This window comes from Diospyros lotus, chromosome 2 (assembly GCF_014633365.1).
Source record: "Diospyros lotus cultivar Yz01 chromosome 2, ASM1463336v1, whole genome shotgun sequence".
In the NCBI taxonomy this organism is placed as follows: Eukaryota; Viridiplantae; Streptophyta; class Magnoliopsida; order Ericales; family Ebenaceae; genus Diospyros; species Diospyros lotus.
Window position 1 is genome coordinate 18,451,543 of NC_068339.1, and position 144,179 is coordinate 18,595,721.

General features: G+C 34.0%; 1 protein-coding gene and 1 long non-coding RNA gene across 2 annotated transcripts; one reads left to right on the forward strand and one right to left on the reverse strand.

Moving 5' to 3' along the window:
* Positions 1-29,730: 29,730 nt before the first annotated feature.
* LOC127794087 (phospholipase A1-IIgamma-like) lies at positions 29,731-105,303 on the forward strand. The gene is made up of 2 exons (XM_052324979.1): positions 29,731-30,345; positions 104,631-105,303. The coding sequence occupies exons 1-2, from the start codon at positions 29,779-29,781 to the stop codon at positions 105,216-105,218; spliced, it is 1,155 nt and encodes a 384-aa protein (XP_052180939.1). The 5' UTR covers positions 29,731-29,778; the 3' UTR covers positions 105,219-105,303.
* A 27,407-nt stretch (positions 105,304-132,710) lies between these two features.
* On the reverse strand, positions 132,711-135,853 carry LOC127793793 (uncharacterized). Its single transcript, XR_008021492.1, has 2 exons — positions 134,640-135,853; positions 132,711-133,083 (listed from the first exon to the last, which is right to left on the reverse strand). It is a non-coding gene; the product is annotated as an uncharacterized LOC127793793 (long non-coding RNA).
* Between the last annotated feature and the right edge of the window lie 8,326 nt (positions 135,854-144,179).

Below are 144,179 nucleotides of genomic sequence, written 5' to 3' on the forward strand. Positions count from 1 at the left end.
AGTTATTACAAGGATGCATGTCATGATGATGCATAGAGCATATGCATGAAAAGTGATTTTTAAACTGTAAAGGCCTCATGATGCGTGTAGCGGATGAGTCCGCAAGATATATCTGAGGAGAAAGTTTTGAGCTCAAAGTTGGACTTCGATCCTAGGTTTATGATATGGACTTCGGTCCCAATGTTTCGAACTTTGGTCCCATGGTTTTGGACTTTGGTCCCATAATTATGGTTTTAAAGATTACATATGAGCATGGATGCATGTTCCATCATATTATCATGTGAAAATACCTTAAATGGCATTCATGACTCTTTTGCCTCTCAATACCCATGACTCTTATGCTCACTTTCTTTCATGTTATACTTGTTGGGCCTTGTAACTCATGTTTGCTTACATCATTCCAAGTAAGGGTAAGGCTAAAGTAGAGGGCGAACCAAGTGAATCAGGATCCATGGGTTAGCAGTGTGTACAGAACCGTCTCAATCAAAGGTCTTTGGAGGGTTTTTGTGATGTGTGATTTTCAGTTGTGCTTGTTTATGTTTTAGGTTGTACCCCTGAGGGGATATGATGTGTTTATGGACTCTAATATGGTATGTAATATTAAGTTACATTGGTTTATGTGGGCATGTGGACCTTATTATGTATGCTTATGAGTAAGAATGTATAAGTGTGAATTCTGCGTTCAATAGAAGGAGGATGTGTGTGATGTTTCCAATTGGTTTGGCAAGTATGTCATCTTTCTCGTGGGTCCCTAGCTTGGGGCACCTACAATGAAAATGTGTATAAAATTCCAATATCATTATCAATTCTCACAGGCTCGCACGCCATCAATCAATACATGCAAGAGTGCATCATTTTATTATCAATATCAATTTCCCCGGCTCAAAAGCCATAAATCGATGCATGCAAAAGTGCATAAGTTCCATAAAACCTCACAATAAATATGGAGCCAATCTACCAGGCTATGACCACCTCGTCCCGTGCCAGGTGATCTAAGGTACGCTTTCTCCCTCCGCGCAAATTAATAGGTGCCCAAAACATATATATAACATGTACATGTATGCATCATGTATGCATTTGCCAACCAAATGTATTTAAATTCTTATTTCCACGATATTCATACTTTCAACATCACTTACCCATACCGGGTATCTTTCCATCATCAGATAAATTCAACATATCTTACTTCATAACATTACCACACTCAAGATGTAATTTGTGACACAAAAATGTTTGATGTAATTTATAACACATGAATAATTTTTTAGAGATGCTATTTAATATTAAATCTCAATTCATCTACTGAGGAGTATTATAAATTTAATAACTATTTTTCCCATCATATGATTATTGTGGTTTCATTTAACCAATGACAGTATGCATTTACTTACATCGTGCTCATAGCTCAAATTCATGATTAGTCTCCATGCAATCAAAATGACCACACCACGCGAAATTGCTGGTCAAAATAAATCTAAAGTTTTTCTAAGGCAAGTGACCAACTAGAACATATTTTTGTAAATGTCTTCATTTTGAAAAACTAACTCTTGGTATTTTGATAACTAACATTCATTATAGTAAGAATGATTTTTAATGAATTTTTCAAGAAACAAAAGCTATATATTTCGAGGGTGGTAAAATTGTAATTTCTTGAGTTGGTACTAAAACCAAAATTCTATTTTTTTATTGTTATGGATTTTGATTTTTTTGATATTTTTATTGAATCCAAATAGGGGGTACTTTCTTATTTACATTTACTTAACTTAAAGGAATGTAAATGGATGGGGTGTGAGTAGAGAGTTCGCATTCAAAGGCTTATGTTAAGAGCTCAGGACAAGCTTGCTGGCAAAGGCTTACGAAAAGAACCCGAGAAAGCTAGCGGTCAAAGGCGTATGGGAAGAGCTCGCGACGAGCTCAAGGTCATGAGTTCGTGGCTTACGGAGAGAGAGCTCGAGGTCATGAGTTCGAGGCTTATAGAGAGAGAGCTCGCGATTATGGCTTATGGCCAGAGGGCATATAGGTATGAGCTCGCGATAAAAAGCTCGTGATTAAGCTTATGGTCAGAGGACATAGACATGAGCTCGCGACAAAGAGCTCATGGTTAAGGCTAGCAGCCAGATATACATCGGCTATTTAAAACATAGGGTGTCTATACCAAGCTATTCGTTTCATATATAATATATACATGTGAGCGCTTATTCAAGACCAATGAGTATACCCACGATCTGCTTGGCTCTTATAAGGGTTATTTGAGCGGGCTTCTTTATTTGTTCATATGTATACAATCGATATCCCAATATAGAGGCGAATAGAACCTCTGTATCTAAACTGAAACCAAACATATGCCATTCGCATAAAATAAATCTAAGGTAAAGTAATCCCCATTCGAAACATCAAAGGGGCCTTAATATACTTAGTAAGGAGATTCAAAAGAAAAAGATGTTGTAACTAGAGAAAAAGAAGTTATACGCAAAAATAGATATATATATATATACATTCACAGTCATCACAGTAAGACAAAATGAATCAGAAATCGCATTAGCTTGCTCGCACAAGGATATAAGAGGATGTATAAGAGAACTTGCACTGCAAATCAAAGGGAAGTGCAAGAAGATCTTGCATAACAATAAAGGAGAAGGCAAGAAATCGAGGAAGTGAAATACAGAATGTATAAACGAGCTTGCACTGAAATTAAAAAGGGAGTGCAAGAAGAACTTGCCTATTGAGAATGCAAAAATTAGAGAGGAGTTCCACCCGCGCACAAGAAGCAAACAGTAACAGCGAACATAAGTGAGTGAATAGGATGGAGAAGGTGAAGAAGAAGAAAAAGAACATGGAGAGGGACTAAATGAGCAATGGAATAGTGCATTCAAAAAGAGGGGATACGCATTGCACTGAAATAGGAGATTTGCGCACAGAGGCTATTGGGGAAAAAAAGTGCGTACAGATTTGCATGCCAGCTCCAAAATTTACCGAAATGCCCTACTTTTCATATTATAATAAAAAATATCCAAGGGCTTGATTGACAAATACTATTTTAATTTATTTTCTTTTCCCCATTTTCTTATTACACCATCAAGCCTATTATTTCCAAATTATTTCTCACTATGGGCCTAAGCCCAAATCACATGTATCCCATATACATATATTCCAAGCCCACCAGGCTTAATTTTTCACTTGGGTTAGACATCTCGTTAACTATTTAATTGAGGCCCTTTCACTTAAATTTCTGATTCCACGAACCATAAAATAAAATTATGCAATCCAAAATTATTTATGTGTCACCAAAGAAATTTAACATTAAGTATTAAAAAAATACTTAGATTTACATTTTAAATGCTATTACACTGACGTCAAGTATTAAAACACCTGGACCCATTTTAGGGTGGTTACATCTTTAATGACAATAATCTTTACTGCATTGGTGATGTCCAATTCGTTTATGCCCTTAGAGAAGCAAATGGTTTTCACGATATGTGATCTTGCAAAGCTTGGTATTTGAAAGGAAGTTTTCTTTGTGGGCTATTTGTTAACTTTTATGTATTCAGTGTTTGCTTATGTCTTCATGTTGTGTAGTCTTCCCTCGATTTTCCCCCCTATGTTTTTAGTCCAATTTTTGGGCTTTTTATGTTGTTTGTTTGTTGAAAGGAGTTTAGGGTTTAACACCTTAATCCCTAAGGCTTAAACTTTTTAGGAAAAAGAAAATGATATTTGCAAGCGAAAAATCGCTCCAAAAGCACGGAGTAAAACCACCTAATTTAATTTTAGGGATAAAAATAAACTTAATTTTGTTAATTAAAACTATATTTTCTAAATTACATAACATTTGGAATTGACAAATTATGAGTTAATATTATGTAATAAATTTATGATGAAATGTTAAATAAGTTATTACTGTATTTTAACTCTAGAGATAATTTCGTTATTGTACTCTAAAAAGGTAAAATAAATTATTGTACAGTTAGAGTTAATATCAATTTGGTCAATATCAAGATTATGTTAGATATTTTTTAACATCATTCAATAAAATTTTAGCTCTATTAACATTGTCAAGTTTATCTCCAATCCAAATAATTATACAGAGTCGCAATTCATATCTGAAGAACCTCAAAAAGTTTGTAGTTTCGTTTTTGTTTAAATTACAATAGCCAATTTAACACTGCTCTTAAATCTTTTTTAAAGTTTGTAGGTTTTTAAAATACAGTAATTTGTTTGACATTTTTAAAATACAATGACTAATTTAAGCTGAAAACAAAACATAATGATTTATTTAATAAAACATATCTTTGTAAAGTCAATGCATAAGTAATAATATTGCCAATAGCAAGCGTCTATTTATCGTTGTGGTTTATGGTTGCTCATCTTTCCGTGCAAGTGTTTATTTATTTCCTATGGCAAGAGCATAATAATCGATGCTTTCGTGATAGTGAGTGTTCCCTTGCGCTCAACTTGTTTATTAGATCCAAACCTCTATTTGGGCTCATTTGGCCTCTATGTACATCCCCCACTCATTGCAAGGCTTGGCCTTTCCTCATTCCTAGCAGCTTCTGTCTTTATGTTTAAACTAGCTACTCTTTTTTTTCCAGGTCTGACTGAATCCGTTTGTTTGTGAGTGTGGTTTTTACAGGGTTTATGGATGGGCTCAAGGTCGGCTTAAGGCATAGTGACCTATGCCTAGGGTCCCCAAAAAGGGGGGGCCCAAAAAAAAATGATGGGTTAACTTAGAAGGCTTGTCTACGGCTGTAGGATTGCAAGATTGCCAGCCCCTTCCCTTTGCTGGGGACCTATAGTAATAAATGTGAGGTGTGACTTGTGAGTTGTGGGTGACTAGTGAGGTAACTTTACATTTTGACTTTTGAGAGAGAGAGAGAGAGAGAAACGGATAACGTTTCCTGGTCTCAACTAAGCCAGAAAGCACCAGCTTAATTCTATTAGCCAAGATCTTGGTAATGATTTTATACAAGACATTACAACAAGAGATAGGACGAAACTGCGATGGCAATTTAGGGTAAGGGACCTTGGGATTGAGATTGATGGCAGTCGCATTCATTTGCCTCAATAAACGACTCGTGGGAAAGAAACCACAGATCTCCTTCACCATATCGGGGTCAACAATCTCCCAAGCGTTTCAAAAAATTTAACATTGAAACCATCTAGCCCAGGGGCTTTGCCATCACCCATACTGAAAAGTGATCTCTTAACTTCTTCACCTGAAATCTTAGTGATAAGTCCACCCCATTGGTCCTGAGATAAGCGTCTCTCAATAAAATGGACAACATCCTTAAGGTGCAAAGGAGTTGAACGCATACTTTAACCTAGAAGGTTCTAAAGATAGGAAACTATAATACTCACAACCTCCTTTTTGGATATGCATCTGTGTCATCCTCTCTCTGGAGGCTAATGATGCAGTGTTGATTCCTTCGAGCCAGCATAGACTGGAAGAAATAACGGGTATAACGATCCCCTACCGCAGACCACTTGATCTTGAGGCGGAGAATAGGGTTATGGGGGTTATCATGCATAGCTTGCTAAAGCCTACGTAATCTATCACGAAGATCCAATACGTTCTTTGAGACATGACCACTAGATCGATTGAGGGTCTTCATTGCATCTTTAATCGCTTTAAGCTTATTCACTACCCTAAACATAGAACCCCCATTCACCTTGGTGCTCCAACTAGCAACCACATTATCTAAAAAGAAAGGATGATCTGTAAGATGATTCATGAACCTAAAAGGACTCCTAGAATTATGAAGATTTCCTGATATGAATACCACCATGGCGTTATGGTCATAAATCCCTGGTTGTAAGAAAGTAGCCTTGCTTTTTGAATATCGAGCAAGGTAGTCATCATTAACCAGGGCTCTATATAATTTTCTAAAAATACAAGCCTTCCTGGACCTCTTATTGTTCCAAGTCAATTTCGGCTCACTGAAGACCAAATCCTAAATTGAAATAGAGGAAATAAAATCATTAAATCTATGCATCCCCAAAGACGTATAGGTGTTACCACCTCTAATCTCAGAGTTGTTGTGACACACATTGAAATCAACTAAGATGAGCTAGGGATTATTGACTACCGACATCCGCACTCCCCTAAGAGAGTTCCACAAATGAGCTTGATCCATTTCCTTATTTCTAGCATAAATGCAACAAAGGAAAAAATTAGTGCTAATCCTTGGGCCCGTGATTTTCACATGAATGAACTGCTCATATCTATTCAGGACGACCAGGTTAAGGACAAATGGATCATAGCCTATCAAAATACGACCCCCTTCACAGACATTATAATTGAATTCCCAATTCCAAAAAGGCATAATAAGCCAGAAAATCTCCCCAACCTGCCTTTCACGAACACACGTCTCTAAAATGGCCATAATCGACACTTTATAATTGGAAATGAACGACCTCATCTCCCACTGCTTAGGCGCTTGATTTAGCCCCTTCACGTTCCAAGTAGCGATTTGAATCATCGATTTCTCTAGGGGATTGGGTTTAGGCTCATTGACCCTCTTTGTTTTTCCTTACTCTTATTCTTTTTATTCCTTTCCCTCTTCGCTTTGGCTTTGGTCCTGGTCAGGACTTATTCTAAACCCATACTCGCTGATCACCCTATAGGATTCCAAATCATCCCTCTTATTTCCCTTTATGATTATAGAAACCTCATGATCCCTTCAGTAACTGTTATTATTCTCCTTAAAATTTAGATTCTCCAACTACATAGGAGAGTGGGTATTTTGATCTATTTTTTATAAAGGGAAAAATCTATTAGAAATTATCGCATCAATATCTTTAGGGTTAGAGTTTATGGAATTCGATAAATGCATACGATTAGTTTCACGCTCTTCGATGCTAGAAGTCGACCCTCCATCCTTATCCTTAGAAATTACCGCTTTATTCCCCCTTTTCTTTTGTAATATTATGAATCCCTCTTCTTGATCCCTAGTGCCTCAGGCCTTTACACCTTTAGGGTCAGATGTAGGTTGCCTCGGGTATCATGTATCTGGGTGCCCAAGACCTGACAATGAGAACAAACCAATGGTACCCATTGATACTCAATCGGAAGCCTGGAGATATGATGATCTGCAGTAACTTCATCAAGACCCTGATTAATATTAACTTGCTTTGGAAATCTAATGACATTGACTTCAACACAAACCCTGGCATATCCCAATCTCAATCTATCTTCTGTCATGGGGTCTGCATGGAGAGGTCTCCCTATCTGGCTTGCCATTACCGAAATACCCTTCAACAACCATCCTTTTAACGGTGGGTTATGAATCTTTACCCAGAGGGGAATCAAAGAGTGAGATTCTTTGGCTAGATTCATTCTCGCCTCCCAACATTTTAAAATAAATGGTTGATTCGCAAAATGATACAGACCCGCATCTAGAATTCTTAACATACTTTCTTGGGAATTAAATCAAAAAAAGAAAAAACCATAATTATTAGAAAAAACTTCAAGAAGCCCATGGCGTTGCCACAAATGCCTGGCAATATTCTAGACTACTAGGAAAGGTAGCCTCTTCTTCACAAAATATCCCACTAGAGTATTCATCAACAATATCACTAGATAATTTAACTAAAGGAATATCAGAAGACATACTTGATGGTGGAAAATATTCCAACCGTGTAGGAACACGTTGGGCTTAATGATGAATAGTGATGAACCTAGTGGATTCATTATTTTATTTTTATTTTTTATTTTTATAAACTAGAGAAGAGACGAGTGAGAATAAAAAGTAAATTAGTCATTATATTCTTTTATTTACCAAAAAAAATATTATTATTTTTAAAAAATAAGAGATATTTTTGCAATAAATTTTATGAACCTAAGACTCTTGTTGATGTTAGGTTTAGATGTCTATTTGTAACAACCATTGCTAGAAAGTAAAACTGAGTTATAAAAATAAATTAATGATAGTAAAAGTCAAAATTAAAAATGATTTAGCATAACCTAACGGGTCACTACAAAAAAAATTGCATTTAGCGGTGGTTTTAACCGCCGCTAAGTAATTTAGTGGTGGTTATGCTAAATCAGCCATCGCGGAGCATTTAGCGGTGATTTTCAGCAATTGTTGGAGTAATCGCCGCTAATTATATTTTTTGTGAGCGTTTTTAAACTATTGCAAAATAAGTGATTTTGTGACAGTTTCTTAATCGCAGCAAAAATAAAAAAAAATTGAATTTTTAATTTTAGTGGCGGTTTAAAAACTGCCTAAAAATAAAAATAAAATTAAAATTTTAATTGTCAGGCGCACAAGCGTGGGTGCAGCGACGTGGAAATTAATTCCTAACCTTTCCTTCCCCTTAGTTTCGAACCCAAGATCTCTGCTACACGCGCGCGAGCGCAAACCATCTAAACTGCGAAGCCTCCTTAACATATATACGCGTATATAAATTGTATACTAATCTATCCCATATTTTTCAGAATTATATTTTATATTTTTTAATATATTTAAAATATTTATTAATTGATTATTTTTTAAAGAATAATGGAATAAATTAGTTGAATTAAATTAAATTAATTAATTGATTAAAAAATAAAAAGAAGATTTTATATATTTTTTAAAAATTATTAAAATTTTATATATTTAAATATTATCAATTTTTTTTATTTTTTTATTTAAATTTTAAATTTATTTTTAAGATTTTATATTTATTTTTATTAATTTAATTTTTAATTATTTTCTTAAAAAAATTTAATTTTTAATGAATTTTGCGGCAATTTTTATAAACCATTGCAAATGTTAATTTAATTTTAATTTTGAATTATTTAATTTTTTAATAAATTTCGTGGCAATTTTTGAAAACCGCCATAAATGTTAATTTATTTTAAATTTTAAATTATTTGATTATTTTTTAATTTAGAAACCGTTTCTCAAAAACTGCCGCTAAATCCAATTTTTTAATGAATTTTGTGGCGATTTCTCAAGACTATCGCAAATGTTATTTTAATTTTAGTTATTTAATTATTTAATTATTTTTTAATTTAGTGACGGTTTCTCAAAAACCATCGCTAAATCTAATTTTTTAATGAATTTTGTGACAGTTTGTCAAAATCGCCGCAAATGTTATTTTAATTTTAATTATTTAATTATTTTTTTAATTTAGTGACGGTTTGCGAAATTTAATTTAATTTTTAATTATTTTTTAAATTTAGTGGCGATTCTTTGAAAACTGCCATCAAAATTAAATGTTTTAATGAATTTTGCAGCGGTTTTGAAAAATCGCTGAAAAATTTTAAAAAACCATCGTAAAATACCATGTTTTGTGGTGATTTTTAAAACTGCCACAAAAAATCAATTTTTTTGTAGTGGGTCGTGGGGCCTTTTTCACAAGAGTACTTGACACTGACTAGTCACCTACTATATATGCAAATTGTCCCATAACTTACTTGGTCATATTAATTTTGGGACCACATCCACCTAGAACTTGCCTCTCTTATTCAAAGTTGCTTGTGTTTTTATATGATATGACTATATATATGTATATATCTCATTTAAAGATGTGAACCACCCAATATAATGGGACTATGGGGTCATTCAATTTTATTTATAATATAGCAATATCGAGTTTTTGTTTTTTTGGCTACAGAGTGTTTAGGTTCTCTTTATATCGACTATTTTATAAAAAAATGGCAAAGAGTGCGAGGTGTGCAGACTGAAGTGGTAGCAAAATAACAGAGGTGATGAAGAAACTAGATCGAACTGAAAGTAAACCATGGTGGCAAAGAGACACTTTCAAATATGAGAATTATAATGTATGTTATTATTAGTGATGGCAATGGATGCCATATCTTGTAGTAGTAGCTAAAATTCTCATTTCATAGAAAAAATTTAGGTATAAAAAATTATTCATAAAAAGAGTACATGTGTATAAAATATTCAATTTTACCACTTTCCTAAATTTAATCTTTGTCTAATCTTTACTTTAAAAAGATATAAAAAGTAGACCACAACTATAAATCGTTACCTACTATATAAATCCTTATTTAAAATATTTTATTTCTATTTACACGTATATAACACTAGCCACACTTCTAGTTATTACATAAGTAAAGAGAGCAATTTGCTGTTATGAAGTTATGTCTTTTTTTTTTCTGTAAATAAGAATAAATAAAACAAGAACAAAGCCAGAACGGCTATAAACCAAGGCCAGGGCAAACCTCGAACTACCAAAACAAAGCAGGGGCTAAAGCACAACAACCATCACCCTCTGCGACAAGAAAAATAAAACTAAAAGAAATACAAAAAGAAAAGAACTGAAGATATATACATCAGTGAGCAGAACAACGAAATCTGCATCTAGAAACAAAAGCTAAAACCACCCTCTAAAAGCAAAGAAGCGATCACTCAATGAGGAGAAACAATCCGATATCTCGAAAGTCGTCAAACATGACGAAGAGCGTGACTCTAAAGAGACGACTTGAAATTGACAGTCGCCAAATGAGCCCACACTGCAAACTGAATTTGGCGAACCAACCAAGGAGCAGATTTCTGCTAATCACGAAAGCGCCTATTGTTACACTCCCTCCAGATGAAATACACTAAAACATGAAATGTCAACCTATTAGCCACCTGTCAGGGGCTCTTGCCACTTTATCTTGTAGCTGCCCACTACACACTAGTATTCCATTAATGCCAAGACCAGTTAAATTTCTTCGATCTGTGAAATAAAAACAATACCTCACGCACTACAAAAAAATCAGCATTTAGCAGCGATTTTTTTTTGCATTTTGTGGCCGTTTTTTTGCATTTTGCTGCGGTTCACGTAATTTAGCAGCGGTTTTTAAAACCACCACTAAATCAAGTGTTGTGAAGCATTTAACGGCGGTTTTCAGCAACTGCTGGAATAACCGTCGCTAAGTAACATTTTTTGTGGCGGTTTTTAAAATATTTAGCGGCGGTTTCAAAACCGCAGCTAAAATTAAAAAAAAATTATTTTTAATTTTTTAATTTTTAAATTTTAGCGAAAAATAAAAAAAAAAAATTTAATTTTAGCGGCTGTTTCAAAACCGCCGTAAAAATAAAAAAATAATAATTTTTTTAATTTTAGCGGCGGTTTCAAAACTGCCGCTAAAATAAAAAAATTAATTTTTATATTTTAGCGGGCTCGGCCACGCACTGGCCCCAGCCCTCCGCGCACCACGTGGCCACCTGTCCGCAGGCCATGTGGCGTTGCTACTAGAAATTAATTACAGCCCTTCCCCTCCCCAAGTTTCGATCCCTAGACCTCCCCTGCGCGCATGCATGCGCGAAGCGCTTAATCTGCGAAACACCATTGTATTATGTGCGCACATATAATTTATATACTAATACAATCATTATTTTATAGAATTATATTTTATATATTTTAATATAAATTAAAAAATATTAATTAATTCATTATTTTTTAAAATAATAAAGGAATGAATTAAAAATAAATTAATTGAGTTAAATTAAACAAATTAATTCATTAAAAAATAAAAAGAAGATTTTATATATTTTTTAAAAATTATTAAAATTTTGCTAAACTTCTTTTTATTTTTTAAATTAAATTTTTTAATGAATTTTGTGATTAATTTAAATTAAATTTTAAATTTATTTTTAAGATTTTATATTTTATTAATTTAATTTTTAATTATTTTCTTAAGGAATTTTTAATTTTTAATGAATTTACAACAAATGTTAATTTAATTTTAATATTAAATTATTTAATTATTCTTTGAATTTTGCAGCGATTTTTCAAAATCGCCGCGAATATTGATTTAATTTTAATTTTTAATTTTATTCTTTAATTTTAATTATTTAATTATTTTTGAATTTAGCAACGGTTTTTGAAAATCGCCGCGAATATTGATTTAATTTTATTCTTTTAATTTTAATTATTTTTTATTTAATTATTTTTTAATTTAGCGACGGTTTCTCAAAAACAGCCGCTAAATTAAAATTTTTAACGAATTTTGCGGGGGTTTTATAAACCGCCGTGAAATTTAATTTAATTTTTTAATTATTTTGTTAATTTAGCGGTGGTTGTCTTAGTGAATTTTGCGACGGTTTTTTGAAACCACTGCAAAATGTAAAAAATATCATCGCAAAAAACGATGTTTTGAGGCGGTTTTCTGAACCACCGCAAAAAATCATTTTTTTTGTAGTGACGGATATAAGGACACTCAAAAAATAGGTGGCTATGTCTTTCTACATTTTCCCTACAAAGAAAACATCTATTTGAAAAAGACAAAAACAATTTAATACAGTCAATAGTAGATAAATGCTCTTGAGTCGCTAACTAGAGAATGAACGAATGGGTGGAAATACTCACAAACGGCCAAACTAACCAATACCCAAGAACCTGAGGACGCTAACCCTGGAGGTCCTGGAAGGCAGTCTTGATCGAAAAAATCCCATTCAAGGCTGGAAGCCAATAAAGTAAATAAAGTGAATTCTTAAAATACATTTTATATTTTAAAAAAAAATAATAAAGATAAAACTTAATCACAAAGATTCAATTTTATGACCTTACAAGTATAAAATATTTAATTTTGCTACTACACTAAATTTAACATTCATTTAGACCACAATTATCAATTGTCACCTAATAAATATTTATTTAAAATATATTTTTTTATTTATACATACATAGCCCGAACCACACTTCTAGTTATTATATATAAGCAAAGAAAGTATTTTATTGTTATGAAATCATATATCAATAAAATAAATTCTCAAAATACATTTTATTTTTTATTAAAAATAAAAAATAAAACTTAATCACCAAGATTTGATCTCATGAACGTGCAAGTATAAAATATTTAATTTTATCACTTTGTTACCTTTCACATTTATCTAAATTTTAATTTAAAAAAATATAAAAACTAGATCATAACTACCAATTGTTAGCTAATAATTTTTTTTAAAAATATTTAAGTGTTGACAAAATTGGCGAAAAGTTGGAATTTTCATCTAATTAAATGCATATATACTCTTCCTTTCATTTTCTGTTGCATTCAAATTCCACACTTGCATATACTCTTCCTTTCACTTTGAATGCAAGTTGGAATTTGAATGCATATATACTCTTCCATTTGATATAGGGTACAATATGCAAATGTGGAATTTTCATCTTGAAAATTGGCAAAAAGTTCAGGATAAATCAAGTGATTAGGCATTGTGTTTATATGGATGATCGGGTACTCTAACAATAATCCAAACTTGTTTGAAGGGTTCAAGAAATTAGCTACATCAAGGGGGTTTGAGATAATCGATGTAGGGCTCATATTTAGGCCTAGAAGTGAAGCAAATGAATGATGTGATATTTATCTCATAAGAAATCTATGCAAAGGAAGTATTGGGAAAATTCAAGATGTTTGATTGCATTCTGTGAACATACCTATGGAATGTGGAGTAAAATTGTTAAGATTTGAAGATGGAGAAAAACAGGTTCCCACTATTTTCAAGAGTCTTGTGAGAAGTTTGAAATACTTAGCATGCACAAGGCCGAACATTTTTTTTTACAGTTGGGATAATGAGTTGTTATAAGGAAACTCTTACCTTGACCCACATGAAAGTTACTAAGAGAATTCTTTGCTAACTAAAAAGGTATAATTGATTTTGGGTTAGTTTTTCATCTGCTAATTACTTCAAGTTTGTGGGATTTTGTGATAATGATTTTGCAGGGACAATGATGATAGAAGAACAGCATTGGATTTGTGTTTTTCATGGGATGGAATTCGAAGAATCAATCTGTTATCACACTTTTTACTTGTGAATCAAGTCTAGTTCAATGCTAAAACTGATTTGGTTGACGAGCCCTAGCTCATCATCTCTGAAGAGACGGAATACTAGAATATTGATTGGACTAGTAGGATATTTTATTCTGTATAAATATTTTGTAGAAACCAGTGCCCACATTCTGAATATATATAATTTTTTTCTCAATTCTTTTTTTTTTTATTGCTGAAAACTCTTTTGCCAATTCACTTCTGCTCGTTACTCTGTGGATATAATATATTCAGGAAATGACGTGGAAAAGATTGAAAATCTAAAATCATAAACGGATGAAGAGTAAGGTGACGGAGATGCAGAGAGCGAGCGAATGAACACGAATAAACCTAGAGCTCTCCCCCATGGAGACGAAGCTCGAAACTTCCATGCATGGCTGCAACGAGTGAAAAAGGACAGAAGATTATTAAAGAGGGACTTCGTCTTAATTTGACCTGATATAATCTATCTGCCAAACGAGTCTGGATCGGCCGCCATGACTGGTAGATATGTATTTTCTTGTGAAAATTAATGATTAGAAGGGCAAGTTGAAGGTGGTCGTGAATGAAGTTAGCTAATTAAGCTAGCCAATCAGATCGAAAACAAACTGTTGTCGGATTCAAAGGTTTCAGTGCTCCGCCTGTGATGCTGACAGAATGACACTTTTCGGCTACTTTTTCCCACGAAAAGCAGCCAAAGAGAGGAAGACAGGAAATTCTAGTGGTTGAATTTTTTTTCTGAAAGCTCCAAAAGTGGCGATTTCTGACGAAACAGCAGCAAGTAGGTTTAACCTCTCAAGTCACAACAAACGAGTACTGCTGCAGTGTGTTAGGGAATAATTAATAGAACAATGTCTAAAAACATGTGAAAAAGTATCATTTAAATTAAGGTCGACACTGTTTGTTTGACTGTAGCTTTTATGTACCAAACGTGTCTTACACCATACATCCTCGACGCTTGAGATCCCTGCCTCTTTTGTCTTGAAGATCCATTCATGGTCAACAATCTTTGTAACACCCCCACCCACTCAAAGCGTGTTATGTTTTAGGGAATTTAGAATTTTTTTTTTTCACTACCTCACCCCGAAATTCCCTTAGACCTATCTAGCTTGATGAAATAATTTATACACTAGAGATAAATAAAATCTCATAAAGCGAAAGCTGAAATCGAACCTGGTCATAGCATTTCATACATAGATAACTGAATATGGTACTTATTACAAAGTTAATACATAAGTTTCTAAAAATAATTTAAAACATACATAATACATGAAATATTCGTACTACAACATAACATGGCACATTTGCTCGTTCTGGACGACTCGCGTCACTACACATTTTCGACTTTCGTACAATCACTGTAAGTCTCAACTGGAACGTTGAATGTTTCAAGGGCAAAACCCGAATTAGATGATGAACCATCTAAGTAAGGTACAAGATATTTATCATGTGTGTATGCAATGTCTTACTCATCGTAGGTGTCAACTACATCCCTCATGCTACCTTCTATTTTTACAGCCACTTCTTTTAAAACCGGGGTGTATGGAGGCACCCTTGATACAGTAACGATACTAGTTCGTACTCCCTATGACCATAATGTGCGTGATCAATGATATCATCGTGTATTTATGCATTTCATAGTCATGTCATGTATGCAGTATACGTGATGGATACATATCAGAGCATGTCAACATGATGAAAGCATTCCTGAAGATCGAGTTTAAACACAAACATTTATACTGTACTAAATTTGTAACAATACACTTACTTCACACAACTAAGTTACCTCGATAAGCGTGACGACCTCGATAAACGTGTTGGGCGAGCTATTTCCCAATCCTCGAGCTCCAAGGATTCCTAAAACATTAAATTTATTTTCAGAATATTAATTCACTATTTTCTCATAATTTCTATAATTTCTCTTTATTTTCTAAGTCTTAATTCCTCAAAATTTAATAATAAATATCTACACTTTCATATAACCCAATTTCTCTTTACTAATATTCATTAAATAATATTTCTAGCCTTCTGGAATTTTCTTGAAATTTTCCAAATTAAATTCCTATTTTTTCCCTATTTCCATAATAGCAAAACTACTTAAATAAATATTTAATTTAGCATTTTCCAGATATTTTTACAAAATAAGAAATAAACAAAATTCTAGATTTTCTGGAAATTTTTGCAAAATTCTTTTCTATTTTCTTTTTATTTTTTTCTTCTTTTCTTTTCTTTTCTTTTTCTTTTTTTCTTTTATTTTTCCTGGCAGGCACGTGCAAGCCACGCACCTTCTTCCTATTCACGGGCGCGTGGCTGCACGCGCCCGACTGGTTCACCTTCTCCGGCGGCTGCTTCACCGTCGGCGATGCTGCCAGGCCTCCAAGCTTTAAAAAAAGCTTCTCCCCCCCTTAATTTCGACCTCTCGAACCCAAAAATAGCCTTAAAATTTTGAAAAAACAACTAGAAATACCTCAATTTCGCGATCGAAGGCGCGGCTCCGGCAACTTGCGTGATTTTTCGACGAGCTTGATTCTCCTTCTCCGCTGCTCCGTTGGCCACCAAACGCTCCAGAAACCTTGCCCACAATCCAAGGACCAAAACCCTACTCACGAAACTCTCCAACGCTGCCCCAAATGCTCGATCTAAGAAGTAAAAGATTCTAATGAAGGGCCTCACTTGAACTCGGCTATTTATAGCCAAAACTCGACGTGTCTTGTCCCATCACGGCACCCACATGTCCTAAAAGGCCATCCCGATGCCTTTTGAAGCATTAATATCCTCCCTTACCTTTGGTAGCCATTTGCAAGCGCAGCCAGAGCATGGCCGCGCGCCCGCTCCGATTTTTCCAGATTTTTTTATTTTTTTTATATATATATAATATACATATACACGAATTTAACATATATAATATACATATAACAATATGAAAAATTCCAATTTTTAATACATACTATTTATATAATTTCTGGTATATTTTAACTATAATTATACTATATACTTTATACAAATGAATTTAACTATGATTAAACTATATACATAAATTAATTACATACAACTAAATTTATCTATATAAATAAATTTATACATACCCTATTAAATTTACTGATAAACACTTAAAATTCTAATAATTTCTCTAGGGTTTTAAATACCAAAATTGTGATTATTATTCATGATGTCCTAGGGTATTACAATCTTCTTGTCTTTTAGATGACTACACTAAATCCAGGTACCATTTTTTTCTAAAACGATTCTACTAGCTTTGAGTAGGATGAAAGATCACTGACACCAACAGCCATATATATATATGTCCACCATGCAAATGATGGATTTTTCTTTGAAGCTTGCTATTATCTCTTGGTTACTTAATTCTCATTTGAAGCGTCGGAAGCCTGGGAGTTTCTTTAATGACACTAATCTTTACTACATTGGTGATGCCCAATTTATTTATGCCCAAGAAGCAAATGGTTTTGACGATATGTGATATTGCAAAGCTTGGTATTTAAAGGGAAGTTTTCTTTGTGGGCTGTTGTTAACTTTTATGTATTCAGTGTTTGGTTATGTCTTCATATTGTGTAGTGTTGCGAACCGACAACAAAAACCTTAGGCTAAACTAATTGCGATCAATCATAGACTAAAGATTGCCAAGGCTGGAAGCATGCATAAACATACATATAGAAAAACAAAACCAAAATCGAAAACAAAAATGAGACAAGGATTTTTACCGTGGTTTGCCCCTCAAAAGGAGACTACGTCCACGTTGAGCTCTGGTAAGAAGAGCTCACTGCACTAAGATGAAAATAGACATTACACCCTCAAATCACTCACAAATACTCTCTGTACATCAATAGTTCTCTACCAAAATGTCAATAATCACAAATACAGATTATAGGCAGATCCTATAGAACCAGAGAACATAAATTAAACTATACAGAGCATTTACAGAACATGAGAAAAGAACCCACCAGAAACCCTAGCATGAAGACAAAACGAAAGCCAACCTCCCGATCTTTCTTTCCTTTTTTCGTCTGACTGTTCATATCCCGAGGAGCGAGATTAATAGCGTCTTTGGATGGTTGGGATTATGCCTCATAAACCTTGGATGAACGACTGAGATTAGATCGTGCAACACGATTGATTATTCCAACAGAAAGGTAATCAGGCAGAGTGTAATACTTCGTATTGGCATAAGGTTGCCACATGATTTTGAGGAGCTTGGGATACCGAAAAGTGGGTTTGATAGTAAAATAAATCTTCGAATCAGTTGCGGGGAATGACCCAAGGCTGAGATTTCAAGGGAAAATGATATGTCATTGCTAAGCATCCCAAGATAGGATTTTTAGTATCAAAAGAAATCGTATCGGAGTTAATTTTCGATACAGCTTCAGTTCGGGCTGAAAACTGAATTGCCAGTAGGGAACTCCTCGGAATTTAGATGTTTAAAAGAAAGGATATATTAGGTTATAGTTGTTTTTAATAAAAGATATTATAGTTGATCATGTTAAAAAAAAAAAACAACCAGAATTGCAGCGAGAGGTATGGCTGCCATAGCTGCCGCCGTCTGTCAAATCAGCAAGCAGGGCATGGGCGAGCCTGGTATATATGTGGGGGTGGTCTCTAGCTCACGTTACCCCTTGTGATTGGTTGAGAGAGGCTCGGATTTGGCTATAAATAGCCGAGTTTTGGTCGAGGGTTTGCATCAAGGATTTTACTTCGGATTTCTCACATTTTGGAGCGAATCAGAGGTTAGGGATAAGGGGCTTTTGTTCCCCAGGTTGTGAGAAGCAATTCTGGAAATTTTGAGAGTTTTTAGAGTAGTATAAGGGGTGTTTTCGCATATATATATATATATATATATATTCGGCCGCCGATATATATATATATATATACATATTGCGTGAGTGTTTAAATCGAGTTGTAGAGTGATCGATCGAAAGATCTAATAAGAGGCTTTTGGTCACCAGGCTATGGGAAACTAGTCTGGAAATTTTCATTTCAATCGGAGTTCGAATCAGAGGTCAATTTGGTTCGCCAGAGTTCGGTGGCGGGCGGCTTGGGCAGACTATTTTTAGCCAAAATAGAGAGCTTTCGATGGTGTTTTTCCACAAAGAAGGGTACCATTGGGATCGACTAAGGGAGAGGAGCAGCCTGGTGTCGTCGCTTCGATTTTTCGGTGTACCATCGCCGAAGAAGATGACCGGTGGTAATTTCTATATTTTTTTTAAATGCTAAAAATATAGAAAATTCGAGAAAAAATAGAATTAAAGGAAATAAAATTATGAAAAAATATCCAGAAATTCAAAAAAAATGAATAGTTTATTTTGATTAATTTTTATCTTGGAAATTTCTTAAGGAGATGATTATTTAGATTTTTGAAAGGAAATGTAAATGGAAAATAAATATGAGAGATTTTTAGAAAATTCTGAGAAAATTCCAAAAGGATAAAGAATTTATTTTATGAGTTTGGGTGATTTTTCATGGAGGATATTCGAAGGAAATTAAGGAGAAATAAATTTTCTCAAGAAAAATTAATTTTGGAAATTGGAGAAAATAGGAGAAAAATCTGGAAAATTTCCAGAAAATTCAGGAGGCTTATAAATATTGTTTTATGAATTTTTGTGGAGAAAAAATTAGAAAAATGTTTGAAGAGATATTTACTTGAAATTATCTAGAGAAAAATATGAAGAAATTAGAGAAAAATTATGAAAACATTGAGGAAATAGATATTGATTTTCCTTTGAATGCATATGATGTCTAGGGTATCATTAGAACTCGAGGTTGAACTATAGAGCGTCTGGCATGAGAATCAAGGTCGGGCACGCATTTCGAGGAATCTTGAATTTAGCCCGAGGTGAGTGGTTCCACCAGAAAAACTTGTTTGTGGCATGTGAATGGTTTCCTGTGAGTTGTTAAATCCAATTCTTGTGCATATTCTTGTTACTTTTGATCACTTTTGATTTATCGTGAGTGGTTGGTATTGTGCGATGGTTCGTCCAAACGATTATTTACACATGCATTGAATTTCGTATGATAAATTGCATATATTGAAGTGTTGATTTTATGCTATGCATGTTATGATTTTCGGCATTGGCATGTTATGTGTTGCCCATGTGGGACGTGGGTTGTTAACCTGTGACGTGGCCCTTGAGTGACAATACTCGGGATGCTTGCCGAGAATTAATGCTATGTGACCCACTTGGGACGGGGCTAAGACGAATTTCACCCTATGGTACTCAAGTAGCGGGGCTGAGAGTGGACACCACCCTGCTTGTTGGCTCAAGTGGCGGAGCTGAGAGTGGACACTACCCCAAGTTCCTTTGAGCAATAGCATTAATACCGAGGTATCGTTGATTCCGGGGATAGTGCTGATGTGATACTCTTAGGGCTAGGGTTGCATTGGGTTTTGAAATGCTTTTGACTAGGAGCGTAATTCCTAACAATAATAATGGGGTGATTCCCATAGGTTTATATGTCGAGGTTGTCCCTCTTAAGCAGGATTGTGTTTGCCAATAGGTCGATGTGGTCATGTCGCCTTTAGAGAGATTGCATTTTCCCCGGTTAGGGCTAAGTGCTATGTGAGATTCTCTTAGACTAGGGCATGCCAGGATTTGTCGGTTTTATACATGATTTTGTATATATTCATGAAAATATTTTTGAACTCTCACTTAGATGATTTAACATCTAATTTGGACTATATTCCTAGAATACTCAAATGTTCCAGGTGAAAGCAGTAGCGCCAAAGGAAATGATGTTGTCGAGATGTAGTTGTTATGTTTAGTTTTCGTAGGTTTTTGTTTATGATTACGATGTTCAAAGGTTATGTAATATTTTGATATTTTCATGTGAAACATCGATTTGGTTATTTAACTGTAAAAGGAATTTATTGGTTAAATATCATTAAGGTTTCGATCCTTGCTTTCGCTGATGTGATTGTTAATACCTGTCTTAGTCTGTTAATTTTTAAATTTTGATATGATGAGAAGGTATAATCGGGATTGTCGGGAAATGATTATAAAGAGGGTATATATATCAAGGAACTTATGTTATGTGTATGATGTTGAAAAAAAAAAAAAATTCCCAAAATCTCGAGATAATGTGCATTCTGGGAAGACGGGGCATTACACAAAGAAGGCAATCGGGCATAAAGGATAATCAGGAGCCTCCAAGGACAAGCGGATGGTTATCGCGTGTTACCATCCAGCAAGTGCAAGATAGAAGCCTACGGTTGCCACACGCGGCCTTCCAATCTGCTAAGCCACACGACACCGTTTGGTGCTTCAACTCCATCAATCTCCATCTTGAAGCATCAAACCACAGGTGAACTCATATTCTCACAAAGTTTAGCATGCTACAATTCTCACCTTCACAGCTCTAGCTAATTTGATCAACCAATACCCACATGCAACAGGTCCAAGCAATGCTTGAACTTTGTTGCAGTCAGCACCTTTGTACCCATATCTGCTGGGTTATTTTCTGTAGGCACCTTCAGTATGTTTACAGTGTCATTAGCCACCAAATCTCTTACATAATGATACCTGACATACACATGTTTTGTGCGTTCCTGATATACTGGATTCTTGGATAGATGAATCGCACTTTGGCTGTCCAAAAACACCACCACTTTGTTCTGAAGCAAGTGAATCTCCTTTAGAAGGCCTTGAAGCCACACAACATATTTGAAAGCATCAGTCACTACTACGTACTCAGCCTCAGTAGAAGACAAAGCAACCAGAGGCTGCATCTATGATTTCCAATTGATGTAGTTTCCACCCAAGGTGAAAAATAGAGTAGTAGTGGACTTTCCTAGTGTCTCTCTCACCTGCAAAATCATAATCTACATACCTAACAAGATCAAGAGTATCATATATTTTCTTGTAACTCAGTCCAATATTTACTGAGCCATTTATATATCTTAGTAAATATTTCAGTACATCCCAATGAAGTTTCCCAGGGTTTGACATAAATCTACTAAGAGAGGAAATAGCATAAGCTAGATCAGGTCTAATACTAATCATTGCATACATAATGACACTGACTAATATTCCAGTACATCTCATAAATAACTAATTGAATAATTGTAACTAACTAACTAACTAATATTCAACAGAAATGTTAAATCTTTCAATCGAACTAATCCTTGCATGTTTATGTAAAGTATTCAACTTACGTAGCAATGTTGTGCTTGCCCTTGGGATTACCAAAGAATTCCAATGCCACGAACGTACTTGTCTGGGAACGCTTTTTGGAGCAATTGCTAATTAATTATGAATTCATATTCTTCTTGGGAAATGATCAACTAATACAGAATAGCCTGTCTTCTTTGATATTCGGCATGCCAAACACAACTTCTTCTCGGGCTGCGCTTCTTGATATGATGCATGCAAGTAATCATTTTGTTCATCCTTAGGTTGCCTGACCATTGAATCAAACCTACCGTTCTAACCATTTTGACAAGAATATTTCTCAACCATCGCATGCACCGACCATCACTCTGCCTACTAGTCATGGTGGCCTAGCTACACTTATTTTACTATTTCTTTTGTTTTTTACGATTAAAATTTTGTAGTCAAAGTTTAGATTTTGCAATGAAATTGTTAAATTATAGACAACTGAATTTGTTTGCATCATAATTTGCTATTTTGTCCAATGGGCTGTTGCCCGCGTTGGCGCTGACATGGCACTAGGGCAACAGCGCCCCCCACCCCTTTATATGAATTTTTTTTTTATAAATGTTACTATAATATATTTAATATCATAATTTTATTTATTAAGCAATATTGTAAATAAATTGCGTACAACTAAAAATTAAATATTATATATAATTGTTGTAGATTAATTATAATTACCTCGATTATAATTATAGCTACACTTACAATTATAATTATTTTTTAATAATTACAACTATAATCATAACTAATAATTTAATTACTTTTTTAACTATAACAAAATTTGTACCAATTTCATATTTTTTTTAACTGTGTCTGTCAGATAAGAGTGTAATCGAATCGATCAAATTGTTTAAATTGAATAGACCGATTTTTTTTCTAAAACTGAATCAACTTGATCATATAAATGCTCAAACCAGAAAAATTGAAAAACCAAAAAAAAATTAAAAAACCATTTGATATTTTAGTCAGTGCTATATGTACATATATGTTGCCTAATAATCACACCAAGCTATTAATCAATTGATAACTTTGTTCTTTTTCTTGATTAAAAAAATTGAATAGATATGGTACTTATATAGTAATGTTTTGACGTGATTTGATTAGCTCATATATCTTTATCAACGTATATTTTAAAAGATTTAAATAAATCATAACTATGTATTTGATCCTAATCGGAGATCATACACTATTTAGATACACAAAGACTCACATTCCTAATCATACATGAGGGATATAAGCCCAAGTTAAACCTAAGGCCTCTTGAAAATGGGAAATTTTATCAATTAAACTATTACTAGGAAGGGATATCTTTGTTTTGATAACTTGGTATCACTTACGTATTTTAAGTAGAAAAGATACTTGGTTCAAATTCAAACCAAGTATTTTGGGCTAAATGTGGATTAATTTCACCCTTTGGGACGACTGGCCCATTCCGGCCATAACACTTCACCACTCCGCCCCTGAAAGGGGTGGTGAAGTGTACGTTCCATTCATCAAGCCCATAGAAATATACTTGCAATCAGACTCAGTTAAGTGGATTCCGTCCAAATTGGCATAGGATGAGGGACGTTTACATGCGATGGAGCCAGTGTGTCCGCACCTTGCTGAATTGTTGAAGAAAAAAAGACTTGAGATTGGGCCAAAAAGAAAAACTTGAGACGAAATTTACACAATAAAATTTAAAAAGAATTACACACGATACTTGTGAACTTCATAATAATTGTAAGGACTACCCTTTGCATTTGAGAAAATACAATAAGCGGGTCTAATTAAGATTAAAAGTCATTGCAATTCTCCCATGTCATTTATAAACCCTAGTTAAATATTTGTAAATGACCAAAATGCACTTATACTTAAAAAAAAAAATTGTCTCTCAATTGAACTGTGATCGTCGCCATTAGTTGTTGTAACTAGCACACATGCTCTCATCCAACATGCTTTTCTTTCTCTTGTTTTTCTCTTACAACTCAACCATCTCTGCTCTCACCACTACCTATGCAACGATTGCCACCATCTCCATCACTACTATCTTCTTCTTTGTCTCTCTTTCTGTGTGTGTGTTTCAAAGGGTTCAAAATCCTACAAACTCATTTGGGTTCAAAGTAGAGGGTTCAATCAAACCCTTTACATCTAGGTTAGATTCTAACCCAAAAGAATCCTCGTTTATGTGTGTGTGTGTGTGAGGTACGTAGTTGTAAGGCCCCCACCCAGGTCCCCAAAGAACCAGAGCGGGTGCCCTACTAGAATAGAGACAACCTGGTCAAGAAGAACCTATCATGCATGCCACTGATAAATACCAAGGGAAAACTGATAAAGAAAACTTGCCATCCCGGCATATAAAACAAAACCTCAACCTGCTACACAACAACTGATCTCTAGGCTTACATAGCCCAAGCATGCATAACATACATCTCTGGCATACTAGCCTCAAAATAAACATAAACCATACAGACCCACATAAACTAAAGAAAATACAGTGCGAAAGCGACCAAAATGCACAGCATGAAACCCCCAGGCTGACAACTGCTAGGTCTGCATGGCCCTGTACATCGCCTAACCAAGTAGTCGAGAACTACTAGACCCGCCCACAACTGAGTCCTTGCCTTTATCTGGAATGAAGAGAAAACAAGGTGAGTCCAAATGACTCAGCAAGCCCATAACGAAAGAAAATGACAGATAGAGGGGGCTCTAAGAGTAAACTTGCACCTTAAGTGCATAATAAAACGAACTCATGCATAACATGCCATGTAATCACATAAATCGCTACAGGCACCAATAGCATAAATAACAATGCACATATACAGGATCTTGGGGCCCAAATAAGAGAATGCACTAGCACTCCAAATCCTTATAACAAACCTGCTACTGCCTTGAAGACAGACTGTACCTGTACTACGAGCCGAAGCTCGCTTGGGTGGGAGCGACCACACCCTCTGGTCTGCATAAGCGACCAAAATAAAAAGCTAGGCACGTCGGAGCGTCCTTAAATAACTCGGTTCGAAAAACCCGATACCGTACAGCTGTATCTCAAAACTGGCGCCATAACTCGTGCAAATGCAACATATAAGGGGTAGCGCAGTAGACTGGACAAGATACAAGGCCCCCATAAGCCAAGCATCCTGTCAAGCCTCGCCCAAATAGTAAAACACATAAAATGAAGTGCTCATGTAATGTAGAGGCATAATGAGCACAAACGATGATACATAGCCCCCATAAGCCATGCATCATGCCCTGCTCGCCCCGAAGGGAAGACAAATATACAACAACATGCCCATGTCCAAGCACACCAGTCACATGAAACCCCCATATGCATATTCCAAGCCCATGCATGCATAAGAACTGACAAGATACTAGAAATAAAAGAATCACTTGCAAATACTCTAAGCCACAACAACCTTTAACTAGATCCTACCCATGGGCTCCTAGCTTCATTCCCCAAAGGAATAGGAGAGGAAACTAACTCTCCATTGAAACAAGAACAAAACCCAATTTACTATTCATGACTCGGCACTGTTCATTGACTCGGTTACTATTCATCTATACTTATCCCGACTGATTGTGGTTTTAACCATATAAGGACAAGGACAATTTGTTAGCAATTATTGAGGATTAAAAGAAGCAAAATAGTAAATAAACTAATAACAGTAATAATAATAGTAGCATTAATTAATAATAATAACAATAACAATAGTAGTAATAACAATAATAATATTAGTTATTGTTATTAAAATCCTCCCCCCACCCCTTGCACTCACGGCCAAAGGCCACTTAGTCTTCCTCACACACATACTCGAACACTCACTGTGCACCTGAACATATATATAAATATATATAAACTTACGCATGGATATACACACACACACACGGACACAGTAAGCTCATCAACCAAAGGCCATTTCTTTAATTCACACACAACACTTTCTTTATCTTTAATCACACACTCACAATAAGCTCACTTAATTAGCTCACAGCGAACTCACTACAAACTCACTTAATATACAATATATATTATTTACTATTGTTTATATCTATATATAAACACTTAATATACACTATTAAATATACATGGGTCACCTTCCATCTCCAGCGAGAGCATCATCAGGAGCTAAAATTTGTATAAACTATTATGCTAACAATAAAAATTATTATATACTACTATTAATCTTATCTTTACAATAATAATAACTTTAACAATAAGAATATTAATATAAAACAAAACACACCCAGTGAACACACACACACGGTATTACACTCACACACCTTTACTGTGGAGCATCTTCTACCCCCAACCAAGGCTCCTACTCACTGCCCCTACACATTTACACACTTACAAAGCTCCTTACACTCACGGCTACACTACCTCAAACCTCAAACACAATTAAATGGAATAAAACTCAGTGCAAAATAGCCCCTGCGTGCTATAGTAATTATTTATATATATACACCGAACACACACACAGCGAGCTACACACTCACGGCCATGGCGGTTACACAGCTATTATGTCTATATGTATACACATATATCAGCCTGGTTTACTTACTCACTGTATATACGCTATATATATAGATATAATCTTGTACACTCAACACTTAAACTCACGCACACTGTAAACACCCATACCATAAACTCACGGCCAACACAGCTCACCCGTGTTCACGCACACATACAAATATACAACAAGCTCCCCTGTTGGACAGCTCGCATGCTACAGTTTATATAAATACCTATGTTACATATATATACAGCTTGCTATACTTTGCACTCACAGCCACTGTTTATATCCAGGCCATTATTAAGAACAACTAAAGATGAAGAAGCAATCGAAGAGGGAGAGAAGATGAGCTTGCCTATTTGCGGAATCAAAAGCCTCAGCAACGCACCCGTCCCCCTCTGTTCTGCAATTCCTTCTTCCTTCTCTGCTTCTTCTTCTTCGCAACTCACTGCTTCTGCAAATTCTCTGCTTTCCTCTTCTTTCTCACACTCAACCACTCGGCCGAACACGTGACCTTAGCTCGCTAATCACAGCCAGAAACCCACCGCCTCAATTGAGCGACTTAATGGCTTGGGAATTCGGAAGCAAACGGAAGTGGCGACAAAAGCTGCTGGGCCTCTCAACTAATAATAATAATAATAATAATATCTATATTAACAATAATAGTAATAAATAAATTTGGGTCATTACAGTAGTTCTTCTACTTCTTCTCTCTTTCTCTCGCCCTCCCTCCCTATCTCTCTGTGTGTATTTCAAAGGGTTCAAAATCCTACAAACTCATTTGGGTTCAAAGTAGAGGGTTCAATCAAATTAACCCTTCATGGAATGATATTTGTTGCCCAAAAATTCAAAGAGGTTTGGGGCTTCAGCCCTTATATCTGTGGAATCAGGCCCTGGTTACTAAACTCATCTGGCATCTCATGCATACTTTTTCTGAATCCCTATGAATTCAATGAATTTTTTCGTACTATATCAGGGAGTCATATTTTTGGTTCCTCCGAACCCCCTATTACTACCACTACAAGAAAAACACTTTTTAGAGACAAAATTTTTTCATACTAATTAGCGATAGGTTAGCAACGGATATTCCATTGATAATTTTTTTTTAATATTTTTTAATTTAGCGATTGGTCTTTCCATCTTTAAATAATTTTTGTAATTTTATATTTAAAATATAACTTTGAATTTCAAATTTTTATTAATTTTTTAATTTAATGACGAAATAATTCCGTTGCTAAAAGAAAATAAAATTAAAACTTAATTCAAAATTATTTAGTGACGGAATAAATCTGTCGCTAAATGAAAAAAAAATAAATTAAAATTAAAATCTTTTAGCGACGAAATAATTCCATTACTAAAACAAAATAAAATTAAAATTTAATTAAAAATTATTTAGCGACTAAATAAATCTGTGGCTAAATGGAAAAAATTTAAAATAAAATTAAAATCTTTTAGCAACAGAATAAATCTGTTGCTAAATGTAAAATTCATAAAATATTTAAATTAAATTTAAAATCTCATCTGACAAAGAAATTTTCATAGTTAAATGTGAAATTTATAAAAATTCAAATTAAGTTTAAAATTAGTGACAAAATATTTTATCATTAAGTTGCAAAATTTTCGTGTAAGATGATATTACAAATTAAAACTAAAATAGGGACAAAATTTTCTGCTACTAATATAATAATTTATAAAACTTCCATTTGAATTAGCAACAAAATAAAGTTAATAAACATTAAAATTAAAATTAATATCCGTTTGAATTAGCGACGGAATATTTCATCTGGGGAAAAAAACCATTGATCTCAGCCATTGATGAAAGAAGAAAATCCATCTCAACTATTCAAAAAATGTCTCTCTCACATTTGTGTTGAGACAATTCAAAAACAGTGCCGCCTTATTATTTAGATATTTAACGTATACATATATTTATTTAATATATCATTTTATTTTTTTTCCACATGTGTCAACGTGGGGCCTATTTAAAATGTTTTAAAATGCTAGGTGGCATGCCACGTCATCGAGTGCACACACCTCTTGAATTGGATTTGGATCGTAAATAAAATTGCAACCAATTGACCAAATCGGGAGTTAATTGACAAAATTGAAATATTTGGATTAAATTGTAAAAGCGCTATAAGGTTCGACATTTTACTTCTATTAGCCCTATATTTAATAATAAAAGATAATACTAATAGTGTTATAGCCTAATGATAGATAGAAAAAAGCCGAACCAAAAATTTGGACTCTAAATCTTATGAACTTTAGTTACTTCAGCCACCAGATAATACTATTTTAGAGGCAAATTAATTTACTAAATGCCTCTAATTATCTTTAAAGACAAATAACTTTTTCTTGTAAATAAATGTCTTTAATTGGAGGCAAAATGCCTAAAAAATAATTTGTTGTCTAAGTGTTTGTAGTGTTATTAATATATTCCAATCTGGGCGGGCATGGGTTAATCAACATATGTTCATTGCATGTGGCTTCTAGGCAACTAAGATTCATGCATTTAAATGGAATAATCTTATTTTTTTTAAAGATAAATTCTTAAAATAAATATTATGAAAAAAAAGGACCACAATACAACGATTTTGATTGATATAAACTATTGTGGTCTATTTTTGTTCATAATATATAGTTATATGAATTGAGATTTTTTTTAAAGATATATAAGAAAATCATCTAGAAGGTGTAATGGTGATTCATTTTATTTTATTTTATTTATTTTTTATTGAATATAATAAACTTAGAAGTTTTTATATCAAAACTCTATATACACATACATAAAAAATAATACTCATTACACTTGACTTTTAATTTTATGACGTTTTTGTACTAATAATAATTATTATATTTATTTAAAAAGGATAAATATTATATTACATAGACGGAGTGTATAAATATTTCCAATAGCCTCTCAACAACTTCCCAATTTCTATTTATTTTATTATTATTTCCAATAGCCTCTCATCACATAATATTTACAAATATTATGTGATGTAATTAATTCATTCTTGACATTATAAGAATGAGAATTGCAGTTTCGGAAGCTTTAACAAAAAGGCTTAAAAATAAATAGACAAGAAGGTCAAATGTGATGTGTTGAAGACCACGTCAAGCCTATTTCATTTGAAGGACTCAAAATAAAAGTAATGGAAGACTGGAAGTTGACCTGCGGAAAATGTCAAACCTACCATTCTATCCATCCACTGGAAAGATTGAATGTATAGAAGAAATTCAGTGGACAATGTCAACACTGCACAACTCCAGTTCAGTATAAGAACCATGCAACCCACCCAACCCACCATGTACATTCAAGTTCGTTCAAATTTCTACATTCATTTTCTCAGAAAGCAAACAATATAGTATAAAAAGAAAGATGAATGGCGTTAGCAGCAGCAGTGGTATTGCCAAAAGATGGAGGCTTCTTAGCGGTGAAGATAACTGGAACGGCCTCTTGGATGATCTAGACAATGATCTCCGACGATACATAATCCACTACGGAGAGATGGCACAAGCTACTTACGACAATTTCATCTCCTCAGACGACTCCAAATTCCAAGGAAGCTACCGATACGCAAGAAAGAACCTCTTTGCCAGAGTCGGCCTAGAGCAAGGGAATCCCTTCAAGTACACTGTGACCAAATATTTTTATGCAATGGCAAAAACTCCAGTTTTTGGTGCATGGAAAGATTCCAACTGGATGGGGTATGTTGCAGTGGCCACAGATGCAGGGAAGGCTGCTTTGGGGAGGAGAGATATTGTGATTGCTTGGAGAGGAACAATTGAGATTCTGGAATGGGTTAATGATTTTGAATTTCTTCCAGTCTCGGCTTCAGAAATTCTTGGAAAGGAACATGACCCTAAGGTGCATCAAGGATGGCACTCTATCTACACTTCAAGTGACCCAAATTCAAAGTTTAACAAGACTAGTGCCAGAGATCAGGTAATTGCTTTCGAGCCTATTTACATATGAATTTATAGTCATGCTTGTCCGGTGCACCAATTTTAAGTTGAGGGAATATCAGAAATTAACATATTTAAATATAATTTTTAAGGAATATGAACTTAAAGTTATTATACCCACATTCTTATATACGTACACATAAAAGCATAAATTAACGTAGCATAATAGAAGATAATTTGTCTAGCAGCCACAACTGGGCTAATAGTTTGGTTTCTCGTAAAATATTGTTTCAGGTCCTTGGTGAAGTTAGAAGACTAGTGGAAGAATACAAGAATGAAGAGATAAGCATAACCGTAGTGGGCCACAGCTTGGGAGCAGCAGTTGCAACCCTAAATGCAGTTGACATAGTTGCTAACGGATTGAACAAGGATTTTCCCGTAACCGCCTTCGTGTTTGCAAGTCCTCGAGTTGGGGATTCAGGCTTCAAAGAGCTTTTCTCTGGGTTGAAGGATCTTCGAGTTCTGCGTATCAGTAATGCCTTAGATATTGTTCCAAAGTATCCGTCGATTGGTTACTCAAAGGTGGGGCAAGAACTAAAGATTGATACTACCAAGTCAAAATATTTGAAGAGGCCAGGAAATCTAGTGACTTGGCACAACTTGGAGGCTTATATGCATGGCGTTGCAGGTACAAAAGGATCAAAAGGAGGGTTCAACTCAGAGATTAAGCGCGATTATGCCCTGGTTAACAAATCACTAGATGCTTTGAAGGACAAATATCATGTGCCTAGCTCATGGTGGCACGTGAAAAACGATGGCATGGTTCAGCAAATGGATGGCTCTTGGAAGTTTATAGACCATGAGCCAGATGATGATTTCTAAATACTGTCATACGGTTAAAAAGATTCTAGAGCTTTGTTTCCATTTGATTCACTTTTAAGTGTACATATGCTTTGTTTGTGATAGGTTTAATTCATCCATTAAGTTGTGATAAATTAGTAAATTCATTAATTTAATTAATTCATTTGTTTAATGACCTTTGATCTTTCGCAAACACATTCAACTTGCAATGTTTAGTACTAATTGTTGTCAATCTTGACTTCTTGAGCTTCTTGTGTTGTTTTTTTTATTGAATTTTGTATTATACATGGCAAAAACTAAAAATGTATGTCTTTTTTTTTCCCTCTTTTGGCCTAGCAAAATAACTAGAAATGGACATAGCCAAAGGCATTACAAAATAATTAAGGATCTAAGGGGCTGCAAACCATAATATTCAAATATAAAAGGCCAATCATAATTAAAGGCAAATAAGAATATACTTTAGACAAAAGCCACTATAGAAACAACTATTAGAGCTAGGCAAATTAAAATACAACTATGTCTCAAAAGGGTTAATATAAGAAGGCAATTCTCCAATCAAAAAATATGTGAAATCAAGCATCTCAAACATAGGTAGAATTGTCCCAACAAAGCAATTCAACTATTCCATTCACTAACCTTAGTGGCCAAATGGACGAACTAATCCAAACACATAGATCAAAATTCATGAGAAGGGGCTATTCAAGCTAGCTTTAAAGACCCAAAGTGTAGCTATAAATAACCATTACAGGTCATTGCACTCTTTGATATGAATAGTCTAATGCTCCGTATGTAGCAATAAATTTCTTTGGGCAAAATGAAAGGGGTAGTGAAGGAATAAACATATGCTACATATTAGTGCAAAAAACCTTCTAAAAATGTCCAATACTTCCATTAAAACTCTGAATCCAGTAGATACAAATCACTACAAAAAATTCCTAATTTAGTGACAGATTCTATCGCTAATTAGAGACGTCTCAATGACGGATATTCCATCACCAAATTTTATATGTTTTTTTAAATTTAGCGACAAAATTAGTGATGGAATATTCCGTCACTAAATATTTTATTATTAAAATTTTTAATTTTTTCGTTGTTAAATAATTAAAAAATATTATTATTTTTTATCTTTTAGCGATGAGGTGACCCTGTTGCTAAATTTTTATTTTTTATTTAATTTAATTTTTATTTTTTAGCGACAAGAGAGACCCATCGCTGAATTTTTAATTTTTAATTATTTATTTTTTAGTGATGGGAGTGACCCTATCGCTGAATTTTCAACTTTTATTTAATTGTTTTTTAATTTTTAGCAACGGGGTTAATTTTTTTTTTTATTTTTTAGCAACGGGAGTGACCCCGTCGTTGAATTTTTAATTTTTATTTATTTATTTTTTACTTTTTAGCAATGAGAGTGACCTCGTCCCTGAATTTTTATTTTTTATTTAATTTTTTTATTTTTTAGCGACGGGAGTGACCCCGTTGCTGAATTTTCAATTTTTATTTAATTTTTTTATTTTTTACCGACGGGAGTGACTCCATCGCTGAATTTTTAATTTTTATTTTTTTTCCTTTTTAGCCATGGGTGTGAACGGTCGCTGAATTTTTATTTTTTATTTAATTTATTTTTTATTTTTTAGTGACGAGCGTGACCCGTTTCTAAATTTTTAATTTTTATTTAATGAAATTAAAATTATTTAGCGACAAAATATTCCATCGCTAAATAATTAAAAAAATAAATTAATAATTAGAAACATTAGCAACAAGACAACCTCGTTGCTAAATAAGAAAAAAATTAATAAAAAATAAAATTTATTAATTATGTATTAAACAAAGATTAAATAAAAATTAAAAATTCTTTAGTATAGAATTTTATGTATTTTATTTACAAACCAAAATATGTAAATTGATATGATATTGTAAAATTTATAAAAAACAAATATGTATTAAACTAATTTTTAATCAAATAAAACTTAACTATTTAAGAGATTAATTAATTACAACATTTAACTGGTATATTAGTTGAGTGAAAATTTTACAACATTTATTTTTATAAGTATTAATTTAAGAATTAAAAATTTTAAAATTTTAAAGATTAATTTATAATAAAATTAAAATGACTGGCAGTTAAATATAGTATATAATTAATATATGCAGTATATGTAGTAAGAAGGCTTGCTGCTTGGACGGTCGCACGCGCGCAAGGGACTAGGGATCGAAAAAGCAAGGGACCACGGATTGCACAAAGGAGGGGAAGGAAAAGAGTTGCGTTGGGAATATTCTATCACTAAATAATTAAAAAAATAAATTAATAATTAGAAACTTTAGCGATGGGACGACCCTGTAAAAAAGAAAAAAATTAATAAAAAAATTATTAATTATGTATTGAACAAAGATTAAATAAAAATTAAAATTCTTTAGTATACAAATTTTATGTATTTTATTTACAAACCAAAATATGTAAATTGATATGATTTTGTAAAATTTATAATAAAAAATATGTATTAAACTAATTTTTAATCAAATAAAACTTAAATATTTAAGAGATTAATTAATTACAACATTTAAGTGGTATATTAGTTGAGTGAAAAATTTACAACATTTATTTTTATAAGTATTAATTTAAGAATTAAAAATTTTAAAATTTTAAAGATTAATTTATAATAAAATTAAAATGACTGGCAGTTAAATATAGTATATAATTAATATATGCAGTATATGTAATAAGAAGGCTTGCTGCTTGGACGGTCGCACGCGCGCGAGGGACTAGGGATCGAAAAAGGAAGGGACCACGGATTGCACAAAGGAGGGGAAGGAAAAGAGTTGCGTTGGGAATATTCTATCACTAAATAATTAAAAAAATAAATTAATAATTAGAAACTTTAGCGATGGGACAACCCTGTAAAAAAGAAAAAAATTAATAAAAAAATTATTAATTATGTATTGAACAAAGATTAAATAAAAATTAAAATTCTTTAGTATACAAATTTTATGTATTTTATTTACAAACCAAAATATGTAAATTGATATGATTTTGTAAAATTTATAATAAAAAATATGTATTAAACTAATTTTTAATCAAATAAAACTTAAATATTTAAGAGATTAATTAATTACAACATTTAACTGGTATATTAGTTGAGTGAAAAATTTACAACATTTATTTTTTTAAGTACTAATTTATGAATTAAAAAATTTAAAATTTAAAATATTAATTTATAATAAAATTAAAATGATAAGCAATTAAATATAGTATATAATTAATATATGCAATATATGTAATAAGAAGGCTTGCAGCTTGGACGGTCACGCGCGCGCTCTCACGCAAGGGACTAGGTATCGAAACTAAGGAGGGGAAGGAAAGGAGTTGCGGTGGGAAATTAATCCCAATGTGTACGTGGCGGCTTAATGGGGCGCCACTTGGCGTGTAGAGGATCACGCATTTGTCCGCCCGATGGGATTAATTATTTTTTTTAAATAAATGTTAGCGACAGAACTGTTTTTGTCGTTGATTAGCGACAGAACCTTTTTCGTCGTTGATTCTAATTTATTTTAAAGTTTAATTTTTTTAATTGATATTCAGCGACGGAAAATTTTTCGCCGCTAAATTTTGATTCAAACACATGGATCAAAATTCATGAGAAGGGGCTATTCAAGCTAGCTCTAAAGACCCAAAGTATAGCTATAAATGACCATTAAAGGTCATTGCACTCTTTGATATGAACAGTTTAATGCTTCGTAGGTAGCCATAAAAGTTCTTTCGGCCAAATGAAAGGGGTAGTAAAGGAATAAACATATGCTACATAATAGTGCAAAAAACCTTCTAAAAATGTCCAATTCTTCCATTAAAACTCTAAATCTAGTAGATACAAATCACTACAAAAAAATTGTAATTTAGTGACGGATTCCGTCGCTAATTAGAGACGTCTCAGTGACGGATATTCCGTCGCCAAATTTTTTATTTTTTTTAAATCTAGAGACGGAATATTCTGTAACTAAATATTTTTAATATTTTTTATTAAAATTTTAAATTTAGCAATAGAATATTTCGTCACTAAATAATTAAAATTTTTTATTTTATTTTTATTTTTTTGCGACGGGGTGACCCCGTTGTTGAATTTTCATATTTTATTTAATTTTTTTACCTTTTTAGCGACGGGAGAGACCCATCGCTGAATTTTCAATTTTTATTTATTTATTTATTTATTTTTTATCTACGAGAGTAACCCTGTCACTGAATTTTTAATTTTTATTTAATTTTTTAGCGACTGGAGTGACCTCATCGTTGAATGTTTAATTTTTATTTATTTATTTATTTATTTTTTAGCGACGAGAGTGACCCATAGCTGAATTTTTCTTTTTTACTTAATTTTTTTTTATTTTTTAGCGATGGGAGTGACCCTATCGCTGAATTTTCAATTTTTATTTATTTTTTAGCAACGGGAGTGACCCCGTCACTGAATGTTTAATTTTTATTTATTTATTTTTATTTTCTAGCGACGTGAGTGACCTCGTCGTTGAATTTTTATTTTTTATTTATTTATTTATTTTTTAGTGACGGTTGTGACCCCGTCGTTGAATTTTCAATTTTTTTTTACTTTTTAGCAATAGCTGTGACCCCGTCGTTGAATTTTCATTTTGTATTTAATTTTTTTTTTATTTTTAGCAACAGGAATGACCCCATCGCTGAATTTTTGATTTTTATTTAGTTAAATTAAAATTATTTAGCAAAGGAATATTTCGTCGCTAAATAATTAAAAAAAATTAATAATTAGAAACTTTAGCCACGAGACAACCCGATCTCTAAAAAAGAAAAAAATTAATAAAAAATAAAATTTATTAATTATGTACTACACAAAGATTAAATAAAAATTAAAATTCTTTAGTATACAAATTTTATGTATTTTATTTACAATCCAAAATATGTAAAATGATATGATATTGTAAAATTTATAATAACAAATATGTATTAAACTAATTTTTAATCAAATAAAGCTTAAATATTTAAGAGATTAATTAATTACAACATTTAACTGGTGTATTAGTTGAGTGAAAAATTTACAACATTTATTTTTTTAAGTAGTAATTTATGAATTAAAAAAATTAAAAATTAAAATATTAATTTATAATAAAATTAAAATGATTAGCAACTAAATATAGTATATAATTAATATATGTAATAAGAAGGCTTGCAGCTTGGACGGTCGCGCACGTACTCTCATGCAAGGGACCAGGTATCAAAACTAAGGAGGGGAAGGAAAGGAGTTGCGCTGGGAAATTAATCCCAACGTACACGTGGTGGGCTTAATGGGGCGCCACTTCGTCGCTAAATTTTGATTCAAACACATAGATCAAAATTCATGAGAAGGAGCTATTCAAGCTAGCTCTAAAGACCCAAAGTGTAGCTATAAATGACCATTAAAGGTCATTGCACTCTTTGATATGAATAGTTTAATGCTTCGTAGGTAGCCATAAAAGTTCTTTCGGCCAAATGAAAAGGGTAGTAAAGGAATAAACATATGCTACATACTAGTGCAAAAAACCTTCTAAAAAAGTTCAATTCTTCCATTAAAACTCTAAATCTAGTAGATACAAATCACTACAAAAAATTTGTAATTTAGTGACGGATTCCGTCGCTAATTAGAGACGTCTCAGTGACGGATATTCCGTCACCAAATTTTTTATTTTTTTTAAATCTAGCGACGGAATATTCTGTCGCTAAATATTTTTAATATTTTTTATTAAAATTTTAAATTTAGCGATAGAATATTCCATCACTAAATAATTAAAATTTTTTATTTTATTATTTTTTTTCATATTTTTTTTATTTTTTAGCCACGGGAGAGACCCGTCGCTGAATTTTCAATTTTTATTTATTTATTTTTTATCTATGAGAGTGACCTCGTCGCTGAATTTTTAATTTTTATTTAATTTATTTAATTTTTTAGTGACTCAAGTGACCTCATCGCTGAATGTTTAATTTTTATTTATTTATTTTTTATTTTTTAGCGATGGGAGTGACCCCGTAGCTGAATTTTTCTTTTTTATTTAATTTTTTTTATTTTTTAGCAATGGGAGTGACCCTGTTGCTGAATTTTCAATTTTTATTTATTTTTTTTATTTTTTAGCAACGAGAGTGACCCCGTCGCTGAATGTTTAATTTTTATTTATTTATTTTTATTTTTTAGCGACGGGAGTGACCTCGTCGTTGAATTTTTTTTTATTTTTTAGCGACTGTTGTGACCCCGTCACTGAATTTTCAATTTTTATTTATTTTTTTATTTTTTAGCGACAACTGTGACCCCGTCGCTGAATTTTCATTTTGTATTTAATTTTTTTTTTATTTTTAGCGAGAGGAGTGACCCCGTCGCTGAATTTTTAATTTTTATTTAGTTAAATAAAAATTATTTAGCGATAGAATATTCCGTCGCTAAATAATTAAAAAAATAAAATTAATAATTAGAAACTTTAGCGACCGGACAACCCCATCTCTAAAAAAGAAAAAAATTAATAAAAAATCAAATTTATTAATTATGTACTAAACAAAGTTTAAATAAAAATTAAAATTCTTTAGTATACAAATTTTATGTATTTTATTTACAATCCAAAATATGTAAATTGAATGATATTGTAAAATTTATAAGAACAAATATGTATTAAACTAATTTTTAATCAAATAAAGCTTAAATATTTAAGTGATTAATTAATTACAACATTTAATTGGTATATTAGTTGAGTGAAAAATTTACAACATTTATTTTTTTAAGTAGTAATTTATAATTAAAAAAATTAAAAATTAAAATATTAATTTATAATAAAATTAAAAAGACTGGCAGTTAAATATAGTATATAATTAATATATCCAGTATATGTAATAAGAAGGCTTGCAGCTTGGACGATCGCACACGTGCGCGCGCCCTCTCTCGGAACCAAGGATCGAAAACGCGAGGGACTAGGGATCCAAAACTAAGGAGGGGAAGGAAAGGAGTTGCATTGGGAAATTAATCCCAACGTACACATGGCGACTTAAGGGTGTGCCACTGGGCGCGTAGAGGCACGCGCACGTGTCCTCCATGTTGGATTAATTATTTTTTTTAAATAAAAGTCAGCAACGGAACCTTTTCCATCACTAATTCTAATTTATTTTAATTTTTTTTATTGTTTAATTTTTTTATTATGTTTTAGCGATGGAAAACTTTTCGTCGATAAAATAATTTTAAATTTTTAAATATTTTTTATTTTTTATTTTTTTAATTAGCAACGAATTGTTCTGTCACTGATTCCGTCGCTAATTTGTGTTGTCACAGATTTTGATGTTTTAGCGACGGATATTTCCGTCGCTAAATGTCGTTTTTATGGTAGTGAATTTTAGGTAATTGATAGTTGAATTTCAATGGGAGAAGCACAATGATTTCACTGTTAACTCCAAGGTACTAAGTCGATTAACTCAGGAGAGAAAGGAAAACTGGCTTGTTGGAGGCCATCAGAAAAGCCGAAGAACATAGCCCTAAGGGGAAAGAGGAACCGTCAATTTTGCTAGCTTTGATCATCCAAAGTTCATTGTGGTATAGCCAACCCCGAGATACTCACCAACCATAAAAGTTATTTGGGCCAATTGAAAAGGGTTGTAAAGAAACAAAGATATGCTACCTACTAATGCAAATAACTTTGTAGAAATATCCAATTCTCCAATCAAAGTTCTGAATCTGGTAGATACAAATTTTAGGTAGCGATTAGTTGAACTTCAATGAGAGGAGCACCATGATTTAAGACGAATCCTAGGATCTGAAGGCCTATTAAGATTAGTAAAAATAAGGTAGTTCATCTATCTTTTTAGATCTTCAACATTCTTATGGTTGTATGTAGAGATCATATTCATGGTCGTGAGAAAAGATAATTAAGAAGAGTTAATAGTCATTTATGTAGTCAACCAAAATAAGGAGTAGAAATAGGGTATAAACAGAGTGCTAATTATTTGAGCAACCTATGACGGTACATATTTGGGCAAATAGAGATTTGGTCATTTCAAATTAGAGAATGTTGAAGGTTAAAGCTATGGTCTTGGATTGTTGTAGGAAAGGGATTAAGAAAATAGGAGTGAGTGAGTGGGATGTCCAACTTTGACTTTGGTTTCAAATTCATGATCTTAGATCCAAATTATATATGTATATATATATATATTATATAACCATGAACTCTCATTAATGTATACAAATATATATGTTTATCATTTAAAGTAGTGGTAGAGAGATGTCTTATTAAAAGACGAGAGACTGCGACTGACGGTCTCCCACACCTGAGAACATCTCGATGTCTTATTGAGATTGTCATGCTTGAGACTGTCGACACGAGATTGTTGCGCCTGAGACTACTGACACGAGATTATCGCGCTGAAGGCCACCAAACCATTTCCTAGCAAACGAGGAAGGGTCCCACGTAATGCGCAAACGATGATAACTTCGACACCCGAAAATTCCTCCAAGAGGATACAAATCATATGTAAGAAATGAGCATTATCTATAAGAGTTCTAATCCTGATGGACATAGGATTACTCCATACTGCCATAAATAAGCAGGCTTTCATTATAGAAAAAACACGTCTTTGATATTGCTTCAACTTTTCAGTATTCTTAGTGTCTGACTTAAGCATCGGAGTCATTGCACGAGGACTTCTCCACGCCCTTTGACTGTTTTCTTCCTTGCAAATTCAAATGGCCTAGCAACAATATTTCCACTTTATCAATTTATTGTTGTGTTCAAGCAATAAGAGAAGTTAAGAGAACACTATTATGATCATGAACATAGGCCTACATACTAGTAGACCACAGTCACGTACATAACCCCATATCAAAGTCGAGCTTATAATCACCAAACAAAGCTGGTTGCCAACGACTGAGAAAAAGGAGCCCAAACATGCCATTTGCAGCCATATATGATTGTGATGTAATTTGTGTCTTTCCAAAATCCTTTAGATAACTTTTGGCAAACTCAACAAGAGTTGACACATTTGCAGCCATACCATCAAGTAGATAACCGATTTTGCATGAACCATAAATGCCAACAAGTAAAAAATAACACTAAACTAATTGACGTTCCATTCTCGTTAAAGTTCCAAACCAATTCTAGAATCGAAGTTCATAAGGCTAAACCCAATTACATGCCAAACCTCCAAAATCATTGAGCACTATACAAAAAAATATGCTCAACCATCTCTACTATCTCACCACATAATAAGCAATTTGAACAGATATATAATTGAAATTTGGTGATTTAAATTGGCTGAAAGAAAATTGGTTGTCATCCACCAAACAAAAATTCTAAGTTTTTGTGGAAGAAGGAAAGTCGAGATACCTTTTTAATTTTTTTTTTCCACCAATCCAAGGAGCTAGTTAAAGCAAAACGTTCCTTGTCCATCAAATTTTATGTTTTTATGAAAGATCTTTGATCACATAATTTTTAGTTTTAACTTTGGGTGAGGATTTTAACATAGATTTTGTTATGTTAACAACAAAATTACCTTTTTAACAAACAACCAATTTCAAAGATGCTTGTTCAACTTCTTGTTGCCATAGCTTATTGCTTCTCCTTATCGCCAAGTTGTCAATACCACTACAAATTTGTAAAGTATCTTCGCCACAACAACTCGCTTATATACTCTAAGCCACATTTGGTCAAAAGCACTAGATTTAGTTAAATAAAGACTCCATATCTAGCAGTCTCCAACCACAATGGTGGAGGTAACCAAGTATTGATAATTGAGGTGGCGTCGCACAGGCATGGTAATGGTGGTGACACGAGAACCAATGATGGTGATTTTCAAGGGACAATGGAAGTCTCTCTCACTAACAAAGACATGGAGTAATCACAACAAAGAGGGTGGAGCGATGCTGGTAAGTATGAAAGACATGATGGCAACTAGCATCTAGCTAGAGCAAAATAGTGCCACCACAAATGAAAAATTTGGTTACTACCAAGCCATAGTTGGAGATTCAAGATCATACACCTTCTACACTAGATCACCATCACTTGCCACACGTCAATTCAAACCAAAGCTTGGGTTTTCCCTAGATCTTGCTATCTAAAAGACCATTGTCTAAATTAATAATTTTATAAATTTTATCATGTCCATGCGCATGGGTCTTTTGCTTGTAAAAGTCAAATGCATGAGTTAATGTTCTTTGCTTTAGTTGTACATTTATCAGTATTAAGTGTGATTCATGTTTGGGTTAATACATGAATGGGGTTAGTTTGGAGACTAAAGAGATGCATGTAGTTACATGAATGGGATTAACTTGGAGTTTAGATTGATATTGAATGGAAAACTTTAACCTCTTCCATATACTCTTTCTCTTCCAATAAAGTGGTATCATCAAAGCCTTGTTCGGTAGATTGTAGAGATGGCAAACAAGACTTGTTTTGATTTTAATTTCCTCAATCACCTTACCGAAGAGAACAATGATAATTGGTGTCTCCACATGAAGGCTATCGGGTTTTGTGTTTCCTAATAAGGCTCAAGGCGATGACGATGGTTCAGGTTAGCTTCATAGGCTTCAGCCTGGAATTGAAGCAACGGTTCAAACACCCTTATTGGTAGCCCAAATAGAAGTCGGGCCATAAGCCCTTAACCCTCCCTTTGGAGGAGAAATGGGTCTTGGCCCATTTGCTCAAGGGAGGGAGGAAGCCCATGAAGCCCAAGCCCAAGCCCATTACCCTCTTAGCCCATTTTCTCTTGTGCCCTAGGCCGTTAATATAAAAGGGATATTTTCCCCTTTTGTGCCCTATGTGTGGCGGCCTATTGTGTTCTCTCTCTTGTTTCCCTCTCTCGGCCAATTTTCCTTTCCATTGATGGTCGATCCTCTCGGGTTTTCTTTCCATCTCGATCGGATACTCATTCCCATGTTGGAGGTTGCCCCTTTCCTTGTGGGTTCTTGGTTGATACTTCATCGAGGCTCGTGTCCTCTATTTAGCCGATTGGTGGCTCTCTTTTTGGGGAAGTTCTTCTTGGCCATAGGTTCGACCCATCATCTTAGTGATCCTTGTTGCTCCTGTGTGGACTCCATTGCTTGTTAAACCTGTGTGGTGCTTTGGCAAGAGAGGGGGTGTCCGTGTGCTTGGCTGAGAGACTTGCGTGGGTTTAAGGGTTTCGATTCTTGGGGGGGTTCGGGCTCCCTTGTGGCTTGGTGTCCCTATTTGTTGGTGTTATCTAAGTGGTGATTGAATGAGCCTAGATCCGAGCCTTGAAGCGGTCTTCGTGACTACCATTGTAGCCGAAATAGGGAGTTTATTTTTCTGTCTTGATTTGTTCTTGCATTCGGTTGTTTTGGTTTGTTTTCAATTGAGTACTAACCCATTGTTTTGTAGAGTTTTTCCGCAACAAGGCATTGTTTGGCTTGCAACATGCTTGAGAAATTGTAGATAAAGGATACAAGACACCATAAAATGAAACCATCTTGCCTAAAAATGAAAAAGATATGTTGGCAAAGACAAGGAAGAATGATTAAAAAATGCAATTTATAGAAGGTACCATCTTGCCTCAAAAGGAAATGCTTAGCTTAAAAATTGTAATTTAAAGAAGGTACTTGAAAGAGCATGCTCTCAAATCTCAAACGATTGGTGTCGGGGGCAACTTCATGGTCCCCAAAGACACTCCATCATCATTTTCATCGGTCGGCAGAGTGCCGCCAGTTCCCAAAGATCCCTTTGAGACAACTTCCAGGTTTCACTGTTCGAAAATTTTGATTTAATCCTAAAACATGGTATAGTTTAGGTTTATTTTGGGTTCCAAATGGCACTCTTTCAAAGTTTTGAATGGGTTGTCTTGATGAGTTAGCATTAAGACTACACATTAGCATGCCATTTCATCTTGTCACGTCAGTAGAGGCACATGCTAAAGCAAATTGAGATACAATTGCAATTAATTTTAAAGTATTAGGCACAAATTGAAGTAATTCTCAAAACATAACTAAATTGAAAATTGGGATACAATTGCAATCAATCATAAAGTATTAGTTTTTCATCTGCTAATTACTTCAAGTTTGTGGGAGTTTGTGATAATGATCTTGCTGGGATTGTTGATGATAGATGAACATCATTGGATTTGTGTTTTTCATGGGATGGAATTTGAAGAATCAATCTGTTATCACACTTTTTACTTGTGAATCTAAGTACATGTTCTTGCCATGCTATTTGGCATAGAAAATTGTTAAAGGAACTTCCTTTATTACAAAAGGAAATTACATAGATATGTATTGATAACAAGTCTGCAAAAATAATTACTAAGAATTTAGTATTTCATGTGATTGAAGTAGGCATGAAGATACGAGGTATCAGTTTATCCAATAATGCAATGCCAAGAAGGAAGTGGAATTAAAGTTTGTTGTAATATTCCAAAATTTTAAAAATTTTGGATATTGGAGAATTAATTTTTAAATTAATTAAAATTAGATCCGGAAAGAGGTTCAGTGGTAATCTGAAAAATTATTAGACTTCAAGAAAAATCCAAGAGAAATAAAATGTGAATTTACGAAGAAATTAATGGGTCTGAGTGTAATGTGTGAAAAATTATAAAATAAATCAAAATTTTGTTAAAGGGCTAACTTTAAATACCAAATCAAATCAAATTAGGTCTAGTTCAATGCTAGACTGATTTGCCTGACAAACCCTAGCTCGTCATCTATGAAGCTTGCTATTATCTCTTGGTTACTTAATTCTCATTTGAAGCCTCGGAAGCCTTGGAGTTTCTTTAATGACAACAATCTTTACTACATTGGTGATGTCCAATTTGTTTATGCCCTCAGAGAAGCAAAATGGTTTTCACGATATGTGATCTTGCAAAGCTTGGTATTTGAAAGGAAGTTTTCTTTGTGGGCTGTTTGTTAACTTTTATGTATTCGTGCTTGCTTGTGTCTTCATGTTGTGTAGTCTTCCCTTGATTTTCTTTTCCTGTGTTTTTAGTCCAGTTTTTGGGCTTTTTATGTTGTTTGTTTGTTGAAAGGAGTTTAGGGTTTAGCGCCTTAATCCCTAAGGCTTAAACTTTTTAGAAAAAAAAAATGTTGTTTGTTTGTTGTCTATCTATATTGCCCTGTGACTCATGTACCCCTTGTTTAATTCAAGTAACGAAGTTATATTTCTTGGCTGGTAAAAGAAAATGATATTTGCAAGCGAAAAATCTCTCCAAAAGCAAGGAGTAAAACCACCTGATTTAATTTTAGGGATAGAAATAAACTTAATTTTGTTAATTAAAACTATATTTTCTAAACTACATAACATTTGGAATTGACAAATTATGAGTTAATATTATGTAATAAATTTATGATGAAATGTTCAATAAGTTATTACTGTATTTTAACTCTAGAGATAATTTGGTTATTGCATTCTAAAAAGGTAAAATAAATTACTGTACAGTTAAACTTAATATCAATTTGGTCAATATCGGGATTATGTTAGTTATTATGTTAGATTTTTTTTTAACATCATTCAATAAAATTTTAGTTCTATTAACATTGTCAAGTTTATCTCCAATCCAAATAAATACTATACAGAGTCGAAATTCATATCTGAAGAACCTCAAAAAGTTTGTAGTTGTCTTTTTGTTTAAATTACAATACCCAATTTAACACTGCTCTTAAATGTTTTTTAAAGTTTGTAGGTTTTTAAAATACAGTAATTTGTTTGACATTTTTAAAATACAATGACTAATTTAAGCTGAAAACAAAACATAATGACTCATTTAATAAAAACATGTCTTTGCAAAGTCAATGCATAAGTAATAATATTGCCAACAACAAGTGTCTATTTATTGCCGTGGTTTATGGCTACTCGTCTTACCCTGCAAGCGTCTATTCATTTCCTATAGCAAGAGCGTAATAATCAATGCTTTCGTGATAGTGAGCGTTCCCCCGCTCTCAACTTGTTTATTAGATCCAAACCTCTATTTGGACTCATTTGGCCTCTATCCACATCCCCCACTCATTGCAAGGCTTGGCCTTTCCTCATTTATGGCAGATTCCGTCTTCATGTTTAAACTAGCTACTTTTTTTTTTATTTTTTTTTTCAGGTAAGATTGAATCCTTTTGTTTGTGAGTGTGGCTTTTATAGGGTTTATGGATGGGCTCAAGGTCAACTTTAGGCATAGTGACCTATACCTGGGGCCCCCAAAAAGGGGGGGGGGGGGGGGGGGCAAAAAAATTGATGGGTCAACTTAGAAGAATTGCCTCCGGCCATCGAATTGTAGGACTACCAGCCCCATCCCTATTGCTGGAGACCTGTAGTAATAAATGTGAGGTGTGACTTGTGAGTTTTGGGTGATTAGTGAGGTAACTTTACAGTTTGACTTTTGAGAGAAAGAGATAGAGAGAAACGGATAACCTCTCATGGTCTCAAGTAAGCCAGAAAGCACCAGCTTAATTCTATTGGCCGGTATCTTGGTAATGACTTTGTATAGGACACATTACAACAAGAGAAAGGACGAAATTGCGATGGCAATTTAGGGTGAGGGACCTTGGGAATGAGATTGATGACAGTCACATTCAGTTGCCTCAATAGACGACTCGTGGAGAAGAAACCACAGATCGCCTCCACCATATCGGGGCCCACAATCTCCCAAGGTTTTCGAAAAAATTTAACATTAAAACCATCTATCCTAGGGGCTTTGTCATCACCCATACTGAAAAGTGCTCTCTTAACTTCTTCAGCTGAAATCTCAGTGATAAGTCCACCCCATTGGTCCTGAGACAAGCGCTTCTCAATAAAATGGACAACATCCTCAAGGTGCAAAGGAGATGAAAGCGTACTTTAACCTAAAAGGTTCTAGAGATAGGAAACTATAATACTTGCAACTTCCTTTTTGGATATGCATCTGTGCCATCCTCTCTCTAGAGGCTAATGATGCAGTGTTGATTCCTCCGAGCAAGCATAGATTGGAAGAAATAACGGGATAACGATCCTCTACAACAAACCACTTGATCCTGGCACGGAGGCTAAAAAAATCAAATTCTTGTTCAAGACCTGCCATATATTCCTTGGTTAAGTCAAGTTCTTGTTGGCAGAAAATAGGTTTATGGGGGTTATCATGCACAACTTGCTGAAGCCTACGCAATCTATCACGAAGCTCCAATACATTCTCTAAGATATGACCATTAGATCGATTAAGGGTCTTCATTGCATCTTTAATCGCTTTAAGCTTATTCACTACCCTAAACATAGAACCCCCATTCACCTTGGTGCTCCAACTAGCAGCCATCCTATCTAAAAAGAGAGGATGATTTACAAGATGATTCATCAACCTAAAAGGACTCCCAGAATTTTGAAGATTTCCTGATAAGAATACCACCATGGCGCTATGATCAGAAATCCCTGGTTACAAGAGATTAAAGTAGCCTTGCTATCCGAATATCGAGCAAGGTAGTCATCATTAACCAGGGCTCTATCTAATTTTCTAAAAATACAAGCCTTTCTGGACCTCTTATTGTTCCAAGTCAATTTCGGCCCACTGAAGACCAAATCCTAAATTGAAATAGAGGAAATAAAATCATTAAATCTGTGCATCCCCAAAGACGTATAGGTGTTACCACCTCTCATCTCAGAGCTGTTGCAACATACATTGAAATCACCTAAGATGAGCTAGGGATTATTAACTACGACATCCCCGCTCCCCTAAGAAAGTTCCACAAACAAGCTTGATCCATTTCCTTTTTACTAGCATAAATGCAAGAAAGGAAAAAATGAGTGCTAATCCTTGGGCCCGTGACTCTCACATGAATGAACTGCTCAGATCTATTCAAGACAACTAGGTTAAGGACAAATAAATCATAGCCTATCCAAATACGCCCCCCTTCACAGACATTATAATTGAATACCTAATTCCAGAAAGGCATAATAAGCTGGGAAATCTCCCCAACCTGCCTTTCACGAACACACGTCTCTAAAATGGCCACAATCGACACTTTATAATTGGAAATAAACGACCTCATCTCCCACTGCTTAGGGGCCTGATTTAACCCCTTCAGGTTCCAAGTAGCGACTTGCATATTGATTTCTCTGGGGTATTGGGTCTAGGCTCATTGACCCTCTTTGTTTTTCCTCCCTCTTATTCTTCTTATTCCTCTGGGAGAAGAAGAGAGACGTCCGTTCTGCAATGCTACTTCCGCCGCTTCTCTCTGTTCCTCTTAATTTCCTGAATCTCCACTGCTGCTGCCTCTTAATGTGCAGCGCATGGCAAGCCCTCCAATTTTCATGGCCCACTTCAATTTCTTCTTTCCAATTGCACGTGAATTCATTGGGCCTTCAATTCAATTTATTATAATATTCTATTTGGCCTCCATGTTCCAATTGCAATTAGGACTTTACACTACAAGAAAAACGGGATTTAGCGACGGATTTTTAGCGACGGACATTTCCGTCACTATTTTGCGACGGATTTGTGATGGATTAATTTTTTTTTTTTTTAGAATTAGCAACGAATTTTAGCGACGGAATATTTTTCCGTCGCTAAAAAAATAAAAAAATAAAAAAAAATATTTTTTTAGCGACGGAAATAATTTTCCGTCGCTAAATTTTAATAATAATAAAAAAACAAAAAAAATTTATATAGCGACAGAATTTTTTTCTGTCACTAATTTTAGCGACGGAAAATATATTCCGTGGCAAAATTTAAAAATAAAAAATTAAATTTAATATTAATTTAAATAATTAAAATAAAATTTTAATTTTAAATTTTTTATTATTAAAATTTAGCGACGGAAATAGATTTTCGTCGCTCAATTTTATAATAAAAAATTTAAAATTAAAATTTTTTTAAATAAAAAAATTAAAGCTAGGACAATTCGTCACTTTAATTTTTAATTTTTTTTATTCAATTAATTTATAAATATTTAAATTTGGGATGAATATTTAAATATTTAAATATTTAAATTTTATAAAAAATTAAATATACATTTAAACATGAGATGAATATAAAAAAATTAATTTATAAAATTTAAATAAATATATTAATATTAAAAATTATAATATTGCTAAATTCTAACTTTATCAATTAATATATTTCATGTGTATAAAATAAAAAATATATTAAATATATAATAATTAATTATTTGTAATATTTATTAAATGTGTACAAAATATAAACAAAACTACATTTGAAAAATAAATAAAAAATTTAAAAATCATAATATTATTGAAATTTTCTTTATTTTAAATTTTAGAAATCATAAAAATAAAACAATATTGAGGAATTACATTATATAAAAAGGTGTCTAGGAGCTATTTGTCAATTTCTTATTTTTTATAAAGAGGAGAATTTTTTGCAAAACTAAAAAGTGTAAAACTATAATATATGAATGACATTGTGTACAAGACTGTAATATTTATTAAATGTGTTCAAAATGTAAATAAACACTATATTTGAAAAATAAATAAAAAGTTTAAAAATCATAATATTATTGAAATTTTCTTTATTTTAAATTTTAGAAATCATAAAAATAAAACAATATTGAGGGATTACATTATATAAGAAGGTGTTTAGGAGTTATTTGTCAATTTCTTTTTCTTTATAAATAGGAGAATTTTTTGCTAAACTAAAAAGTTTAAAACTATAATATATGAATGACATTGTGTACAAGACCGTAATATTTATTAAATGTGTTCAAAATGTAAACAAACACTATATTTGAAAAATAAATAAAAAGTTTAAAAATCATAATATTATTGAAATTTTCTTTATTTTAAATTTTAGAAATCATAAAAATAAAACAATATTGAGGGATTACATTATATAAGAAGGTGTTTAGGAGCTATTTGTCAATTTCTTTTTCTTTATAAATAGGAGAATTTTTTGCTAAACTAAAAAGTTTAAAACCATAATATATGGATGACATTGTGTCTTAAAACAATATCATATGTCACTATCTAATATATAGACATTGTAACACAATTAAATATACAATTAAGTCATTCATAATAAACAATTAGGGAAGTGAAATGTGTTGATTAAGATAACAAGATAAGTTCGGAATGATTTTCGAACGAAGATATGGAATGGTTTCCTCCTTAATAGTTATACTATAAAAAAATTATAGGGGTTAATTTTTATTTTTTAATTTTAAGTGTTATGTATAAAACATTAATGTTGACCAAGAAAAAAATAAATATATCGCTTTATTATTTATACTCTTTAATTTTATTTTTGAGATATAGATGAAATTCAGCAATTTGAAATTCGTTTAGTATAATTTTTATTTATAAAAAAAATTAATTTTTTAAGATAACAAACTATTAATAAATAATTCAATATATAAAATTAATTTATTATAATTATTCGATTTATAATATAATTAAATTTTTAGATAATTACAATAATATTCTATTTAAATTATTGAATAATAAAATTTTATTTAAATTACATTATTTTTATCAATTAAATAATTATTTTTATAAATTATATTATTTTTTATTTAATTAATAAATATTAAAAAAAAAATTGAAGAGGCGGGAAACTCCCCCGCCTCTTTCATAACCAAATCCCCCCTCCCCCTTCCCCTTCCCCTCCCTTCCCCCCCAAAAACCCTAAGTCCCCCCTCCCTCAAATCTCTAACCCTCTCTCTTTCTCTACCTCTCTCTAGCTTCTCGCCCCCGTCCTCGCCCCCGCTTTCGCTCTCTGCCTCGCCTTCCCCCCGCTCTCGCTCGATCTCACCTCTCGCTCGCGGCCTCGCCCTCGCTGTCTCGCCATCGTTGTCTCGCTCTCGCTCTGGGTCGTTGCTTCGCCCTCGCTCGACCTCGCCTCTCGGTCGCTGTCTCGTTCTCGCTCTCAGTCGCTGCTTCGCCCTCGCTCGTCCTCGCCTTTCGCTTGCTGTCTCGCTCTCGCTCGCGCCCTCACCCTTGCTGTCTCGCCATCGCTCTCGCTCTCGCTCTCCCTCGCTGCTTTGCCCTCGCTCGTGGCCTCGCCCTCGCCCTAGCTGTCTCGCCATCGCTCTCTCGCTCTCGGTCCCTGTTTCGCCCTCACTCGATCTCGCCTCTCGCTCGCGGCCTCGCCCTCGCTGTCTCGCCATTGCTCTCGCTTGCTGCATCGCCCTTATCTCTCGCTTGCTCGCTCGCTGCCCCTCACCCTAGCCCGCGTTGCAGCCCCTCGCCCTCGCCCGCGTTGCAGCCTCTCACCCTCGCCCTTGCCCAGGTTAATTTTTTATTTTTTATTTTGTAAATAAAATGTTAATTTTTTATTTTTTATTTTGTAGATATTTATTTTATTTTTTATTTTTAAAATTTGTTTGCAGCTTAGTTTAATTTAAGTAAATTTAACGTATTTTCAGATGTTTATTTTTTAGATATTTATTTTATTTTTTATTTTTTAGATTTTTTTTGCTGTTCATATATTTTGTATGCTTTTTTCTTTTTTTTGTGTGTGTTATTTTATTTATTTTCAGTCAATTATTAGAAGTGTTTGTTAGTATTATAATTTTATTCTATTTTTGATTATATTTAAAGTTTAAATATTTAAGTATTAATTAATTATATATTTTTAATAATTTTATATTTGTCAGATTGTAGTGTAAATATTTTTTTTATTTTTTATTTTTTTTATTTATAAATATGAGTTAGCGACGGATTATATTCCGTCGCTAACATTTTTTAATTTTATATTTAAAAATTAAAAAAATTATTAAAAAAAATTAAATTTTAAAAATAGCGACGGAATATTCCGTCGCTAAAATAAATTTTAATTTTTTTTAATAATTTTTTTTTAAAAAATAGTGACCAAAATTTCTCTCGCTAAATTTAAAAAAAATACATTTAGCGACGGAAAATTTTCCGTCGCTAATCCGTCGCTAAATTGGCGACGGATCTGTCGCAAAAAAATATAGCGACGATTGTTTCAGCAACCGGAAAAATCCGTCGCTAATCCGTCGCTAAATTGATTTAGGGACGGATTTTTGGATTTAGCGACGGAAATATTCTGTCGCTAAAATCCGAAATTCTTGTAGTGTTAATTTCTCACGAAGGCTTCTGCTTCACTTTTGCTCCAATTCTTCATTATCTTTCCTACAAAACTAATATATAACATTTATACATATAAGAAAATAATAATAAATAATAAATAAAAATGTGTGAGATTTATTTTTATTTTTTCATTTTTTATTTTTTAAACATAATTTATTAAACTTTGCCACTAATGTCTTATATATAAAATATTATTGCAAACAAGCACTATAAGACCTAAAACATGTTAAATAAACTAAATGTTAGAAGAATAAAATTATAAAATTACGAGTTTATCACCTTTAGTTGCTTGATTTGCAGTCCTAGGAAATAGTTTAGTTCTCCTACCATGATCATCTCAAATTTTGCTTATACCATAGTATAAAATTCTTTGCACAACCTATCATTAGTTGATCTAAAAATTATATCATCTACATATATTTGTACTAATTATCTTTTCTGATTCTCAAAGATTTTTACTTAATGGTTTTTCTACGGACCAAGAACATTTTTGAGAATATTGGAGACTTATTTTTTTTGCATTTTAGCTTTTGACTTGGTTGATTTCTTTTCATATATTTTCTTTTGAGAAAGACTATATATATATATGTACATATGCCAATTCTTCAATATTAGGCAATTTTGATGCTATGCTAAAATCATTGCCTCATAAATTTTATAATCTATGATAACTATTCTAGGCTTATTTTCAAATCGTAACATATACCCATTTGGATTTTCAAATCATTTGAATATTCATATGAGTTTTTATAGCTATCATTCGATAAACACCTATCTTGAGAACCAAAAAGAGAAACAAAGGAAATTACTCATCTAACTTTCAATGACTTAAAAGTTTGAGCTTAGCATAAGAAAAAATAGATAACTTAAAATTAAAATGAGTAAAAAAAAAAACTAATAACAGTAAATGTCGATAGGATTGAAATGCTATGGTGCACACACACCAAGAGGGGGGTGAATTGAAAATTTATTCTCTTAAAAATTCTTTTGATAAACAGAGATGTCATCTGTGAAGACCACGGCTTCGTTAAATCTCAAAACCTTATAATGGCACGATGAGATATCAACCGTAAAAAGACAATCTCGTCTTGAGAATAAAAATATTAAATCCTTTTCAATGAGAGGTTAAATGTACAAATTAAGAAAGGAATATAGAAATGTTAAAATTAAAGGGAAAAAATAAACAGAGAATACGCACAAGAGACGATGATTTATAATGGCTCGGCTTTCCAAGCCTAATCCACTACCTTAGCTTCCCATTAAGAATTTTGAAATAAATTCACTATCAACCCCTTACTCAAACCAAGTAGGTGCTCTAGTCCGCAATCAGGAAATTTACACACCTCCCACTTGAATGGGCCATCTAGCTTACGCTAGGTAAACTGTAACGAATACAATGAAAATAAATCTAAGAGTTAAAAACTCTTAGTACAAACCCTCTCTACAATAAATGCGAGCCTGTTAATGAATGAAACAATTGAATGCAAAGCCTCGAAATGAAAAACAAGAGGGAGTACAAATTGAAAGTGTGAATACAAAGTGAATGCTCGGCATGTGACAGTAATAAATGTTCTCTAAAAGCTTCAACATGTCTTCAACCACATATATACAGTTGATGGTGGAAAAATTCAAAATTGAGCCGTTGGGGTGGTTGGCCGAGCATTTAATGCGGCAAAACTAGCAGTTATGATTTCTGCAAAAGAAACTTAGTCAACAGATAAAAATAGTTGGTCGATAGAATCAAATAAAATAATAAGCTTAGTTGACAGAAAAAATAGGTTGGTCGACCAAGTCATAAAAATATCAAGACACTTAGTCGACCAAGATAAAAATAGGCATGGTACTTAGTTAACCAAGGCTATCCTTCTGTCGACAGACTTATGGAGTTAGTCGACCAAGTCATAATATATGCACTATTAGTCGACCAAGCTTATAGCTTAGTCGACCAAGACATAAACAAGCATATTGTTGGACGACAGAGCCTATACCTTAGTCAACCAGGTTAAGCTTTTAAAAGAAAAAAATAAGCAAACGATTAGTCGACCATCTTGCATAATAAACTTGAAAACTTGTTGATTTTCTTTGCTTTAGGATTAAAGCAATTTGAGATATTAAAAAAAATATCTTAACAAATTTAATTTGAGTCTTTGACTCAAATAAACCCTTTGACTCAAAATATCCCAACTTTATTTCTTTTTGCGAAACTTCATGAAATTGATTTTTGAACACAGAGAGTATATTTAATACATTAATTCCATATTTAATGAAAATTACATTATTTGTCATTATCAAAACTATTTGATCAAAAGAGTAAGATATCAAATGTAAATGATTATGAATTATTTACATAAATAAGGGAAATGTAGATGATCAAGAAATTAAATGTTGATATTGAACAATGGTAAAGAACTAACTAAATTAAATGTTGATATTGAACAATGAACAAGAAATGAAATGCAGTAAACTATGGTAAATTCTAAATTCCATATTCCATAAAATAAACAATCATAAATATAAATGATCATTTGAACTAAATTAGATTTATTCTTCAGAAGACTTTTCATAAATCTCCATGACCTGAATAACCCTATTATATAATCAATGTGAGCTTCAATCGAGTACTTCATAGGTGTTTATTGATATCATTCAACAAACCCCTATTCTAAAAACCTATTTGAGTAATGATCAATATTACTCCAATTTCTTTGGATCTAATTTTGAACCTAGTAAAAATACATCCTATTAATGTCAAATTAATGCTTTATGAATGAACAAGAATTGATAATAGTAGTACAAGATAAGCTACAATAAACATTAATTAAAAAATGAATATAAATAGATGACAATAAACCAAATGAGCATAAATTAAAAGATTTGTAATGAAGCAATCATAAATTAAACAAATAAATTTAAAGTTCAAGAACTATAATTTGAAATATAAAATTAATAAGAAATTGTTAAAGGACCCATTATTGGGGTCTGGACCTTGTGGCAATTAAGTATATTTGTTGTATTTTGTAGGGTGTAAGAAGGGGAGGTGGTTGTAGGCAGAAGTTATCGACAAATCGCCTCAAATCTATCGACCGATTGAGGAATCTGTTGATAAATTGTATTGAATTTTTTGACTGATTGACGAAATTGTAGACAAGTTGCTCGAGATTGTCGACCGATTGTTATCGGGTTCAGCTTCCCAAACCACTTTAAGGATGGTTAGGGGGCAGTGGAGCTTCATGAGTGCCTTTTAGAAGGCTTTGGCTCGTGCAAGGGCATTCTTATAGCATCTAAGAGGCTATATAAATAGAGAAAAAAAAGAGGAAGAGAGAAAGAAGCAATCATCCGAGAGGAAATGGAAGAGAGGGAAGAAGAAGAAGAAAAGAAGAAGAATGTTGCATCCGGGCATTTCTTGCCCCTCTCCTTCACTTTTAGGTTGCTTAAGATAAGTTCCCCTTCCTTCTTGCCCTCTCTATGGTTTAAATTCTCTATTTTCTAGTCTCTTTTGGGCCACTTGAGTTGTGAGCTCATTTAAGGGGCATTCTTGTTGTATTTCTTCCAAGAGCTTCAATAAAGCTTGGTTCTCCCTAGTTCCTTCATGGAATGATGCCTAACCATGTTAGTGTAGATGCTAGCTGAGTGTATGCTTGCTAGTCTATGTGATTTGGGTTCTTTTTGTTATTGTTCGAGTTGTTGGATGCAAGGGTTGTCTACTGATTGGGCATAACTATCGACTGTCTGGTGTTGTGGGAGGAAATTGTCAATTGATGGCTAGCTAGAAAGATGTCGATCAATTGCCCTTGAGACACAAATTATCGATCGATGCTTGGGAGTTTGTCAACTAATCCTACCTTGTTTGACTTTTACAACCTTTATTGATGTTGATGTGATGTTGGGCACATGCATGCTAGACCGACTAGGGTTGTGCACGAGCTTTGCATTGCGTGTGTATTACTACGTGGATGAAGCGTGGCTTGATGTTTAGTTTTATGCCTTGTATCATGTTTATGCTTGCTACTCCATTGGTAAAAAATTCAGGATAAATCAAATGATTAGGCCTTGTGTTTATATGGATGATCGGGTATTCTAATTAACTATAATTCAAAACTTGTTTGAAGAGTTCAAGAAAGCTATGTCAAGGGAGTTTGAGATGATTGATGTAGGGCTCATATTTAGGCCTAGAAGTAAAACAAATGAATGATGTGATATTTATCTCATGTGAAATCTATGCAAAGGAAGTATTGGGAAAGTTCAAGATGTTGTATTGCATTATCATGTGAACACACCTATAGAATGTGGAGTCAAATTGTTAAGATTTGAAGATGGAGAAAAACAAGTTTCCACTATTTTCAAGATTTTTGTGGGAAGTTTGAAATACATGACATACACAAGGTCAAACAATTTTTTTTTTTTTTTTTTAGCAGTTGGGATAGTGAGTTGTTACAAGGAAACCATTGTAACAACTTAGTTTTTTCATATGCTAATTGCTTCAAATTTGTGGGATTTTGTGATAATGATCTTGCGAGAGATGTTGATGATAGAAGAACACCATTGGATTTGTGTTTTTCATGAGAGACTGTTATTTCATGGAATTTGAAGAACCAAACTGTTATCACACTTTCTACTTGTGAATATAAGTATGTGCATGTTCTTGCCATGCTATTTGACATAGAAAATTGTTGAAGGAACTTCATTTATTACAAGAGAAAAGTACATAGATATGTGTTGATAACAAGTCTACAGAAACACTTACTAGGAATTTAGTGTTTCATGATTGAAGTAGGCATAAAGAGAGGAGGTATCACTTTATCCAAAATGCAATGCCAATAAGGAAGCGAAACTAAAGTTTGAAGAATTAATTTTGAATTAATTAAAATTAGATAAATTAGATCCGGAAAGAGGTTTAGTGGTAATCTGAAAAATTATTAGACTTCAAGAGAAATAAAATGTGAATTTACAAAGGAATGGGCCTCATAGTAATGTGTGAAAAATTATAAAATAAATCAAAGTACGAAGTTCAATCAAATCAAATCAAATTAGGCGAGTTCAATACTAGATTTAGTGTTAAAGTATTTGGATCTATTAAAAGAGATGAAGCTCGAAACTTTCATGCTTGTGTGATAATTATGACTTAAAATTCTTATTTATCTATGATAGAGTTTCCTAATTTGACTGTGACTATGACTTTGAATTTGACTGTAATTACGATATTGTCAAATTTGATTTTTTCTTAGATTTATCTCATTTAGATGAATATCTTCATGTGTTATTTTTTTATCAGGATATGATTTTCTGTGTTCATCTATAGATGATTTTAACTCTATAAATAAGTGCCTAAGTCATATAAAATTAGACACAAAGTGTGTGTGCCAATATTATTTTTGTATTATTATTTTTGGTTAGTAATATTTTATTATTTCTGTTTGTAGTATTTTTCAATTTAGATTTTTTGTATTAAATTTTGTGTTCGTGTATGAATGATTGATTTGATTGTAATTTATATTCTATCCAATTTCATAACAAAGGCATGGTTGCAACGAGTGAAAAAGGACAGAAGACTATTAAAGAGGGACATCGTCTTAATTTGACCTGATATAATCTATCTGTCAAACGAGTCTTGATCGGCCGCCATGATTGGTATTTTCTTGTGAAAATTAATGATTAGAACGGTAGGTTGAAGGGGTGCTTGAATGAAGTTACCTAAGCAGTGCTCCGCCTGTGATGCTGACAGAATGACACTTTTCGGCTACTTTTTCCCACGAAAAGCAGCCAAAGAGAGGAAGACAGGAAATTCTAGTGGTTGAATTTTTTTTCTGAAAGCTCCAAAAGTGGCGATTTCTGAGGAAACGGCGGCAAGTAAGTTTAAACTCTCAAGTCACAACAAACGAGTGCTGCAGTGTGTTAGAGAATAATTAATAGAACAATGTCTAAAAACATGTGAAAAAATATCATTTAAATTAAGGTCGACACTGTTTGTTTGACAGTAGCTTTTATATACCAAACGTGCCTTAGACCATACATCCTCAACGCTTGAGATCCCTGCCTCTTTAATCTCGAAGATCCATTCACGGTCAACAATCTTCTTCTCTTTTAGATGGCTACACTAAATCCAGGTACCATTTTTTGTGAAACGATTCTACAAGCTTTTAGTAGGATGAAAGATAATTGACACCAACAGCCATATATGTCCAAACCACCATGCAAATGATGGATTTTTCTCTGAAGCATGCTATTATCTCTTGGTTACTTAATTCTCATTTGAAGCCTCGGAAGCCTTGGAGTTTCTTTGATGACACCAATCTTTACTACATTGGTGATGCCCAATTTGTCCCCTCAGAGAAGCAAATGGTTTTGACGATATGTGATCTTGCAAAGGGAAGTTTTCTTTGTGGGCTGTTGTTAACTTTTATTTATTCAGTGTTTGATTATGTCTCCATCTAAATACACACTTGGGGCAAAATTTGAAAAAATCGTGAATTTTCAAATTCAGGTAACATGTCAATATTTTATGGGTTAACCTAATCAAAATTTGATACCTCACCTAAATTCGGTAATAGACGTGCTATGAATTTGTTCTCCAACACATTTGTAGAAGATTAAATAACATCGAAAATGTAAAATTATTGGCTCACAACAATCAGTGTATATATATATACTAGGGATAACCTGGTGCAACTAAAACAAATCAAATATTAAATTTGAATGCGAAATAATCAAGCATTGAACTCAGATTCACACCCATCCACCGCAAAGAGCACTGTCGTATGTCATCACCCCCCTCTCGCCCTACCACCAGCACTCCCGATTGGCACCCTTCCCGCTAGTCGACCCCACCCGTCAGCCCCCCGCCATTCGCACCGCCTGCTGTCGCCCCTTACTGCCGCACCACCGGACCAGATCCGCCATCGCCCTTATCTCTTCATCTCCTATGCCATCCCCCATTCTCTCTCTCTATCTAAAACAACCCACCGCCCAAAGAGCATCATTCGTCGATCGTCGCTCCCCTCGCCTTGCCACCATCGCGAGCATTGTAATACCCCATGTTCGTATAAAGTTGTCACGTAATTTCGATGAGTTTAGAATACCAAAAAATAGGCTTGATAGTAGTTATAAGTACCGAATCAATTACAGGGAATGTCTCAGAGTGAAATTGTCTAAGGAAAATGATAGGGTCTCGATGAGAGTTTCGAGATATGATTTATGGTATCGAAAGAAATCGGATCGGGAATGATTTTTGGTACAGCTAAAATGCAGTTGCCATTTAGGCTGCAAAACCGAATTGTTGTAGGAGACTCCCGAAAAATCAATTAAACCCAAGGGGGGCTTCGATTTTGCGTAATAAGCAACCCTTCAGTGGTTTCGAGATGAAACAAAGGTCCCAAGAGAACGCAAAAGCAAAATCGTCTATATCGAGTAAAATTTAAGTTATTAATTATGGATTTTCGGTATTAAAATGCAAATTTAATCGATGTTTGAGGGCATGGTTGTAATAAGAAAATTACCCAAATGACATTATGATAAAATTGAGGTTTAATGTGAAATTCTCTTAATTTAAAGTGTAATATATATTTATATATGTGTATATATACGGCTGTGCGCGTGTGCGTGTGAGGCCATCTTTTGGCCGAGATTGTGCTGTAAATTGAAAGATAATGGCAGTAGGATTTGAGCAGCTGGATTTAAGGAAGATATGTCAGCGAGATTTGAGGGTGTGGCAGCAAGATTTGAGGAAATTTTCAACAAGATTTGAGGGAAAAATCTTAAGAAATCGTGGAGCTTATGTCATGGCTGCCTATAAATTGGCAGTGTCTTTGGTCGATTGAGAGCAACAAGCAAGTGGGAGATCGAGAGAGAGAGAGAGAGAGAGATTAGAGTGAGAGAGAGGGAGATGACCGAAAACGGCCATGGCAGCAGCAGCAAGCTGCTATTCGGCAGCCATGATCGCAGGCCTCGAGCTCGGAGAAGCAAGGTAGCAGCAAGGAGGCCGGTTGTAGAGGGTAGCAACGACGCAACAACGAAGAGAGAGCTCGATGGACGCCGAGAGGCGGTCGGAGAAGTAAAGGGTGCAGCCATGGCCACAACCAATTGCAGCAAGTCGCAACCAGCCGCGACCGAAGATGACCCCGAGCAGCTGCTGCGATGACGGCGGGCATGGTGCAGACGGTGGCGGAGACGTGCGGTAGCGCTGGCAAGCAACGGCGGCTGGCCGGAGGGCCGGGCGGCTGCGGCAGCTAGCGCTGTGCGCGCATGGCAAGGGCGGGAGGAGGAAAAAGAAGGAGGAGGAGAAAAGAAAAAGAAAAAGAAAAAAAGAAAAAGAAGAAATACACTGTTTGCAATGAATATATACATAAAATCGGTAAGATCGGTAACTTAGTGAAGGAATGAATCATTCACATCATATATACATATATTCACTGTGGAATATATTCATTGCAAATACATATATTCATACACACGCATACACATTGTTTCCAATACATATATTCTATATACATACACACGCACACACACTATTTCCAATACATATATTCTATATACATACACACGCACACACACTGTTTCCAATACATATATTCATTGCAAATACTTCACATCATTACACACGCACACACTGTGGGCTATCTCCTTTTCACTGTGTATATGTATCATTCACTGCTGTAACTTCACTTAAGATCGGTAATGATGTGAAGTTGCAAACGTCTGTTCTGATTACATAACTTCACTAAAAAACCCCATAGCAGAAACCCATATCAGAAAATTGGGCAAAACCAAAAGCGAAAAACGATCCAAAAGCAGAGGTTTGAGACCATTTGATCATCAAACACCCAATTTCACCAAAGAAAACCCCAACCAACTAAAGCCAAAACCTTGTTAAGCATTAAAAACAAAAACCCAGAAGCTCAAGGAGCTATATGCTTGCCATCAGAGCTGGAAAACAAAGCAAAATACATACACCCACAGATACATACACGCACGCACACTTCTGCCCCTATCTTCAACAAACAAATCATGGACACACACAAAATACATACATGCACACACACACAAAATACATATAAAATGACTACAACACACACACACAAAATACACACATATACATACACACGCGCACACACAAAATACAGAAAATATAGTTACACGCACGCACACACATATACATACACACGCACAAATATGGAGATGTAGTTGGAGGCGTACAGGCGGAGGTGATGGAGCTAGAGGCGGCGCGGCAACGAGGAGGCGGCGATAGAGCTTGAGGCGATGGCGGTGCGATAAAGAGCTTCAGGCAGGCCGATCGCGATGGAGAGCTGCCTGCTGCCTAATGGAGAGTTGCCCGTGGGTGGGTGGGAGGGAGAGAGAGGCAGTGAGTGAGGGAGACGGGTGGGTGGGAGAAAGAGAGAGAAAGAGAGAGGGAGAGTGGGATAGAAAGAGAGAAACAGAGGGGAAGTGACTGGGCGGGAGAGAGAGAAAGGGAGAGAGGGGGGGAGGGGGGAAGTGACTGGGTAGGAAAACAATTCATCTGAGCCATTCATCTGCCAAAAATCAATCTAAACCATTAAAATGTATACATTTTTAAAAATCATTGTGTTTTATTCTATAGATATATACACAAACTAGCATAAACATTGTACTAGTTTGTAGAGACCAAAACAATAATCAAAACTCTTTAAGATGCTTGGAACGACGACAAGCTCAAATTTCAGAAAATCAGACTAAAAAGGGCCATTCGATCATAGCTTGGAACTTATTGCACGCAGAAAAAATTTGTGCTCTTATTTTATTGTTTTTCTTCACTTTCTCACACCTCACGTACACACTTTACATATCAGGCCAAATTGAACGTGGCTGTTTCTATTAACTATTTTCCTTATATTTAATTAGATTACTTGCATTAATTGTGTTTGCTATTGCTTGGTCAATAATTGAGTTGTGTCAACAATCACAAATTTTAATTAATTTAATAAATATTAAAAAAGTTAATTTTAATTAATAAAATATTAATAACTAAATGAGTTCAAAAACCCAATGAATTTTTCAAACTTTATCCAAAATCATAGTAATATTATTTAATTATAGTAACAATATTTGACTAATCTTTCCAGTGGATGAAGAGAATGGTAGGTCTGACACAATCTATTAGTCAACTCTATTTCCTTAAAATCCCACACTTTGATCGTGGTCAAATATATATATTGGGATAAGAGAATAATTGTAGGATTGATATGGCCTTTGAAAAATATAAATAAAAACAAGGTAATCCTTATTAGGATGGGACTCTAATTTTTTTAATGGTGGATATAAAATTTGTTGTTGGTTAGATATAATAATAAATTTAGATGTTTAAAAATTATCTTTAAGTGGCCTTGTTTTTGTAAAAATGAAGCTAGTTAAAGGGCGTAGGTATTTTCCACACAAATCCTTCGATGCTTAAGTCAAATTTGCTAGAAATTAAAAGAGAATACAATGTATTTTGTGTAGTATTTTTTCCATACTTGAAGAGAAGGGGCCGGGTCATCTTCTATTTACAAAGATGGTAGATAACAGGCGTTAAGATCTCCTGTAATCCCGATATTGTGTCTTTCGAAATTTAGGGAGAATATCTCGATGGTAAAAGTTTACATTAAATTTGATAGGAACGCCCCATTGGAGATTGTGCCCAAGAGAGTCTCTTGGAACCTCCTTCGTGAGTCTACCAAGAAGGTTTCCCAAGAGCCCTTCATCTAAGAGGGTCTTGAGTCCTTTCGTTCGACAGACTTTTTTGAACTATAGCTTTATCTTCTTGTAGACATTTCAAAAATAGGTCTCTTCAACTCTGTATACATAAATTTGTATATAAAAATTTCATATAAAATGATGTAAATACCTAAAAGAAATCATCACAAAAATATCTCGTGTTTATAAAAATATAACTATGACCTCATTTTGTTCCAAGAATTCAGTACCAATTATATTGTGTTCGAAGTACCAATTATTATCACAAAAAATATTTGTAAACGTGTAGCAAAATATTGAGGTCCAATAATTTCATTCTATATATGCTTATATCTTTTTGAAAGACTTTGTATATTCTTCCAAAAATGTTAAATTTTCATTCTTATTATTTAAGTGGTCACTAGCTAAGAAGTTACAATCCATATATATAAGAGGTGGTGCAACTCGGATTCTAGTCATGTTAGTCAGTGAATATAATAATAAATACAATCTGATTATTATAAGCATAATAGAACTCATGTAACATGTTTAATTATACAATAAATTGCAATACAATTTTACTATAAATTGCAATACATAATACTAATGACATTTGTGTAATTATTAAATAAAAACATCAAAACTATTAAATCCAACGTTACTACCCGTTTAACTTGTTAATACATACTACACAATACTAAGTTGTCATTAATGGCGAGTGGTAAAACTCTCTTGAGTTTTTGGAGATTCATTTTTGGGCATTACATTCACAATCTTATTTAGCTTAGTAATTCCTTAGACCATATGAACCATATGATGTTAAGGAGACTCTAATACAGAATTTTATTTAAAAATAAATGATAAAATGTCTAAACTAAATTCTCATAAATAACTAATTGAATAATTGTAACTAATTAATATTCAACAGAAATGTTAAATCTTTCAATCGAACTAATCCTTACATGTTTATGTAAACTATTCAACTTACGTACTTGTTTATAATCCTTATATGTTTATGTAAACTATTCAACTTACGTACTTTCTGTTTATAATCCTTATATGTTTATGTAAAGTATTCAACTTACGTAGCAATGTTGTGCTTGCCCTTGGGATTACTTTTGAATAGATCTCCCAATTTAAAATTAACACCACCTACCAAAGAATTCCAATGCCACGAAAGTACTTGTCTGGGAACGCTTTTTGGAGCAATTGCTAATTAATTATGAATTCATATTCTTCTTGGGAAATGATCAACTAATACAGAATAGCCTGTCTTCTTTCATATTCGGCATGCCAAACACAACTTATTCTTGGGCTGCGCTTCTTGATATGATGCTTGCAAGTAATTATTTTGTTCATCCTTAGGTTGCATGACCATTGAATCAAACCTACCGTTCTAACCATTTTGACAAGAATATTTCTCAACCATCGCATGCACCGACCATCACTCTGCCTACTAGTCATGGTGGCCTAGCTACACTTATTTTACTATTTCTTTTGTTTTTTACGATTAAAATTTTGTAGTCAAAGTTTAGAATTTGCTATGAAATTGTTAAATTATAGACAATTGAATTTGTTTGCATCATAATTTGCTATTTTGTCCAATGGGCTGTTGCCCGCGTTGGCGCTGACATGGCACTACCACGTCAGGGCAACAGCCCCCACCCCTTTATATGAATTTTTTTTTGATAAATATTGCTATAATATATTTTAATATCATAATTTTATTTATTAAGCAATGTTGTAAATAAATTACATACAACTTAAAACTAAATATTATATATAATTGTTGTAGATTAATTATAATTACCTCGATTATAATTACAGCTACACTTACAATTATAATTATTTTTTAATAGTTACAACTATAATCATAACTAATAATTTAATTACTTTTTTAACCATAACAAAATTTGTACCCATTTCATATTTTTTTAACTGTGTTTGTCAGATAGGAGTGTAACCGAATCGATCAAATTGTTTAAACTGAATAGACTGATTTTTTTTCTAAAACTGAATCAACTCAATCAAATAAATGCTCAAACCAGACAAATTGAAAACCAAAAAAAAATTGAAAAACCATTTGATATTTTAGTCAGTGCTATATGTACATATATGTTGCCTAATAATCACACCAAGCTATTAATCAATTGATATCTTTGTTCTTTTTCTTGATTAAAAAAATTGAATAGATATGGTACTTATATAGTAATGTTTTGACGTGATTTGATTAGCTCATATATCTTTATCAAGGTATATTTTAAAAGATTTAAATAAATCATAACTATGTATTTGATCCTAATCGGAGATCATACACTATTTAGATACACAAAGACTCACATTCCTAATCATACATGAGGGATATAAGCCCAAGTTAAACCTAAGGCCTCTTGAAAATGGGAAATTTTATCAATTAAACTATTACTAGGAAGGGATATCTTTGTTTTGATAACTTGGTATCACTTACGTATTTTAAGTAGAAAAGATACTTGGTTCAAATTCAAACCAAGTATTTTGGGCTAAATGTGGATTAATTTCACCCTTTGGGACGAATGGCCCATTCCGGCCATAACACTTTGTTCAATTGAAAACAAAAAAGTTGCATCCAAATGCAAGGGAGAAAGGCATTAGCAACAGATTAATAAGTTGAAGAATACGTAGAAGTTTCTTACGCAGGATTAGTACAAAAAATTCATGAAACACAAACTTATATATATATATATATATATGCAATTAATGCTGGCCATAATTAAACTGATGAAAGGGGTGGTGAAGTGTACGGTCCATTCATCAAGCCCATAGCAATATACTTGCAAGCAGACTCAGTTAAGTGGATTCCGTCCAAATTGGCATAGGATGAGGGACGTTTACATGCGATGGAGCCAGTGTGTCCGCACCTTGCTGAATTGTTGAAGAAAAAAAGACTTGAGATTGGGCCAAAATGAAAAACTTGAGACTATTATTATTTTTTAAAAAAGGGAAGTTTACACAATAAAATTTAAAAAGAATTACACACGATACTTGTGAACTTCATAATAATTGTAAGGACTACCCTTTGCATTTGAGAAAATACAATAAGTGGGTCTAATTAAGATTAAAAGTCATTGCAATTCTCCCATGTCATTTATAAACCCTAGTTAAATATTTGTAAATGACCAAAATGCACTTATACTTAAAAAAAAAATTCTCTCTCAATTGAACTGTGATCGTCACCGTTAGTTGTTGTAACTAGCACACATGCTCTCATCCAACATGCTTTTCTTTTTCTTGTTTTTCTCTTACAACTCAACCATCTCTGCTCTCACCACTACCTATGCAACGATTGCCACCATCTCCATCACTACTATCTTCTTCTTCTTCTTTGTCTATCTTTCTGTGTGTGTGTTTCAAAGGGTTCAAAATCCTACAAACTCATTTGGGTTCAAAGTAGAGGGTTCAATCAAACCCTTTACATCTAGGTTAGATTCAAACCCAAAAGAATCCTCATCTATGTGTGTGCGTGCATGTGTGTGTGTGTGTGAGGCAGTTCTTCTTCTTCTTCTTCTTCTCTTTCTCTCTCTCTCTCTCTGTATTTCAAAGGGTTCAAAATCCTACAAACTCATTTCAATTCAAAGTAGAGGGTTCAATCAAATTAACCCTTCATGGAATGATATTTGTTGCCCAAAAAATCAAAGAGGTTTGGGGCTTCGGCCTTTGTATCTGTGGAATCAAGCCCTGGTTACTAAACTCATCTAGCATCTCATGCATACTTCTTCCGAATCCCTATGAATTCAATGGATTCTTTCGTACTGTATTAGGGAGTCATGTTTTTGGTTCCTCCCAACCCCCTATTCCTACCACTACAAGAAAAAACACATTTTAGCGACGAAATTTTTCATACTAATTAGCGATAGGTTAGCAACGAATATTCCATCGATAAATTTTTTTAATATTTTTTTAATTTAGCGATTGGTCTTTCCATCGCTAAATAATTATTGTAATTTTATATTTAAAATATAACTTTTAATTTGAAATTTTTATTAATTTTTTAATTTAATGATGAAATAATTCCGTTGCTAAAAGAAAATAAAATTAAAAATTAAATCAAAATTATTTAGTGATAGAATAAATCTGTCGCTAAATGAAAAAAATTAAATTAAAATTAAAATCTTTTAGCGACGAAATAACTCCATCGCTAAAAGAAAATAAAATTAAAATTTAACTAGAACTTATTTAGCGACTGAATAAATCCATGGCTAAATGGAAAAAATTTAAAATAAAATTAAAATCTTTTAGCAACGGAATAAATCCGTCACTAAATGTAAAATTCATAAAATATTTAAATTAAATTTAAAATCTCATCTAACAAAGAAATTTTCATAGTTAAATGTGAAATTTATAAAAATTCAAATTAAGTTTAAAATTAGTGACAAAATATTTTATTGTTAAGTTGCAAAATTTTCATGTAAGATGATATTACAAATTAAAACTAAAATAGGGACAAAATTTTCTACTACTAATATAATAATTTATAAAACTTTCATTTGAATTAGCAACGAAATAAAGTTAATAAACATTAAATTTAAAATTAATATCTGTTTGAATTAGTGACAGAATATTTCATCTGCATTCAAATACAAGGCAAACACAAAAAAAAAAAAACATATTCGAATATAAGACAAATACAAGTAAAACATATTTGGATACAAGACACAAACATATATTTGTATATTCGGATATCATGGAAGGCACTCGATCATTATTTATCTGCACAAAAATTATTAGTACAAATAAACTTAGAGTTACTTGCAAAATTTGTTGGATTTGAAGATATTTTCTATCAAATATTTAGAATTATTTACTTACAAAATTATTTTTCAAGTATATTACACTTTTTAATTATTAGGAGAATCCAAGTACTTTCTTTCGAATTCAGAAAATAACTCTCAAAAATCTTATTTCTTTTTGAAAGATACAAGAGCGAAACAGTAAATCTATTGATATTGGAAAAGCTAAAGGGGTATTCCAATGTATCATTTATAGAGATTTTTTCTTTAGAACATATTTCGATTGTTAATACGATATATAAGGACCGTTATTACAAAGAGTATTACACCCTTAATCGTGAAATATTGATTACTTGTTGAATCCTGTGAATTGCGTGAAAGTAGGATACTCCAAATTCAAAGTTTTATTTATTATTTATTTATATTATTTTATGTTTATTATTTAGTATAATATATTATTTTGTGTATATATATATTTTTTATATTTTATAATTTTTTAAAAATATTTGAAAAGTTATTTTTTTAAATTTGTAAAAATTTTAAAATAAATAGGGGGAAGATTCGGGGGGATTAGGAAGGGGGGTTAGCGACGGGTAGATGCCCGTCGCTAACCCCACCCCCTGCCCCCAAATTTCTCGCCCCTCCCCCTCACCTTCTGCCCGACCCTCTTTTTTGAATTTTCCCCCCTCCCCTTGAATTTCCCTCTTTTAAATCCCCTCCCCCACCCTCCTTTACACTCTATCTCCCTTCTCTTTCCCCTCTCTCATCCCCCTCTGCACTCTGCATCCTATCTTTTTCCCCTCCATCCTCCCCTTCAATCTGTCTCCCCTCGCCCCCCTTTGCACTCCCTACCTCACTCTCAAAATTCTGTCTAATTTTTTTTTTTTTTTTTTGTAGGGTCTTCATTGAGAAGATATGAGAATCACCAAATAGGTATGGATTTTGCAAGAATATTTTGGTAAAAAAAAACACCTCATGTATTATCTGGACCTGAGATACTTGTTTCCTTAGATGAGTTGGGTCTAGTAAAGGTGATAGAACCCAATCCTGCAAAGACTAATGCGAATAACAGTCATGGTAGTGGTTGGAAGAATAGGAGCATTTTTTGAGATTTGCCTTAGTGGAAAACTCATCTCATTCGACACAACTTGGATGTTATGCATATAGAGAAAAAAATGTTCAAAAATGTGTTCAATATAATGATGAATGTACCGGAAAAAACTAAGGACACAATAAAGTCGAGAGAAGAGTTGAATCAGTATTGTAGGCGCACTGCTCAACCAATTTTTACTCTAGACAAGAAAGAAAAAGCCGCCCTATGTGAGTGAGTAAAAAACCTGAAATTTCCTTACGGGTACATGCCAAACATGGCCAAATGTCTTGACACGAAGAAGCTTAAGTTCTTTGGGATGAAAAGCCATGACTGTCATGTGTTCATGCAAAGGTTGGTGGCCGTTGCATTTCAGGAATTACTACCGCAAAAAGTATGGGAGGCACTGACTAAGTTGAGTCTTTTCTTCAAAGATTTGACATCAACCGCTATCAAAAGTGAATACATGATGAAATTAGAGAACAACATTCCCATCACTCTGTGTAAGTTGGAGCTCATATTCCTTCCAAGCTTCTTTGACTCTATGGAGCATTTTGCGGTCCATTTAGCTTTTGAAGCAAGGATAGTAGGTCTGAATCAATATTAGTGGATGTATCCTTTTGAAAGGTACTATTTTTATTAAATTTAATTTATTTTCTATTTTCCAAGAAACATATTCATTATATAGTTCTCTTCTTTGACAACTATACATGTAATACCCCATGTTCGTAGGAGGTTGCCACGTAATTTCGATGAGTTTAGAATACCAAAAAATTGACTTAATAGCAGTTATTAGTACCGAATCGGCTACAGGGAATGTCTCGGAGTGAAATTGTCTAAGGAAAATTATATGGTTTTGATGAGCATTTCGAGATAAAATTTATGGTCTCGAAAGAAATCGGATCGGGAACAGTTTTCGATACAACAAAAATACAGATGCCATTTGGGTTGAAAAATCGAATCGTTGTAGGAGGCTCCTGAAAAATAAACGGAACCCTAGGGGGGCTCCGGTTTTGCGTAACGAGCAACCCTTCAGTGGTTTCGGGATGAAACAATAGCCCGGTGAGGACACTGGGGCGAATCGTCCTTTTTGACTAAGTTTTGAGTTATTAATTTTGGAATTTTGGTATTGTAATGCAAATTAAATTTGAGGTTTAAGGCCGTAGTTGCAATTAGGGAATTGCACTAGTGTAATAGGGATAAAATTTGGGGTTTAATATATAATTTTTAAATTAATTATGCAATTTTTATATATATTAAAGTAGTATATAATTATATATATATGCATGTGCGTAGCAGGCGCCCTGCAAATCCACCCATACCCTATAAATCGGCCCTGCTTTTTGCACCCGCGATTTGTGCAAATCCCACGCCTCTGCAAATCCATGGCAGCCAGTTAAGTGTGTCAAACACAATGGGGTGTGGCCACAGAGCAACCGAGCGCCTATAAATAGGCATGAAGCTTGGCAAATGAGGAGCAACAGGGAGATCGAAAGAGAGAGTTGAGTAAGAGGGGAAGCTTAGGCTGAGCATGGCCGAGAGAGAGAGAGTTGCGCGAGAGAGGAAGGCCGGCCAGAGGCAACCGCGGGGGCAGCCGAAAGCAGTTGCAGCGAGCGAGCCACCATGGCCGCAAGCTACGGACAGCCACCATGGCCGCAAGCTGCGGCTATGGCAGCGCATGCGGAGGTCGGCTAGCAGCTGCGGTGAGGTCCAGCAAGCTCAGGCGATGTTAGCGAGGTCGGGAGAGTTCGTTGGAGGCTGGAGCATCGGTTGAAGTGGCCAAAGGCGGCCAAGCCAGTCGCATAGCAGCGGCGGCCATGGCAGCCCACTGCAAGCAGCAACGGTAGAGGCTGTGCGCGGGCGCTGCAGCGCACGGAGGAGGCTGCGGCGGTGGCGGCTCGCGACGAAGGGCATGGCGCAGGCGGTGGTGGCGGCGGAAGTGGCAGCGGCGAGCTAAAGTTGAGCGTTGCAGGTGTTCGCGCGAGAAGCAAGGGAGAGAAGAAGAAGAAGAGGAGAAGAAAAAAAGAAAAAGAAAAGAATATAAGAAAGAAAAGAAAAGAAAAGAAAATAGGAAAATGATGGGAAAAATTCTAGAAAATAGGAAATTATGTTTCAGTAATATCCTAGAGATTTTGGCGAGGAAAATGGCTCGGGCACGCATTTCGAGGATATGACACACATACCGAGGAAGTCAGAGATGCTAAGTTAAGGTAAGTAAAATTTCCTAGAAAATTCCAAAAATTCAAGAATATAATTTTATGAATTTTCGTAGTGAAATATTTGAGAAACTTTTTTAGAAATATTTAGTTTGGATTTATTGAAGAAAATTAGGAAGAAATAAAAAGAAAATTAAAGAAAATGCCAAAAATTATGGAAAAATAGATTTTAATGTTTATTTAAATAATTATGGTGATTAGGATACTTTGAAACTGAAGTTGAAGAGACTCGTGCAAATTTTGAGGTTAGCACCCAAATCGAGGCAAGACACAGATATTGAGATAGCCTGATAAGCTTGAGAAGGTAAGTGGTACTCCCCAATTAAAGTTAGTTTTATGGAAAATGGTTGGGTTGTAAGTGATTTATGTTCCTCGAAAATGTTTTCATCATATTGACATGACCTGATATGTATCCATCACGTAGACTGCATACATGACATGACTATGAAATGCACAAATACACGTTGATATCATTGATCACTCGCATTTGAGGCCGTAAGGAGTACGAACTGGCACCACTACTTTACCAAGGATGCACCCATACACCTTGGCTTCGAAAGAAAGGGGCCGCAAAAATGGTAAGTAGCATGAGGGGTACAGTTGACACCTATGATGTAAGACATTGCATACACACATGACATAGCATTATGTACCCTTACTTAGATGATTTATCATCTAACTTGGGTTTTGCCCTTAGAATATTCAAACGTTTCAGGTGGAGATTGTAGTAGATACAAGGATAAATGAGGCATGAAATGGCACTTAGCAGAGTGCATGAAGAGTGAAATGTATGTTATGTAGCCCATGTATTTAAGTTCTGCTACTTTGAATTCTGAATATTTTGAGAAATGTTGAAGATATAAGAATTTATTTATGACTAATGTTAAGATATCAGGTTTCGATCTTTGCTTCCGCATTTGATGTGTATAATGATTCTCTTTCGAGATTAATGTATGGGAATTCTGGGACGGATTCGAGGAATGATGTGGTTTAGCTTTAAGTTTGAAAGAAAAAAAATTTATTGTCCTAGAATTGTCCCAAGTTATAACACGCTCGGGAAAGCGGGGCGTTACAATACACATTTGATATGGATACCTGGAAAAGTTGAAGAAAATAGTTAGAAATAAAGCTCGAGTGGAAGGCTCTATTTCTAATTCATACGTTGTGGAGAAAGCGTCGTTGTTGTGTTCTCATTACTTTGAGGACCATATTATTACAAGACATACATGAGTGTCACACAATGATGTTGGTGTTGTGAATGAAGGGGATGACTAGGAGGGGAAGTTATCAATTTCCATGTATCCTTGTCGACCATTCAGATGTAAAAAGTCATGAATGTTGTTCGGTGAAGAATACGATATTGCGAACAAATATATTTTAATGAATTGCCCAGAAGTAGAATTGTATCTGTAGTAAGATTTTGCTAATTAATTGTTGTTAATTTCTGAATTATCTTTAAATTGAATAATCTAATGTACACTACAAAAAAACAACATTTTAGCGGTAGTTTTTTTGCGACAGTTTTAAAAACCGCTGCAGAACTAGATATTTTGCGGCGATTTACCAACCGCTACAAAGTACAGTTTTAGCGGCAGTTTTTGCGAAACCACCGTTGAATTTTAAGGATAATCTAATAATTTTAAAAAAAATTAAAATAAAATTTTGCGGCGGTTACTACCCGTTGCAAAAATTAGAAATTGAATAATAATAAACTAAATTTTGCTGCGATTTTGTAGAAATCGTTGTAAAATTTAAAGAAAAAAATTAAAATTAATTAAAATTTAATTTGAACATGTTGCGACGATTATTAACTGCAGCAATATTTTTTAATTAAATAATTAAAAACTAAATTTTGCAGCAATTTCGTAGAAATTGTCGTAAAATTTAAAGAAAAAATTAAAATTAATTAAAATTTAATTTAAACATGTTGCAGTGGTTAACCGCTGCAATATTTTTTAATTAAATAATTTAAAACTAAATAATTTAAAGAAAATTTAAAACTAAATAATTAAATAATTTAAAGAAAATTTTCAAATTAATTAAAAATAATTTAAACACTTATTACAATTTGCGGCGATTTCATAGAAATCGCCGTAAAATTTAAAGAACAATTTTAAAATTAATTAAAATTTAATTTTAATTAATATTTTTATAATTTTTTAAAAAATTAAAAAAAATTAATAAATTTAAATTAGTAACATTTTTATTTGAATATTTTTAAATTATTAACATTTTTATAATTTTTTTAAATTTAAATTATTTGAAATAAATCTATTTAAAATAGAATTCTCTTGTTAACTTCAATTCTTTCCAAATCACACCTAAATTGGTTTGATGATTTGTATTTGTAAAAGATCAATTTGAACTTCATTTGAAGTTCAATTTTATCTCCATAATTCTATGAATATTTTACTATTTCCAAACATTAGAATTCAATTATTTTAAATGAAATGAATTGAATTTTAGAAATTTTTTGTTTCCAAACATACTGTTAAGGTTATAAGATTGATCAAATTTACTTTAATATAGTATTATAGTAATTGATACCAAAAATTCTTTTAAATATAAAGCAATTTAGTGTTTAGAAAAAAAGTGAACATAGCCAATCGTGTGTCTATCATTTTATTAGTTTACTTAACATTTATCTATAGTAGAATAATAGCTAGGTCTAAAAAATATTCTCAAGGTGTGTTTGATTACATTTAGCTTACAAGAAAAACAAAAACTACCACCCCTTAGAATCAATTTTTCATAGAAAACATATTAAAATATGCTTTAAATGATTGTACTATAAAATTTAATTCTATAAAAAATATAGTATGTCAAATAACGATAATGGAATTCAATTTCTTGAATGTGATATTTTTCATGAAATTTTTATGCTATCAAACACACCTTTAATGTTATTGATCACTTGAAAGATAACAACAAAATGTTATATCTTTTTTAATAATTTTTTAATCTTTTTTTCAGATGGTGTCTAATATGAGTTAAGTTTTTCAAGTAACGTAATTAAATTTAATATTTTTATATTATTTAAAAATACAAATTATTCAACAATCAGACGTGAAAATTAATTTTTTATTATTTTTTGATATTAAATTATCTATATTAAGTATAATTACTTTAAATCTCACAGTTAGATAATTAATTAAGAAATAAAATTAAAATTAAAAAAGAAATCCCAAATTCCCTCCCCCAATTTCCCATTACCCGCCTGAACGCTAACGCACCCCTCTTCCCTTTCTCTTTCCCTCTCTCCAAATTCCCATTTCCCCATTTCCTATTTGCTTCTCCCAGCGGCCCACCCCTCTACAAACCCTTCTCCCTGTCTCTCATTTTCCCTTGCGTCGCTAGCCTTCGCCCTCCCCTCGCTCGAGCTCGCCCTTGGTCGCTCGCCCGCCATTGCTACCCCTCGGCCCCTCACTCACTCTCGCCCTCCCCTCGCTCGAGCTCGCCTGGCCTCGGCCCCTCACTCGTCGTCGCTCGCGCTCGCCCTCGGCCCCTCGCCCGTCGTCGCTTGCACTTGCCCTCAGCCCCTCAGTCGTCGTCGTTGACTCGCTCTCGCCTCTCGCAGTTCCTCAAGTTAGTTCGATTTTTTATTCAGTTAAAGCATGTTATGGTCTATTAGTCAATCTTTTGTCACTTAGTTGGGTTATTGATGCTTAAATGGCTTCCTTATGTATGAAATTTTATTTACTGCTTGGTGAAATTTTCATTTCCTTTAGTTGGTTCATTTTCTTATGTATGAAATTTTCATTTAAAGAATATTAAGGCAAAAGGTGCAAGTGCCTATAAATCATACTAGATTGTTGTTTGAACAATAACACAAGCAATAAAATCGATCAACCCCTCTTCTTGTTGAGTCCCAACTGCTTGCTTTGTCTCTGTATAGGAGACCTTTTTTGATGGGAAGTTCTGTAAATATAGAATTGAATGGAATGCTTAATAATTTAGCTAAAGTTATGAGCAGTGTCATGTTATAGCCTTAAGATTTTGCACAGAGGATGGTAATTTGCATTTTGTCCAGTTTCAACAAAGGGAAGACATTGAGGCTCAACATCATTTTGTTTATTCTGAACCTTTATGCCATATTTTGTTAAGAAACAGCATGCTCACCGTCGTCTATGAATTTTCATTTTGTAACAAATTTGTCACTGTACTTTAATTTTTATCACTACAATTAATAAATTTTAATTTTTTTAATAACTCAATTATTCTTGTCATTTTTTATCAAATTTTATTAATGAATTCAAAAATTATTTAAGGTGCAAAATTAGCCTAAATTTTACAATCTTTAGGTTTATGTTAATGTATATTATATTAATTTTTGTTAATAGATTTTATTGAGAAATTAAAATGGGGATCCTTAAGACCAAATTCTCACAATAACACAAGCAACAAAATCATACTAGATTGTTGTTTGAACAATAACACAAGCAATAAAATATCATCTTGGCAGGCTCCTTAAGACCAAATTCTCTTCCATGAATAGCTTGCCTTTCAATTCCCAAAATTAAACTTAATTTCCTTTGGGTGATCTCTGGTGGTTGTCAAGTGATCATACTCCTAATAACATTACTCCTAATCTATTGATAGTTGATAAAGTCAATAAATGCAGTGTTTTGGGTTCAGATTTACTTTGAGTATTAATTACCCTCTTCACTAAGTTTAAAGTGATAATCTTAGTGTATGTAACAATTTTTGTAATGTTAAAATAATAGATTCAAAATCAATCACATCATTTGTAATCATCCAACCCACTAATTATAGCACAAAAAAGATGGGGGTGACAATCAATCTTTCTATGCCATGGCACCAATTTGACAATAGCTAGCTGCTAGTTGGAATGTTAATGGAGGCCATACCAACTTCAATAATTGTGAAATGAATATGATATCTGCTTATAAAAATCAGGATGACGTGACAACTTAAACTTTATAATTCTTTAAAGTAATTATAATCGCATACATACTTGAAAGGGAAGAATGCCTTTCTGTTACAAATTATGAATCTTAACAAGCGTATTTCAAGAGACAAAAGTTGAGCGTATTATAGAGTGACAGTAATTAGGGTCTCTATTGGAAAATTGTTGTAGTTTTTAAATGCCTTTTATGTATGAAGTACGCATCTTAAAACTAATATGGATGTAATGTTTTCATATTGAGGTGTAGATTAGCGAAGCAGAATACAAGCTACAAGCTTTGTTTAGCTGCATGGATAAGTCTTGGATTACCAAAGCCACGAAATACACATGAATTTCAAGAAAGGGTGCAGGGATTTTTGGAATTTGCCTTTGTTCATCAATTTGTTGAAGGCAAAATCAAATGTCCTTGTCCTGATTGTGTTTTTAGAAATTGGGAGACCAGAGCAGTGGTGTATGATCATTTGATTTGTAAAGGGTTTCCAACCACATACTGTAATACCCCATGTTCATATGAGGCCGCCACGTAATTTCCATAAGTTTGGAATACCAAAAGATCAGTTTAACGATAATTTAAGTTGCAAATCGACTGCAGGGAGTGTCTCGAAGTGAAAGTGTCTATGGAAAATTATATGGTCTCGACGAGCGTTCCGAAATAGAATTTATGGTATCAAAAGAAATCGGATCGGGAATAATTTTCGGTACAGCTAAAACACAGCTACCATTTAGGCTGTAAAACCGAATTGTTATAGGAGACTCCCAAAAAAATCAACGGAACCCTAGGGTGGCTTCGATTTTTCATAATGAGCAACCCTTCAGTGGTTTCGAGATGAAATAAAGGTCCCGAGAGGATGCAAAGGCAAAATCGTTTAAATCGAGTAACTTTAAAGTTATTAATTTTGCATTTTCGGTATTATAATACAAATTAATTGAATGTTTGAGAACATAATTGCTATTAGGAAGTGCCCAAGTGATATTATGAGAAAATTAGAATTTAATTGTGTAATTTTTATATATTAACGTAAGATATAATGTATATATATATAAATATATATAAATGTAGGCGTATGTATGGTGGGGTTTTAATTGCATCTTTAACCCATCCCTCTGCCAAATCATGTATAAGAATTGAGTAACCTTCACGCCAGCAGCATGGATGAGTAACGTGGGGTTTTAATTGTGATGTGAAGTGTATATATTTATATATGTATGTGGGCGTGCGTATGAGGCCATTTCACCCATTCTCAGCAAATCCAACTCCATGCTCTGCAATAAGCCACGCCCTGCAGCATTTGGATGGATTTGCACGCAAGAAAGATTTTACACGCAATGGGGTGTGGCCAGTGAGGTGAGAGAGCAGCCGAGCGCCTATAAATAGGCATGAAGCTTGGCTGTTTAAGAGCAGCAAGGAAGCGAGAGTTCGCTGAAGAGATTGAGGGAGAGATCGAGAGAAGCAAGGGAGAGAAAGAGGGCTCGGCTGAAGTCGGCCATGGCAGCCATGAAGGAACCGCGGCGAGCAGGGGAGGCCGACGGATTGAGCAACGATGGCTGCGCGCGAGCTGGAGACGGCCTCGAGTTCGGCTAGAGGTGCCCCAAATGAGCCACGATCGCGAGTCGGAAGCAGCCCAAAGCGAGGCCAGTAGCTAGGTGCGGCCATGGCCGCAACTTGGTGCGCCGAAGCAGCAACCAGCCGCGGCTGCAGCAGCCGCGAGTTGCTTCCAGCCAGGGCGGAGGCCGGTGCTCGGCCAGCAGGAAGCGTCTGTAGCCGGCGAGGGCGGCGAGGCAGGCGTTGTCGGCGACGAGGGGTTGCAGGCGGTGGTTGGGCAAGTGCGCGGAAGCGGCGCGCAGGAAGGAGAAGAAAAAAGGGAAGAAGAAGAAGAAGAGAAGAAGAGAAGAAAAAAGAAGAAAGAAGGAAGAAGAAGAAGAAGAAGATGGAGGCGTAGGGGGGTTGCAGTGGGAGGAAGAAGAAGATGAATAGGAGAAAGAGAAAAAAAAAGAAAAGAAAAAGAAAAAGAAAAGAAAAGAAAAGAAGAAAGAAAAATTAGGAAAAAAAAAAAGAGAAACTGTTAGAAAAATTTTAAAAAAAATTCTAGAAAATAGGGAATCATATTTTGGTAATATCCCGGGGATTTTGGGTGAGAAATCAGTTCGAGCACGTATTTCGAGGAGACGACACGCATACCGAGAAAATTTGAGATACTAAGTTAAGGTGAGTAAAATTCCCTAGAAAATTTTAGAAATTCAAGAATATTATTTTATGAATTTTCGTAGTGAAATATTTGAGAAAATATTTTAGAAATATTTCATTTGGAATTATTGAGGAAAAAAATAGGAAGAAATGGAGAGAAAATTATAAAAAATGCTAAACATTTTGGAAAAATAGGTTTTAATGTTTATTTAAATAATTATGGTGATTAGGATGCTTTGAGGGGTAAGTTGAAGAGATTTGTGCAAATTTTGAGGTTGGCACGCAAATCGAGGCAAGGCACGGATATCGAGGTAGCCCGATAAGCTTGAGAAGGTAAGTGGTACTCCCCAATTAAAGTTAGTTTTATGGAAAATGCTTGGTTTATGTTCCTCGAAAATATTTACATCATATTGACATGCCCTGATATGTATCCAACACGTAGATTGCATCCATGACATGACTATAAAATGCATAAATACACGTTGATATCATTGATCACTCGCATTTGAGGCCGTAGGGAGTACGAACTAGCACCGCTACTTTACCAAGGGTGCACCCATACACCTCGGCTTCGAAAGAAGGGGCTCGCTAAAATGGTAGGTAGCATAAGGGGTGTAGTTGACACCTACGAGGTAAGACATTACATACACACATGACATAACATTATGTACCCTTACTTAGATGATTCATCATCTAACTTGGGTTTTGCCCCTGGAATATTCAAACGTTCTAGGTGGAGATTGTAGCAAATTCAAGGATAAATGAGGCATGAAACGGCACTTAGCAGAGTGCATGAAGAATGAAATATATGTAGCTCATGTATTCTGAATGTTTTGAGAAATGTTGAAGATGTAAGATTTGATTTATGATCAACGTTAAGATATCAGGTTTCGATCTTTGCTTCCGCATTTGATGTATATAGTGATTCTCTTACGAGAAAAATGATTGGGAATTCTGGGATGGATTCGAGCTATGATGTGGTTTAGCTTTAGCATTTGAAAGAAAAAAATTTATTGTCCCGGAATTGTCCCAATTTATAACGCGCCCGAGAAAACGGGGCGTTACACATACACTATTTGGTTTTGGCGCGGGGAGTTAACTACAGGGGAAACTTCTAATAGCACACATTCGATACAAAATCCCTTATACAGTCATGATCCAATACACAATATGATCAACCATGCTTTTGGGATATCTAGGGACCATGTGAATGTAAAAGCCTGCCCATCGCATCAACCAGTACAAGAAGGTGAAGAAAGGATGCCAGAATTGAATCAAGGACCTAATGAGGAAACTAAGGTATTTTACAATCTAGTTAGGGATGGAAATCAAGCCTTGTATGAAGGATGTACGAAGTACTCGAAGTTATCATTCCTAGTAAAACTATATCACATCAAGTGCTTGTGCGAATTGAGTAACAAAGCAATGTCTATGATTTTAGAATTGTTAAAAGATGCCTTCGAACATGCAGAGATTCCTGATCTTTTTATGAGGCGAAGAAATTAATTACCAAGCTTGGTCTTAATTACAGTCAAATACATGCATGTCCAAATGCCTGTATGTTGTATTGGGGAGAAGATGAAAGTAGGGAGACATGCAAAGTATGTAACACATCAAGATGGGAACAAAGTAGGAAAGGTAACCTAACGAACATGTCTGGTGGGGGCAAGAAAATAAAAAAGAAACCTGTCAAAGTTTTAGGTACTTTCCACTTAAATCACGTTTGCAAAGGTTATTTATGTCTTCTAAAACTACTGAACATATGAGGTGGCATTCTGTGGATAGAACAAAGATGGCTTGATGAGGCACCCGAGAGACTCTGAGGCGTGGAAGAGATTCGATGAAACACATCTTGAATTCGCATCAGATCCACAGAATGTTAGGCTTGGGTTAGCTAGTGATGGCTTCAATCCTTTCGAAACTTTGAGTACCAACTATAGCATTTGGCCTGTGATTCTTATACCGTACAACTTACCCCATTGGATGTGTATGAAGTAGACTTCCTTCTCCTTTCAATGATCATTCCGGGAAAGCAAATGCTAGGGAATGATATCGATGTTTATTTATAACCCTTGATTAAAGAGTTGAAGGATTTGTGGGATGGTGGTGTGGAAACATTTGATGTTTCACTCAATCAAATGTTTAATATGCGCGCTACATTGATGTGGATAATTAGCGATTTTCCTGGGCTTGGTAATTTATCTGGGTGGAACACACACATTGGTTCAGCTTGTCCAACTTGCAATTTTAACTCTGTTGCCCATCGTCTACCTCATAGTAGAAAGTGGAGTTTTATGGGTCATTGTCGATTTTTAGAGCCAAATCATAGATTTAGGTTTAACCGTGTTCACTTTTGACAGTAATACAGAGTTTAGGAATCCACCAGTGGCACTATCAGGTTCTGAGATATTCAAGCACTTGGAAAATGTTCATGTTACATTTGGGAAAGGGATGGAGGTTGAAGATAATAGAAAAAGAACTCGCCGAAAAAATATTGAAGAAAGTGGTTGTCAACAATGGAGAAAGAAAACTATATTTTTCCAACTTCCTTATTGGGAGTACAACTTGTTGCGCCATAACCTTGATGTTATACACATTGAGAAGAATGTGTGTGATAATGTCTTAAACACCATTCTCAATGAAAGTGGAAAAACAAAAGATAATCTCAATGCTCGAAAAGACTTGAAAGAGATGGGCGTAAGAAGTGATCTTTGGCCAAATGAAAATGGATAGTATCGACTTGCTTTATTTACAATGTCAAATTCCCAAAAAATATGTATTTCTTACAACTTTGAAGAATGTTTTAGTGCTTGATGGTTACTCAAGTAACATTGTTAGGTGTATTGATCTAAAGCATCGAAAGATATTTGGTTTGAAAAGTCATGATTCACATATTCTTATGGAGCAACTGCTACCAATATCAATTAGAAATGTGTTGCCTAACCAAGTGTCTACCGTTTTAGTTGATTTGTGCTTAATATTTAGGCAAATATGTGGCAAAGTGTTGAATCTTCTAGACTTTGACAAGCTTCAATGTCGAGTCATTCTCACACAATGCCATATGGAAATGCTTTTTTCGCCTGGGTTCTTTACAATCATGGTTCATTTGGTTGTGCATCTAATGAATGAACTAAAGCTTGGAGGCCCAGTACATTATCGATGGATGTATCCTATAGAAAGATAAATATTCTATATATCGTAATTGCTATTTTTCATTGGATTTGCAGGTATATATGTATAACACTATTTTCTAATTGTGTTTTTACTTTAGATACTTGGGACATTTGAAGTCCTATGTACATCACAGGGCACAACCAGAAGGTTCCATTGTTGAAGGTTACTTAGTTGAAGAATGTTTGACCTTTTGTTCAAGATACTTGGAGGGCATTGGGACAAGATTCAACCAGCTTGGACGTGTTGATGATCAAACGACAAATAATGAATCATCTCAAGTTTCAATGTTTTTGACTGAAATAGGGAAATCAGTTGGGAGTACTTTATATTTCAACCTTACTCATATTGAGAAATGATAAGCACATAGATATGTGTTGATGAATTCAGAACTAGTCGATCGGTTTGTGAAGTGAGTTCGTACATAAAAGATATATAATTTATCAAAATCCTTTATTTTCCTACCTTGTTGCGTTAATGACTTAATTTTATATAGGGAATTTAGAGAGATAACTAAGAGAAGGCTCAGGAATCGAACACAATCAGCTATAGAGATTAAAAGAACAGTACATCGAGAATTCGTTGATTGGTTCTCTAAGCGTGTAGGTTTACCATTGATATATTTTATTAAGAAAAATTGTACTTATCGATTTCCTTTTATTTCATTTTAGATTATGAATGATGAAAATGAACCTCATTCAGATGATCTTAAGTGCCTTGCACAAGGGCCATTGCAACGTGCCAGACGATTTAGTGCATATAATGTCAATGGATTCAAATTTTGAACTATGGAACGAGAACATAGCTTGAAAACTCAAAACAGTGGAGTTTTTGTGATTTCTGGAACAAGAAGTCATTCTAGAATCAGTGACAACAACCCAGTTAATGGAAATGTTAATTATTATGGAAAATTGGTAGATATAATCGAGCTTAATTACTATGGTCGATTCAGGATTATTTTATTCAAGTGTAAATGGGCCAATACCATAACTGATAGAGGGATCAGATAAGATGCTTTGCAGTTTACTTTAGTGAATTTCTCTTGATTGATACATACTGGTGAGCATGAAGAAGATGAACCTTATATTGAAGCTTCACAAGCGCAACAAGTGTACTATGTTGAAGATGTTGTAGAAAAGGATTGGAGTGTTGTTGTACATTTAAAACCAAGAGATTTGTACAATATGGGTGAAGACACTAAAGAGATATTCTATGAGAATGAGCCATATCAAGCACAAGACTTAGGGTTATTTTTTCCTAATGATACTGGAATTTTGTCACTCGCAAGAGCACAAATAGACGATGGTCCAATGCCTAATGTTGAAAATGTTGATGATGAGGATATGTAATTCTATGGATTTAATTAATGCAAATGTAGAATATTATATTGCATTTTACTTTGCTTATTATACTGTTGTTGTCCTTTTTTTATTTTGCCTTTCATTTTGTTTTGCTTTATCTATACATGCATGTTTTAAGTTATTTGGTGAAAAAAACTTTAGGTAATATTTGTTTTTATACTTGAGATGTATCATGGGTCAACTCCCACCAATAAACCCTCATTCTCACCAAAGAAAATACTCAAATATCATAAATCTGTCTTACTAATCTCGCAAACAATGAGATTATGAATCCTAATCAATTTTAAATTATTAAAAATGTTTATCACAAATTTTCAACGGCCCTTATTCTTAAAAGACAAATCATTGCTATCTAAAAAAAAAAAACTCTACTAACTCTTTTAAATATGAAAATTTGATTTAAATATCAAAATATTTTTGCATAAAAAATACTCTGCATACTGACTTCTTTTTTACAAAATTTTTATTATTATAATCAATTGGTGAACTTACCAATTTTTACTAATATATCACCATCACCTCACATGTCTTACTAGAAGGGTTTAGATTAATTAGACAATAAATACATAACCGCTTAGGACACAAACAGAGCTATTTTCATGGCAATTGGTCAATGTAGATTGGGAAGAAGTAGCACCTTCGTCTAAATGACAATTAGTAATTGACCTCAGTGGGATTATGGCTTGATTTGTTGTTTTCGTGATATCTTGTAAATTTGTACAATTATTAGAATTGAATATTTTAAATAAATAAAACATATATTGATGTTGTCTTTCCCTTTGGTATTTTTTGTTGGTCCTTGTAGTAATACAAGAGCAATCTTCAAGTTTAGGAATTTTGCATCCTTAAAATAGAGCATTTTCTATTTGCTAATTTTATGAGGTCTCATGTGATGAAACCTGTCAACTTGTCATTCATATCTTTAGATACAAGCTCACTCATTAGATAACAACAACATGCCACATAAGAAACTTTGTATAAGCATTGTTATAAGTCAACCTAAAACCTATCTGTCCTTACAAAAGTAGCATTGAATAACATTTCTGCCCTTACCATCATACAAGCCACATATACACATTCAACGTTAGGCATGCAAGATTCAATTTACAAGTGAGCTTGCAAAATAAAGCTTGATTTTCCATGACTCAGACTCAATGCAGTGAGAAAATCACACATTAAGTTATGTGAGAAAATCATGCAATGGAAATACTCACACTCAATTCCTGTGTCTAAATACCCATGATATGCTAACAACTTAAATCACACAATTTAAGTTATGTGATTTAGTTCTTTCCAATTGGTTCTTCAATTTCTTAGTAACTTAGGAGATTATTCTACAACTCAAAGGCTTAGAATAACTTCTCTATTTCTTGGTTCTTTTGAATGTTTTTGTAACAACCCGTTTAATGGGTCTTAGATGATATTATATTTGCATTGTGACGTAGAGCATGTTTTGTGGGCCTTAATTGTTAATTGTAATTAAATTAATAATAATAGCATTTTTGGTGAAATTTTTCTTGAAAGTAAATTATTTTGAGTTTGAAAAACTATAAATGGGATGTGAAGTGGGCTTGGACCAAGGGTTTGTAGCCCAATGAAAGTGATGGGTTAAGTGGTTTCATGGGCCTAGCATGGATGGGCTTTTGTGTGGGCTTGGGCCATTAATATAAGTGGGCCTTGTATATATATATGTGTGTGTTGTATTGTGTGTGTAAATGGGAGATTAAAGAAAAGAGAAATGAAAATGGATTTAGCCAAAAGTCCAAAATGGGGCTTGATAAAGTATTATGTGTATGATATGTATGTGGGGCAAATGTGGAAAGTGAAGTGAGAATTTGGTGGGTTAGGTGGCTGGCGGGAGGGCTGCCATGCCCTCTTGCTTTCTCTTTAATTTATCTTTTCTTTTATCTCTCTTTCTCTCAGCAACTTCTTCTTCTTCTTCTACTCTTTTTCTTCCTTTAAGTGTGAGGATCAAGTTCTAAAGGTGGGGAGATTTGAGGCTCTTGAGGTGTTCATCTTCTCTTTGGTTTCTTCATCAAGAAAAGGAAAGCATCCTTCCTTGTTTATCTTATCTTTTGTTCCAAGATTATATTTTTATGCTTGGCCAAGATTATATGTTTATGTCTTAATGTGGTGTTTTGAAACTTGAGTTGAGTTGGTTGTTCTAACTTTTTCCCAAAAATATGGGTTTCTTTTAAAGGCTTCAATGAGTCTTGTTCTTGGTCTCTTTGGGGCTTGTTTTCCCCATTTTTATTTCATGGAATGGCAACTTGGGGGTAGGAGATTAGCCATGGTTTGTTTTGGGATTGTTTTGGGGTCATTTTGTGTGTTTATGGGTGATGAGTCGAGTATTTTTGGGGCTTAGTCAACTCATTGGAGGCCTGTTTTCTTAGTTTTTCGGTGCCAGCCTCGGCCTAGTCGACTAATGGGGGTTCATCAATTGACTCATCAAACGTCAACTAATGCTTACCCAAAAGTCGACTAACCAGCATTTTTCAACACTGCGCAGATTGTGCTATTTTGGCCATAACTTTTGATGTGGAACTCGGAATTGGGATCTGTTTGAAGCATCACAAACTAGACTTATATGGATTTAATTTGATATATTATATGATATATTTTGGATATAGTTTGAGTCAGTTGATGCTTTCTTAATTCTATACTAGCCATATTGAGCTTGTTTGGGAGAGTCGATAAGTAATGTTTTTGGGTGGCATGTCCACGAAAATCTCTTCCATTGTATGATGCATTGCTATCATTATTTTTGTACCTCTTAGTATTATTTTGGTGGGGCGACTAAGTGCCGCAAGTGTGAGTCGGGATATCCCATTGAGCGCCTGGCTCGAGTGAGGTGGCCATAAACCCGGCACATGATGCTTCTGCCACTATGGTGGCTGATGAATTTTCATATATATTTATGCATTCTAGTCATGGATGTGAAGGCCTAGAGGGCCAATGTGGCGCATGTATGTTCTATCATTATATAAAATTGCATGAGCATGAGTTGGTGGCTTCTTGTGCTATGAGTCACATATGCAAAAGAATGGGCTTTATGCCAACATTTTAATTGTGCAAATAGCACTCTATGAGTTGCATGTGTTCTTTGATTCTAAGTAAAGATACCATTTATGGAGGTTTGAATAATATAGAAGGCATGATCTAAAGCTTTGTTCTAAATATCGGGTAGAAGTCTTCAGCGATCCATCTATCTTATTTCCCTTTGCCATATTTATGTTTGCTGAGCCTTGTGGCTCACTCGTTTTCTTGTTGTCATTCCAGGTAAGGGAAAATCAATAGCAGAAGGGGAATCAAGTGGGGCTTGAAGTTGAGTTCAGTAGTGTATAGAGATCTCTCCTGACCTAAAGATTTTTGGGACTTGTGAGGAGGGCCAGTGCCAAAGGTTAATTCTTTTGTATGTTATAGACCCTTAGCTTATTTTGAGAATTGTATGGCTTGTAAGCCTAGAGAAATATTGTAAGAAAGACTATCGCTCCTGGTAGAAGATAGTCGTTTATTTTGTGAAGTTTTTAGTTGTGTTTGCTTCTGTAATTCCATTTTGGATGAAATCTCTTTCGGATGTCCTATGCTAGCAGGTATATCTGGAAGTGGGCCCTGACAGTTTTTATTTCTGACCTAGAAGTGCAAACTATCCACCTTTAACAGAGAGCACAAAAACCTTGTTACTTCTCTGCATATGTATTTACACTACTCATCTAACTTTAATTTGAATTCAAATAGCATCATCACCAATTTTAAAGCTTACTGTACACACACACACTTTAGCTCCAAGTTGAAGACTCGTTCTTGGCCATAGAAATTTCCAAATTGGGTGAGTCATTTTCTAATTGCATATTCATTTTCCACCTAGCACTATTAGACAATAATTGACACCTACACACCACACTTAAAATTCCAAGACACCTGGCTAATCCATTGTTATTGGGCTTCATTTCATATATCCCACACTCTAATCTATCTTAATAATAGTATTTACTGTTGTTAACCTTAATAATAGTATTAATAAAAGTAGAGCACTACATACAAAAGAAATAGATGATGATCCAATGCCTAATGTTGAAAATGTTGATGATGAGGATATGTAATTCTATGGATTTAATTAATGCAAATGTAGAATATTATATTGCATTTTACTTTGCTTATTATTATGTTTCTCCTACTCCCTTTTTTTTTTTTTTTTTTTGCTTTGCTTTATCTATACGTGCATGCTTTTCTCATTTATAAAAAAATGCAGCCATGATTAGGAAGAAACGTCTAAGAAAGACAGGCATTACTGATTTAAGAGGAGATGTCTCACTTCCCACACATGCTTCAGCATCATTGTCAGCTCCACCACAACCCCCAACATCATCCCCAGCTCCACCACAACCTCTAGCATCCTCCCCAGCTCCACCACAGCCTCTAGCATCCTCCCTATCTCCATCGCAACCTCCATTATCTGCCCATGCCCCATCACAACCTCCAGGATCTAGCCAGACTCCATCAAAATCATCCACCCCACATCTATCTCAAGATTTTCCATCGACAGGCTTGTCTACATCACGCCATTACTGGACAGTTAATGTGATAGGTATGCATAAAATATTTAAATTGCATGTAATTATTATATAATTGCATTAATTATTAAATTAGGTATATGTATTTTGATTGATAGATGAACAGGGAGTTATAAAACAAGAAAAGCTAAGAGTTAAGGATGTTTGGTTACTTGCACATGGAAGGCGTGTTATGTTAGAGTTTAATGAATCACTCTAACCAATAGGAGATGCATTTGGACTTTTTGGAGGGATTTTAGGAGAGTTAGCTTTTGATTTTGTTGCTTTTCCTGTCAATTACGAAAGCTGGCATAAAGTTCCCAACGCATATAAAGATGAAATTTACAAAAATAGAGTCATGGTAATTAACTAATATTTGTTGTTTTGATATATTTTTTAAATATTTTGTTATAACTAACATTGTTATTTTTTGAAGGAAAAATTTAATGATGACGAAGGACATGGGAAGAATTTCATTTTGAGAAACATTGGAAAAAAATGGAAGGATAATAGATGCAAGTTATACCACGAGTACTATGATCCCACTATTGGTCGAGAGGCAAATCTTGCAAAACATCCACCAGGAATCTCACAAGACCAGTGGGCAAGTTTCATTGATTATCGTGCACGCGAGAAAACTAAGGTGATGTTACTAATCTTGCTTATAAGAGTACTATTCTTTATACAACTAAATAAGTATAATTCAACTAATGATGTTTTTGTTGGATATCTAGGAGATGTGTCTACAAAATAGTGGAAATCGATCCAAATTGACAATCCCACACACTAGAGGATCAAAGAGTTTGGCAAGAAAAAAACATGAGATGGTAATATTACAAAAATTTATCCTAAGTATTAGATGGTAAAAAAATTTCATTCTAACATCAATTAACATTTATGTGAAATTGTTCTAAATTATAGGAAATTGAGTGTGGTCGGCCAGTGAGTAGGGGTTTATTATACATTGCAACACATAAGAAGAAAGACAGATCTTTTGTGAATGAAGGAGCACGAATTATAAGCGTAAGTTTTGACACAGGCTTAAACTTTACTTTCAAATTTATTTGGTTTTATAGTGTTTGTTTCTAGACACCTTTTGCTTTTAACACCTTTTACTTTTAACGAACTATAAGCGTAAGTTTTGACACCATTTGCTTTTGTTTCCCAGTGGAGTCGTCTTCTTAGACCTTTTTCTTGTTTTTATGTCTTTGTTTATTAGAGTCTGAAATTGGTCCCCTATTTACTTTCATGGCGTGCCGCGAACTTTCATCATTTAGATTCAACATGTTTTGTAGGCTTGCAGAAACCTGTGTCTTTGTGTCCACTCTTCCTTTATTTGCATGCTTGTATTATTGGTGGCATAAATAAGAAAGGGAATGGCCCATCTTCTGATCATTCTAGGGAGATTAGGTTTTGGTATGCCAAAATGTAAAACAAAAAGAATTGTGGGGGCAAGAAAGGGGAGGCGGTAGGAATGTTTCAAAAAATGTGTTGTTACATTATTAATTTTTGTTTATACCAAATGTCAAGATCTCTTAATGATAGAACATTTGCTAGATGTGATTAGAATTATATATATTTGAATTCTACAGTATAATTCTTTATACCAAATGTTGGGTGGTGTAACACCCTATACACCAAGGAATTAAGGGAAAATAAATAACACAAAGGTTTAATGTGGTTCTGCCTCAATGCCTATGACCACAATCCCACAATTCGTGATAATCCTATAATATGTGGGTAGTTTTGCGTGGATAAGCTACGAGCCATCCAAATACAAAGGTGCACTCTTCTCGTGTTGCCCTCCTTGGCACTTTGGCCCTCACATGGCACCAATGGCACTCACCTTACCATAGACTACGGCCCTCACATCTTGGACCTTTTGCACACATACAACAAGGGTGGGGCGCCTGGTTATAGGCAGTTCCTAAGAATGCTTTGGAATTTTAGGAGCACCCTAAGAACACAGAACCAAGAATGTATGCAAAAAAGGGAAGATTGATAAATGCAAAGGGAGGGGGTGGGGGGGAAGAAAGGGCTCTGGACAAGAAATAAAGTTACCTATTTTGATTTCCATCAAGTTTATAAAGAGATAAACTGTGGAAATATTGACTGAAAAGATTAAAGACATGAATGAAAGAAAATAGACAAAGTGAATTGCATGAAAGGATTCTCTTAAAGAATTAGGCAATTATAACCTTATTGTGTTTTTACATCTCTATCCTTGCAATGGTTAGAGGAAAGTTGATTTAAATTGTGAATTTAAATTTTTTATGATCGATTTGGGCATAGACAAAATTCTACAAGGCTTCACTTTTTGGCTTCACCAAATTGGTTTCTTCACTTTTAATAATAGCATGTATATATTGAATTAAACTATGTGGAGGAATAGAAAAGGAAAGGTAAAAACAAAGAAAAAGAAAAAAACAAGAAAATGAGACTAAATTTTATTTATTTTTGGTTGTGGAAAAGGAAACAAATAGATAGTTATCAAAAAATAAAAAAAATGCAAATTCATTTTTTTGGTTTCTGACTAACAATTAGAAATGTATATATATAAATAATTTCAATTTTCTTTATAACATAAAGCATTAATAGTTAATTGATGAGTCAGAACTTGCTTTTGGTCTTGAACTTGCTTCATTAAGCCCACTGCTAACAACTATTCTAATCTCTCAAGCTATATCTCTCTGATTTAAGTTTGAATTTTCCAGCAACTTTATTGCATGCATATTTTGATTGGTGAGCTAGAATCCGTGTTGCCTACTCTAATGTGATTTAAGACCTGGTATGGTGGTGGTCTTGTTGTTGTTGCATGATAGCCCATGAATAAATAGTACAGAATTATATCTAGAGATATTTTGTGTTTAAGATGTCATGACAATCATATAATGCTGCAACTGCACTTCACTTCCAACATCCATACCACATGAAATGGCTGTATCTTTCTCGATGTCCTCTTGATTAGGAGAAAAAATGGAAGATGAAAATGAAAATAATTGGGAATCTCTTATCATTTAATGTTCTAATTTAGAAAACAAGAAATTAGTCCAAAAATGTAACTGAACTACTTAGATAGGATCTATGAAACTTCAAAGATGAACAAGATTGATTGAGTGCCCACCTTTATCTAACTTTATCTTCCATAGACGCTCCCCCTATTATCTCACGTATCTGTTTGTTCATAACGTGATCTCCTTGTTTATCTTTTTATAGGTTTATCTTATATCTTGTTTTTACAATTTATGCACTTTAAGATTCTCATTGCAACTATACTATTGAGCTCATGTTTCTTGATTTCCAGGCACTCTATATCATAAAGCATGACTAGACTTGTAGCTATCTTGTAAACCTTCCTTTTTAATCTAATAACTTCATGGAAATCAGAGAGAACACTTGAACCTTTTTGCTTCAGTTAATGCACCTTGCAAAATTCTATAATCACATACCATTGTGTTTTTATAAAAATTTTGAGTAGGTATAAAATATTTGGTACTCATTGGCTTTCAGCAGTGGCAACTACATCATTCCTACATTGGTTTTATAAAATTGCTCCACATATTGACTTTATCCTAATAGTATTTAAACCTCTTCATTCATAGATGCTGAACTTCTTTTGTGTGATCAACTAAACAATATTGTCAAAAGAAAAAAAGAAAGCATTCTCAGCAGTATTTCATCTTTTATGTGCTGCTAATTTGTCGGATTATCAATTTGTCAATATGGACTGGTATAGTTGTTGTTGTTGAACAATGGTATTTTTGTAATATGTGCTGCTAATTTGTCGGATTATCAATTTGCCAATATGGACTGGTATAGTTGTTGTTGTTGAACAATGGTATTTTTATAATAGTGAACTATAAGCGTAAGTTTTGACACAAATCTTTTTTATCTTCTCTTTGCTTTTATTTAATGCTCATGATTGAGCTTGATTCCCAGATGATGATCCACTAGTCTGTTGTGGGAACACTACAAAAAATCCTGCGTTTAGTGGCGGAAAATTCCGTCACTAAACCTTAAAAATCCGTCGCTAAACTTGGCATTGCTAAAATTTAGCGACAGACAATTTTTTGCAACGGAATCAGCAGCGGGGACTGTCCGTCGCTGATCAGCGACAGGATTGGTTTCCGTAGCTGAATTAAGCCCTGGCCGCAAAATGGCCAGCCCTCGCACACGTGCCAACTCTCTCTTCTGCTCACCACGTGGCCGCGCCTTTGCTCGCCACGTGGCCGCACTAGTATTATTTTCCAGCAATAATCCTTCAGCTGCCTGCCCCTTGAATCGATACCCCAACCACTTGGGAGGAAGTCTTGCGCGTGAACCAACCCACCTGGAAGACTCATTGATTATTAATTTGCATAAAATATATTTATTGTATTTCTTCCAAACTTTTCAATATCACATTTACATTCCAAAATTTTCTAAACTTATTTAATTAATATTAATTTTATTTCATTACTAATTCAAACAGAAATTTATAAATTATTATGTTACCAACGAAAAATTTTGTTCTTATTTTGAAATTAATTGGAATTTTTATAAATTTTACATTTAACTATGAAAACTATGTGGGGAAGCTCATAGTTTAAATTTTTTAAACTAATTAATTGAATTAATTAAAAAATAAATTATTTGAATTCAATTAAATTAAATGAGTTAATTGATAAATTTAAAATAAAAAGAAGAGATAAATTAAAAAGATAGGTATCCACTAAAGGACAACATATTATTCAATTACGTACTTTTATGTTTTTTTGTTTTTTTTTGTAAAGTCACTTAAATTTTTTATTATTTAATTACACTTCATTATTTGTAGTTTTAAGTTAATTTAATTTATATATCTTTATTTTTTAATCAATTTAACCCATTTACTTTGATATAATCAAAGATAAATTTAATAAAAAAAATTAAAAAATAAAGATAAATACAATTTCATAAATGTAATCAAAATAATAAAAAAATTAAGTTATCATAAAAAGCATAAAGTATATTTGATTAAATTGAGTCAAAAATATAAATTTAGTTGCTAAAATGTGAAATTAAAGTATGAATTTCACATTAAATGTAAATTATGGATATTTTTAATTTAAATATAAATTAAGCTAAAATTTTAAGTTTAATTTTTTTTTTTCTTTTTAGCGGCTAAAATTTTAAATTTTAATTTTTTTTTAAGCGACAGGCCTGCCCGTAGCTAAAATTTTAAATTTTAATTTTAATTTTTTTTCTTTTTAGCGACGGGTTCGTCCCATCGCTAAAATTTAAAATTAAAATTTAATTTGGTTTTTTTAGCGATGGGTCTGCCCGTTGCTAAAATTTGAATTTAAATTTTTTTTTTTTTTTTAGCGATGGGTCTGCTCGTCGCTAAAATTTAAAATTAAAATTTTATTTGTTTTTTTAGCAACGGGTCTCCCTGTCGCTAGAATTTGAATTTAAATTTTTTTTTTTTTAGCGACGGGTAGACTGGTCGCTAAAATTTTAAATTTTAATTTTAATTTTTTTTTCTTTTTAGCGACGAGTTCGTCCCATCGCTAAAATTTAAAATTAAAATTTTATTTGTTTTTTTAGCGACGGGTCTGCCCGTCACTAAAATTTGAATTAAAAATTTATTAGACGGGTCTGCCAGTCGCTAAAATTAAAATTAAAATTTTAATTTTAATTTTTTTTTCTTTTTAGCAACGAGTTCGTCCCGTTGCTAAAAATTAAAATTAAAATTTTATTTGTTTCTTTTAGCGACGGGTCTGCCCGTCGCTAAAATTTTAAATTTTAATTTTAATTTTTTTTCTTTTTAGTGACGGTATTCCCGTCGCTAAAATTTAAAATTTAAAATTTATTTAATTTTTCTTTTTTAGCCACGGGTCATCTTGTTACTAAATCCGTCGCTAAATTTAGTGATGGGTCACCCGTCGCTAAATTTAGCGACGGAAATTCCGTCGCGAATCCGTCGCTAATTAGCAACGGAATAATTCTGTCACTAAATTCCGTCGCTAAAACTTAATTTTCTTGTAGTGGAATAGCTTGTAATATATATATATATATATATGCATAGTTATATCACAAGTAGGGGTCTTGTCACCTATAGTGTAGTTAATTACTTGAAAAAATCACTAGTTAAGTGGTAGAAAGATTAAAGTTGTAATTTATTCCTTGAAATTAGGTCTCCTTTGAAAGTAAAAAGTTGAGAATACTTACTTTTTTGGTGTTAATCTAAGTTTTTTGTGAGTTGATTTGCTGGTGTTTTGTTGTTATTGATATTGATTTTAATCCATACACATACAGGACAAAATTTTTGAGATTCAGAGTCAAGGCACATCTCCACAGTCAGTCTCCTTACATGATTCACTTGCTCAAATGCTAGGAAAAGAACACTCAGGCCAAGTCCAAGGTTTGGGATTTGGTCCGAGTCCAAATCAAGTTTTTGGGATCGCTAGTCATTTGAATGGGATATCTTCGTCTTCCAATAATACTAGTCCATCTGTTGTAGCATGTAAAGAACAAGTGAACCTTTTGACAGAAGAATTATGAACTAATAAACAAAATGTTCAAAGTTTAGAGTCGCAGCTGCAAAATTTTCAAGGTGTAGTGAGTTTTCTTTTGACAAACGTTGTGGGGAATATACCACCTGAGTTTGCTGCTATGCTCAATTCAATGGTATGTTAATATGTTAATTCTAAAATTATTAATTTTGATTTTTCATTTTAAGTGATTGTTTATGTTTATGCCTACAAATACTTTTAAGAGTATGTTTTTATCTTTTGTATACATCTAATACAATTTTAATTATTTCACGCACCAGCTGTGAATAGTGGACAAGCTTCACCAGCGAGAAGGCGGTCTTCGATATCTAGTCATAACATTCATGATCCACAACAACCTCCAAACCAAGAAAATTGATGTATTGTTAAAATGTTTGAACGACTTGACCTCTAAACTTTTTAAATTTCATTTTGATATGTAAGTCTATTTTGATTGGACTTTGACCTCTAAACTTTAAGTTGGAATCTTTATAGTTTGTTGATTAAATAGATGGAGATATTGTGTTTGTGAATTTGGTATATATATAGGTTATAGGTTTGGGTATACAAGTTATTATTGGATATTTATGGTTGGCTATTTAGGTTACAGGTTTGGGCATACAAGTTATCAAGCAGTTTTAAATAGATAGTGGGATTTTATTGAATTTAGCGGCGGTTTTAAAACCGCCGCTATATTTTTCATAGTGTTCATTTAGCAGCGGTTATAAAACCGTTGTTAAATTAGGTTCTAGCGGCGGTTATAAAAAACTGTCGCTGTAATTTTGCAATCATTTACTTTAGCGGCAGTTTGAAAACCGCCGCTAAGTTCTTTTACACTAGCGGCAGTTTAAGAAACCGTCGCTAAATTCAATAGGTTTTAAATTTTAGGGGTGGTTCCGAAACCGCCGCTAAAAATTATTAAATCCAATAATTTCAGTAGCAGTTTCAAAACCGCCGCTAAATTTAAAAATTATCGCTAATTTCAGCGGTTTACAAACCGCCGCTAAAAATATCACATAGCGGCGGTTATACCAATGGTTGCTAAAAACTGCAGCTAAATGCCGCGCGACGGTTGTATTAGCGGCTGTTAAAAATCAATTTTTTTGTAATGGTAGTTATTTTTGTTTTTCTTATTTGGAAGAATTTATGATCCTGAGCTAAGGCAATGTAATCTCGGCATTAACGACCAGGTCATCGAACACTTAACAAATAATGAATTCCCTTCCTGGTTTAATCACTATATGAGTTGATTAACTAGAATAGTAATTCCACCCAATTTCTTATATATCTTTCTTATTTAAAAGGCTCACGATCCTACAAACAATGTGACCAACTCATACATATAAGAGATCTCACAAAAAGGTCTTTCAACACCATTACAACGTACCTTGGTTGCTTTGTCAATGGATTTAAATTTCACACGATTAGTCGTGGTTCGAATAAAGGCACTATGAACAATGTAATACCTCATATTGGCATAAGGTTGCCACATAATTTCGAGGAGCTTGGGATACCGAAAAGTGAGTTTGATAGTAAAATAAATCACCGAATCAGCTGAAAGGAGTACCCCAGGGCTTAGATGCCTAAAGAAAATGGTACATTAGTATTGAGTAATCCAAGATAATATTTATGGCATGGAAAGAAATTGGATTTGAAATGATTTCCGATACAGCTAGGATTCAAGTTGAGAAACCGAATGATGGTAAGGAATTCTCGGGAAGTCAACAGGACCCCGAATAGGGCTATATTAAATATAATAAACAACCCTTAAGAGGTTTCGAGAAGAAACATAAGGATTTTCGATCAGCATATGATCTTATGTATAATCGGGCCTAAGTGTAATTTATTGATTTTGGCTGAGGGAGGTCGAAACGATGGTTTTTCTGAGTCTTCGGGGTGGAATAAAGGGTTTAGATCTTATGAGGCTTAGTAGAATAGTTGGATAAGTCAAGGGCTTGAGGATAAGGGCTAAAGTTTAAAAAAAAGTTCAAGTGGGGCCAAACTATAATTTTCGAAAATCTACATAGGCATTGTCGATCTGGCAGCAAGTTTGGCCGAAAAATCTGAAGAAATGGCAGCCAATCTCATCAGGACATGGCCAAGGATGGTCCAAGAGGCGTGTGGAAAAAGCTATAGCCAGAGATTGGCCACGTGGGGGTCGGTTTTGGCCGATTTTAGAGCAACAAATTGCTCGAGCTTGAGGGCGAATCGAAGGAAGCCATTAAAGGGCTTTTGATCTTTGAGGCAAGATAAGCATTTTTGGAGATTTTCGTGGGTTTTCAAGGTGGTTCGAAGGTGTTTCGAGGGTGGCCGAAAAGGTGAGGTGGTCCGCCAAGCTGCGCCTGCAACAGCCTGATCAGGGGCTTTTCTGGTGTTCTTTCGGCTGGAGGTTGGTGCCATCTTGATCGACTGGAAGAGGGATTTCAAGTGGTGTAAGAAAATCTGGCATCGGAGTCTCGCCGGCGACCGGGAAATCGAAGAAGACAACCGACGTGTGACTGTCACGCGCCAGCCAAGTCTTCCAGACCATGCGCCTGCGCGTGGGGCCGCATGCCAAAGAGGTATTTTCTGATTTTGTTTTTCCAAAATTCTCAAAAAATTATTTTATGTATGATTATGCAAAAATATTTGAGGAAATAGTTGTGTAGATATTTATTTTGCATTGTTAGTGAGAAAAATGGGAGGAAAAATAGAAAAATGTGAGGAAATTAAGGAGAAAATTACATTTTGATAATTATTGGATAAATATGATGATTAGGGTGCCTTGCGGCTTAAGGTGAAGTGTCTTGTGCAAAGTTTGAGCTTGACATGAGAATCGAGGTCGGGCACAGATTTCGAGGAATCTTGGAACTTAGCCAAGGTGAGTGGTTCTACCCGAAAAGAACTTGTTTGTGGCATGTGAATGGTTTACTGTGAGTTGTTTAATCCAATTCTTGTGCATATTCTTGTTACTTTTGATTTATCGTGAGCGGTTGGTTTCATGCGATGGTTCGTCTAAACGATTATTTACTCATGCATTGAATTTCGTACGGTAAATTGCATATATTGAAATGTTAATTTTATGTTATGCATGTTATGATTTTCGGCATTGGCATGTTATGTGTTGCCCATGTGGGACGTCGGTTGTTAACTTGTGACGTGGCCCTTGAGTGACAACACTCGGGATGCACGTCGAGGATTAATGCTAGGTGACCCACTTGGGATGGGGCTAAGACGGACTTCACCCTATGGTACTCAAGTGGCGGGACTGAGAGTGGACACCGCCCCGGTTGTTGGCTCAAGTGGCGGGGCTAAGAGTGAACACCCCCCAGGTTCCTTTGAGCAATAGCATTAATACCAAGGTGTCATTAATTCCGGGGATAGTGCTGATGTGATACTCTTGGGGCTAGGGTTGCATTGGGTTTTGGAATGATTTTGAGTAGGAGCATAATGCCTAACAATGACAATGGGTCAATGTCGAGGTTGTCCTCTTAAGCAGGATTGTGTTCGCCAATGGGTCAATGTGGTCATGTCGCCTTTAGAGAGATTACATTTTCCCTAATTAGGGCTAAGTGCTATGTAGGATTCTCTTAGGCTAGAGCATGTCAGGATTTGTCGGTTTTATATATGATTTTGCATATCTTCTTGAAAATGTTTTTGAACTCTCACTTAGATTATTCAGCATCTAATTTGGACTATGTCTCTGGAATATTCAAACGTTCTAGGTGAAAGCAGTGGCGCCAAGGGAAATGATGTCGTTGAGATGTAGCTGTTATGTTTAGTTTTCATAGGTCTTTGTCTATGATTACGATGTTCAGAGGTTATTTAATATTTTGATATTTTCATGTGAAACATCGATTTGGTCATTTAATTGTAAAAGGAATTTGTCAGTTATATATCATTGAGGTTTCGATCTTGTTTCCACTAATGTGATTGATAATACCTGTCTTAGTCTATTAATTTTTAAATTTTGATATGCTGAGAAGGTATAATTGAGATTGTCGGGAAATGATTATGATAAGGGTATGTATATCGAGAGACTTATGTTATGTGTATGATGTTGAAAAAAAAAAGAAGAGAGAATATATATTCTTGAAATCTCGAGGTAATGCGTGTTTTGAGAAGATGGGGCGTTACAAACAATGGAATGTGCGTTAAAGGATCCAATTACGATGATCCCGAGAAGAACTATATTATACTTAGATAACAGAGATTGTTGAGCTCGAGTATCCTTCAGTATCGTCAATGAATAAAGTTGTATTGTTCAAGAGCGATTAGTTTATTCCAACTTTGAACTAGCTGGGAGTGAAGATTCATCCTAGATATAAGATTGTCGAGGTCAATGGAATACAAACGAGCAATTTGTATTAGCTTCTCAAGCAATTCAAGTATATTTTTGTGAATATCCAAACTTGAGGTGTAACAAAAGCAATTGGTTGGTTGTAACCAAAGTCAAACCCAGGTTTATGGTGGAGGTTCCACAATCTTCCAATAATCAATAGGCGAATGATGGTGACAATGCTAATCTAAATGATGAGATGGTTATGGAATCAGAATCTGACAAAGCCCCGGAGTTGAATAATGAGCAAGTTCTAAGATCCGATTCTAAAGATAAATTAAAATCGTATGATGAGCAAGTCTTGCAATTAGACTCTGAATTAAAGGATGAGTAAGTTCTTCAATCAAATTCTGGCGGGATCCTTATCCTAATTGAAATTCTCCGATGTTGGAAGTTTATTCACCATCTCATCTGGCCTCAAGGAAATTAATCCCATCATACAAGAAATGACGGAGAAGATAAACTTGCAGGCTCATGAGCTGAACAACGTTCGACGATAGATGTCTGAGATGCAAGCTATGATTAAACAATTTATTGCATCCACTCGTGGCATGTTTCCTTCTTCTTCTTCTTCTTCTTCTTTTTCTTCTTCTTCTCATTCACAATCGACTCACCAGCCTGACTTGCCTAATGTTGATGACGATCTAGACGATTGACTTTCGTAGCTATTTTTATGTGATAGTCAATACGATATTTAAAATATTATTAATATTTTGATTGAATATTAGTATTCATTTTGTAAATATAAAATTTCTATATAATTCTCGTTTTAATTAATTTTAGAATTAAAATTATTTTAGATTAATTAGGTTAATTTAATAATTAATTATATTTTTAAAAAAATGTATTTATTTTAGCGACGGAATTAGCAACGCCATTCCATTACTAAAAATATAATTTTTTAATTTTTTTATAACGTAGCGATGGAAATTTCCATCTCTAAAATAATTTTTTTAATTATTTATTTAATTTTTAAAATTTTTAAATATGTTTTAACGATGGAAATGTTCGTCGCTAAATATAGCGACGAAAATGTTTGTTGCTAAATGTAATTTTTTTAAATTTCGCAACAAAAATTTTCGTCTCTAGAAAAATTAACCGACGAGCACTTTAGTGACGGATATGTTTCGTCGCTAAATTGATTTAGCGACGAATTTTTGGGATTTAGTGACATAATATTTCCGTTGCTAAAATTCGAAATTCTTATAGTGATATATACATATATTCAAAGAGAGGAGTAGGTAGGGGATGGAGTGAGGGCGTCAGCGACAACGATAGGGACGAAGGAAGAACCCAGCTTCCAGCTTCTAAAATTAAACTCCAAATTGATTGAATATCTCACCTCAAGTTTGGAGTGAAGATGGAAATAAGATGTAGAATCGAATCAGGCAAGCGGTAATGAGTCCATAACTTCTAGATCGGCCTCCATCGCTGCCTCCAGCCCAATGTCAACATCATCGTTGCCTCATTCTTCTCCTTCCTTGCCATCGTCGTCGCTCCATCCCCTGCTTGCACCTTCTGTCTCTGTATATATACTTGGGATAACCCGTGCCTGAAGGCACGGTGCAATTAAAAAAAATCAAACATTAAATTTGAAAGTGAAATAATCAAGCACTGAACTCAAATTCTCACCCCTCCACCGTAAAGAGCACTACCGTCTATCGTCGCCCCCCCTGCCCCACCACCGTGGCTATCGATTCGCACCCCTCCCGCTGGTCTCCCCTACCCGTCGATCCTCCACAATTCGCACTGCCTGCTGTCATCCCCCGTCAAAGCACCACCGGACCAAATCCGCCATTGTGCATGTCTCTTCATCTCCTTCGCCATCCCCCATTCTCTCTCTCTCTCTCTCTCTCTCTTCTCTCCCACCCACTCTATCTAAAACAACCCACCGCCCAAAGAGCACCATTTGCTGACTGTCGTTCCCCTCACCCAGCCACCGCTGTGAGCATCGTCTGTCGTCGCCCCCTTGCCGCAAGCGCCGGCTAATCGCCCTTCCTTCTATGCTCACATCGCCTCGTCCCCACCACCGCAAAGAGCACCGCCATCACCCCCTCCCCCTGCCATTGCCGTTAGCATCGTCAGTCGTCAACTGCCCCCCAGTTCGCACCATCTCCCCCCTAACCGGTCACCCCCACCCTTCGGCCCTCTGTCGTTCACACCGCCTATTATCGCCCCCCACAGGTTGCGCCTCCCACTGTCGGCATGGGTGGGTGGGTCTGAGTAAGAAAAAGAAAGAGAGAGAGAGAGAGTAAGTGAGTGTGAGTGAAGGGTGAGAGAGTGAAAGACATGGGGAGAGAGAGAAAGACAAAGGGAGTGATCGAGGAGTGAGTGGGCAGGAAGATCCACTCATCTCAACCAATCTCAGCCATTCATATACACTAAAAATTAATCTTAGTAATTGAAATTAAATGTAATAATATTCACTAATAATTTTCAAAAACTATCTTGCTTTAATTTTATTTTTATTTTATAAAGAAACTGTTTTTACTTCTTTACAATTAAGAGCATGAGCGTGTAAAATTAATTAAAATTAAATTTAATTAAGAACATCAATGATAGCTCATTCTACGTACTTACTTACACACAAAACATTATAATAACATTTAATTAATAAAAAAATAATCCATACAAAAAATTAGTTGACAGTTTACTATAATTTCTCAAATAACATTATAATAAACAAAAATAATCTATACATATATTATATATAATAAACAATACCAATAAAATATTAGAATCACACAAACATAATCTTTAATGTGCGTGCATATATTCACATCTTTACACAAAGAGAGGGGAAAAGGGAAAATCAGTACCGGTAGAGAAGAGCTTCAGGCGAAGAAAAGTATATATACATAAAATATATATATACACACACAGTGAGTGATACATAAAATATATACACACACAATGAGTGATACATACACACACAGTGAGTGATACATAAAATCAATATATACATACAAAATCAATATATACAGTGAGCTTCAGGCAGTGTAGACACTCACAAAATATATACATACACACAATGAGTTCCAGCATTTTTCATCTTCGTTGATGACTTATCTCACTTCTTTCAAACATAAACACAAAAAACTTGTCAAGTGACAGCATCGTCCATTGGACCTCCAAAAACAATCAACATAACAGCACCTTCCAAAACTAATGACCAGAGATGCATAATATGGTTTACTATCTTACATATATGGAACACCAAAAAGTACACATAAACTAATATTTAAGGTTCGTTAATGGTTTACTATCTACATGTAATGTTTTTAACTTTAAATATCGATTAAGGTAATTTTAGTTAAAAATATTTTTACTTTCTATTTTATCCATTAAGGAACTTTAAATATTTTTACTTTTTATTTTATCTAACTTTAAAAAACAACAACAATAAAAAATAAAGTATAAAATAAAAAAATAAAAATAAAAAAACGACCGAGGAAGGGTGCCCTATAGGTGTCAAAAGGGCCGGCCCGGCCCGGCCCGGTCTGACCCGAGTTGGCCCACAGGCTTTTTAAACAGGCTGGGCCGGGGCCGGGCCCTTTTGCCATGGATAGGGCCCGGCCCGGCCCACGGCCCCCCTACAAAGGGGCCGGACCGGGCCAGGCCGTGGGCTAGAGGGCTGGGCCAGGCCCTTAGCCCACAAGGCCTAGCGGGCTGGGCCCGGTGGGCCCAGCCTTTTTTTTTCTTTTTTTTTAAATAATTTTTTTTAAAATAATACATATATAAAAATTAATTTTTTTCTTTTTAAAATATTTTCTATCTTAATTCTTAAGTTTTAAATATTATTTCATTATTTTATATTTCAAAATTCTATATGCCTTATAATTTTTCTTGTGAATTGATATGAAAAATAATGTACATATAAAAAGGAGAATGTTTATTTATAATTTAAATATATAAAAAATTTAACTTAAAAAATTTAAATAAATTGATGGTTATTATTTATATATATTGCGAAATTAAATTTTTTATTATCCAATATTAATAATTACTAAAGAATAACAAAATTAAAAAAAAAAATGAGTAAAGGCCTTACTGGCCCATAAGGGCCTCATGGGCCCGACCCATAAGGGCCACGGGACGGGCCGGGCCGAGCCGTGGACCTAATTTCTTTGGCCCAACCCAATGGGGGCCGGGCTCGGCCTGGCCCGTTTGAACAGTAACGGGTCGGGCCAAAGCTCGGCCCGTCACAAGCTAGGCCGCCCAGCCCTTTTGACACCTTTAGGGTGCCCTCTCCGGTCGCCCCACCCCCTCCCCCTAGTTTAGACCCCTCTACCATCCCCCTCCCCCAGCAACGTGGTCAATGGCTGCATGTATATATATATATATAGACAAAGAGAGAAATGCAATGGAAAGAGAGAGAGAGAGATGGGGGCGACGACGATAGGCAGCAGGGGTGGCGATGCAGGGGCTTTGAGAGAGAGAAGGGGAGGAGAGCAGAGAGTGGGTTTGGCAGAGAAGGAGTGCATTGGGCAAAAAGGAATGATGAAAGAAGAAAACCCATTTACATAAAACACAAACAGAACACGCACATACACCCATTTACATATATATACACACTCATTTACACAGAACACACGCATACATATATTACGTATACACAGAACACACACACGCACCAATTTACATATATATACACACACCCATTTACATATACACAGAACACACACATACATATATTACATATATATGCACACACACACATATACATGTATACACATAACACACACACACCCATTTACATCTACACATAAACAGAACACATGAACACACACACCCATTTACATATACACAGAACACACACACACATACATACAATGGAGGCGAGGAGGATGCGATGGAGCTGAAGGCGGTGGCAGTGTGGACTCAGCGAAGAAGCGGCGATAGAGCTTGAGGCGATGGCGGCGTAGATGCAGCTTGAGGCGCCGAAGCTTGAGGGAATGGGAAAGAGAGAAAGAGAGAGTTAGTGAGCGGCGACAGCTTGGCGGGAGGTGACGGCGGTGGCTGGGCGACGACAGTGGGCGGCAGGGGCAACGATAGAGGGGGAAGATGGGATGGAGCGGGGTTGGCGGGGGGTGACAGGGGCGTTGAGAGAGAGAGAAGAGGGGAGGCAGGCAAAGACTAGGTTTGGCAGAGAGGGAGTGCGTTGCGCAGAGAGGGAGGATGGGATGGGATGCATTTGGGGGAAAAAACCATTGATCTCAGCCATTGATGACAATTTGGGGGGGAAAAAACCATTGATCTCAGCCATTGATGAAAATTTGGGGGGGCAAAAACCATTGATCTTAGCCATTGATGAAAGAAGAAAATCCATCTCAACCATTCAAAAAATGTCTCTCTCACATTTGTGTTGAGACAATTCAAAAACAGTGCTGCCTTATTATATAGATATTTAACGTATACATATATTTATTTAATATATTATTTTATTTTTTTTTCCATGCGTGTCAATGTGGGGCCTATTCAAAATGTTTTAAAATGCTAGGTGGCATACCACGTCATCGAGTGCACACACCTCTTGAATCGGATTTGGATCGTAAATAAAATTGCAACCAATTGACCAAATTGGGAGTTAATTGACAAAATTGAAATTTTTGGATTAAATTGTAAAAGCGCTATAAGGTTCGACATTTTACTTCTATTAGCCCTATATTTAATAATAAAAGATAATACTAATAGTGTTATAGCCTAATGATAGATAGAAAAAAGCCGAACCAAAAATTTGGACTCTAAATCTTGTGAACTTTAGTTACTTCAGCCACCAGATAATACTATTTTATAGGCAAATTAATTTACTAAATGCCTCTAATTATCTTTAAAGACAAATAACTTTTGCTTGTAAATAAATGTCTTTAATTAGAGGCAAAATGCCTAAAAAATAATTTGTTGTCTAAGTGTTTGTAGTGTTATTAATATATTCCAATCTGGGCGGGCAAGGGTTAATCAACATATGTTCATTGCATGTGGCTTCTAGGCAACTAAGATTCATGCATTCAAATGGAATAATCTTATTTTTTTTTAATTAAAGATAAATTCTTAAAATAAATATTATGAAAAAAAAGGACCACAATACAACGATTTTGATTGATATAAACTATTGTGGTCTATTTTTGTTCATAATATATAGTTATATGAATTGAGATTTTTTTTAAAGATATATAAGAAAATCATCTAGAAGGTGTAATGGTGATTCATTTTATTTTATTTTATTTATTTTTTATTGAATATAAGAAACTTAGAAGTTTTTATATCAAAACTCTATACACATACATAAAAAATAATACTCATTACACTTGACTTTTAATTTTATGACGTTTTTGTACTAATAATAATTATTATATTTATTTAAAAAGGATAAATATTATATTACATAGACGGAGTGTATAAATATTTCCAATAGCCTCTCAACAACTTGCCAATTTCTATTTATTTTATTATTATTTATAAAGACATGCTAAGAGAGGGGATTTGAGTTGTTATGTGATGTAATTAATTCATTCTTGACATTATAAGAATGAGAATTGCAGTTTCGGAAGCTTTAACAAAAAGGCTTAAAAATAAATAGACAAGAAGGTCAAATGTGATGTGTTGAAGACCACGTCAAACCTATTTCATTTGAAGGACTCAAAATAAAAGTAATGGAAGACTGGAAGTTGACCTGAGGAAAATGTCAAACCTACCATTCTATCCATCCACTGGAAAGATTGAATGTAGAAGAAATTCAGTGGACAATGTCAACACTGCACAACTCCAGTTCAGTATAAGAACCATGCAACCCACCCAACCCACCATGTACATTCAAGTTCGTTCAAATTTCTACATTCATTTTCTCAGAAAGCAAACAATATAGTATAAAAAGAAAGATGAATGGCGTTAGCAGCAGCAGTGGTATTGCCAAAAGATGGAGGCTTCTTAGCGGTCAAGATAACTGGATCAGCCTCTTAGATGATCTAGACAATGATCTCCGACGATACATAATCCACTACGGAGAGATGGCACAAGCTACTTATGACAATTTCATCTCCTCAGACGACTCCAAATTCCAAGGAAGCTACCGATACGCAAGAAAGAACCTCTTTGCCAGAGTCGGCCTAGAGCAAGGGAATCCCTTCAAGTACACTGTGACCAAATATTTTTATGCAATGGCAAAAACTCCAGTTTTTGGTGCATGGAAAGATTCCAACTGGATGGGGTATGTTGCAGTGGCCACAGATGCAGGGAAGGCTGCTTTGGGGAGGAGAGATATTGTGATTGCTTGGAGAGGAACAATTGAGATTCTGGAATGGGTTAATGATTTTGAATTTCTTCCAGTCTCGGCTTCAGAAATTCTTGGAAAGGAACATGACCCTAAGGTGCATCAAGGATGGCACTCTATCTACACTTCAAGTGACCCAAATTCAAAGTTTAACAAGACTAGTGCCAGAGAGCAGGTAATTGCTTTCAAGCCTATTTACATATGAATTTATAGTCATGCTTGTCTGGTGCACCGATTTTAAGTTGAGGGAATATTAGAAATTAACATATTTAAATATAATTTTTAAGGAATATGAACTTAAAGTTATTGTACCCACATTCTTATATACGTACACATAAAAGCATAAATTAACGTAGCATAATAGAAGATAATTTGTCTAGCAGCCACAATTGGGCTAATAGTTTGGTTTCTCGTAAAATATTGTTTCAGGTCCTTGGTGAAGTTAGAAGACTAGTGGAAGAATACAAGAATGAAGAGATAAGCATAACCGTAGTGGGCCACAGCTTGGGAGCAGCAGTTGCAACCCTAAATGCAGTTGACATAGTTGCTAACGGATTGAACAAGGATTTTCCCGTAACCGCCTTCGTGTTTGCAAGTCCTCGAGTTGGGGATTCAGGCTTCAAAGAGCTTTTCTCTGGGTTGAAGGATCTTCGAGTTCTGCGTATCAGTAATGCCTTAGATATTGTTCCAAAGTATCCGTCGATTGGTTACTCAAAGGTGGGGCAAGAACTAAAGATTGATACTACCAAGTCAAAATATTTGAAGAGGCCAGGAAATCTAGTGACTTGGCACAACTTGGAGGCTTATATGCATGGCGTTGCAGGTACAAAAGGATCAAAAGGAGGGTTCAACTCGGAGATTAAGCGCGATTATGCCCTGGTTAACAAATCACTAGATGCTTTGAAGGACAAATATCATGTGCCTAGCTCATGGTGGCACGTGAAAAACGATGGCATGGTTCAGCAAATGGATGGCTTTTGGAAGTTTATAGACCATGAGCCAGATGATGATTTCTAAATACTGTCATACGGTTAAAAAGATTCTAGAGCTTTGTTTCCATTTGATTCACTTTTCAGTATATATATGCTTTGTTTGTGATAGGTTTAATTCATCCATTAAGTTGTGGTAAATTAGTAAATTCATTAAATTAATTAATTCATTTGTTTAATGACCTTTGATCTTTAGCAAACACATTAAACTTGCAATGTTTAGTACTAATTGTTGTCAATTTTGACTTCTTGAGCTTCTTCTGTTGTTTTTTTTATTGAATTTTGTATTATACATGGCAAAAACTAAAAATGTATGTCTTTGTTTTTTTTTTTTTCCTCTTTTGGCCTAGCAAAATAACTAGAAATGGACATAGCCAAAGGCATTACAAAATAATTAAGGATCTAAGGGGCTGCAAACCATAATATTCAAATATAAAAGGCCAATCACAATTAAAGGCAAATAAGAATATACTTTAGACAAAAGCCACTATAGAAACTACTATTAGAGCAAGGCAAATTAAAATACAACTATGTCTCAAAAGGGTTAATAAAAGAAGGCAATTCTCCAATCAAAAAATATGTGAAATCAAGCATCTCAAAGATAGGTAGAATTGTCCCAACAAAGCAATTCAACTATTCCATTCACTAACCTTAGTGGCCAAATGGACGAACTAATCCAAACACATGGATCAAAATTCATGAGAAGGGGCTATTCAAGCTAGCTTTAAAGACCCAAAGTGTAGCTATAAATAACCATTACAGGTCATTGCACTCTTTGATATGAATAGTCTAATGCTTCGTATGTAGCCATAAATTTCTTTGGGCAAAATGAAAGGGGTAGTAAAGGAATAAACATATGCTACATACTAGTGCAAAAAACCTTCTAAAAATCTCCAATACTTCCATTAAAACTCTAAATCTAGTAGATACAAATCACTACAAAAAATTCGTAATTTAGTTATGGATTCTGTCGCTAATTAGAGACGTTTCAATGACAGATATTCCATGGCCAAATTTTATATGTTTTTTTAAATTTAGCAATGGAATATTCCGTCACTAAATATTTTTAATATTTTTTTATTAAAATTTTAAATTTGTCCATAGCTAATAATTAAAAAAATTATTATTTTTTATTTTTTAGCGATGGGAGAGACCCCGTCGCTGAATTTTCAATTTTTATCTTTTTATTTCTTTATTTATTAGCGACGGGAGTGACCCCGTAGCAGAATTTTTAATTTTTATTTAATTTGTTTTTAATTTTTAGCGACATGGTTAATTTTTTTTTTATCTTTTAGCGACGGGAGTGACCCCGTCGCTAAATTTTCAATTTTTATTTATTTATTTTTTACTTTTTAGCGACGGGAGTGATCTCGTCGCTGAATTTTTATTTTTTATTTATTTATTTTTAATTTTTAGCGACGGGAGTGACCCGTCACTGAATTTTTAATTTTTATTTATTTATTTATTTTTTACTTTTTAGCGACATGTGTAATACCCCATGTTTGTATAAGGTTGCCATGTAATTTCGATAAGTTTAGAATACCGAAAAATTGGTTTGATAGCAGTTATAAATACCGAATCGACTGCAAGGAGTGTCTCGAGGTGAAATTATCTAAGAAAAATGATATGGTCTCGATGAGCGTTCTTAGATAAGATTTATGGTATCTAAAGAAATCAGATCGGGAACGATTTTCGGTACAACTAAAATACAGTTATAATTTAGGTTGTAAAATCGAATTGTCGTAGGGGACTTCTGGAAAGTCAACAGAAGCCTAAGGGGGCTCCAGTTTTTCATAACAAGCAACCCTTCAATGGTTTTGGGATGAAACGATGGCCCGGTGAGGATACTAGGGTGAAATCAACATTATCAAGTAACTTTGAAGTTATTAATTTTGTATTTTTTGTATTGAAATGCAAATTAATTCATTGTTTGAGGGTACGTATGATTGCAATTACAAAATGCGAGTAAAATAGAGATGAAAATTATAGTCTAAAGATTTAATTTTCTTATATATAATGTATTATATAGTGTTATATGTGTATATATATATTCAATGCGTGTCTGTGCACGCAAATAGCATGCCCTGCAATTGTCCAGCCATGCCTTTGCAAGATTTATGGAATAATTCTCACGCAAGGAATGTATGGGCAAGCAAGCGTCAAATTCGCTATAAATAGGAGAAGAATTAGAGGAAGCAGCATCAAAAAATGAAGAAGGAGCAATTAGCAGTGGCGCGCGAATGACAGCAAGCAATGGTCGGAAGTTGTAGCAAGAAGGAGAAGCCGAAGGCAGTAAGCGGGGCAGCCATGGAAGTGAGCAAATGATGGCCGAAGGCGGACCCAGATCGCATCAGCAGCCGCAAGCGGCCATAGCCGCAAGCTCTCAAGGTTGCAGGCGGCCATGGCCGATGCGAGCAGCAAGCCGGGCGGGCTGAAGCATCCGCACGTGGAGGCCGGTTGATGGCCACTATGGTGTGGCCATTGGGGTGGCCGGTGGCGAGCAGCGGCGGCGGAAGCCAGGGGCGGCAACGCGGCAGTGTGGCGGTTGGGCGAAGCTGCTGTGCGCGCATGGCAGGCGCTGGAATAGGAAGAAGAAGAAGAAGAAGAAAAGAAAGAAGGAAGAAAAGAAAAAGGAAAAGAAGAAAAGAAAAGAGAAGAAGAAGTAGGGGCGCAGGAGTTGCAGGCGAGAGGAAGAAGAAGAGAGGAAGGAGGAGGGAAGAAAAAAATAAGAAAAGAAAAGAAATGAAGGAAAAATAGAAGAAAATGGAGAAAAGTTTTGGAAAAATCTCGAAAAATAAGAAGTAGATATTTATTAATATTTCAGAGATTTTGGGAGAGAAAATTGTCCGAGCACGCGTTTCGAGGATATGACACGCATACCGAGGAAGTTGGAGATACTAAGTTAAGCTAACTAAAATTCTCTAGAAAATTTCAAAAATTCAGAAATATTATTTTATGAATTTTCATAATGAAATATTCGAGGAAATAATTGAGAAATATTTAGTTTGAATTTATTGAGGAAAAATAGGAAGAAATAAAGAAAATGCAAGAAATTATGGAAAAATAGGTTTTAATGGTTATTTAAATAAATGTGGTGATTAGGATGCTTTGAGACTTAAGTTGAAGTGACTTGTGCGAATTTTGGGGTTGGCACGCAAATCGAGGCGATGCAAAAGACAAGGCACGAATATCGAGGTAGCCCGATAAGCTTGAGAAGGTAAGTGGTACTTCCCAACCGAATTTAGTTTTATGGAAAATGATTGGTTGTAGGTGATTTATGTTTCAAACTCCGATCTTTGAGGATGCTTTTATCATATTGACATGCTTTGATATGTATTCATCACATAGACTGCATACATGACATGCTATGAACAGCATATGTACACGTTGATATCATTGATCACGCGAATTGTGGTCGTAAGGAGTACGAACTGGCATTGTTGCTTTACTAAGGATACACCCATACACCCCGGCTTTGAAAGAGGTGGCCGCAAAAATGGTGAGTAGTATGAAAGGTGCAGTTGACCCCTACGATGAGTAAGACATTGCATTCATGCGCGAAATATGTTTTCTGTACACTTACTTAGATGATTCATCATCTAACTTGGGCTTTGCCCTTGGAATATTCAAACGTTCCAGATGGAGATTGTACCAGATAAGAAGATAAATGAGGCATGAAATGACACTTAACAGAGTGCATGAGGAATAAAATTTATATTATGTAATCCATGTATTTAAGTTCTGCTACTTTGAATTTTGAACATTTTGAGGAATGTTGATGTATATCCTTATGGCTAATCAAGATGTAAGAATTGATTTATGATCAATGTTAAGATATCAGGTTTCGATCATTGCTTCAGCATTTGATGCGTATAATGATTCTCTTTTGAGAAAAATATTTGGAGGTTCTGGGTTGGATTCGAGGTATGATGTGATTTATGATTAGTTTGAAAGAAAAAATATTTATTGTCCCAGAATTGTCTTATGTTATAACGCGCTTGAGAAAGCGGGGCGTTACAACAGGAGAGACCTGCTCGTTGAATTTTTATTTTTTATTTTATTTATTTTATTTTTTAGCGACGGGAGTCATCCCGTCGTTGAATTTTCAATTCTTATTTATTTTTTTTTTATTTTTTAGCGACGGGAGTGACCTCGTCGCTGAATTTTCAATTTTTATTTTTTTCTCTTTTTTAGCCATGGGTGTGACCCGTCGCTGAATTTTCATTTTTTATTTAATTTTTTTTATTTTTTAGCGACGAGCGTGACCCCGTCGTTGAATTTTCAATTTTTATTTAATTAAATTAAAATTATTTAGCGATAGAATATTTCATCGCTAAATAATTAAAAAATAAATTAATAATTAGAAACTTTAGCGACGGACAACCCTGTCACTAAAAAAGAAAAATAATAATAAAAAATAAAATTTATTAATTATGTATTAAAGAAAGATTAAATAAAAATTAAAAATTCCTTAGTATAGAAATTTTATGTATTTTATTTACAAACCAAAATATATAAATTGATATGACATTGTAAAATTTATAATAACAAATATGTATTAAACTAATTTTTAATCAAATAAAACTTAAATATTTAAGAGATTAATTAATTACAACATTTAACTAGTATATTAGTTGAGTGAAAAGTTTACAACATTTATTTTTTTAAGTATTAATTTATGAATTAAAAATTTTAAAATTTAAAATATTAATTTATAATAAAATTAAAATGACTAGCAGATAAATATAGTATATAATTAATATAAGCAGTACATGTAATAAAAAGGCTTGCAGCTCGGACGGTCGCGCTCACGCGAGGGACTAGGGATCGAAAACGCAAGGGACCAGGGATCGCACAAAAGAGGGGAAGGAAAGGAGTTGCGCTGGGAATATTTTGTCACTAAGTAATTAAAAAATAAATTAATAACTAGAAACTTTAGTGACGCGACAACCCTGTAAAAAGAAAAAAATTAATAAAAATAAAATTTATTAATTATGTTTTGAACAAAGATTAAATAAAAATTAAAATTCTTTAGTATACAAATTTTATGTATTTTATTTACAAACCAAAATATGTAAATTGATATGATATTGTAAAATTTATAATAACAAATATGTATTAAACTAATTTTTAATCAAATAAAACTTAAATATTTAAGAGATTAATTAATTACAACATTTAACTAGTATATTAGTTGAGTGAAAAGTTTACAACATTTATTTTTTTAAGTATTAATTTATGAATTAAAAAATTTAAAATTTAAAATATTAATTTATAATAAAATTAAAATGACTAGCAGTTAAATATAGTATATAATTAATATAAGCAGTATATGTAATAAAAAGGCTTGCAGCTCGGACGATCGTGCTCACGTGAGGGACTAGGGATCGAAAACGCAAGGGACCAGGGATCGCACAAAGGAGGGGGAAGGAAAGGAGTTGCGCTGGGAATATTTTGTCGCTAAATAATTAAAAAATAAATTAATAATTAGAAACTTTAGTGACGCGACAACCATGTAAAAAAGAAAAAAAATAATAAAAATAAAATTTATTAATTATGTTTTGAACAAAGATTAAATAAAAATTAAAATTCTTTAGTATACAAATTTTATGTATTTTATCTACAAACCAAAATATGTAAATTGATATGATATTGTAAAATTTATAATAGCAAATATGTATTAAACTAATTTTTAATCAAATAATACTTAAATATTTAAGAGATTAATTAATTACAACATTTAACTGGTATATTAGTTGAGTGAAAAGTTTACAACATTTATTTTTTTAAGTATTAATTTATGAATTAAAAAATTTAAAATTTAAAATATTAATTTATAATAAAATTAAAATGACTAGCAATTAAATATAGTATATAATTAATATAAGCAGTATATGTAATAAGAAGGCTTGCAGCTTGGACGGTTGCACTCATGCGAGGGACTAGGGATCGAAAACGCAAGGGATTAGGGATCGCACAAAGGAGGGGAAGGAAAGGAGTTACGCTGGGAATATTCTGTCGCTGAATAATTAAAAAAATAAATTAATAATTAGAAACTTTGGTGACGCGACAACCCTATAAAAAAGAAAAAAAATTAATAAAAATAAAATTTTTTAATTATGTTTTGAACAAAGATTAAATAAAAATTAAAATTCTTTAGTATACAAATTTTATGTATTTTATTTACAAACCAAAATATGTAAATTGATATGATATTGTAAAATTTATAATAACAAATATGTATTAAACTAATTTTTAATCAAATAAAACTTAAATATTTAAGAGATTAATTAATTACAACATTTAAGTGGTATATTAGTTGAGTGAAAAATTTACAACATTTATTATTTTAAGTACTAATTTATGAATTAAAAAATTTAAAATATTAATTTATAATAAAATTAAAATGACTAGCAGTTAAATATAGTATATAATTAATATATGCAGTATATGTAATAAGAAGGCTTACCGCTTGGACGGTCGCGTGCGCTCGAGGGACTAGGGTTCGAAAACGCAAGGGACTAGGGATCGCACCAAGGAGGGGAAGGAAAAGAGTTGCGTTGGGAATATTCTGTAGCTAAATAATTAAAAAAATAAATTAATAATTAGAAAATTTAGCTACGGGACAACCTTGTAAAAAAGAAAAAAATTAATAAAAATAAAATTTATTAATTATGTATTGAACAAAGATTAAATAAAAATTAAAATTCTTTAGTATTCAAATTTTATGTATTTTACTTACAAACCAAAATATGTAAATTGATATGATATTATAAAATTTATAATAACAAATATGTATTAAACTAATTTTTAATCAAATAAAACTTAAATATTTAAGAGATTAATTAATTACAATATTTAACTGCTATATTAGTTGAGTGAAAAACTTACAACATTTATTTTTTTAAGTACTAATTTATGAATTAAAAAATTTAAAATTTAAAATATTAATTTATAATAAAATTAAAATGACTAGCAGTTAAATATAATATATAATTAATATAAGCAGTATATGTAACAAGAAGGCTTGCAGCTTGGACGGTCGCACGCGCGCTCTCACGCAAGGGACCAGGTATCGAAACTAAGGATGGAAAGGAAAGGAGTTGCGTTGGGAAATTAATCACAGCGTACATGTGGCGGCTTAATGGGGCACCACTTGGCGCGTAGATGAACGCGCACTTTTTCACCTGATGGGATTAATTATTTTTTTAAAAATAAAAGTTAGCGATAGAATTGTTTTTGTCACTGATTAGCAACGAAACCTTTTTAAATCGTTGATTATAATTTATTTTAATTTTTTTAAAGTTTAAATTTTTTAATTGTTATTTAGCGACAAATTTTCCATGATTAAATTTTGATTCAAACACATGGATCAAAATTCATGAGAAGAGGCTATTCAAGCTAGCTCTAAAGACCCAAAGTGTAGCTATAAATGACCATTAAAGGTCATTGCACTCTTTGATATGAATAGTTTAATGGTAGTCATAAAAGTTCTTTCAGCCAAATGAAAGTGAAAGGGGTAGTAAAGGAATAAACATATGCTACATACTAGTGCAAAAAACCTTCTAAAAATGTCCAATTCTTCCATTAAATCTCTAAATCTAGTAGATACAAATCATTACAAAAAATTTATAATTTAGTGACAGATTCTGTCACTAATTAGAGATGTCTCAGTGACGGATATTCTGTCGTCAAGTTTTTTATTTTTTTTTAAATTTAGCGATGGAATATTCTGTCGCTAAATACTTTTAATATTTTTTTATTAAAATTTTAAATTTAGCGATAGAATATTTCGTCACTAAATAATTAAATTTTTTATTTTATTTTTATTTTTTAGCGACAAGGTGACCCCGTCGCTGAATTTTCATATTTTATTTAATTTTTTTTATTTTTTAGCAACGGGAGAGATCTCGTCGTTGAATTTTCAGCTAAAATACAGCTGTTATTTAGGTTGCAAAACCGAATTATTGTAGTAGACTCCCGAAAAATCAATGGAATCCTAGGGGGACTCCGATTTTTAAGGATCAAACCTTCAGTGGTTTCAAGATTAAACGATGACTCGGTGATGACACTGGAGCAGAATCGTCATTATTGAGTAATTTTGAAGTTATTAATTTTGCGTTTTCGGTATTAAAATGCAAATTAATTTGGGATTTGAGAGCATGGTTGCAATAAAGAAATTGTTCAAGTGATATTAAGATGGAAATTAGGGTTTAATGTGTAATTTTCCTTAGTTTAATGTGTAATATATATGTAATATATATATATATATATTTATGTATCTTCGTAGCAGTGTGGGGGCGTGAGGCCATGCCTCTGCAAATCATCCCACGCCCTAGAATTCAAGCCATACCCTGCAAACGTGATGGCTGGCAGTAAGGAAGGATTTGCACGCAATAGGTGATGGCCATGGCAGGTTTGGGGCGCTGGCTTGGCTATATATAGGGAGAGATTTAGAGAATTGGAATGGGAGAGAAGTGAAGGAAATGGCAGACCGCTACAAGGCTGGGTGCGTAGCTGGGTGGCTCGTGCAAGGGTCGGCAGTGGGAGACGACCAACGATAGCGGGGCTGGTCGAGGCAGTGGCTCGCGGCAGCCGCGACCGGTGCACGCATGGAGCTGGTGCACGCGAAGGTTGCAGGGGCAAGGGAGGGAGGTAGGAGGAAGAAGATGAATAGGAGAAAAGAAAAGAAAGAAAAGCAAAAAAAGAAAGGAAAAAAAAAAGAAAAGAAAATGGAGAAAATGTCAAACAAATTCTAGAAAAATAGGATTTGGAGATTTATTAATGTTTCAGAGATTTTGGGAGAGAAATTGGTTCGAGCACGCATTATTTGAGCAACCTATGACGGCACATATTTGGGCAAATAGAGATTTGGTCGTTTCAAATTAGAGAATGTTGAAGGTTAAAGCTATGGTCTTGGATTGTTGTAGGAAAGGGATTAAGAAAAGAGGAGTGAGTGAGTGAGATGTCCAACTTTGATTTGGGTTTCAAATTCATGATCTTAGGTCCAAATTATATATGTATATATATATATATTATATAACCATGAACTCTCATTAATGTATACAAATATATATGTTTATCATTTAAAGTAGTGGCAGAGGGATGTCTTATTAAAAGACGGGAGACCGTGACTGACGGTCTCCCACACCTAAGAACATCTCGGTCTCCTGTACTTGAGATTGTCGACATGAGATTGTTGCGCCTGAGACTACTGACATGAGATTGTCGCGCTCAAGGCCACCAAACCATTTCCCAGCAAACGAGGAAGGGTCCCACGTAATGCACAAACGATGATAACTTCGACACCCGAAAATTCCTCCAAGAGGATACAAATCATATGTAAGAAATGAGTATTATCTATAAGAGTTCTAATCCTGATGGACTTAGGATTACTCCATACTGCCATAAATAAGCATGCTTTCATTATAGAAAAACACGTCTTTGATACTGCTTTCAACTTTTCAGTATTTTTAGTGTCTGACTTAAGCATCGGAGTCATTGCACGGGGACTTCTCCACGCCCTTTGACTATTTTCTTCCTTATAGATTCAAATGGCCTAGCAACAACGTTTCCACTTTATCAATTTATTGTTGTGTTCGAGCAATAAGAGAAGTTAAGAGAACACTATTATGATCATGAACATAGGCCTACATACTAGTAGACCACAGTCACGTACGTAACCCTATATCAAAGTCGAGCTTATAATCACCAAACAAAGCTGCTTGCCAACGATTGAGAAACAAGAGCCCAAACATGCTGGTCACACACACACACACACATATATATGATTGTGATGTAATTTGTGTCTTTCCAAAATTCTTTAGATAACTTTTGGCAAACTCAACAAGAGCTGACACATTTGCGGCCATACCATCAAGTAGATAACCGATTTTGCATGAACCATAAATGCCAATAAGTAAAAAATAACACTAAACTAATTGACGTTCCATTCTCATTAAAGTTCCAAACCAATTCTAGAATTGAAGTTCATAAGGCTAAACCCAATTAATTACATGCCAAACCTCCAAAATCATTGAGCACTATACAAAAACAAATGCTCAACCATCTCTACTATCTCACCACATAATAAGCAATTTGAACAGATATATAATTGAAATTTGGTGATTTAAATTGGCTGAAAGAAAATTGGTTGTCATCCACCAAACAAAAATTCTAAGTTTTTGTGGAAGAACGAAAGTCGAGATACCTTTTTAATTTTTTTTTTTTTGACCAATCCAAGGAGCTAGTCAAAGCAAAACCTTCCTTGTCCATCAAATTTTATGTATTTATGAAAGATCTTTTATCACATAATTTTTAGTTTTAACTTTGGGTGAGGATTTTAACATAGATTTTTTTATGTTAACAACAAAATTACCTTTTTAACAAACAACCAATTTCAAAGATGCTTGTTCAACTTCTTGTTGCCATGGCTTATTGCTTCTCCTCATCGCCAAGTTGTCAATACCACTACAAATTTGTAAAGTATCTTCGCCACAACAACTCGCTTATATACTCTAAGCCACATTTGGTCAAAAGCACTAGATTTAGTTAAATAAAGACTCCATATCTAGCAGTCTCCAGCCACAATGGTGGAGGCAACCAAGTAGTGATAATTGAGGTGGCGTTGCACAGGCATGGTAATGGTGGTGACACGAGAACCAATGATGGTGATTTGCAAGGGACAATGGAAGTCTCTCTCACTAACAAAGACATGGAGTAATCACAACAAAGAGGGTGGAGCGATGCTAGTAAGTATGAAAGACATGATGGCAACTAGCATCTAGCTAGAGCAAAATAGTGCCACCACAAATGAAAAAATTGGTTACTCCCAAGCCATAGTTGGAGATTCGGGATTGTGCACCTTGTACACTAGATCACCGTCACTTGCCACACATCATTTCAAACCAAAGCTTGGGTTTTGCCTAGATCTTGTTGTGACCTTTGTCTAAATTAATAATTTTATAAATTTTATCATGTCCATGCGCATGGGTCTTTTGCTTGTAAAAGTCAAATGCATGAGTTAATGTTCTTTGCTTTAGTTGTACATTTATCAGTATTAAGTGTGATTCATGTTTGGGTTAATACATGAATGAGGTTAGTTTGGAGACTAAAGAGATGCATGTAGTTACATGAATGGATTAACTTGGAGTTTAGATTGATATTGAATCGAAAACTTTAACCTCTTCCATATAAACAATGCTTGTTTTGATTTTAATTTCCTTAATTGCCTTATCGAAGAGAACAATGATAATTGGTGTCTCCACATGAAGGCTGTCGGGTTTTGTGTTTCCTAATGAGGCCCAAGGCGATGACTATGGTTTGGGTTAACTTCATAGGTTTTGGCTCGAGATTGAAGCAACGGTTCAAACACCCTTATTGGTAGCCCAAATAGAAGTCGGGCCATAAGCCCTTAACCCTCTATTTGGAGGAGAAATGGGTCTTCGTCCATTTGCTCAAGGGAGGGAGGAAGACCATGAAGCCCAAGCCCAAGCCCATTATCTTCTTAGCCCATTTTCTCTTGTGCCCTAGGCCCTTAATATAAAATGGATTTTTTCCCCTTTTGTGCCCTATGTGTGGCGGCCGATTGTGTTCTCTCTCTTGTTTCCCCCTCTCGACCGATTCTCCCTTCCATTGATGGCTGATCCTCTTGGGGTTTCTTTCCATCTCGATCGGATGCTCATTTCCATGTTGGAGGCTGCCTCTTTCCTTGTGGGTTCTTGGTTGATCCTTCATCGAGGCTCGTGTCCTCTATTTAGCCGATTGGTGGCTCTATTTTCGGGGAAGTTCTTCTTGGCCATTGGTTCGACCCATCATCTTAATGATCCTTGTTGCTCCTATGTGGACTCCATTGCGTGTTAAACCTGTGTGGTGCTTAGGCAAGAGATGGGTTGTCTGTGTGCTTGGCTGAGAGGCTTGCGTGGGTTTGAGGGTTTCGATTCTTGTGGGGGTTTGGGATCCTTTGTGGCTTGGTGTCCCTATTCGTTGGCATTACCTAAGTGGTGATTGAACGAGCCTAGATCTGAGCCTTGTAGCAATCTTCGTGACTGCCATTGTAGCCGAAACATGGAGTTTATTTTTCTGCCTTGATTTGTTCTTGCAGTCGGTTGTTTTGGTTTGTTTTCAATTGAGTACTAACCCACTGTTTTGTATAGTTTTTCCACAACAAAGGCGTTTGGCTTGCAACATGCTTGAGAAATTGTAGATAAAGGATACGAGACACCATAAAATGAAACCATCTTGCCTCAAAATGAAAAAGATATGTTGGCAAAGACAAGGAAGAAGGATTAAAAAATGCAATTTATAGAAGGTACCATCTTGCCTCAAAATGAAATGCTTAGCTCAAAAAATGTAATTTAAAGAAGGTACTTGAAATAGCTAGCTCTCAAATCTCAAAAGATTGGTGTCAGGGGCAACTTCATTGTCCCCAAAGACACTCCATCATCATTTTCATCGGTCGGCAGAGTGCCACCAGTTCCCAAAGATCCCTTTGAGACAACTTCTAGGTTTCGTTGTTCGAAAAATTTGATTTAATCCTAAAACATGGTATAGTTTGGGTTTATTTTGGGTTCCAAATGGCACTCTTTCAGAGTTTTCAATGGGTTGTCTTGATGAGTTAGCATTAATTAAGACTACACATTAGCATGCCATTTCATCTCGTCACGTTAATAGAGGCACATGCTAAAGCAAATTGAGATATAATTGCAATTAATTTTAAAGTATTAGGCACAAATTGAAGTAATTCTCAAAACATAACTAAATTGAAAATTGGGATACAATTACAATCAATCTTAAAGTATTAGTTTTTCATCTGCTAATTACTTCAAGTTTGTGGGAGTTTGTGATAATGATCTTGCTGGGATTGTTGATGATAGATGAACATCATTGGATTTGTGTTTTTCATGGGATGGAATTTGAAGAATCAATCTGTTATCACACTTTTTACTTGTGAATCTAAGTACATGTTCTTGCCATGCTATTTGGCATAGAAAATTGTTAAAGGAACTTCCTTTATTACAAAATTAAGGAAATTACATAGATATGTATTGATAACAAGTCTGCAAAAATAATTACTAAGAATTTAGTGTTTCATGATTGAAGTAGGCATAAAGATACGAGGTATCAGTTTTATCCAATAATGCAATGCCAAGAAGGAAGTGAAATTAAAGTTTGTTGTAATATTCCAAAATTTTAAAAATTTTGGATATTGGAGAATTAATTTTTAAATTAATTAAAATTAGATCCGGAAAGAGGTTTAGTGGTAATCTGAAAAATTATTAGACTTCAAGAAAAATCCAAGAGAAATAAAATGTGAATTTACGAAGAAATGGGTCTCAGTGTAATGTGTGAAAAATTATAAAATAAATCAAAATTTTGTTAAAGAGCTAACTTTAAATACCAAATCAAATCAAATTAGGTCTAGTCCAATGCTGGACTGATTTGCCTGACGAACCCTAGCTCGTCATCTCTGAAGCTTGCTATTATCTCTTGGTTACTTAATTCTCATTTGAAGCCACGGTAGCCTTGCAGTTTCTTTAATGACAACAATCTTTACTACATTGGTGATGTCCAATTCGTTTATGCCCTCGGAGAAGCAAATGGTTTTCACGATATGTGATCTTGCAAAGCTTGGTATTTGAAAGGAAGTTTTCTTTGTGGGCTGTTTGTTAACTTTTATGTATTCAGTGTTGTGTAGTCTTCCCTTGATTTTTTTTCCCCTGTGTTTTCAGTCCAGTTTTTGGGCTTTTTATGTTGTTTGTTTGTTGAAAGGAGTTTAGGGTTTAGCGCCTTAATCCCTAAGGCTTAAACTTTTTAGGCAAAAAAAATGTTGTTTGTTTGTTGTCTATCTATATTGCCCTGTGACTCATGTACCCCTTGTTTAATTCAAGTAATGAAATTATATTTCTTGGCTGGTAAAAGAAAATGATATTTGCAAGTAAAAAATCTCTCCAAAAGCAAGGAGTAAAACCACCTGATTTAATTTTAGGGATAGAAATAAACTTAATTTTGTTAATTAAAACTATATTTTCTAATTAAATTACATAACATTTGGAATAGACAAATTATAAGTTAATATTATGTAATAGATTTATGATGAAATGTTAAATAAGTTATTACTGTATTTTAACTCTAGAGATAGTTTGGTTATTGTACTCTAAAAAGGTAAAATAAATTACTGTACAGTTATACTTAATATCAATTTGGTCAATATCGGGATTATGTTAGATTTTTTTTTAACATCATTCAATAAAATTTTAGTTCTATTAACATTGTCAAGTTTATCTCCAATCCAAATAACTATACAGAGTCGCAATTCATATCTGAAGAACCTCAAAAAGTTTGTAGTTTCTTTTTTGTTTTAATTACAATAGCCAATTTAACACTGCTCTTAAATATTTTTTAAAGTTTGTAGGTTTTTAAAATACAGTGATTTGTTTGACATTTTTAAAATACAATGACTAATTTAAGCTGAAAACAAAACATAATGACTTATATAATAAAACATGTCTTTGCAAAGTCAATGCATAAGTAATAATATTGCCAATAGCAAGCGTCTATTTATCATTGTGGTTTAAGGTTGCTCATCTTTCTGTGCAAGCGTCTGTTTATTTCCTATGGCAAGAGCGTAATAATCGATGCTTTCGTGATAGTAAGCGTTCCTTTGCGCTCAACTTGTTTATTAGATCCAAACCTCTATTTGGGCTCATTTGGCCTCTATGTACATCCCCCACTCATTCCAAGGCTTGGCCTTTCCTCGTTCCTGGTGGCTTCCATCTTTATGTTTAAACTAGCTACTTTTTTTTTAAGATGCGACTGAATCCGTTTGTTTGTGAGTGTGGCTTTTACAGGGTTTATGGATGGGCTCAAGGTCGGCTTAAGGCATAGTGACCTATGCCTAGGGCCCCCAAAAAGGAGGAGGGGGGGGGGGGGGGGAAATTGATGGGTTAACCTGAAGGCTTGCCTCCGGCTGTAGGATTGCAGGACTACCAACCCCTTGCTTGTTGCTAGAGACCTGTAGTAATAAATATGAGGTGTGACTTGTGATTTGTGGGTAACTAGTGAGGTAACTTTACAGTTTGACCTTTGAGAGAGAGAGAGAAACGAATAACCTCTCCTGGTCTCAACTAAGCTAGAAAGCACCGGCTTAATTCTATTGGCCATGATCTTGGTACTGACTTTATACAAGACATTACAACAAGAGATAGGACGAAACTGCGATGGCAATTTAGGTTGAGGGACCTTGGGAATGAGACTGATGACAGTTGCATTCATTTGCCTCAATAGACGACTCGTGGTGAAGAAACCACATATTGCCTTCACTATATCGGGGCCCACAATCTTCGAAGCTTTTCAAAAAAATTTAACATTGAAACAATTTGGCCCAGGGGCTTTGTCATCGTCCATACTGAAAAGTGCTCTCTTAACTTCTTCAGCTGAAATCTTAGTGATAAGTCCACTCCATTGGTCCTGAGACAAGCGCCTCTCAATAAAATGGACATCCTCAAGGTGCAAATGAGCTGAACGCGTACTTTAACCTAAAAGGTTCTACAAATAGGAAACTATAATACTCACAACCTCATTTTTGGATATGCATCTGTGCCATCCTCTCTCTGGAGGCTAATGATGCAGTGTTGATTCCTTCAAGCCAACATAGACTGGAAGAAATAACGGGTATAATGATCCCTTACCACAGACCATTTGATCCTGGCACGGAGGCTACAAAAATCATATTCTTACGCAAGACCTGCTATATATTCCTTGGTTAAGTCAAGTTCTTGTTGGCGGAGAATAGGGTTATGGGGGTTATCATGCACAGCTTGTTGAAGCCTACGTAATCTATCACGAAGATCCAATACGTTCTCTGAGACATGACCACTAGATCGATTGAGGGTCTTCATTGCATCTTTAATTGCTTTAAGCTTATTCACTACCCTAAACATAGAACCCCCATTCACCTTGGTGCTCCAACTAGCAACCACCTTATCTAAAAAGAAAGGATAATCTGTAAGATGATTCATGAACCTAAAAGGACTCTTAGAATTATGAAGATTTCCTGATAAGAATACCACCATGGCGCTATGGTCAGAAATCCTTGGTTGCAAGAAAGTAGCCTTGCTCTCTGAATATTGAGCAAGGTAGTCATCATTAACCAGGGCTCTATCTAATTTTCTAAAAATACAAGCCTTCCTGGACCTCTTATTGTTCCAAGTCAATTTTGGCCCACTAAAGACCAAATCCTAAATTGAAATAGAGGAAATAAAATCATTAAATCTGTGCATCCCCAAAGACATATAGGCGTTACCACCTCTAATCTCAGAGTTGTTGTGACATACATTGAAATCACCTAAGATAAGCTAGGGATTATTGACTACCGACATCCCCATTCCCATAAGAGAGTTCCACAAGCGAGCTTGATCCATTTCCCCATTTCTAGCATAAATGCAAGAAAGGAAAAAAATGAGTGCTAATCCTTGGGCACGTGACTCTCACATGAATATGAACTGCTCAGATCTATTCAGGACAACCAGGTTAAGGACAAACAGATCGTAGCCTATCAAAATACGACCCTCTTCACAGACAATGTAATTGAATTCCCAATTCCAAAAAGGCATAATAAGCCAGGAAATCTCCCCAACCTACCTTTCACGAACACACATCTCTAAAATGGCCACAATCGACACTTTATAATTGGAAATAAATGATCTCATCTCCCACTACTTAGGTGCTTGATTTAGCCCCTTCACGTTCCAAGTAGCGATTTGAATCATTGATTTCTCTAGGGGATTGGGTCTAGGCTCATTGACCCTCTTTGTTTTTCCTCACTCTTATTCTTCTTATTCCTCTCCCTCTTCGCTTTGGCTTTGGTCCTGGTCAGGACTTCTTCTAAACCCATACTCGTTGATCACCCTATAGGATTCCTAATCATCCCTCTCATTTCCCTTCATGATTATAGAAACCTAATGATCCTTCTATCCCCATTATCATTCTCCTTAAAATTTAGATTCTCCAACTACATAGGAGAATGAGTATTTTGATCTATTTTTGAGAAAGGGAAAAATCTATTAGAAATTATTGCATCAATATCTTTAGGGTTAGAGTTTATAGAATTCGATAAACGCAGACGATTAGTTTCACGCTCTTCGATGCTAGAAGACGACCCTACATTCTTATACCTAGAAATTACCACTTTCTTCCCATTTTTATTTTGTAACATTATGAATCCCTCTTCTTGATCCCTAGTGCCTTAGGCCTTTACACCTTTAGGGTCAGGTGTAGGTTGCCTCGGGTATCACGTATCTGGGTGCCCAAGACCTGACAATGAGAACAAACCGATGGTATCCATTGATACTGAATGGGAAGCCAGGAGATATGACGATCTGCAATAACTTCATCAAGACCCTGATTAATATTAATGTGCTTTGGAAATCTAACTAGAGACATTAACTTCAACACAAACCCTGGCATATCCCAATCTCGATCTATCTTCTGTCATGGGGTCTGCATAGAGAGGTCTCCCTATCTGGCTTGCCATTACCGAAATACCCTTCAACAACCATCCTTTTAACGGTGGGTTGTGAATCTTTACCCAGAGAGGAATCAAAGAGTGAGATTCTTTGGCTAAGCTAGATTCATTCCCACCTCCCAACATTTTAAAATAAATGGTTGATTCGCAAAATGATATAGACCCGCATCTAGAATTCTTAACATACTTTCTTGGGAATTAAATCGAAAAAAGAAAAAACCATAATTATTATAAAGAATTTCAAGAAGCCCATGGTGTTGCCACAAACACCTGGCAATATTCTAGACTACTGGGAAAGGTAGCCTCTTCTCCACAAAATATCCCATTAGAGTATTCCTCCAATATTCCAAGCATTCATCAACAACATCACTAGATAATTTAACTAAAGGAATATCAGAAGACGTACTTGATGGTGGAAAATATTCCAACCGTGTAGGAACACGTTGGGCTTAATGATGAATAGTTACGAACCTAGTGGATTCATTGTTTTATTTTTATTTTTTATTTTTATTATCTAGAGAAGAGACAAGAGAGAATAAACAGTAAATCAGACATTATATTCTTTTATTTACCAAGAAAAAATATTATTATATTTAAAAAATAAGAGATATTTTGCAATGAATTTTAAGATGCCAAGACCTTGTTGATGTTAGGTTTAGATGTCTATTTGAAACAACCATTGCTAGAAAGTAAAACTGAGTTATGAAAATAAATTAATGATAATAAAAGTCAAAATTAAATAATGGGATTATGGGGTCATTCAATTTTATTTGTAATATAGCAATATCTAGTTTTTTTTTTTTTTTTTCGCTACAGAGTGTTTAGGTTCTCTTTATATCGATTATTTTATAAAAAAAGTGGCAAAGAGTGTGAGGTGTCACTACAAAAAAATTGATTTTTCATGGCAGTTTTTTTGCGGTGATTTTTTTAACATTAAGCGACGTTTTTTTCAAAATCGTAGCAAAATTAATTAAAAACTTGAATTTAGCAACGGTTTTCAAAAAACTGCTGCTAAATTCAGAAAATAGATAAATAATTAAAAAATTAAATTAAATTTTGCTGCGATTTTTAAAAAATCACCACTAAATTCAAATAACATTAAATAATAAAATAAAAATTAAATTAATATTTGCGACGATTTTGAAAAATCTCTGCTAAATTCAAATAAATTAAGAAATTAAATAAAAATTAAATTAATATTGTGGCGATTTTGAAAAATCGTCGCAAAATATAATTTTTTAATCAATTTAGAGGCGAATTTTAGAAATTGCAGCTAAATTTAAAAAATAATTAAATAATTAATAAAAATTAAATTAATATTTGTCGAAAAATTTCATTAAAAAAAATTAAAAATAAAATTTCATTAAAAAATTTAATTTTAAATAAATAAAAAAACATGCAGCAAAATTTTAATAATTTTAAAATGAAATTTTAAAAAAATATAAAATCTTCATTTTATTTTTTAATCAATTAATTTATTTAATTTAATCTAATTAATTTATTTAAATTTTATTCCATTATCCTTTTAAAAAATAATCCATAAATTCATGTTTTCAATTTATTTTTAATTTATATTAAAAAAATATAGAATATAATTCTAGAAAATGAGATTGGTTTAGTATATAATTTATATGCGTAAATATTTAACAAGGGGGCTTTACAGATCAGATGGTTTCGCGCGCACACGCGTGTATGGGAGGTTGCGAGTTCTAATCCAGGGAAGGGAGAAGCTAAAAAATTAAATTTCTAGCATGGCCATGTGGTGCGAGCCCACGCCCACGAGTGGGGCCAGGCGCGGTCATGCGAGCCTGCGCCCATGAGCGGCTGGGCGCTTGGCCTTGCCGCTTACTTGTGCACTGGTGTGGTAAATAGCAGCAGTTTAAATTCAAAATTTTGGAATTTTTTGCAGCGGTTTTGAAACCGTCGCTAAAATTCAAAATTTTTAATTTTTTTACAAGTTTAATATTTTGCGATTTTTTTGTGGCAGTTTCGAAACCTTCGCTAAATATTTTAAAAACCATCGCTAAATCACTTAGTTTGCGGTGGTTTATAAACCACCGCAAAAAATAGCATTTAGAGGCAGTTACTCCAGTGGTTGCTGAAAACCCTCGCTAAATGTTTCGCGACGCCTGATATAGTGGCGATTTTCAAAATCGTCGCTAAATTTCTTTAACCGTTGCTAAATGCTGATTTTTTTATAGTGTGTGCAGACTGAAGTGGTAGCAAAATAACAGAGGTGATGAAGAAGAAACTAGATTGAACTAAAAGTAAACCATGGTGGCAAAGAGACACTTTCAAAAATGAGAATTGTAATGTATGTTGTTATTATTAGTGATGGCAATGGATGCCATATCTTGTACTAGTAGCTAAAATTCTCATTTCATAGAAAAAATTTAGGTATAAAAAAATATTCATAAAAAGAGTACATGTGTATAAAATATTCAATTTTACCACTTTCCTAAATTTAATCTTTGTCTAATCTTTACTTTAAAAAGATATAAAAAGTATACCACAACTATAAATCGTCCCCTACTATATAAATCTTTATTTAAAATATTTTATTTTTATTTACACGTATATAACACGAGCCACACTTCTAGTTATTATATAAGTAAAGAGAGCATTTTGATGTTATGAAGTTATGTCCTTTTTTTTTCTTGTAAATAAGAATAAATAAAACAAGAACAAAGCCAAAACGGCTACAAACCAAGGCCAGGGCAAACCCTGAACCGCCAAAACAAACCAGGGGCTAAAGCACAACAACCATCACCCTTTGGGACAAGAAAAATAAAACTAAAAGAAATAGAAAAAGAAAAGAACTGAAGATATATACATTAGTGAACAGAACAACGAAATCTGCATTTAGAAACAAAAGTTAAAACTAGCCTCCAGAAGCAAAGAAGCGATCGCTCAATGAGGAGAAACAATCTGGTATCTCGGAAGTTGCCAAACATGACAAAGAACGTGACTCTAAAGAGACGACTTGAAATGGACAGTCGTCAAATGGGCCCACACTGCAAACTGAATCTAGCGAACCAACTGAGGAGCAGATTTCTACTAATCACGAAAGCACCTATTGTTACGCTCCATCCAGATGAAATACACTAAAGCATGAAATGCCAACCTATTAGCCACCTGCCAGGGGCTCTTGCCACTTTATCTCGCAGTTGCCCACTACACACCAGTATTCCATTGACGTTAAGGCCAGTTAAATTTTTTCGATTTGCAAAATAAAAACAGTACCTCACAGGAATAAGGACACTCAAAAAATAGGTGGTTATGTCTTTTTGCATTTTCCCTGCAAAGAAAGCATTTATTCGAAAAAGACAAAAATAGGTTAATACAGTCAAGAGTAGATAAACGCTCTTGTATCGCTAACTAGAGAATGAACCAATGGGCGGGAATACTCACAGATGGCCAAACTAACCGATACCTAGTAACCTGAGGATGTTGACCCTGAAGGTCCTGGAAGACAATCCTGATCGAAAAAACCTCATTCAAGGCTGGAAGCCAATAAAGTAAATAAAGTGAATTCTTAAAATACAGTTTATATTTTAAAAAATTTAATAAAGATAAAACTTAATCACAAAGATTTAATTTTATGACCTTACAGGTATAAAATATTTAATTTTACTACTACACTAAATTTAACATTCATTTAGACCACAATTATCAATTGTCACCTAATAAATATTTATTTAAAATATATTTTTTTATTTATACATACATAGCCCGAACCACACTTCTATCTAGTTATTATATAAGCAAAGAAAGTATTTTATTGTTATGAAATTATATATCAATAAAATAAATTCTCAAAATACCTTTTTTTTATTTAAAAATAAAAATAAAACTTAATCACCAAGATTTGATCTCATGAACGTGCAGGTATAAAATATTTAATTTTATCACTATGTTACCTTTCACATTTATCTAAATTTTAATTTAAAAAAATATAAAAACTAGATCATAACTACCAATTGTTAGCTAATAATTTTTTTAAAAAATATTTAAGTGTCGACAAAATTGGCGAAAAGTTGGATTTTTCATCTAATTAAATGCATATACTCTTCCTTTCATTTTCTGTTGCATTCAAATTCCACACTTGCATATACTCTTCCTTTCACTTTGAATGCAAGTTGGAATTTGAATGCATATATACTCTTCCATTTGATACAGGGTACAATATGCAAGTGTGGAATTTTCATCTTGAAAATTGGCAAAAAGTTTAGGATAAATCAAGTGATTAGGCCTTGTGTTTATATGGATGATCGGGTATTCTAACAATAATCCAAACTTGTTTGAAGGGTTCAAGAAAGCTACATCAAGGGGGTTTGAGATGATCGATGTAGGGCTCATATTTAGGCCTAGAAGTGAAGCGAATGAATGACGTGATATTTATCTCGTAAGAAATCTATGCAAAGGAAGTATTGGGAAAATTCAAGATGTTTGATTGCATTCTGTGAACATATCCATGGAATGTGGAGTAAAATTGTTAAGATTTGAATATGGAGAAAAACAGGTTCCACTACTTTCAAGAGTCTTGTGAGAAGTTTGAAATACTTAGTGTAACACCCTAGACTTTGAAAAAAATAAATAATCAATGGGTTTATGGTGGTTTGTGTGTGGATATTGATTAATTGTGAGGTTGGAATAAATTGTTGGTGATTTAGTAAAGAATTAAAGTTATGGGGTTATTTAAGGAAATAGTGGGAAAAAAAAAGAATAAACCAAATTAATGAGTTTTTGGAAATTTTTGGGTATAGGTGAAATAAGGAAAATTAGGTGTGGGGGGTGTGCATGTGAATTTTGGAAGTTTGGGGGGCTATGGTGTGATTTTCGGAAATGGCCCAAGGTCACCTTAAAATTAATTGGGCATGCATATTGTTTGAGGGAGTGGGGCAGCGCGAGCAGTCATGCGAGGGAGAGATCACCGGGCAAGCGCGGGTTCGATCTGCGGGAGAGGCTAGCACGCGCTGGGGAAGGCTGATATTTAATCAGCCAAGGCGCCCCAAAACGGCGTCATTTTGGGGCGCCAGGGGGCACCCATGCGGGCGGCCATGCGTGCCAGCTGCGCGGGCCTGGCCATCCCGCATGGGCGGCCATGCGCCATCCACCCTTTCTCCTTTGCTGCCACGTGGCAGATTGTGGGAGGCCGCTGGCAGCCTAATTTCCCCCCTCGGTCGATTCCTCTTCCCTTGGCTCCTATAAATAGCGGTGTTTCAGCGCCGTTAACGCTATGTAATTTTTAATGCGTCGAAACTCTGCCTGTATGTATACGCGAGGTATAAAAATATTTTAAATTTATTTAATAGTTCTAGTTATAAATTAGTTACATGTTTAGTTAAATTAATTAGCAATGTAGCGGCAATAATTAAAATTGACTACGCGTTTAATTAAATTATTTTTATTTTACAATTGTATAGAAAATTGGAACGTGAAACCAACGCGCAACACGAGATTAACGCACTATAAGGTTTAATATGCTTTGTGTGTAAATTTATTTTGTCATGGCTTGTATTAGATTGTGGGAGAAGTGTCTAGGCATGTGGCTGTAGATTTGAGCCGTGTGAGTCTCGAGATGGGGCTCTAAATAAAATCAGTGGGGCCACCAAAATTCGGATTAGGGTGAGATGGACAGGCCTACATGTATGATGCACTTCACATTATTCTATAATTGTCATGCATTTTAATTTACTACAACTCATATTACCCTTACTGAGTCCCCAGGACTCACCCCCCACTAACCCAACAGGTGGCTCGGGATCCGAGAAAGGAAAGGCGGTGCTGATAGATGAGCCGCCAGTTGGTAACGACCGTTAACCGTGGGGGTGTGGGTTAATCTCAAATGTTAATAATGTAATATAAGTACTGTGTGTTAACTATGAGTGTCGGTTATGGTTTAACCTAAAATAGACTGGAATCAAGTTAAGGTTCCCACTATGAGTAAACCCAGTAGGGTAGGGAACTTGTACCTGTCGGTTACAGTAAAAAACTGGGATAAGTTTAATTATGTTTAGTGGTTGAAGTAATTTATTCGGCTTGTTGATATTTGTTTGAAATTGGATTAATGCTCCAAGGGCCTAATCAGGTATGAGGCTCGGGTGAGTTTCTGTTGTTCTCGCAATTTACTCCCGAGCTCTCGTCCGGTCGAAGGCGGCGAAACCTAGACCCCACCCAGGGCGTTCATATTATTTTAAAGCCTTATATTGGCAGGGGAAAAACTGTCATTCGCACAGGCCAGGGTTGTAATATGGGTTATGATAGCACCCGTTAGTGGGGTCGGGGCGTCACACTCAGCATGCACAAGGCTGAACATTTTTTTTTACAGTTGGGATAATGAGTTGTTATAAGGAACCTCCTACCTTAACCCACATGAAAGTTACTAAGAGAATTCTTTGCTAACTAAAAAGGTATAATTGATTGGGTTAGTTTTTCATCTGCTAATTACTTCAAGTTTGTGGGATTTTGTGATAATGATCTTGTGGGGGACGATGATGATAGAAGAACAGCATTGGATTTGTGTTTTTCATGGGATGGAATTCGAAGAATCAATCTGTTATCACACTTTTTACTTGTGAATCTAAGTGTGTGCATGTTCTTGCCATGCTATTTGGCATAGAAAGTTGTTAAAGAAACTTCATTTATTACAAAAGGAAATTACTTAGATATGTATTGATAACAAGTCTGCAAAAACACTTACTAAGAATTTAGTATTCCATGATTGAAGTAGGCATAAAGATATGAGGTATTACTTTATCCAATAATGCAATGCCAAGAAAGAAGTGGAGTTAAAGTTTGTTGTAATATTCCAAAATTTTAAAAATTTTGGATGCTGAAGAATTAATTTTTAAATTAATTGAAATTAGATCTGGAAAGAGGTTTAGTGGTAATCTGAAAAATTATTAGACTTCAAGAAAAATCCAAGAGAAATAAAATGTGAATTTACAAAAAAGTGGGCCTCAGTGTAATGTGTGAAAAATTATAAAATAAATCAAATTTTGTTAAAAAGATAACTTTTAAGTATAAAATTCGATCAAATCAAGTCTAGTTCAATGCTAAAACTGATTTGGTTGACGAGCCCTAGCTCATCATCTCTGAAGAGACGGAATACTAGAATATTGATTGGACTAGTGGGATATTTTATTCTGTATAAATATTTTGTAGAAACCAGTGCCCACATTCTGAATATATATAATTTTTTTCTCAATCCTTTTTTTTATTGCTGAAAACTCTTTTGCCAATTCACTTCTGCTCGTTACTCTGTGGATATAATATATTCAGGAAATGACGTGGAAAAGATTGAAAATCTAAAATTCATAAACGGATGAAGAGTAAGGTGACGGAGATGCAGAGAGCGAGCGAATGAACACGAATAAACCTAGAGCTCTCCCCCATGGAGGCGAAGCTCGAAACTTCCATGCATGGCTGCAACGAGTGAAAAAGGACAGAAGATTATTAAAGAGGGACTTCGTCTTAATTTGACCTGATATAATCTATCTGCCAAACGAGTCTGGATCGGCCGCCATGACTGGTAGATATGTATTTTCTTGTGAAAATTAATGATTAGAACGGTAAGTTGAAGGTGGTCTTGAATGAAGTTAGCTAATTAATTAAGCTAGCCAATCAGATCGAAAACAAACTGTTGTCGGATTCAAAGGTTTCAGTGCTCCGCCTGTGATGCTAACAGAATGACACTTTTCGGTTACTTTTTCCCACGAAAAGCAGCCAAAGAGAGGAAGACAGGAAATTCTAGTGGTTGAATTTTTCCGAAAGCTCCAAAAGTGGCGATTTCTGACGAAACAGCAGCAAGTAGGTTTAACCTCTCAAGTCACAACAAACGAGTACTGCTGCAGTGTGTTAGAGAATAATTAATAGAACAATGTCTAAAAACATGTGAAAAAGTATCATTTAAATTAAGGTCGACACTGTTTGTTTGACTGTAGCTTTTATGTACCAAACGTGTCTTACACCATACATCCTCAACGCTTGAGATCCCTGCCTCTTTAATCTCGAAGATCCATTCACGGTCAACAATCTTCTTGTCTTTTAGATGGCTACACTAAATCCAGGTACCATTTTTTGTAAACGATTCTACAAGCTTTGAGTAGGATGAAAGATCACTGACACCAACAGCCATATATATATATGTCCAAACCACCATGCAAATGATGGATTTTTCTTCGAAGCTTGCTATTATCTCTTGGTTACTTAATTCTCATTTGAAGCCTCGGAAGTCTTGGAGTTTCTTTAATGACACCAATCTTTACTAACATTGGTGATGCCCAATTTGTTTATGCCCAATAAGCAAATGGTTTTGACGATATGTGAACTTGCAAAGCTTGGTATTTAAAGGGAAGTTTTCTTTGTGGGCTGTTGTTAACTTTTATGTATTCAGTGTTTGTTTGTGTCTTCATGCTGTGTAGTGTTGCAAACTGACAACAAAAACCTTAAGCTAAACTGATTACGATCAATCACAGGCTAAAGATTGCTGAGGCTGGAAGCATGCATAAACATACATACACAAAAATGAAACCAAAAACGAAAACAAAAATGAGACAAGGATTTTTACCGTGGTTCACCCCTCAAAAGGAGGCTACGTCCACGTTGAGCTGTGGTGAAAAAAGCTCATTGCACTAAGATGAAGAATAGAGATTACTCTCAAATCACTCACAAATACTCTTTGTACATCAATAGTTTTCTACCAAAATGCCAATAATCACAAATACAGATTAGAGGCAGATCCTATAGAACCAAAGAACATAAAATAAACTATACAGAGCATTTACAGAACATGAGAAAAGAACCCACCAAAAACCCTAGCACGAAGACAAGACGAAAGCCAACCTCCCGATCTTTCTTCCCCATTTTCTTTCCTTTTTTTGTCTGACTATTCATATCCCGAGGAGCGAGATTAATAGCGTCTTTGGATGGCTAGGATTGTGCCTCATAAAGCTTGGATGAACGGCTGAGATTAGATCATGCAACACGATTGATTATTCTAACAGAAAGGCAATCAGGCAAAGAAGGCAATTGCACAAAAAGGATAATCGAGAGCCTCCAAGGACAAGCGGATGGTTTCCGCGTGTTACCACTACAAAAAAACTGACATTTAGCGACGGTTTTTAACCGCCGCTAAGTAATTTAGCGGCGGTTTCCAAAACCGCCGCAGATACAGCCGTCGCGCAGCATTTAACGGCGATTTTTAGCAACCACTGGTATAACCGCCGCTAAGTGATATTTTTAGCGGCGGTTTGAAAACCGCCGCAATTAGCGGCGGTTTAAAATCGCCGCTAAAATTAATTGAATTTAATATTAAATTAGCGACGGTTTGAAAACCGCCGCAATTAGCGGCGATTTTTAAAATTTAGCGGCGGTTTAAAACAGCCGCAATTAACGGCGGTTTTTAAAATTTAGCTACGGTTTAAAACCGCCGCTAAAATTAATTGAATTTAATATTAAATTAGCGACGGTTTGAAAACTGCCGCAATTAGCGGCGGTTTTTAAAATTTAGCGGCGATTTAAAACCGCCGCTAAAATTAATTGAATTTAATATTAAATTATTTAATTTTTAAAATTTAGTGGCAGTTTTAAAACTGCCGTTAAAATTAATTAAATTTAATATTAAATTATTTAATTTAATTATAAAAAATAATTTGATAGCAATTTTTTTAATTTTTGCAACAATTTTAAAACCGCTGCTATTTCTATCTCTAAATCCGTCAAGGAATTTTTAAGATAATTTTTTCGTCTTAAATTTGAAACAAATTTTTTATCTCAAAATTCGTCTCAATTTTAAAAAAAATTGGAGACAGAAAATTCTGTCTCTAAATCCGTCTCAAATTTAAGATGAATTTTTCTACAAAATAATTTTTTCGTAATTTAATAAAGATTTTATAACGAATTTTTCCGTCTCTACATCTGTCTCAAATATAAATATAATTAAAAAATAATAATTTTTTAAAAATTTCAAAATTCAACCTAATAAACACAATATACGAACTAAAAAAAATCATTCATACAATACAATAAATCCATAAAGTAATACACATCATCCATAAATATTAAAAATACATTGTAAAATCTATCTATACTAATTACACATTCATAAATAGTAAAATACATAATAAATTCTATCATCCATACAAATAACGAATCCTCTTAATAATCCGAAAGATCTAAGGGTGGTGATGATGAAGACGACGGCGGGAGAGGCAATCTACCTTGAATGGTTGACAAGTGATTGTGAAAGGATTTCATAGCTGTCTTAATAGCTTCTTGTATCTATTCTACCAATGAGCTCGACGATAATGGCAACTTACCTTCAATGGTGTGATGATGCCTCCTATTGTAGCGTTTGAAAGTTAGCCTGTAAGCATCATAAATACATGAAATAAGTTGTAATATCAAAAAATTAATTAACCATAATAGAATAATATAAAAAGATATAAGTAATGTATACTTACAAATTGCGACTGTAAGAAAAAAAAAATGTTCATACAAAAATTGTTATTTCTTAAAAAATAATTAAGTAAAATAAAAATAATAAAAAATATCAAATATCAAATATTACCAATTTTTTCTTATACTCCGACATGAGAATAGAACCATAGGTAAGCATACTGCCCCCGACATTTGAGACCTAATTTTTTTTTGCTTTCTCATACTTGTTTTTGAATTCTGCAAAATTTCAGTACTCCTTTTAAATTTAGACATCACTAAAGCAAATCATTTATCCCAAATAAATTCACAAAGCCCACAATGGACCCACCAATCACTTAAATGCAATTCATAAAAATTCATAATACAATCAAGAATATACAACTGGATTAACACGGTATTTCAAGAGTTAGAGAGCTTCTTTCGTGTACACTTATAGATAATCCAAAGTAGAACATATACAGAACAAGTTGCTGATATGCTCTATAAAAAAAAAAGTTATTGTTGAATCTCACCAACAACAAATTTAGTAACGGATAAGAATATGGATAGAGGTAAAAGACCCAATCTCAATGTTAATAACTTTGTCCGCGTAAACATAAGTCTGCTATATATCTATATCTATAAATCTATATCTATGTGTTCCATGTATGCAAATAACTTAGCGGCTTACACCATGCTTATTGATGCAGTGATTGTATAGCCAATGGACATTCCAATGAGGATACATATTTATCTATATGTTCCCAATAGAATATATATATATATATATATATGAACAAAATAGCAATCCAACCATCGTGACGCTGCCAGTTACTCATTCATGGTGATGGCCTTGTTCCCTTATGGGTTTAATTATTTAAAATAAATAATTACATTTATAAGACAAATGAACATGCAAAATGCCTTGGTTCCCTACAATAGTAAAAATAAGAATATGCAAATTCCCATGGGTACTGTAAATCTCAGTATACACCATTACAACAGAAGAGAGTCCTATTACTGCATACAAAGGAAACATTATTTACTTCAACAAAACAATGAAGTAAATCAAAGTACCAATAGTTTTGTACATTCATGAAGCTGCAAATTAAGTTTCCAATGATGACTGTTCCACTATTTGAAGAATTAAAATAAAATCACAGGACTCATCTAAGAGGCAGGATTTGTACTAGTGTGCAACATCTAAGAGGCAGGATTGTATCATGTAAAATTAAAGTAGGGTGTGTACTATGTCAGCATGATATAGTATTCAATAGAGAGTTAATTTATGATAAGAGGTGCTATACCATAACAAAAGAGGTAACATCTCGCATGTTAACTTGCCAAATTAACACAAATAACATCAACTTTCAAATAATATTTGAATAATAATTGGAACATATTGTCACAGCCATAAAACTTCCAATTTCTTAAAGAATACTATGCTAAGACAACATAATTAAACTTTCAAGTAACGAAAGCAAGTGAAGGCAATTCTCTTACCAACTAACAACTCAGCAACCCAGGGGAAATATTTTCCAAGAACCTTCTGCAGAATCTCCAACAGAGTACACCAAAACTATAGCAAAAATGCAACATTCATCTAGAGAAAACATCAACTTCCACGCCCAATTCTGCTGCAAGTGATTTCAGTTGGGAAAAAAAGCAAAAACAAAAACAAAAACAGGCAACCCATGTTGCAAGCAACTAAACCGCCCAAAGCAAGCAAATGTTGATACCTTTTGTAGCTGTGCTCAATAGTTTTATCTGGAAGGATTACTAATGTACCTACTTCCTTGCTAACATCAATATACTTGAGAAAATGCTCTATGTATTAGATAGGAAATAAAATATTGAATGTATTTATAACAAATAACCCACCCAAGGATTATAAGTACTGTTTAGCATACAGGAAATACAACAAAATGAAAGCAGTTGGGCATGAAAACAGTAATAAGTCCAAGGATTGTAAATTATTCAATTCTAGGTTTGGAAAATTGGTGAAGTCTTGCGGTTGATATTAATTAAAAAGATTTTAACTGATAGAAACTCAAAAGATTTAACTGGCAGGTTTGGAGAAAGGGAGAACACACCAATTTGATTCTCCCACTTCTAAAGCCATGTCACAATTTTGTGACGGTGTTACCCTTAAATAATCTATGGATATACTCTTTAAAACATCTTTCTTTCAAGTAAATTTTTTAATTGACAAAGGCATATATATGATATGCACACCATTGCTGAAAACTCAAGAAAACTACCATTTTGTGGATTTATGGCCATACGATATGCACACCATTGCTGAAACTAAACTAAGTATAGATGTCTGGGACAATTTTGATAGCGATTATATATATTTGAGATGTTATTACTTTTATTTATAATATTTGTAGTAAAATTTGTGTATTAAAAAACTGAACCACATACAACTCAAAGTCCAACTGTTAACATATACACACACAAAATATATACACACACAGAATATACATACACACAGAATACATATACACACAATATATATACCTTTGAGGCGGATCTGGCAGCGATGAAGGCGGAGGCGGATCTGGAAGCGACGGAGGCGAAGCCCGATCGAGCTGGAGGCGGCTGCTGCTGCGGCGACCAGAGGCGGAGGCAGCGGCGACGACGGACGTAGCAGCGACGACCAGAGGCGGATCTGGCAGCGGCGAAGGCGGAGTCCGATCGAGCTGGAGGCAGCGGCGGAGGGGTCGACGGCGGGAGTAGTTCACAGAAGAGAGAGAGAGAGAGAGAGAGAGAGAAGGGGGGAGAGGGGTGAGTTAGGGTTATATTTGGGGATTTGGGGAAGGAGGGGAGGAGAGAGGGAGAGAGAGACGGCGGGAGTAATTCCCGCCCACATTTTCTATAATGACCCTAAATTGGGCCCAGGTGTTTTTCATATTTAATTTTAACTCAAGGGCATTCTAAATGTGGGTCGAAGTATTTTAACAATTCATTTTGATGGCATGAAATGATTTTAGATTAATATGAAATTTTCTTGGTGCATGTGATCATAAATTTAAGTGTATGGGTCTAATTTCTAAGAATTTGAGAAATTAATGTTTTGGACTCCATTTAAATAATTAAATGTGTTCATGGGTTATCAAGTGGGTTAAATAAATTGTTGGGTTGGGCTTGGGCCCAATGATAAAAGAGATTTAATTTTTATGTGAAAAAAAAAGAGAAAAAAAAAGAAATTAAAATAAAAATAATTACCAAATGTCAAAAACGCCCCAAAAAGCTTATCTGTTACAAAAAAAGGAGGGGCAAATCAGTCTTTTGGGATAGGGGAACAGTGCAGTCTAGCAGCCTTTTCTGCTGCATTTTTTATTTCTTTTCAGAGAACATATCCCTACTTTTTAGCACCTATAATATACCCATGTTGCCCACTGTTGCATTGCATCTTCTTCTTCACTCGTTGCTGTGTGTTTTTCTGTTGCTGGTGGAGTTTTTTTGCACCTCATCAGGCAAGTTCCTCTGTTCAAAATGGTTATTGTTGTCTCTGTTGTTGCTGTAAGTCTTACTCAACCTCTTTAACTTTCAGCAAGTTTTCTTAAATTATTTTTCCAAGTTGTTAATCTCCATCATTAGCCTCTGTTCCAAATTTGCTATATATATATATACACACGTACCAGTTTATTCATTATGGAGTTCTTATTTAGCCAAGAATGTCCCTATGTAGATATATAAGTATTCATTTCTCTATACCAGTGAGTCCCTTCTTCACATATGATTGTCCATATATATATATATATACATATATTGCGTTGCACGCAATGAATGTTAGTCTATAAATTATAAATTCTGAAACATTGTGCTGTGACTTTCTGGTTGGTTTTGGGTCTCGTTGTGGTCTCCAATGGGGTCTCGTTTCACCTTGAGTTTCCCTTCTGTGAATGGTATTTTTTTTTTCGGTAGATGAAGATACGAGGATTTGCTCATTTTTGTGTCTGTATAAGCTGGTCATCCAACGCCATAACCCCAAGCTCGCTGAACCCATTCGATATAAGACCCAGCTTGCTTCATTTATATATTCCCCCATGCCTTTTGAATCTCACATATATGTATGTATATATATATATATATACATACACACGTTCGGCCATGGATGCCCTGTTCCAAGCAAAACCCGTATATATATATATACATATATATATATATAAACAGAAAAGACTCCCCTGTTTCAGTCGAGCAAAACCCATATATATGTATATATGCATATATAAACGAGCAGCTTCATTGTTTGATCCAGCCGAGTAACATTGATATTTACAGCTTCATTGTTTGATCCAACTGAGTAACACTGATATATAAATATACATATATATATACGTTTTCAGCCATTTGGATCCCTTGTTCCAGCCAAACAACCAGTGACCATATATATATATATATACATGTACATATGTTACTTAGTTGCCCATTCCAGCCGACCCATTTATATATATATATATATATACACACATATATACATACTCTTATAAACGTGACATGGTGGCTGGATGAGAGCTTTTTCCCCTCACTGTTTCATGACTATTTCCCTGGCCATTTTCTATCCACCCATTTATAGGTTTATATATGCGCCAGTAGAGAGAGAAAGTGAGGGCATTAAAGCTAAGAGAAAATAGATTATTAGATTTTATTTTATTCTAATGTAAAGGGGGACTTTTAGTGCAGAAGCCTTCTCCTTCTCTCTTTAATTATGCTTATATATATATATATATTGTATACGCACGTTTAGCACCCATTTAGCCTCTGCTTTGTTTAATATCTTTACATGCCATTAAATATGTAAACCCACTTTGAGCATAAGCACCTAAATAATATATATATATATATATATAGGTTTAATACCATGTTGAACACTCACTGAATGCATAAGACACTTAAATAAAATATTTATATATGTATATACATATTTAACACTCACGCACCCATTGTATATTGACATGGCAATTATTTAATTATTTATTAAATAATTTTTGAATATGCCCAAATTTATGAGAATTCATATCAAAATTTTCCTTGCATTTTTTTGTTATTGGAATATGGTCAATAAATTAAATGCCATTGTGTGTAAAGAATAATAGAGCTAATGTACTTGATGTGGTTCTTTTAGTTGCATGGGAACTCTGATCATAAATTTGAGACTTTTGTGGAGGTATACCTGTTATCAATACGTGGTATTAAATCATGTGGATACTTATTTATGCATTTGAAAGCATGGCATCAAGGTTGGTAACCTTACGTGATTTCATAAATGACATGTCAAAATATGATATATATATATATATATACTATTGTTATTAAATTTTGCGCACTTATTATTTTGCGCAGAGGGAAGGGTACCCTAGAGCACCTGGCACGGGACGAGGTGGCCATAGCCCGGCAGGTTGGCTCCATATTGAATGTGAGTTCTTATTCTCTTGATGCACTTTGGCATATGTTGTTTAATGGCTTGTGAGCCTATGAGATTGGATCCTGATAATTAATGTTATATGTACATTTGCATAATAATATATGGTGACATGATATATTTAAATTGAAATTGATAAGGTCGTAAATTATGAATCTTGTATAAAACTGTCGAGTTCTTGATTACTCTTTTTGGTGCCACCCTATTCTTGATTCTTGTTTGCTATTCATTGCTCCTCGAACTTGCTGAGCCTTGTGGCTCACTTGATCTTCCTTGCCATTCCAGGTAAAGGGAAGGCCATTTTTGAGGGCGAGTCCAGTGGGACTAAAGCCCAGGGATAGTGGTGTACGGAGACGCGTCCTGACTTGAAGATCCTATTTAGCATTTTGGTGAGGCTTGAAATGAAATGATTTTTATTTTGTTAGTTAACATTAGAGCCTCTTAATTATTTTGTATGGCCTTCGAGCCCCAAACTTATGAGATATTGGGAGTGTAACTGAACCTTAAATTAGTTTCCGCTGCTAGTAATGAATTGAGTTGTTGGTTTTATTATGGTTTGTTCTATATCATCTCTGTGATGACCTCCTTTCGAATATCCTATGCTAGCGGGAATATTCGAGAGTGGGCCCTTACATTTTTAGTTTTTTTTTGTTTTTTTTAATATTTATTTGTTAAATAATAATAATAAAATAATTTATAAAAATAATATAATTAATTATTTAATTGATAAAAATATAATAATTTATAATTATGATAATTAATAATATAATAAAAAATAATTTAAATTATTGTATCAAATTAATATTTATTTAAAAATATATTATAAATCTATCGAACTTCTATCCATCCCCTTCTCTTGTTGGTTGTAATTAGTTTTTATCTAATTTGGCCACTTATCTAATTAAGATTGAAAACTAATTAGGGTTATTTATTGTTAATAATTATCTTATATATATTATTTTAAATTATCATAATAAACAATATTAATTATTTATTAATAATATGCATTTATAATAAATATTAAAATTCCTATTCCATCCCTTTCTTCTTTCTCTATTCTGATGTACATATATTGTTTATAAAAAAATAAAATAGTTTGGATTAGTTAAGATCAAACTGGACCAGTTTAAATCGAATGAATACTCCTAAAGTAGACATCAAATTTGGCATTATGACGTAATATTAGATTTTTAATTTTTTAAAATATCATCTATTTATCAATTTATTTATTTTCTTAAGAAAAGATAACAAATGAATAAGCTAATTCCTAATTTGATTTTATAACCTCCAAGACAAAACAAATGAATAAGCGAAGTAACTAGATCGGGCTTAATTCACGGATTAAGCCTGGTCAAGTTCTTTTGGATTAAGCCTAATTAAATTTTTTAAAACTTACACTATTGCAAGCCATCTGAGCGTTGACCACAAAGAACTCAGTGGCTATGGCTATGGTTGTGATAAGAGACATTTGAAGTAAAGAGGGAGTTAAAAGAAAAAATCGAAAAGGAAGTGACCATGCCATGGATTTGGGGAAGTGACCGGCTGTCTGTCTCGCCGCCTGTTTCTCTATAGTGGTTATGATACTTGTGAGGTGATGGGGGATGGGATGGTTTTGGGGAGAAAATATGTTGAGTATTTGATCTCAACCATTGACACTGTTAGTGTTTTTTTAAACTTCATGTCTCGACCATATGAATTTAAATTAATTCATATATATTTATGATTAATCAAACATTGTAATGCTTAATTAATCAAACACAACACAATGCATTGCATTTATTGATTAATCAAAACACAATATAGATAAATATAATACTAAATATATTATTAATCAAAGTCATGTTTGATATATACTATATATATAGAGATTCTTGTATATTATATAGAGAAATGTACATTCTGATCATATTAGATGTATTGTTATTTTTAATTCAAAAAGTTATTATAAAATTATGTGATATAACAAGTTTTTTGAGATTTGATGTGTTTTTCTTGACTCTATCATCAATCTAAAAATATTTATATCATCTTTTCAATATAAGAATAGTATTTATATATATTCTCTAAATATTATTCAATTCAGTTTTAATATACTTTTTTCCATTAAAAAAATATAATTCATATACTAACTTCTTTTTTAAAATATGAAAGCGCCCCTTTCTCTCTCTCCTCTCCTTTTTTTCATTTTGTATATATTTAATAACTATTACAAATAGTTAATTATTATACATTTAATATATATTTTAATTTATAAATTTTTATATAAATTAGTTTACATGTATATATATTTTATTTTATATTTTATGCACATGAAATATAATAATTTATATATTTAGAATTTAATTTCTATATTTATAGATAAAAAATTTATATTTTATAAATTAATATTTTAAAATTTTACATTTTATAAATCTGAGAGGGAAAAAAAATTAATTGATAAATTAAAATTTTAATTGATAAATTAACTGATAAATTTACATTTTATATATTATTTAATTGATAAATTTAAAATAAATAAATTATTTAATTGAATTGAATTAAATTAAATAAATAAATTGATTAAAAATTAAAAAATTTAGATTATATTGCAAAATTTAATTTAATTTTAAATTATTAATTTTTTTTGAAATTTATTTTTTGATTTTTTTAATTTCTGAATTTGGCGGCGGTTTTGACCAAACCGCCGCTAAATTTAATTTTTTATTTTTTAATTTCTAAATTTTGCGACGGTTTTAACAAAACCGTCACTGAAATTAATTTTTTTTGAATTTTTTTATTAATGAATTTGGCGGCGGTTTTGTCAAAACCGCCGCTAAATTTAATTTTTTATTTTTTAATTTCTAAATTTTACGGCGGTTATTTAAAACCGCCGCAAAATTTATTTTTCAATTTTTTTATTAACGAATTTAGCGGCGGTTTTGACAAAACCGCCGCTAAATTCAATTTTTTTGAATTTTTTTATTAATGAATTTGGCGGCGGTTTTGACAAAATCGCCGCTAAATTTAATTTTTTATTTTAAATTAATTAATTTGGCGACGATTTTTCAAAACCGCCGCAAAATGTTAGATAAATCGCCGCAAAAAACCTATTTTGCGACGGTTGAAAAACCGCTGCAAAATTCCATGTTTTGCGGCGGTTGAAAAACCGCCGCAAAAAAATCGCCGCAATAAACCTGTTTTTTTGTAGTGTACCATCCAGCAAGTGTAAGATGGAAGCTTGCGATTGCCACACGCGGCCTTCCAATCTGCTAAGCCACATGACACCGTTTGGTGCTTCTACTCCATCAATCTCCACCTTGAAGTATCAAACCACAGGTGAACTCATATTCTCACAAAGTGCAGTATGCTACAATTCTCACCTTCACAGCTCTAGCTGATTTGATCAACCAATACCCACATGCAATAGGTCCAAGCAATGCTTGAACTTTGTTGCAGTCAGCACCTTTGTACCCATATCTACTGGGTTGTTCTCTGTAGGCACCTTTAGTATGTTTTCAGTGTCATTAGCCACCAAATCTCTTACATAATGATACCTAATATCCACATGTTTTGTGCGTTCGTGATATACTGGATTCTTGGATAGATGAATCACACTTTGGCTGTCCAAAAACACCACCACTTTGTTCTGAAGCAAATGAATCTCCTTTAGAAGGCCTTGAAGCCACACAACCTCTTTGAAAGCATCAGTCACTGCTACGTACTTAGCCTTAGTGGAAGACAAAGCAACCAGAGGCTATAGTTGTGATTTCCAGTTGATATAGTTTCCACCCAAGGTGAAAAACAGAGCAATAGTGAACTTCCTAGTGTCTCTCTCACCTACAAAATCAGAATCTACATACCCAACAAGATCAAGAGTATCATATCTTTTCTTGTAACTCAGTCCAATATTTACAGAGCCATTTATATATCTTAGTAAATATTTCAGTGCATCCCAATGAGGTTTCCCAAGGTTTGACATAAATCTACTAAGAAAGGAAATAACATAAGCTATATCCGGTCTAGTACTAATCATTGCATACATAATGGTTCCAATTGCATTAGCATATGGAAAATTTTCCATTTTAACAATTTCTGAGTTAGACGTTGGACTTTGAGATTTGATCAAGACAAAATGTCCAGCTAATGGAACACTTATTGGTTGCAATTGTGCATGCTAAATTTTTTAATAGCTTTCATTAAATAGTCATTGTGGTGAACCTTTAAGCTGAAGTTGCCTCTATCCCTCTTTATTGTCATTCTTAGAATTTTCTTAGCAGGTTTTAAGTCTTTCATATCAAAGTTTGTATTGAGCAGTTGTTTTAATTCACTGATCTTAAACTTAGACTTGCTGATTAACAGGATATCATCTACATATAACAATAGGTAAACAGGGACATTTGAGAGAATGAAATAAAAACAATTATCATACTGACTCCTAGAAAATCCAATCCCTAGAACAAAGTTGTCAAATTTTTTATACCATTATCTTGGGGATTGCTTTAAGCCATACAAAGATTTTTTCAGCAAACAAACATGCTCAGGCTTAACAGAGTCAATATATCCAGTTGGTTGAACCATATAAATTTTCTCCTCTAGGTCACCATGTAAGAATGTTGTTTTAACATCCAATTGTTCTAGTTCAAGATCAAATTGAATGACAACAGCAAGTATCATGCAGATCGATATTGTTTTAAATTTAACTACAAGGGAGAAAATTTTAGTGTAGTCTATTCCCTCCCTTTGTGTGAACCCCTTAGCCACTAATCTTGCTTTATATCTAATTGGGTCAGTATGAGACATACCTTCTTTTAATTTGTACAACCATTTGCATTGGATTAGTTTTTGCTTCTGTGGTTGAGGGACCAATTCTTAGGTACCATTGGTTTTAAGAAAGGTCATTTCCTCATCCATGGCTTACTGCCACTTGGTGCATTCCTTGGAACTGATAGCCTCCTCATATGTGGATGGCTCACCACTCCTTAATTTTATCCCTGCAACTAAGGCACAGTAAACAATATCAGATCTATAAGCATACCTTACAGGAGGTCTAACAACCCTACTACTCCTATCATGGGCTAGTTGATAGTCACTAAGGTCTTGAGGTGAGTCATGATGCTCTACCTTAATCTCAGGTCATCTTCTTGTTCCTTTTGATCATCATTATGATCAAAGGTGTGATTCTTATTAGACATAGGCAAGGGTACTCCTTCTAGGTCAGGTTCTAATGTAGTGGGAGCAGTTGACAAGTTGTTATTTCCTGCAGGTTGCTCCACCTCGACTTAAGAGCCTCCTAAGATAACATAATCATCTGGTTTTCTCAAAATGTTGGTTTCTTCTGTGTTTAGAATTTTACAATGGAAAATGGCTTCATTGAATATGACATCTCTACTAATGACACTACAAAAAAATCAGCATTTAGCGGCGGTTGCTAAGTCAGCCGTCGCGGAGCGTTTAGCGGCGGTTTTTTGCAACCGTTGGAATAACCACCGCTAATTTTAAATTTTGCGGCGGTTTTAAAAACAGCCGCTAAATAAGTAATTTAGTGGCGATTTCTATAATATTTAGCAGCGGTTTTGAAACCGCCACTAAAATTAAAATTTTATTTTTTTAATTTTTTTTAATTTTTATTTTTA

What these genes read in the sequence shown, in the direction of transcription:
- LOC127794087 (XM_052324979.1), top strand. Translation starts at nt 29,779, where the DNA reads ATGAATGGCGTTAGCAGCAGCAGTGGTATTGCCAAAAGATGGAGGCTT. An exon ending in AGACTAGTGCCAGAGATCAG is followed by an intron (nt 30,346 to 104,630) that starts GTAATTGCTTTC and finishes ATATTGTTTCAG; the next exon opens with GTCCTTGGTGAAGTTAGAAG.